The following is a 135,141-nucleotide window of genomic DNA, read 5'->3' on the forward strand; positions in this document are numbered from 1 at the left end:
CGGGTTTTGACTAGACACATTTTCTTATCTCTTCCTGTCAAAATAATTCCTATCACTAGATTGAGTATTTTTAGCTACTTCCTGACAATTTATCTGCTATTTTAGTAGTTACCTGCAGCAAAATTTGGATAATAGATGTGAATACATGAATACATATATCTATGAATAGATGTGAATAATGGCAAAACCAGATCATCACCACACAGGAACAGTTAAGGCTGCTTTTCCCCACATGCATTACTCTCTTTTTATTGACAATTAATTCTATTTTCATTTAATGAGCTAATTATCAATACTGGGAAGCTTCTGATCCTTCTTAGTCCAGCTTAAGTTTTAACAATCCAGATTGGGAATTTCATTTTGGTTTTCCCCCACTGCTGTTTTTATGATTGGCAAATTCTCTTGCTCTGTTTCTGTCCCTGTTTGACCTTTTCAGATTAAGAGAATGTTGAGTGGCACAGGTCCCAGTAGAGGTTTTTGGAGTACCCCTATTCAAATGTATTTCAATCTGAAAATTTAAACCCTTGTTTCTGTCATTTGAAGACACTGCTTTATCCTAGAACAAAGTCAGAGAGTCCACAGAGGAGTAGTGGCTGTCAAGGCCATTCAGAAACCTGTGTCAGGATCTTTGGGGGAAATCCTAGTACACTCACTAACTTTATTAACACACTGATCAATACTCAAAGCATTCTGATAACTCTCCTAGGCACCACTGTGCTTGAAAGGCTCATTGACTCTTCCTCATTAAATCATATTTATCTAAGTATCCATTGATTCCAACCTAGAGTAAATGTTTTACTGGCTTACAGAAGCAGCAGCCAAATTCTTTGGTCTGTTGCTTGCAAGAACACCCTCGGTCCACATTGCAGATCTGGGAGGTGTTTGCCCACTATACCCCTCTGCAAATGAGGAAGATTTACACAATAAGCTGTGCACTGTAACAGCCTGGCAAAGTTTTATACTGGGGTCCTTTTGAACTCCTGGGTGGACACTCCCTGTCTTGGCAATTTATGCAGTTCATGTTACAGAGAAAGAGTTCATGTTACAGGAAAAAAGCTGCCTCTTTAACACTTTGGCTTGAGGCAGCTCCTCAGACTGATTTCTTGGGCAGACTGGCTTAGTGGGTGAACCTGCCTGACCTCCCTGTGCTGCACACAAATGGAAAGAATTCGGTAGTGTTTCTGAAACGGGCTTATCTGCTTAAGTGTTTATGTCTTTATGATCTGTTGGTTTCAGAAACTTTCTGGCAGGCTCCTGGCTTCCAGTACTTTTGAAAAAGTTTTTCTTTTTAGTAGTCTTTATACCTATAGTAAGTTGTACTTTATACCAACTATGAAAATATTTTTCAATGTGCTTTTACCTTTAACTTGACAGTATTAATACCTTTTCCTGTGTTCTCCATCTAGCAACATCTTCCACATTTTCTAATTTTTTTTAATATATCTTCTTATAGCTGTCCTTCCTCAGAAGTTTAACCATACTGTTGTTCTTGTTGCTACTTTTGGAGTCTTTTTCCCTTAGTTGGCTGTGAACTGAGAGTCTTTATGTAATGTTTTGAATCTCCTCCCTGCTGCATACGATAGCCCTGCTCTTGTAGCTGCTGTTTTAAATTTTCTTTTAACTAAGATTAGCCATTTTTCTGTAATTTCTTTTTGAAAATTTAATATTCTTGTGGTGGAATTCTGACATGTTTTCTCTCTTGTAACATTATTAGAATTTACAATAACGTGGTCATCAAAGAGCAATTTTCAGTGATCCAGCTTGACCTATATCCTGTGCTTGAGAATCACATTTCATGTGTTTTCTGAGGTTATTTCTAAGCTTATTTAAATTTCTGCATTATGCCACCATGGATTTCATCCAGTAAGTACAGAGGTAGCCAAAGTTTCCTGATCTTGTCAGTCTTTGTGGCCTCTCTAATCCTCGGCACAATTCTGTGATCACTTTTATCATCTTGGCTAGGCTTGACCTCTACTTTAGGTGTGTGCTATAAAGGAATGGTGCTTCAAACAAGAGAGACCATGTAGCATGGGTGGAAGCATCTATTTTCTGTGATTTCTGTAACTGTTTAAAGTTACACTGACCTCCACCACCAGAAAGATTTGTTTTCATCCTTAGCAAACATGTCCCGTAACATTCTAGTATCTCAAAATGCTTCAGAAACATAATGCTCAGCTTGAAATGTGATAAATATTGCATATCAAGTATGACGTTTTGAAGCCAACTTTAATGTCTGCAAAGGAAAAAAACAAAATCTGAGATTGCAAAACACCCGAGCTTTTGAGAAAGCTCAGATCACTGCATTGAAGCTCAGCCCACCTCCACAGTTCTGCTAGTGTTTGTCAGCTGAATAAAGCAGAAATACTACTTCTGTGGTGGAGAATATGAAAAAAACATTTTAGAAAGCCACAATTAGCTGCTCATCTTATGATCTCTGGCAAATGGTTCCTGCTTGAGAGGCTATTGTGAGCAAGGCCAATTTGTTCGCTGGCTTTCTAGTGTAGAATAACTAATTTACATTACTCAACAGAGCTGAAAGCAGCTGATGTTATTAGGAAGAAGAAATAAACAATTGTTTTTGGGAAATGAATGGAACAGTGTATTTTGCCAGGGATAACTAGACTAAGCTTCGACACTTAGACAGAATTACAGTGATAGTAATGACAATTGCATAATGAACTAAAGTACTGCAGAACAACATGTCTAGCTGTTATGGTAGACATTGTGCAGCTCAATTGTTCATTATTAGGTAGCTGAATTCTCTGCAGGCTTGGAAAAGCACAGGAATGATTTTGTGGTTTACAAACTGTTGGAAGTAGAGATAAGGAGTAGACTCTGCTGGTACTGCTTTTCATGGTTGGAGCTTGTGTAAAGGTCTGTAAAACACTGTGATAATATGCTGTTTTCATTATACACCCAATGGTCATCTCATATCCAGCAATTCAATGTAGAAACCTCTGTGAGGAAAGGAGTTCTTGAGACAGTGTATAATAGCAGTGAGCAACAGCTTAAGAAAACAGTGAAGAAATCCCAACCTACATGAAAAAAATAACACAAGAACCTTCATTTCACACCAAAGACCTACCCAGCCCAGCATCTTCTCTGATGGTGACTGAAAATGGGTACCTGTCTTGGTGAGAATGTAGGAGCAGAATTAGTGAGCACCATTTCCCTGTGAATGCTCTCCCAAGTCAACAGAGCTTGAGATTTCCCGAGTCAACAGAGCTCCTATGTATTTGGTAACATTCAATAAGTCTCCCTCTCATGAACACATGCAGTTTTCCCTTAAACATGTGTAAACTTTTAGCATTCATGGTATCCCACAGTGGATTTCCTCAGCTTAACTCTTTTTCACGTGAGGAACAGCTTCTTTTTGCCTCATTTATGGAGGAAATACACTGAGATGTATTTTCCAAAACCATAACCAGCAGTATGGCCTAACCCATGTTTGGAATGACAGAAGTCATTCACACACTCAAGGTGAAGCTGGAGTTGGAAACAAGCTGAGGGTTTTCTGTGCACTGCAGAAAGTGTCTCAGGACCTTGGTTACTCCAAGACTGCCCCTGTCACTCAGGAGAACTGTGAGTAGTCAGTGCATTTGTGGTAACTGCCCCAGCACTGTGCTGAGGGTTCCTTGGGGGTCAGCATCCCTTCCAGACTTGTTTTGGCAGGTCAGCAGCACAACTGGGTTTTAAATTGTGGTGAGCACAAGTCTCATACACCTGGGAATGGGAGAGGTGGGAGTGGGATGAGCTAGTCAGCCACTCTGCAGGAAAGCAGAATTATTTTTATGTTACCTTGAATTAGACTAGTCATCAAATTTGTATGGCAGGAAGTCAGTGAATTCTATAGACTTGGAAACCAGTTGTTCTGCACATATCTTCCCTTCTGTTTTCCAATCTAATGACTGCCTGAGGATGTTTTTCCAAACTCTTTGGTTGCTGCTCTGCGCTTGATTCTCTGGACCCTGCTGTTGGATCTTGACTTGCTCTTTGATTTGGAACCCTTTGGATAAGTTTATTTTTTCAGTGGTAGCTAACCCACTTGGTTTGTGGCTTCAGTCATGGTCTATGGCTAGACTCCAAGCTTAATTAGTAATAAATTAAAAAAAGATAACTCCCCCCAAAAACTGGCCTACGGTGAATTAATTTGTGTATTCTTTGTTGGCTTGGAGTCTGAGTGAAAAGATATATCCACATTACACAGGGAAAGAAGTCTTTGCTAAACTAGTAGAGGACATAATTGCCCATGTTAAAAATCTGCCTCTCTTACCTTGAATTCAACCCACTAACTTGTGTACTTTGTCTTAACTAATATTTAACATGAGTTATTTGGCTTATCATCTATTCAGAGGACCTAATTGGGATGATAAAAGCTTTTCCATTTTTTTCCTCTATAATAGAGATAATACCAAAAAACCCCACCTAACAAACCAAAAAGCAAATTAAAAAAAAACAATGAGGAGAAAATAGCAGAACTTCATGGTCAAACAGCTAAGAATAGTTTATCTTCATTAAGGAATTACCCCATCTGATTTCTGAATATTTTCTTTGGCAACACAGCATGAGTTTGGGTGTGTGAAAGAAAATTTAACTGAGGGGAATGGATGTATGGGGTAGCCCTATGGAAACTTGTTATTTACTCACATTATCAGCTTTCATGCTTAAATAAAACTGTTATTAAATGAAGCTGGGACAAGAACACAGCAGTATTGTCCTGCTCTGAACTAATAGCAAGGTCTGACTCTATGTTTCTTGATCAAGTACACACACACACATATATATATAAATATATATTCACTAATTTTTAATTGTTTAAGACAGAAGTGAGCAAAGATTTTCACACACGGTCTACTGATATCTGATTGCCAGCAAATTTCTTCAAATCCCTCCTTGCAATTACCCAAGAAGTGCTTCTTTTTAAGAAGAAATTAAGAAAACAAGTGCTTGAAGAAACAACAGATCTAAGCAGCTGGCAGGAAAAAAAGAAATCAGTAAAAATAATAAATGATGCTAGGCTATCCTAGTAACTATTTATGTCTTATCTTAGGCTGTACTTCTTATTTAGCATGCTAACATATTTTAAAGTAGAATTAAATAAGTAGCTAGTGCCTTTGTTTTCAGTGAAAATATGTAAAATTGACAAGACTGTCAGCATGATTTAACACTTATTTTCCTGGCTGCAGGTTTTTTATTTTGGTTAGCTCTTGCATAAAATGTTTTCACTGAGCAAGAGAGTGACAAATGGTATTTCCAACACTAAAATTTTGAAACCTTTCTCTCTGTTTAGGAGAACTTTTGAATTCTAATTTGTTACACACAACTCTTTAATAAAAGGCAAAGAGTAGGTTGCTTTGTCATAAACTTATCTATCCCAGCCAGGAAAATGTTTTCTGCTGCCATACGTGCCTTATTCCACCTGGAATAAGCTGGAAGCCAATGGAACCATTTAGTGCAAGCAGGCTGCACCACTGCACTGCTGAAGGTGCCATGCCAAAGCTTGAGAGGTTTATGACATTTTAGAGAAAACAAGAATCTTGAACCTACTCATCCTTCAACACTGAATTTGGTTGCATCTCCAAATCTTTCCTTTTTTTTCAGTATTGTACAAAGTTTCAGGTTGCATCAGGCTTCATGTCTGGACTTAAAAATTCTCAACCTGACTTGCAAGAGCCCAGACTGCTCAAATCCTGGTCTTGGAAGACAATAGCATTGATCATCCAGAGGGTCAAGAAAAGCTTGTTTAATGTGCACCAGTAGCAGAACAATCTCAGACAGGTAAAGGCACTCTGGTTTGTGCTCACACTTTAACAGTTTGTGCTAACTTCTGTTGAACAGGAGATCAACAGCTAGAAAGATTTCTCATACAGATCAAATTAGATTTAAAATGTATTGCTTTTTATTTGCCAAAATTAAAATTAAAATGTTTCCTTTTGAACCAGATGTCTCAAATGAAAACACTTCTGAAATAAAGATTAAATTACGATAATTGTTCCCCACTGATGGTTGTGGAGAAGTTAAATGGAGCTGCTATTTCTTTTTTTAATCCAATCCATTCTGTTCAGTTCACAATTCTTCTGAATTGAGTTCAAACTATACATTGCACTTCCTTAACCACTCAGCTCTTTGCTTTTCTAAGTTATATAAAGTAACGTGGCTCTTAGGGGAAGGGCTGAGGGAGCTGTGCAATATTTTAAAATGTATGGGAAAGCTTCTTTGGGTTTCAGATCCTCTCTGTCAGCTGAAGAAGTTAAACGTGGTCCCTTATAAGGTGGTGGAATGGTCTAGTTAATCCTTGGATCTTCCAGCCACCACCAATATGGAAAAAGCAAATTTAGCATCCCATCTTCTCCAAACATTTTTCTAGTCAAAACTGTTCTGTAAGTAAGTGACCTGTATATAAAGCAACATTTTTCTATCTGACAAAAGCAATTCTATAGCAAGAGTTGTACCTTGTTACTGCAATTATACCTGGAAAAAAGGTCTACTTTTGAGGATTTAGTTTATCAGGGACTGAGATGCTGTTTGACTGTTTCCAGATGCCTAGATCTATGCAATAAAGGTAGAAGGTTTATTTCCCAGATCAGTAGTCTGCACTTAAAAAAAGTGCACCAAAGCACCAAAGAAAGAAGTATCCATGTCCAGAACTTCGTGTTTTACTCATAAAATAAGAGAAATTTTTATTCCCTGGGAATAGAAAAAAATGCATATTACAACTTTTAATGAGTCATTTAATCTCCTTCCTTACAAGTTGTTCTTCTCTAAGATCAAGTAGTATTGACTGTACAGTAAACACATCACTTCCGTTGGTAAACAATTTTCTTGAATTACTTCTAAATACATGTTTAGTATTAGAAATGCTCCTCCCATCCCCAAGCCACTCATCCCTGACCAGAGAAAGGTCAAATTGTCTGAAACAATCATCTACGTGGAATTACAGCCACAGGAAAATTTTAAACTTATGTTGAGGTGTTTTACAGTTGGTAAAATAATGGGTAAAAATGCCTCTTTGGCAATGAGTTAGTGAGTAAGCTGTAGCTTTGTGGTCTGTGTCCAGCAGGTGCTCAGTGCTAAGAGCTGCTGCCATCAGGCAGACTCTGCACTCTGTCTGGAGTTCAGTAGCCTCAGACTATGCTTGAATAGCTGGAAAAAATCCACACCAGGCAAACAACAGCCACGGGGAATTTGCCAATTCAGTGGGCATTGAGTCTGAGCTGTCACTCCCTTCAAGTCAGTTCTCCAGGACTGGTGTGTTCTGGTTTATTGGTTGTAAAGAGCACATGGGACTACACCAGATGTGGGGAAGGAAAAATGAGTGATCTTGGGGGAAGTAATGGTGTCTGCCTCTTGCATTTCACATGGTAGGAACTCCTCCCTTCGAAGCTTCTCCTACCATATGTAGGAATGTCTCAGTGTCTTCCAGTGGAATGTTAAATAATATAACGACCATCTGGCACATGACAGTGTGCCTGTCATCCTCTCCCTAAAGGGAAACATCTATGATGTGAAGTGTCATGGTTGTGTTTGTGCTTGTTAAACACACATTGCTACGCAACCGTGTTAAAAAAGGAATAATGAGAAAAGTGGTCAAAATAGGAGGGAAGGAGCCTTGTGATGATCCTGCATTCCTGGGGGAATTTTCTAGATGGTCTCTGACTGTTTCTGACAGATGTCTGGCTCCAGAGAAGAAAAATTCTAGCCTTTAATGTAAGGAGCTCCACCATACCAGAGGAATGAATATGTTGACCACAGTCATCATTACACAAGGAAAATAGCCTCTTACATTTTGGGTACACACTGTGGACAGTCTGAAGGCAAGCATGGAAGCTCTAGGACCTTCAGTGCCTGTCTCTGGGTTAAACACCCTGTGTTTACATAATGTGTTTGTCCATGCACGTGCAGAAATGGCAGCATTTTGTTGAGATGCCATGGGTTTTTGAACTGCCATTGCTCACTAATTGCCTGTGTACCTCAGTGGTTCACAGTTTGTGCACGGCAAATGAGATTCTGCTATTATGAAAAAAATATTTAGGTGTTTAGAAATTGATGGAATTTGTGTTGAAGTTGGGAGGACCAAATTCACCCAAAAAACAACAGCAGCCATTGAGGAAGGGGGAAAAATAGTAGTAAAGTTTTGTATCATGTGCATTATTTGTACTACCAGGCAGTATATTATAGGTTCTTCTATTCAGCACCAAAACCACTAGTGTGATACAACATGTAATTGAAACCAAGTTCCTAAAAATTCTTCAGTCAAGCTGAGGTTGCCATGGTGTGAAGCAGTAACCTTAGAGCTGAGAGCTGCTTGTGCTCAGTGCTGTCACAGAATTCACTTCTTAAATACAATATACCCTGTTGGGATACTTTTTCCCAAACATTTGAAAGTAGATTTCTATGCCTAATTTTGTTCCTTATACGAACTGGAAGTTCTTTATATAAATTGTGTGGGTTTTTTGTAATGAGAGAGGGTATTGATGTGAGGCAGCAGTTATAAGAGATAGCTGTAACCAGGTAGTCAAAGTAAGAAATATCAATTAACAAGTTCCCCTTTGCTACAGGACATTCACAGAGTGCAGATGGTGCAGGAGCCATGCTTTTGTGTCCCCAGGTTGAACTCTGAGACTTTTCTATATGATGCAATAAGACAACTTTTCCTTATGCTATACTAGTAATGCAGCATTCTCTCTCTTTCAACATACTGTACTTCTCACCATTCATGTTTTTATCAAGTTGCTCAATCTTTTTTCTCTGTAAATAAAAATGAGGATTTTTTAAAATGAGAGTACCATGTGAGAATTTGTATGTGGTCCTTTGATGTGAACAAAAGCTGCTTTCCCATGCCTAGTCATCTGTCTCCTATGTAAATAGTTCTGATTGCCAAAATGTTGCTGTTGAATTTTATAAGCCATTTGTGAGCAGAGGGAGAATACATGCTTACTGCAGAGTGTTTTCCCATTGTGTTCATTTGACATGACTTTTAAAGGCAATATTAAAGAGTATGCTTTAAAGCAATTAACTTGTAAAAACAGTAACAGTGCAATTAAAATATATTGTACACTTTTTGATATTATTTGACAGTATGTTGCATATTAAACTCAGAGGGGAAAATCTTGCTGTAGTTAAGACTTTTTTTTTTTTCTCAATGTATGGCCATTAATTTGATTGGATCCTGGTGCAGCTTTCAGAGAATATTGGGTTAGATGAACTGAATGATTTGGTAGGTTTCAAGCCCTGTCCAGGATTGTTTATTTGAGTAAAACTTCCTTGGATGTCGGCTGGGCTCCTGCAGACTTTCCAAGTGGAACATCTCTCTGTCAGTCGCCACAGTTTTGCCCTCTACTCACAGGCAGGCCCACGTTACTCTAATGTGGAGCCTGTATTCCTGAGAAAGAAAATGCAGCTAAAATACATAAATAAAAAATATAATTTCATATATGAAAATCCAGGCATTAAAATCTCCATCTGATGATGAACTGTTGCTATATTTTGATGAGTTCAGAATCCTTCCTGTATGAAATAGAGATCTGCACAAAATTCCTCTGCTTGTCTCTGCTTCTTGAATTTGTATTTGGAATGACACCTCTACACCTCTCTTTGAATAGTTTTCCATGCAGGACCTTTTAAACTTTCAGAATATTTTGAAATATGGATCCAGGCTTCAGTCTGTAAGCCACTTTGTGGGTTAGCCAGGGTTGGTTGCTTTGTTTGTTTGCCTTAAAATCATACAGTTATCCAGCTCTCCATCCTGAGGGGACTTCACTTCTCTTTTGTGATCATTTATGTTCAGAGCTGAAACATTAACAGCTTCTAGAAAGCCCTGAGTGTGATAAAGCCAGACCTCTTTAATACTCTGATTCCAGCTCCAGAAAAAAAACCATGGACTTTCAAGCTGGCAGAAGGGTATACAGAGACCCATTTTGCTTACTGTGAATGTCTTTGGATGTTGTGTAGACATGCAACCCTGTAGGACTACTCTGTCCTCTTCCACAGGTCATCAGGACAGCAATACACCTGCTTACAGCTTTGATATTCCCTGCTTCTTCCTCACAAGTGGATACTGCAAACTGTTGATCAAATTACTCCAGATGAGCACCCTCATCTCAGCACCAGCAAAGCCAATCTGGTTGCTCAGGTAACAGCTTTTTCAGGAATGGATGACAAAATGCCACGGAGGCTTCTCAGACTTTTTCCCATCCAAAAGCCACCCACTCTCTGCAGGTACTGTGAACAATACAGTATTTGTTGTACTGTTTTAATACATTTTTTCAATATTTGAAAATCCTACTTCTCTTAGTGCCTGGTTTTGTCCCTTGTTAACAAACCAGACTGTTTCTGGGTCACCTTTCTTCTCTGATATTTCTTTCCATAATGAACTATGTCAAAAGGACTTATTTATGCTGCATAGATAAGGTCTAACTGCAGTAACAGGAAATTTTAGCTTTGTTCTGCTTTCTATCCAGTTTTATATCTAAATTAACTAAGGCATACAGAAATCAGATTAAGCGACTTCCTTCAAGTCACGCAGTGAGCAGCTCATTTTGGACAGAATCCCAAGAGGATACTTGTGGTTCCCAGCCCTCCTCTGTAACCTCCAGACCACATTGTCTCCCCAATGCACAGTGCAATGAATTCAGTCTGAACATTAAATTACAGCTTTGGCAATGAAGTAAGAGTTCCTGGGGCTCCCATATTTGCTGTAACTTGAAATTTCCAGAAGAGTTCCTCACTGTGGTTTCTTCCCTGTTGGCCATGCCATGGCAGTGGGGCCCAGTGTGTCTACAGAGGGTTTCCAGGGGCCACTGCAGCTCGGCTGCCAGTTCTCATGTTAGCTACACAGCAAAGCAAAACTTGCGGTTCTTTGTCTCTAAAAGAGGATGGCAAGCCATCACAGTGATTTATTTCAATTTTCCTGACTTTTTCAGTCAGCAAAGTCACTCAACAGAGGCACGTTGATGGTGGATTCCCATCCTCAGAACAAATGTTTACTAGTGGGGAGCTCTGTGATCGTGCTGCGGAGAAGGAGATAATGAGAGGGGAACTTAAGATCAGATAAATGTCTGTCTTGAGGGAGGGTTTGCAAATAAATGCAAAATGCCTTTGGTTGTTTCTGTAGCCACACAATCCCATTAGTTATAAGAAACATTACATGGGAAGATGCCTCTCTAGATTACCTGAAGTCAATATCCCTTCATATCCCTACAGGCCTCTGAGAAAGGCTTTCTTTGATGCATCACACTCTTGTGATCTGGGGAGGCTGAGAAAACCAGCCACTTCAATGTTCTCTTTACTGCCAAGTTTTAAAAACTCACTTTCAGAACCAGAAAAGAAAGACTGCAATTCAGATTTTCAACTGTTCTTTGTGTTTTTGTAACTCAAAGACCACTGGAAGTGGTGTCCTAGCTGGTATATGGTAAGGATTACATTTAGAACATATGTGAAAAATTGAGCTGCCCCTTACAATACAGAATGATGTACCAAAGATGTTTTGCCTATGTGGAAGTCTTAAAGGCTGTTAGTTACTTCTGAAATAGAATAGTATAAAGTTAATGATCTAGATAGCAAAATCCATCAGGACAGGTTCTGCTGCCCACTGCACTGGAGAAAACCTCTAGCCATTTCTGATTCCTTACAGAAATCTGTAGGTAGAATAGAAATGGTCCACTCTTTGCAAAAACTTCCCCTTTCCTCAGTAAAAATGTCAAGTTGGTTCAATTTTGTCCCAGAAGAATAAAAGATTTGACTTTGTGTTTTTTTACTTGGTGATTTATTCATCTCATACATCAAATTGTAAATTTTTAGTGAATTTCATTTTCTAACTTTTTCATACCTGAATAAAACATAATTGTCTTTCCTTCTTTTGTTGTGCCTGAAAAATGATGTCGATCTGCCCCAGAATAGTCACCTAAGCTGTAGTTCAGATCTTTTATGCAGAACTGGGAGAAAATTAGCTTCACATTAAATGGCAGTAACTCATTCCACTAGATAAAGAAAAATAATTTCCCTGATACAGCAACATTTTGTATACATAGTCTAATACATAGCTAGCTCCCTCTTCTTGTTCTGCTTTCCCTTCGTATCACCAAACAGAAATTGTAAAGATACATCAGTTTTTTAAAAACAAAGAAACCAAGTCCCTTTAAACTGCAGATGATAGTATACCCAAAATGCTCCTAATGAGTAACCTGGGGGTCAGAGCTAATGCTTTATGTGAAGTCAAGTTCCCACACTGAGTGTTGTGTCCTTTCAGCACCTCTGATGTCACACCACAAACATCTCTTCTTTTTGTGCACTCTATATAATTAACACATTCCTTTAGTCATTGTCATCTTCCTTCTTCTCCCCCTGCTGCCTCATCCCTTGGCTTGGGGGTGGCAATGAGGCAGAACGGGCTTGGCCAGCTCATCTGGCTCCTGTGTTGGCCAACCTCTCACCTGCTTCTCTTGTGCACAGGGTATTCAGGATTTTAGGAGCCTGGCCAACCTCTCACCTGCTTCTCTTGTGCACAGGGTACTCAGGATTTTAGGAGTCTGACCAACCTCTCACCTGCTTCTCTTGTGCACAGGGTACTCAGGATTTTAGGACTCTCAGATATTATTAAACTCCTAAAATCAGGCAAGGTTAGAGAATCCTCTCTAATGTGGATGAGCTTATTCCTAGCTTAACAAACACACAGCTATCTTTCTTAAACCATATTAAACCATAGTTTACAGTGCTATGGCTGTGTAGAGTGCCATAAATCATAATTTAAGAAAATCAGAAATCTTCTATATAATGTTGAAGTTTATTGAAAAGACTCAGTTTATCAAAATCAACATGCTTTACCAAGAGAGAGGCATTTTAGTATAAACATCATCATTTCTTGAAGCTCTTTTTTTGTTCCACTCAAGACTATTAGTGTAGATAGGAAGGAGACAGAAACCACACCATTTAGTCACAACAAGGACAGTGTGAGCTTGTTTGTTCACTAAGTGCAGAGTGGGAGGGAGTTGCCTCTCCTTTTCTCCTTGTTCCTTTACCTTAAGTAGTTTAACTTCTTTGAATGTTGGCAGGCAGGAGCAGAATCCATATTTATTAGTTTATAAACTATTTGACAGTAAAATAGTGGATGAAAGACTCTCCCACCTCCACATTTCCCACCCTTCCCTACAGCTAACCTGAGGGACAGATAAATTTGTAAAAAAGGAAAAGTTCTTGTTTTCAAGGCTGAGCAGCCTAGACCGTGGCACAGAAATGGATTCTGTCAAGCTGGGAGCAGACAGTTTTGGAGGTAGAGGAAAAACACTGTGGTAACCTGGCAATTGTTTATGTACATACTGAGAGGCACAATCTTCAGAGAGCACATGCATCTGACCACGGTTTTAGCCCAGTCCCATCTCTAGCTCGAGATGCCAAGTAGGCATTACTGTGATGGAGCCACGATTTCCCTGAGGATGCAGGTTTCACACACTGTCCTGCTGTGCCAGGAGTGCAGGAGGCCTGCGTCACCACAGAGATTGCACTGTTATATAAGTGATATCCTAAGGAAAGGCCATGGCAACAGCACACCCCTCCCAGGGAAGGTGGCTGACTGTGACCTAGAAAAAATGGTGAGAGGAGGAGTTGTTTATAACAAGTCTTCATTGAATTAGGAATCTGAACGCTGGTGAAATTTTGCAAGAGAACTAAGTCCAAAAGAATCCAGAGGAGGTGGATCCCTTGGCCAGCAGCAATGGTACAAACAATTCTTAGATAAATGAAAACCCTCCAGCTCTTATGCCAAGGCAAAGGCTTGATCTGTATGTTTGAGGGTTCACATGAAATCAAAAGAGACAGAGCTCTGCCTGGGAGATCAATATAAGCTATTGTTATTCAACAACTGGATAAAATCTTGTAGCAGAGCATAACTGTAAAAAACTAGTCTGAGAAAGAATGGAAAAATATGTGTACAGCTTATCAAATTCTTCTACTTAATTGATAAGTTTCTCACTAAATTTTGAAACTTGGAAAAAGTTCAGGCTACTCTAGTAAGCCTGAATCAAGACTTTGGTTTGAAATTTAATTGTGCTCCATGCCCCTTTTACGGAAGAATTAATTGTTCCATAAATTTGGAAGCACTGGTGCATCGAGCTTTCAATAACTATGCAGTGATATGGTGCAGTACAGAGGGGTTTTTTTTTAAATCTGGATTTTCACTGGGGATAAGGTAATGTCAGGAATTGAGGATTTCATTTATTCAGTGCCTGTATTGCTTTCCCTGACCCTCACAGAGCCCTGTTCATTAAGAGTTTTCTTTCCTTGTATGTTTTAACTTGAATAGAATTGAGAAAAATAGAATCAAACTTGTGTGAACAAGAACATTATTATTTTCTTCTGTCCATTCAAAGGCAAATTGAAAGTTACCTTAGAGTGGCTCACAATTCCTCCAGCTATGCTATCCTTTCCTTTTGACTGGGGACATCACTGGCTTTTTATGGTATTTCTCTATGAAGTTGTAGACATTAATTCTATCATCCTTGAGTTTGGTAAATAATAATGGGTTATTTGCTTGCAACCCATTCTATGCCTGTAATTCAAAGAGACTTGGTGTCTTAACCTACTTTGCATTTCCACAACTCCATCACTGCAGCTCCTTTCATCACTTAACTTTTTCAAATCTCAAGTGTGTCATCAGTGCCCTCTGATGATAATGTGTTTATGAGGCCCATGAAACAAGAAATTGTTATTCCAAATTTTTCTGAGTTAAAATTTTCTGCAGGTTTAGAGATTGCTGAGAATCTTACTTGTCCCTCCCATCTTGCAGAGATAAATGTGAGTGACCCTGTATGCATAGATTTGAGACATAAAATGAAGATATATTCTAATGCAAGAGAAACAAATAGCTTTCTTGATTTTCTTTGTGTTGTTTGAAATTCCTTTTTGGCATGCTTTATACATACTTCTTCTGGCCACACAGCAAAGCAGCTGAAAAAATTGTCACAAAGTTCAGCAAAGGGAAAGTGAGAGCCAGGGCTGAGTCATTGCATGTATGAGAGCTGGGAGGAGGAAGCATTGGACTGTACTGACAGAGATTCAGAAACTGCTGAGGAATAATCTGTCCCAGAGAATGCTGGCAAACTATCAAGAAACAATACAAGAAACAAAACAAACCATGGCTCCACAAAGGGATGGAAACCACCCCCCACAAAGTCAGCCAAAAAAACTTTCCATCACAACAAGAACATCAGTCCCGCTCTCCCTAGTTTTCCCAAGATGAAGCAACTGCAGCATTGATACTTTTAGCAGTTAATTTAAAATACTGATCCAACAGATGCTCAGTGCTGGGCGGTTCACATGAGCTGGTGCACAGGTACTGCTCAGCAGGTGCTTGGGATGGCCGTGGTGAAATGCCATGTGTGTCAGGGAGCTGGGGGTGACAGTGTGGCAGGCAGACAGCAGCCTCTCTGACAAGGCTCCAGTTCCACAGCACCTGAACGAGGCTGCAGCAGGTCCAGGGAAGAGTCCAGGGATCACCAGACAAGTCTGGGGACAAGACAGGTCCAAGGTCAAGTGAAGAAGTTGAGGCAAAGTGAAAGTTCAGCCAGGTGCAAAGCCAGGTGCATTGAGCTTATCATATACTTCAGAGAAAAATCAAATATATCTCCCAATCCAATGGGCAGAGGGTGTCCAAGTGGAAGTCCAGATGGGACAGCACAAACCCTGCTTCTCACACCTCCCCTGGTTTTATGGAAATTGGATTCAAGGTTATGCAACTGTGTGCTATTAGAGCAGCCTTTGGATGTAGGCAATTGAACCTGTAAAGAAGGGAAGAGGTTGTAGAAAAGGATTATGGAAGAAGGCAGTTATGAAGATATCTCAAGACATCAATGTACCTTGTACTCAGCAGAGACACTTGGAGCCTTGAGAAACCTGGAGCTGTAACATCCTGCATGAATTAACAAGACAGTGTGGCTTTTAGCCTTCTGCTGTGCTCGTCAGTACTGGTGCTAGGTGAGTCTGTGAACAGGTTATTGCAGTCACACCTGAGCTCCCAGCCTCAAAGGGTGGGACCATCTCATTGTCTGCAAAGGAAGACACAAAGATGGCAATAACACAGCTTTATTTACTAAGAAATTTCCTTTCTTGTCCTTTACCTCTTGCACAGAATTTCACTGTTTAGAAAACAGTTTTCTTATACACACTACGTCTTTTCAAATTGTACACTTGAGGTATGGTTCGTAAACTTACTGATAACCAAGTCATATTTATGTTATTTTTAAAGTCATGTGTGCCTTCAAGTACCTCTAGACCATTCTTTCTGTGTCACTCTTCAACTAGTAAAACCAAGCTCCACTCTCCCACATCCTGGATAACCTAGCAGAACCAGCAGAGGAGATATCAGCACTTGTGACTTTATGGGAATAGAGGGAACTTATTTTCATTCTTCAGTTTTATCATAGTCACGTCCTTCTGATCACTGACTGAGTCATGTGAAACACTTTGGCCTTCATTTCAGTGGATTTGTTTCTTGTTCCTAGTTTACTTAAGGTTACTGAGGGGTGTGGGTTGGATTTCTCTTTTTTCTTTTTGAATCAAAAATCCATCCTGAGAAATTCAAACAGAATTTTAAATCTGTCATGGGGAAGATTCATATAAACCATCAAATCCTTGCTGAATACCTCAATTTGCACATTTTCATTTCAGGGTGCCTCTAACAAAGTCGAGTTTTGAAAAAAATTCTCTTTCTAGAGTTTAGTGTCACTCTACTAGACTGAACACTCTACTGTTCCTTAGATATGTTGCCCATCGCCCCAGCCATTTGTTCCTCAAGGATATTTCATGGGTTCTGTGGTGATAACTGCCCCTAGCAGCCCCACTAGAGCTGCTTCTTGAGCTGTGCCAGACCAGGCTCCAGTGTTTTCAGGACAAGGGTCAGAACATCCTCTCCCCTGTGTGCTCCAGAACGAGTTGTTCCAAGAAGCAATTCTCCAAAGGTCAAACTTTCTGGTATAAGACCAGTTTAGAAGAGAGCAGTGGAAATCCTACATAATGATTTTATTAGACTCTTGTCCCTTTCATCTCCCAGAATTTTGTGCTCAGCAGTGTTCTTAGTAGAGATCAGTAGCAAGTAACTCTCATGAAAGGTCCTATAGTTTTCTGAAAGCAGAGATCTGTTCTCACTGCTAAAATTACATTAAGATTGCCTGAATCTTTGAACTGTTCCTTTTCTCTATAATCCTCATTATCCTTTGGCTTCCACTGAGGAGTTTCACAGAGAATAACTACAGCTGAGCAAATATAAGGGTTCCCCCATTCTCTAGACAGGATGGTGAAGATTGTAGAGCAGGAGCCTTCCTGGAGGAATCCCTTGTGGCCATAGAGGAAGTGTGATTTGATTTGAAAGGGTTTGTGCCATTACAGTGGTAGATTTCTTTGTTAGAGTCAGACTGTGATTCTTCATATAATGGCCATCCTGTGGGTCTGAACTTTCAGTGTCTTAAAAGTGCCAAAGTGCTCTGCTCTAGCCCTTCTGAGGTAGCCTTAAGAGAATATCTTTGAGGTCTGGGAGGAAGGACAAGGATCCAAAATACTAGAAAAGGGTAAGACCAAAAGCCTGCCTTAAGAAAGAGGTGCAAAAGAAAAGGAGGAACCATCGATTAAGCCCATGTGTCTTGAATGTCACATTAGAAGTTGTAGATCCTGGAGTAAGTTTGATACTGCATGTAGTAATCTCAGATATATAATGAACTTGCTGGTATTTTCTAGCTGACATCTCAGCTGTGTGCTCAGTTGTTCATTTGTGAGATACTTTCCCAAATACAGGCTAGTGAATTTATAGCTATATGAAACTTCACTACAGTAATTCAAAATGTTATGATAAAACACAATCTCATCACAAAACAAAGACAGAAACAGCAATTTTTGCAGTAAATGGCAGTTGTTCAAGTCAATAGTGTGCCTTCTTTCATTGGTATTTGAATTTAAGTTTAATTTTGAAAGTTTAAACTTATCCTGTGCCCCCCAGGGATAGTGGGCAGCTGGTTTGAACTTTGGGGCAGCAGAGTCACATGCAAGATGACGTATGTAACAAACAGTCAACTCCACTTCCCAATAGCTGCACTGAACACCTGTCTTAGAGATATCTGAAGTGTCACTGATTTAAGAACTCCAATGCCCATAACAGCAATCCTGCTCCTGAAGGAGTTTATATTCTCTGGCTTGTTTATGTTGAGCATCAGCCACTTGGCACTCATGTGGTCAAGCCCTTGTTGCTGCTGGCTCTGGCACTGAACAGAATTGTCCAAATTAAATAAAGTGGGAAGATAGAACTGGATTTCTTGGTGTGCTGAGAAGTGCTCAGTCCCTCCCTGTGGAGCAGGGGCAATGACCACAGTGCAGCCTGTGATGGCCCCGTGCCCTGAGCAGTGCTTTTGCCTGGGAAGGCCTGCTGGGTACAGGGCAGGCTGTTTGTGCAACCTGCTGGGCAGGTGTGCTCTCCCCTGGGCTGTGGCTGCCAGATCTCAGCACCAGCCGTGGGCACTGCTTATGTCCTCATTGGCAAGGTGAGGTCACCCTTCTGTGCAAGCCCTTTGCCATGGACCTGTGTCTACAGTAATAGAGCCAGCTAAAATTGGGAGCTGTCTTGTCATGAACTTCCCTGCAGGATTTATCCCACGAGTTAGCCAGGCTGTGAGCTCCAAGCAGGAGCTTTGAGTGCAGTCTTGGTCTTGCTCCTGTGGGTGTGAGTGAGTGCACTGACACTCCCAGGGGCAGTGAGGTGGGTAAATATCCCTCTGTGCATGTGGGGGAACTCTGGGTGGCAAGTTCATGGCCCATTGCAGAGTGCCTGAGCACCTGCAGCTCCCAGATAGATTTTGGGAATATTTTCTGGGAATGTTTGCGGTAGGCTGGCCTATGCTTGTAATCCAATCTATTTTAATGACTCTTTAATATTTAATAAAATTTCCTCACTTGACAAAAATACCAAATATTCTTCAGCCTGGGGAGAAGATGCCTCTCTGGCCCTTTTAAGCATTTAATGGTAAAGGGAATGGCTCTGAATGTCTCAATAGGAGTATAGTAGAAGACATTATAATTCCATGTAAGTCTTTACAGAGCTGTAAGTGATTTTCAGGACAAAAGAAAGTTTAGAGGTTTGGGGCTTTTTTTTGTCAGAAGAAGTGGTAATAATATGTTTTGTTCTTCACACAAGCTTTGTGGGTTTTACAGTGTTCTCATAAAACCAAGTTCTGTCATTCTGGCTGGCACATGGGGGAAGAGCAGGCAGGAGAGGTGGGACATCCTGGCCCTGGAGATGATAGGAATCTACCTTTTCAAGACCCTGAGTCCTTCTCTGCCAGCCCAGCAATCCTCCAGGTGAACTGTGTTAGAATGAGAAACCTTGGAAATGTAGGACACTGGCAACAGGAGCTAATGAGCCTTCCATGATCTTATCTCTGTGTCGAACCTCTTATTTTTAGTTTTGGGATGCTTTGGTTTCCCATCTGTGCAGCACAGTGCCTCAGGCAGGCTGGCAGAAGCCTGGGCATATTTCCACTGGCAGATAGATTTCCACTGCAGTTGGCCTTTTCTCCTGCTAAATGCTTTGGTTTTGATGAATCAGCACTTTCCTATGGAAAAACATTCCTTTGGAGAATTTCCAGTCAGGAAAAAACCAAGATCCAACACATTGCAAAATCCCTCCAGAACGGGGTTTATTCTGTATAGCTGTACTTATAAGCTATTTTACTCTTCCTTGATTTCTCTGTATTATGATAAAATAATAACACAGATGTAAATATCACAGGTAAAGGTATTTATAGTGAAGATAATTATTTTTGCCACTGGAAAGGTTATGAAGTGTATAGACATTTAAATATATGACCTGCAAAGGAGGTAAAAATCTTTCCGATTCCTGTGTGGTGAAATCATGAATTTTGAGACCTTATTTTGCAGTGCAGCAATATTAGAGGTCATGGAAAATAAAAATAGTTTAAACAATTCAGTATTTACTTTGCATTCTCTGCATAAAACAGACTTAAATCTAGGCACATATTATTGAAAATCATAAATTTGATCAGACACTTGGAAACACATGTTTATATTCAGCTCTGGTTGATTTTGACTTCATGTTTCTTCTGGCTATCTATCCTAGACCAAAACATAGCTAATGCTGTTGGGAAAAGAACTGTGGCCATAAATTGGTGTGGGTGTGAGCAGCAATAAATACAGCCCTTCTCTCTTGTTCTTTATAACTCAGTAGGTGTGAAAAAAGCCATTATTTCAGACCTGTAATTGTGGGAAGGCAACTGTACATTTGTCATGCAAAATCACATCTTTCCTTTCACAAATTAGTCATTCCCTTAAAATGAGCTTAATTATATTGTTTGATTGCATGTGTAACAAACATAGTTGCTTCCTTTTTATTGGATTAACAGTTTAATGCTTCTGAACCCACCTGTCCTTACAGGATTTGCACAGGATCTTTCACAGCCCGTGTCAGCTCCCTACCTAGAGCTCAGCTAAGCCACAGATAATCCTTTTGCCTTAAGGTGAGGTAGCAAGTTAAGGGTGATTCAGTGACCTTTGGCATCTCTTTTTAAGCAGCTGAAGTTGAAAGATGAGCTCCATGCACAATCTCATCTCTGAAGATTCTCTCTCTGAATAAAACTATAAATGAAAAAAAATTAAGGAGGGAAAAACTCATCACTTAAGTTGCAGTTCAGAGACCAATTTTTTCTTCTGCCGTTCTTATTGTAGGCAAGGAAGGCAATGCAGCCTGATAGTTGTGTCATGCTGTGAGAAGAGATCCTCCTGTGGAAAAAAAATCCTCCAGCTGCCCCTACAATGGAGATGGCCCTGCAGGAGGCATGGTTTGTGACTGAGGAGGATGGAATTACAGGTAGGCTGGACCTGGGGTGAGCTGATCTGTGACTACACAGGCTCTGCCACTCACAATTCGTGTGTTTCAATGGCAGTGCAGTTAATGGTTGGCTGAGTCTGCTGAGTAAACTTCTAGAGGTGCAGGATTTCATCCCCCTTCTAACCAGCAGTCCCTTAAGATGAGAACTTCTGTAGCAGCTAAGACTTCATGTCTTCCCACATTTAAAATAGCTTGTTGCTTAATGCTGTTTGATTCCTCTGTAGCCCTCCTGTTGGGTCTGCCCTGTTGTTTATCCTTGTGGAGGCAGAAGAACACTCTGCTTAATTGTGATGAGATCAGAGATGCAGCTGAAAAATGAGCAATAGCAACAGAATGATAAAATCCCTTCATTTGACATCTACCAAACAGAGAGAGAGGGGAAAAAAAAAAGTGCATTATACCTTTCATGGTTCTGAGCTGCAGAAGGCAATCACAAATATAGCAGAGCTACTTGGAAATTTTTAAGTAGCTGTTTGCTGACTGGATGTAGATCTGGAAAGGATAAACACCATGAATTGTGAAATTTAGCCTACTTTAACTAGACATAAATCTGAGGCACTAATTTCCAATCAGTGCGATCCAAAGTCCAAGCATGTTTAGATTCAGAATGAATAATTTCTATCTTTCTCTGATTGGAGACTCATCTACTTAGAAGACTTTATGCTGAGGGAGTTAAACCTGACTTTTTCCCTATGTAGAAGTCACACAGAATATAATTTACAGAACCTACTTTCAGCACCAAAACCAGTACTCCATTTCCTAAGAGACTTGGCATTTCTAGCATGGAATCCATCAAAGAAGCTGACTCAGGTTTAGCTGAGCTCTAAAGATCACTGAGTTGAATTTGTGACTGTTGGTGTCTCCTTTAGATCTGGGTGTCTCCTTTAGATCCTGGTTAGGAAGAAAACTTGCCACAAGTTCTGGTGGCAATCAAACCTAAAGGTAAGCACCCTCCCAAAGGAGAAGGGTTTAGCTCTAAATCTAAGCCCTGGCAGTGAGAGAAGAACACAGGGCCACAAGAGGCTGGGGTTTCTCTTTGGCTGGATCAGTGCATATTCAGTGTGAAAGTGCACCTGCCTCAAGAGGCTGTACAAAAATTCTGTACTCTGCATTCTTTAAACACTGATTAAGTTCTTTTGCCTTTTAGGGAGCAGAAGGAACCCAGTATTAGTGGAAAAATTTCCAGGGGTAGGACTGAGTTTACTTTTCTCCTACTTAGACTGAAAAGGAGCCTTTCCTCTGGCAGAAAGCACAATTTGAACTGATCTATGGGGTGCAAAGTTCTGTCCAAACCTCTGATGTGGGTGAGATCAGTTTGTTATGGCACTAAGGCTTTCCTGTGAAAGCTTTGATGGTTTGTAAAGCACTAATTCAGCACATGCACTCTGGGCTAGGTAATTTGCAGGACATGCTTCATTAGCCTATAGTGGCTTGAAGCATAAGTTGAAACTTGAGCTAGAAGTTCACTGCTGATCTTTCCCAAAGAGCTAAAACCATTTTAGACTTCTTAAGCAATCAACATATTATCTAGGCAAAATTATATATGTAAATACTTTTGTAACAAATCGATATTGTCATAATTTTGTATGAATATAGATGTTCTTAAAACTAATTCAAGGTGCCTAAATTGTATCCACACCAGCTTCTTTTTATTTATTCTAGGCTGCAAATACTGCAGGTATCCCTCAGGGTGTTACCTGGAGTCTGTAAGGACCCACACTCACTGTTCCTAAGCAATCATTCAAATTTCTTTCCTGCAGTAACTTTTGTCAGATTTACATTTTGGGTTTTTTTCCAGTTTAATGGAACCTTTGGCTCAGGCTTTTAATGCAGATGGCTTTATATAAACCTTTAATGAATATGTTGAACCTGGGTCACTTGAACTGCTTTCAGATTATTTAATGCTGACTTCTGCTGTTATCAAGATCCCAGCTTGTGACCAGCCACCAGTATTTTCCTTTCTTGCAGAAAAATTGTACTACTCAGGAAGAGAAATTTAGCTTATGATTGGCTAATAAGTATCTAAGGAGGGACAAATATTTTCTCTCTTTCATATATACATATGGTTGTTAAATACTTTAGAAAGTATGTTGTTTTCTAAAACTAATGAAAGTTTGTTAATAGTAGAAATGATTTAAAGCTATTCAGCTATTCTAGCAATGCAGGCAAAAGTTTTGGAAAATTTTCTACAATTTATTCTTTCTGTGAAAAATGCTTTGTTAGCAAGCCAGCTCCTGCTTCAGCACCATTTTAGGCCAATTTTGAATTGGTCCCAGGACCAGCTGTCTTTTTTGGTTCAGATCAGAATGGACACAGACTGAGCTTTGAACAGTGGCTTGAGCTTTTCAGCTGTTTGCTACCGCTTCAATTTTGTATTTAAATAAGTTGATGATCATTATTCCAAGAGTGTTTAAAGTCCCAATGTCCCATTTGTGAAATGAACTGGTATAGAGACCAGCAGAATAGTAATTATAGCCTTAATCCCCTGTCTGTCCCTGGAGCAAGGAAAAAACTAAGGAGGAGGTGAACAGCCTCATTCCACATTTTGGCTGGGTTTATTAATAGATTTGCATTTATTAAATTAGTTTTTACTAGGCTTTCATTGTGTCATAGGTCAATATTCTATGTGGGTACTCAAAGGGTGGTTCTGGACATGGAAAACAATTTCTTTTTACAGCCATGATTTATCCTCATCTTGAATACTGTATCATATTAACAAAACATTTATAGTGTGAGAGATGTATGAGTCAAAGTATTACATTAATAGTTTAAACTGAAGACGAGCCAGAATTTTTCTGTGGTGTCCTCTGATGTGTATATGTAATGGACTGAACAACCAGAAGGAAATTTGAATATGGTAAATCAAACTGTTGCTCAACCCACCATCAGGAATCAAGAGAAAGTTTATACAGCTGTCTCTAAACAACTGCTAATAATAAAGTATATTTCTACCATCCAGCAGATACAAGCAATATTTTTACCTGGGTGAACAGCAGCACTTGGCTGGCAACAAGTGAAGGAAAATGTCACTTTTTTTTTTTTTTTTTAACTTTCTTCTCTTTTAATTGGGTATTATTGACAATGTTTGCTTACTTGGGGTGTGTTGTGTTGGAGATCACCTGAGGAGCTGCATTCCTCCTTCTGTGGTGATGTCCAGCTCTGTCGTGGATCTTTGGTATTATTACAGACAAATCTTTTAATTGCTTTGTTTCTCTGTTTCCCCACAACAAAATGAAATAATGCTATTTACCTTCCCTGAGGAGTGTGACAAGTTTGCAAGTAGGAAATAGGATGAAAGTTAGGCAAGAGTTCTATTTCTAAACATTGGCACTTAATTCTTGAATACTATCAATGATTTCTGAATACTTTCCTTTCTTATAACCAGGTCTATACAACCTCAGTTCACCTCCTTCTGCTGACACCTTTAGGTGTTCTGCTCCACAGAGGTTTCTGTAGGGCTCTGGTATCATTCTGGACAGAAGATAGTCAGGCTTTGAGATAAGCAGGCTCTCTGTGGATGCCTCCCTGGTTTTTTGCATGCATTGGAAAGAGCATCAGAAGGAAGTGAGAAGGGGGAAGGAAAGCACAGGCATTTCAGAGAAACAGCACTGAGTCTGTTCTATAGAGCTCTGATATTATGCTAGTCTGATCCCCTACAACAAAATATTGGCATCTTATAATCCATGTGGTTATTTTCTCAGTGTGAGGCAGTGATTTACAAAGACTTGATCACAAGCTGCAGCTTTCACTTCTCCTCCTCAGTGTTCCACCTCCATTATCCTAATGTGTTAATGCAGAGAGCACTGCTTGGTACCATCAGATGTCTTGCAGGAGGACACCTGCCAGGTGACAAGTGCTCCCTTCTACACTGCTGGGTGGGACTCTGCATTTTGGTTGTCTTTTAACTAGTGAGTCTCTCCAGACAGAAAAATGCTGTGCTGAGAATCAGCTGCTGCAAATGTGTGACAGTACTCCCTGGAGTATATACAGCAGCTGGCTTAGAAAGTCAAAGCTGCTTTCTTTAAGAACAGGAGATGATTTAATATATTTAGAGAGGGGTCTTATCAAGGTTAATAAAATTTTCTGTACCCTCTGCACCCCCATCTGTAATTTCCTTTAGTCAGGAAGTAGATGAGGGTCTCAGAAGTGCAGCCCTCTGCTGTGGGTGCTTTGTTGTACAGGGCTGTGCAGCCCCACCTGTGCTCAGGGAGGGGATCTGTGCTCAGATCTGTGCTCATGGATAGCTGGTAAGTGTTCTGTTTGCCAGGACTGCTTTCTGAAGGGTTAGATGTTTCTGTGTACGTGGTTCAGGGGCAGAAAAGTTGAAAGGGTTAAAAATCTCGTATTTTGGTTTCTCAGACATCTTTGGGATCTGTATAATGCCAAGTGAATCAGCTGGGACAGAGCTCAGCACCAAGAGAGCTGCAGTGAAGCTGCCTCTGAGCTGGCTGTGAACAAGATCATTTCAGTGTCTGCATGTGGGGAAGGAGAACTGCCTCGGTTGGCTTAAAGGAGCTGCTGAACCTTGAAGCAGGAGCTCCTGGATCCCACCCAGCTGATGGAGAGAGGGAGCAGCCCCAGGGTGTGCCCCAGCCTGCACCACCCTGCCCGCTGATCTCTGCCCGCTAAGGAGAGTCAGGATTCTGACAGAGGCTCTTGCTGGGAATCTGTCATCCTGCAGCATAGCCAGAGGGCAGAGCTTTTCTACACGTAGGATTTACATTTCTTATGGCTGCTTAGAGCATGGAGCTCCTTTTGCTTCTTTTGGCTAGGCTAGGTATGGGCTTTCTTTAACATTTTTTGGTTAAATTGTTTATTAGCACAAGATAATTGAAGAGTATTGCACCTCCTCAGTGCCATGTTAGGTTAAAGCACCAGCAAGCAGTGTCTTTAAGCTTTACACATCCTCACTGTGTGGTATTGTGGTTCATGTTGCCATGAAAGACCAGACCTTTGCTATGCAGTATTAAGAAGAAAAGGATACAGTTCAGTACTACTGCTCTGGTAGTTAAGCATGTCATGTTTCTACACTGTGGTACTAATGTGAAGGGAGAAATAACCCAGACCAAGACTGTCAGCTTCTAAAGTGGTTTAGCTCCATGGAATTCACATGAATTAGTGCAGATCTGACACACAATGACACAGCCTAGATCAGCTGAAGTGCAGCAGTGACGTGAAATCTAGGGCTTGTCATGGTTTGGACAACCCAAGCCCTGCCCCTGAATCATGGAGATGTTAGGTTGGATAAAGAGCTTACTGTGTGCAAAGAAAAGACTTTTATTCCTTTAGCTGACATAGGATACTCACACATAGTATAAGCAGCAACAATAGAAGTGGTTTAATAATTTTGGTTCATATGCACAGTTTGGTTTAAAGCGTTTCGAATGTAATTCCAACCAGACAACGTGCAGAACAGGATGGTGTTGAAAGACTGCCAGGGAAAAAGCCATATATACACACAAGGTGGAATAAATCTGTAAAGAAAAGTGTTTTCTATTTAATATTTTGATTTTTTTTCCTCTCCTGCCTTCATCTGAACTCAAATCACATCCAATAATATTATTAAAGAACTGCCAGCCATTGCCTTGGGGGTGGTTTTGGTAGGAACCTAAATTTTTTTCCCTCAGCTCAGACACGAGTGGGTGATATTTCTCTTGTGCTTCTGCTGTTACTCATAAATAATCCAGGGTGCTGATCTGTATGTTGGGGAGATTAGTAATCAGGAAATTTGTAAAAAGTAATGACTCACCTGAACCTTCAAATTAAAGATCAGCTATGATTCACCTGGAGTCTCTTAATTGCTTCATTTTAGGTGTAAGATTTTAATCTGTTTTAAATCAAGTTACCATGGAAAAAACAATGAAGAAGCCTTGCATATACATGTATTTTTTCAGTGATACCTGGCTTTCTCCTCTAGGGGAATAGGTTCATAATTCTGACACATTTTTATGAAAATAGGCAACCTAAAAAAATTTTCAAATATGTAGCCTCGCAGGACATTTATTATATTTACCTTATGTCATATTGTCTTGTATTATATTTGACTTATTATTTTCAGCTGTGAAGAAGTCTTTTTGTAAGCAGGGAAAAAAAGTCGAGAGATGGAAAACTACTTATCCAGCCAAAGAGAGTGCAGTTATAGAACAGTCATCTAAATCTTCCACACCGCTGTAAAAAATTACCACTTAATTGTTTCTGGTTTAAAAAAGGAAAAAAAAAATCACAAAGAGAGGTTCTTGGGATATAGCACATCAAAATAAGGACACTTTTACAAGATAAATAACATTTTCATATGAGAATAACTGTTTCCAACTCATCCCAAATCCTTTTCAAGCTTTTAAAGAATCATTGTCATAACCATGCATTCTCTTCTGTTTATTGTTTAATCCTGTGTAGCTTGCAAGTAAATTACTTCACTGCAAGTTTGTACTTATGCACCTAAATTTAGGTTGCTTTATTTGTTGAGGGTGATTGTAATTCACTTAGCTACTGCCAAAGATTCCTGTGTACTATTCACAGTGCATTGGTACATTGGAAAATAGAAAGAAAACGGAATGATCAGGGTGAAAACTGCTTGGGTGTTAACATTTCCACTGGGAGGAGCACTTAGGGTCTAGTGCAAAGTTCTTTATTTTTGCAAGGATAGGAATCTTGTCCAAACAAAGTTTAATGCTGCATCATAGAGCCTATGCAAAAAAAAGTCTGAAGGCAGTCTTGAAATCAAAATCAGACTGGGGAAGTGTTACTATTTTTTAGTGCCTTTTTTATTCTTTTGATAGAAGAGCAAAATCTCAAGTAAAAGCCAAACTCACGTTCACCCCACATTAAGATGCAAAACTGGAAAAACTGATCTGAAAACAAGTAACTGTACAGTCAGAAATATCATGGTGGCAGCCCGTGTACACTTCGTAGGTGAAGGTCCTCATGTCCCATTTTTGTCTCAAGGCCAGTTACCTTTGGGTTTCCAGGCTGGCTCACACCTCAGGGACCTGGACCAGGAGCTGGGTCCTGCCACAAGAGAAGCTGATCCCTGGAGCCAGCCTCAGTGACCCAGGGCTGCATGTGTAACTAAAGGTGAGGAACTGCATTCCTGAAGATATGAAACTTTTCACTGACCTCTAGAAACTTGTTCCTATTTTGAAGACATGGAAAAAAAGGGTTGCAGTTTGAGCAACCTGAAACCCCCAACTGCTCACAATAAGGACCAAATACTCATGGGCATCCAGTCCCTGCTTCCATGTTAAAAGATTTTGAGGCATTTTTTGTATGCCTGGAATTTTTTAGCAGTACTAGCTTTGGCTGGTGAGGGTAACATAGCAAGCACATCATCTGTAGCTTGGATACCTCATCTCACACCTTCTCCTTATGTCTCTTTTAGTTTTCTGCCAAGAAATTTGAGTTGCCATCATCCTCTTCTGTTGAGGAAGGACACTGAGAGTCTTGAGCACATCCAGAGGAAGCAACGAGGCTGGTGAGGGGCTGGGAACACAAACCCTGTGAGGAAGGGCTGAGGAAGCTGGGGCAGAGAAAAGGACACTCAAAGGTGACCTCATCACTCTCTACAACCTCCTGAAAGGTGGCTGTATCAGGTGGGGGTTGCAGCAACTGCCAGAACGAGAGGACACAGTCTCAAGCTGTGCCAAGGGAAATGTAGGCTGGATATTAGGAAAACGTTTTTACAGGAAGGATAATTTAGTATTGGAATGGTTTACCTGAGGAGGTGGTGGGGTCACCATCCCTGGATTTAAGGGATTAAGAAAAGACTGGTTGTGGCACTTGGTGCCATGTTTAGTTGAGGTTAGGGTTGGTTTGGACTTGATGATCCTGGATGTCTCCTCCAACCCAGTGATCCTGTGATTCTGTGATTCTAAAAGTTTTGTGCCCTATGAGATGCATCTATACCTTGATATATGTACTGTTTATTTGTCTTGTACACAATTTTTCTTCCTCTGCTTCTGCCCTTTAGTTTCAGTGCATCATTCAAGGACTTTAAACTCTTCCAGACCCCTGCTGCAGTGTCTGGAGTTCAGTAGCATTTTCCTCTTTCATATTCTTAAAACAAAAGTTTAATCACAACACAGGTTCCCTCTGAAGTCTTCCTTTAATAGGGGTGCTCCTGTTTTATTTTCTTTCCACACTCGAAGCTCAGGCTTCTACCTGACTCAGAAGGGATTGAAGTTGGGTGCAAGTTGTCTGTAGATGAGGGAAAGGAAGTGAGCTGGTTTTGATGCTCATTCCTCAGGCAAAGGGGTAAGTTTCTACTTTTCTCAAAATTTACTATGTAGCTTTAATACCCATTAGTTGAAAGAGAGTAATAAATTATATTAGAAATTCTTTGGATGGAGCTTTAACAGTGCCTTCATTACATGTTTTTCTGTGTGCAAAATATACAGTAGAAGTTAATTCATATAAGCTGAAGTGTTCATGAAACTTGAACAAATTCTCTAAGGGTCAGTCCTTTGAAGTGCTGTCTAAACTTTGTAAGGTTTAAAAGTCAAGCCCCCCAAACTGTGAGGCCTCAAGCCCATGTTCCATGGATGCTGTGTGCTTACTGGCATTACTGTGTGTCCATGGAAGGCCAGTGGAACAGGGTTGTGACCTGGCCTGTGGGACAAGGGACTTTCTTGTCTGACAGAGAAATCCCTCTGCTTTTGTTGGCAAGGCAGTGTGAAAGCAGTGCCACAGGAGCTGCACAAAGAACACAGAGGAGAGACCTTTCCCCAGATGTGAGCAGACAAGATACTGTGCTTTAGAAGACAAAGCATTAGAAAATTAGTATCAGTGTTAAGTCCAAACTTAAACTTGGCATCATTAAGTCCAACTCCACCACCTTGCTTGCACAGGAGTCCAGCAGTGTTCAGCTCCCCAATAACACAATGCCATTTCTGCTAGCCAGTCTTTGCTAAGACAGATGGAAAGGGTTTGGTATAGTCTGCAGGGTGTACAATGAACAGAACTTCACTGCAGTCAAGGACATCTCATTACACACCACAGCAACACCCATTCAGAATTCAGTTTTTCTGTGTGCCCAAACCCAGCCTTATTCATTTTCCCTTGGGGATTTGACTAGCAAGGACTTCTTAAGAACCTAATGAGAAACACCAGGCAGCCTCCACAATTGCTTTGGGATCTTCCCAACTTCATGTGGGAGAGACCACAGTGAGAGAGGGTACAGCATCCTTTTATGAGCAGAGACATGTTTGTGCTCCTTTCTCTGAGAGGCCTTTCATTGAAAAAAAGAAACATTTTAAATTTTGTTCAGGTCCTTCTTTCCATTTCCCCTTTCCTTTGAGTTGCATCAAGAACTTTCAAGCCCCTTTGCTGTACTCTGTGCTCCTTTTGCTTAGGAACCCTTCTCCAAAACCTGCCTGGGTTCACAGATTACCAATTCTGTCAGGATTCAGTTTTGCTCAAACTGTTTCTTTTTTGCTCCGTTGAAGATGTGAAATGATTTAGAGTGAGCCCAAGCACATTTCACTGGTTAGGTTTGAGCAAAGCAGGTTGTAAGGAAACTGTGGCTTACCTTTGTACCCAGCCTGTGCATGGCAAGGGGCACAGCAGAACAGCCTCACACAAGGCTCAGGCCTGCCAAGGTGTGCCTTATAGCTTGAGTTAGGGAGCAAGAGTGGCTCCTTGTCTCTGTGATCACCCCAGCCTATTCCACTACTTGATAAGCTTCTAAATCTCTTAAACATTCTACTTTGGTTGAGAACACTGAGGAGATGATCTAATCTAACTGATTTGTCCCCTTTACTCTGGTATAACAAAAAAGGTTGTAACAAATATGTAACAATATTATGTCAACATAATTAGTATTTTTACTAGCTTTTTTTGTTAGCTTACATATGACTTCATAATTGCAATTAAACTTGGTGTGAGAAGATTCTATCAACCGTTTTTCTAAAAGAAAAAATAGTTTTATTTCTGATAAATTCAAACAGATTCAGAACACCATCTCATTCAACAATCCTACAATATTTACACTACATTTTTTGGTCTCTTTTGCCTTCAGTGCATTCACTGCAGTGATAATGACATCTCACAGCCATGATAATGGCAAAGTTCCTGTCAGTGTTCTTTGCAGTTCTTTGTCACTTTGGTGAGTATTTCTCCTGTGCAGAACTGCACAAGTTTCTTGTCTTTGCTTTTAACAGAGGTAGTGGTTTTTCCTCTCAGCAGAAACTCTCCTTCTGCAGCTGTGTTCTGCTAAGCTTGTCTCAGGAAGCTCCTGGAAATTTCTTCCCTGTCAGAGCTTTCTGCTCTTTGACACAATAATCTTTAAAGCTGTCTCACAGGAGTATTCAATGAATTTAAGCCCCAAGTGGTATGAGATTGGCATGTGAAGCTTCTAAAACTGTGTGAATGAGAAAAGCCTTTTTACCCTATTTGGAATCACGTCAACTGTCCTCATCTTCTCTGCTTAACTTTATAGATGTGATAACTATGCCTCAAATTTTGTGTATATAACTGCACAGATTGGAATTTACCTTTTTTTTTTTTTTTCTTTTTTTTTTTTTTTTTTTTTTTTTTTTTTTTTTTTTTTTTCTTTAAATCCAGTAGCACATAAATTATTTCCCATGACATTCTACTTCTGGTTTCGTGGTCTTGAGAAGCTGTTTGTGGTGATGTAGTAACTTCTCCAGACACTGGTAAACCTTATGCACAAACCTGTCTGATTCAGGTTTTGCTGCATCAGGTAAAAGCAGGCTCATGGAAACTTAGCTTAGGAACTAAAACTGAGCTTTCAGGGGCAAGCCCAGATGGGAGGAGCCTTTCTTGAGATAGCAGATGATGCACATTTTACATATCCTCTCAGTAAACCTTGCTTGCTTTCATCTTATAGCTAAATTCAGTTATAATAAGTTGCCTATTTAAATCTCTTTTGCTGTTCAATTGGTTGCTGTATTTACCTCACACTTATTCTTAAACCATAACTCTGTGCTTTCTTCAACAGCTGTCGTACTTCACTACAGACTAACTTCTTTAACTTAGTGGGGAGTATGAATGTGACTGTTTCATACATGCTTTTTATGATCACAGTCACTTGCAAACTGCTTTAAGTTCTAGAGGGATAAAAGACTACATAAATCTCTGATTATGGTTATTATGATTATGCTAACAAGAGCTGGCTGAGGAACAAGAAATTCTGTCTTCCAACAGCCTCTAAGATTCTGAAATTCTCCCCTGGAAAGAGATCAAACCTTTTACTCTCAGTGAAGTAGAGCTGTTGAAACATCCATTTTCAGATTCCCAAGTCAGACTTTTCTTAAATTTGGTATCTTTGTGACTTCACTTGAGATCTCAGGTACCTACCTGAACTAAACTCCAGATGTCATTAATAACATTTTATTTGATGAAGAATGTAAGTTGAAAACATTTTGAAGGGCTGTAACATTCTTTTCTAATATTTCCATTTCAAGGAGAAAACACCCCACATTCTTATCCTCTATTTGGGAAATGGGAACTTACTGTATTTCTTTATATTTAGAGCATTGTAAACAGATCCTAATGAAGATGAGATTAATAAATAATTGACAGGGGTGTGCATTTAGGGTGTCTGCCTTAAAAGAGAGTACACAACCTATCTGAATGTCACTCTTCCTTGACTTTGTGCACTGCTTGCTTTCCTCAGTCATTCATGTGACACTAGCTGACTTTCAGTAACCACAGAAAACAGGTCTTTAAAACACACAGTGAGAACTATCAGATAACACCAGCATGCAAAATGCATGGTGTTGGAATGGAATTATTAGGTGACCTCTGGGAGAGTGGCCAGAGGGAAGGTGGATAACTACATGTCTTGAAAATAAATTGTCCTTCCACTGCCTCAAAAAAGGAATGTGTGAAAGATGTCAAAGGTCTTTTAACAACTGGAGCTTTCAGATGTGTTGAGAAAGCAAAGCAGCTGCCCGAGGTCTGTGAGGCTGCCCACACACAGCTGCAGCTCAGGCAATGCTCAGGTGAGGAATGGACATTTCCTAGTAAATAATATTGTCACTGTTAAACAGGCTTGCATCCAGAGTTCATTCTGTGTGTCCTTAAACTTTGCAGAGACAATGTCTTCAAATATTACTGTGTTTCAATGGATTTTTTTTGTTCTTTTACACGAAAGAAGGAACTAGGCACGCTGGAGATATGGCAGGGGAAATGAAATCTGGCTGTCTGCTGTGCACTTGAAGCTTCTCCTTACTCCAGAATGGAAAGTTCCCATCAGTGCCATGTGGGACTTGCCCATTGTGTTTTTTCTTCATATTCCTAAGCACAATTTTGAAAAATGGATGTTTTCCTTCTGTTGGAGACCGGGCAACAATGCAGCAAATTATCTCTTCACAGAATTACAGGAGAGACTTTTGCCTGCATCCAAGTCATTATTCTCTGGGGTCTGCTTATATGGTATCTATTTCTCTCCCAGTCTTCCACCTTCTCACGTGAAGAATTCTGTGAGAAATGAGTGATCACTTTAAAATTCCAAAGGTTTATTAAACCTCAACAAACACAACAAAGGACTGAATAAGGAAAAAGGGCAGCGCTGGGAGCGTGGCTGACTGCCAGAGGCTCATCCACAAAATGGCAGCTCCACTTTTACCCCCCTGGTGTTGCATCAGCCAGCCCTGGTCCCTCCCAGGCTGTGCCAGTTCTTCACCATCCAGAGCTGGAGACCTTCTTGCCTTGCTGGGAGGAGAGGGTGTCACAGCACACCAGCCCAGGACAAGCTTTCCTCATTCCTGCTGCCCCATGCAGGGGCTCAGGTATAGCCCTCCCTGCACACCCCTGACAGCCCTGACAACCCAGGCTGTCTATGGCAACGATACTGAGGGGAGAAGGGGACTGTGGGGAGAACAGAGGGTGTCCAACCTGTAAACTACAATAACATAACCATACAGCAATAAAACTTCTCCTAACATGTACACAATATTCATCCTTTAATTGCGAGAGCCAGTGATCATATTACCCATCTATAACACTTCATTGTATTGATTAATTTCCAAATATCTCTTGGGTTTCTGCCATCTAAAATTTCAGCTGCTTGCCAGCTCATAACAAGCAAAAATATCAAGTAGGAATTGTCCGAGTCCAAGCTCTTTTCTGTATTTTCTGGATGAGGAATATTTTTGGCACTGCTAATCTTTTCCACCAACCCTTTTTTGGAAACACAGAGGGCAGAGATAACAGTCTAACTGAGGAGGGGCAATAAACATTTTTGACTTTATGTAATACAATGATGTGGTAATATCTGGGACATGTTCATGTGGTCTGGTTGTTTGATGTTGAGCACTCCTGTGTGTTTCAAAGCTGCAGCTAATCATGCCCAGGAGTAAGAGCACAGAGAAAGTGACTGGAAGGGACAGCCTGAATAATCAGAAATACCCTTTTGAATGGTTTCTCCCAAGTCCTTCTTGTGTTTCCATCTTTGAAGTGTTTCTTTTCTCCTGTTGGGACACCAGGCAATACAGAACAAGTGGAGTGGTAGCAATACTCACATATATAAGATTAACAAGGAAGACACAGATGAATGTTTGGGGTTTGGTGGGGTTTTTTGTTACTGGTATTTGTTTGTTTTATTGGTTTGTTTTTCTTTTTTGTTTGTTTCTATTTGTTTTTCCTTTTGTAACAACTAGTTTAAGCATTTCTTGTAACTGGGCTTATCTACTGCGCCTCCAGCAGACAGGAGTGTTTTGTTTATTTTAGCTAGATGGCTAAATCCTTTAAGCCTCCCAGAAACTTACTGCTGCATTTCAAAGAGCTCTGTGAATACAAAGTGAAGAGAAATATAAATATGCAGAGTAAACTGTCACCCTAGCATTACTTACTCATTACTTGCTTACTGTGCATTTGCCTGTGATGATTTGAGTGCCTTTGTCTCAGTTCATTTCTGTAGTTTTGGTCTTGCTCTTCTTAAACTGCTGCTCTTATTTGCATGCCCATATTCCCCATAGCAGTTTTTTCAGGATTTCTTCACTTCCAAACCTTGTAAACCTTACTCTTCTGCTTGATGTTGTTCCCAGTCACTGTAACAAATCTAAAAGAATTGGTCTGAAAACATGTAGTTCCCATTTGAGGACTAAATTGATGCTTTTCCTGAGAGACTTAGAGCAGGATGGTATCATGTGTGGATGTCCCTTGGAGCTGAAGAGAAGGCTGTGTTGCTCTTGTGGCACTAATGTGGCTCTCCACCTCTCACCTCTTACCAACTTCATCAACCAGGATGATTTAATCACCTTGGGCCCTCCTCTGCTCTCAGGTGCAGATGTTGCTGATCAGATAGGCAGGCACCTGTGATCAGACTAGAGCAATACAACCAGCAGTGTCACACAATCCCTCCATGTCCCACTGCTCTTTACTTCTCTCCCTTGGCTGCCTTCTCTCCAGTTCCAATCCAGAACCTGGCTCCTCTCAAATTCTCTTGTGTTTTTTCTATCACTGGCTGATAGAGGAAAACACTAGGAAGACATTAGGTACTCATGGACTGTGTAGATGGCAAAATGTGATGACTTTTTGTAGAATGTAAAGCAATTGCATAGTTAAGCCATAAATCCAATAAATGAATAGGGTCCTGTTTGTTAAAGGACTTTGGAGATTGCCTCTGCTGCCACTAAAGCTCTTAACATGTCACTGCAGGAAGTGACAATCTGCCCGTGCAAAAGGAATGTCATTTAAAGTACTGCATTACATAGGAAGCTAATTCCAGAGCTGCTGTTTTAATGACTAACATTCACAAATTAACCCCTGAGCACTTCCCTCAGTAAGTATGTATGCATGTAAGTGCAGCATGCACAGTAGATGCATGCTGACCCAGCTTTGAGACCTTTTCTTTAATTTTCCTAAGAGTTTTTTTTTCCTAAATCCCTTTGCATTTAGTCCCCTGGAATCCATGAAGATGCCTCAACTAGTTTGGTAAACCAGAAAAGCAGGTGGTTTGCTGCAACATCCTGGAGGCCTTTCCACCAAGCAGCTGATGAGGAGGATTGTGCCATGGCCCACAGGCAGCCTCCTCACCTTTCCCAAGGTTCCCAAGATATCCAGGTCTTGGTATCTTCTGAAAGGTGACTTTTCTGTCCTCCACTGGCAGATGACACAGTGGCAGGGCCACAGGGAGGAGCTGTGGCCTGACCATGCCCAGAGCAGCTGTGAGCTGTGGCCAGCGCTCTGCCAGCGTGGCTTTGGGGCACACAGAGGCACACGAACCTGAATCCATCCTCCTCACCACCAGAGCTCCCAGGTGAGCAGCTGTACCACCCTGGCAGCGTGGTAAAACCACAGCCAGTGCAGTCAGCAGCATGAGGAAGGTGACCCTGCTGGCTCACTGGCTTTGCAGATGGGCTCACCCCGGGTTAATCACTCAGCAGCTAAAAACCAAGTGGAGCTGATCCCCAAAATGCACTGTGAAAACAGGAATAAAAAAAGGAAAATACATTAAGCCAATCATTATAACAAAGAAAATAAACATGTGAATAGATCATAACAGATCGAAAAGCAGTAAGTTACAGGGACATGGTTTTGGTGGTTTTTTTAATAGTTCCCACTGAGCTGAGAGCAGATTAAAAAGAAAAAACTGATGTTGAAATCAAATTGCAGCATTCAAAAGAATGTGATTAGAATATTTGTTTATCCACCCACCTCAAACACTCCTCTTCTCTTGGGGACACAAATATTGCAATCATAAGAACAATTTTAATTTACGTGGGAAATATATCTTCATTTTGCCCTACTTATAACTTGCTGAAGGGAGATGAGACCCAGTGCTAGAAAGTACTTTTGTGGGAAGCTTCACTTGATAGATTTGAGGGAGAGAATATTGTGAGATCAGTAGGAAATTGTACTTCTCCTGCCAGCAGTGGTGTCGTGGGTGTGTGGTAAATCCTTGTGGCGGTTTTCATGTGTATGATGGAAGTGTTTGGAGTTGCTTGTGCAAATGAAATGAGTGGGGTTCTGCCAGTGCTCAACAGCCGTGATGAAGTGTTCCATTTAGGGAAAGTATCACTGGTAGTCATATCCATTGTCTTTATTTTTCATGTGCTTCCATTAAAGAACTCAAAGATAAAACTTTTAAGTCAGATGGAGAAAATAAACTCAGCTGACATGTCATCTTTCTGTTTTGCTCAATAGTCTTTAGAAATATGATGAATAAAAATACTGCTGTGTTCTTTTTTGCAACTGTTTTCACTACAAAATGTGCATTTGTCAAAACCCTTTTTAATGAAAAATGAACCAAACAATGGGATGACAGCTAGAATAAGTGAGTGAGGGAATAAAAGGACTGAAATGAGAAATCAAAATGAATTTTTCTCAAGGTTACCTCTTAAGTTTTAGTTTGTGACATTTTCTTTGTAATGGCATGGAAATTAGTATAAAAAAACTGGTTTAAAATGCCGATATGGAAAAAATATTCTTGGTCAGAAGTAAATCAGCACAGCACAAGTACTTCAGATCTGTTGGGAAGTTGCCTGAGTTCTTCTGGGAGCATGGTATGTAAATTCAGGATTTTACCTTTCTCTGTATCAGTTTACTGCAGCATTATCAATAATTCTGCTCTGAAGGATGTCTGCTAAGATGGACACAGCTTTCATTGTTCCCATTGTCTCAGAGGAAAGGTTTTGATCAACCCCAATGTTTCCATGTATGAAGCTGGTTTCACTTGTTCTCCAAAGTCTACCCTATTTCTGGAAAGCAAAAGCCAGTGGTTACATTTCCCCAGTAGAAGGTCAGGTCCACGAAAAGCTGACATTTGTTAATGTGCTCCACTCCAATGAACACAGACCTGTTTCCTTGTCTTACTTTAGACTGAGACAAAGCCAGTTTTTACCGTAGATCTTGAACATGAATGCAGGGCAGTACAGTCATGCTTGCAAAGGAGTCCTTGCTTTGTATTCCACCATTTCACTCATATCTAACTTACCCTTTGCTATTTACAGATGGAGATTTTTTCAGCTGCAATAAGAAAGAAATATGGTTGCAGAAGAATGTGTGTACATCTTGATCCAGCTGATACAGAAATTGAGGTAGCATTTCCTCTTTATCCTTCTGCTTGAACTGCTAAGGAGTACAAGGAAAAACTTTGAAGACCTGTGTTTGAGTGCAAATGACCTGAATGACCTGTAGCAGATAATTTGCACAATGTTGGTTTACTTCCATTAGGCCCAAATATGCATTTCCCATTTCTGTCTGAGAGGAATTCAGTCATATGAGAAAATACTGTATCCTAGTGCTCTTGCAAGGGCGTGTGAGCACTAGGCTGAAAACTAGATACATCTAAATTGAGATTTTGGAGGTATTGGAAATAGCACGTCTCATCTTGAAGTTTAGGCTCATAGAATACAGAGTAGTAAGCTTTGGTAGAGTGTCTGTTTAGTGCATGCGTCTGCATTTTAATTGTGAAGACAAGGAATATTGGCCGGAGCAGGATCTGGTCTTTGTCACTTGGTTTAAAGAAATACAGGGTTCTCTAGCAATGATGCCCAATTCCCTTCTCATACTTTGCTCCAGTTAATTATTTTGAGAGTTCTGGATTTACCAAGCTCTGACAAAATTTTACCAGATGTCAGAGTCCACATGTTTAAGAAAGCAAAGATTGTCTTTTTCTTTCACCCAGCTTTCTCATGTCATCAGTGACCCATTTAACATCCTAATTTTGCTGGTAAAAGAAGTGTCAGATCAAATTTTTAATGTTTACTTTTTTTAATCTTAAAAAAATTCATTGGTTATGGGGTTTCTCTTGTTAAATCTCCTAGCTCCTTGGTGACCTTCTGTGCCACAAGCTCTTTCTGTGTGGAGGGAGATGGATTTCCTGGTGTTACTGAGTGACATCTGAGAGTCTCCCTCTTGGTTGAGAGCTAGCAACCACGTCATGGGAACAGGCAGTATCAGGAGGATGGAAATTTTCCAGATGTCTTAGACTTCCTTTCAGCAACTGGAGTCTGGTGAGTTTAGCAGCCAAATCTGCAAGTCTTCAAGCTGAAATCTGGATCCTCTCTGCACTGGGTAGGAAACCTCCTTCCCTGCTCACAGCACATGGTGAGACGTGTGTGCCCCCAGCTCCCCCAGGAGTTGTGGGCTCAGTGCCAAAGTCATGGAATGCTACTGATGCTGTTCCTGGGGAGCATGAGGGTAAATCCCAGGTGCTTGGTTTGTCCTGCTTTAGAGGTGGCAGCAGGCAGAAAAAGAAAGAGTTTTCCAGGCGGAAGAATGAGGAGAATAAGCAATGGGCAGAGCGAGAGATGTGGGCTTCAATTGCAGCAGGAAGGTGGTGATTTAGCTTTGGTGTTAGGAAACATTTTGGGTGGCAGAGCACTGGATTCTTATCTTGTATCCTCTCCACACCTGACCTTGTGCCTTTGTGACAAACAGGGCATTTGTAGCTCTCTGTGATATGACCTCTACAAGTGACTTCAGACCCTGTTTTAATTATTCATGTCTCTCAACCTGCATATCTATGGATTATCACTGGCTATTTCTCTGTACATTAAAATATTATGCCATTCACTGCTCAAGAACAAGCTCGTGCTTTCTCTCTGAAGTTCATGAATTTAATTCTGTTCTTTCCTGTTGATATTGGCAAGTATCTATCAGAGAGAGTACCCTGTGTGTTTTCATTGTGGCCATCTGTCCTGGTATTAACAAAATGATTGCATAATCCAAACAACAGAATCCTTTGAGAGAAGAAGAAAAAGAAAGATACACACGAGTCATGTGGCTGACATGCACCACAGTGATCCAAATAATTGTGGAATCAGAAATAATAATAATGTATTAGATTTCTCAGTGGAAAAAGGCTTGATCTTCTAAGGAACAATTAAAAATACAATATGCAATAAAAGCACTCAACTGTAATACAAATGTGTGCCTCAGGCTCCATAGCGTTTATAAAACAAAGTCATCATGGTGCATTTTAACACTGAGAAACATAATTAAAATGCCTTCTCGACAAGGACAAGACACATTCTCTTCCCATTTGACTGGCTTTCCTATCTTCTCTCTCTCTGTTGAGAGCACAGGGAGAGAAGGAGCCAGTCCTGCTCTGCACCACGAGGTCAGGGTGGTTGTGGCTCCTCATTCCTCCAACCTCTGCAGCACGTTGAGAGCAGCATCTGTAGGCACTGGTATTAAGTGGGCTCCACCTAGAGTGAGACAGATGGGAAATTTGGTTTTTTGTTGTAATTACTGAGCTGATGAGTCATATGTTGCTTGAAGAAGGCAAGGTTTTAGTATGATGGAGAGTCTCAGCTGTCCCTGACTCTAATTAATCTGTTGGGAAAAGATTGAGACCTGCAAGTAAAAGTACAGCTGCTCAGGAAAAACTATGAAAACCTGCAGGCATCCTTTACTCTGTTACAGAAAACAATCCATACAAGTTAATTCATGAAGTAACTTCAGGTTTCTTTGCTTTCTTACCTGAGCCTAAGTTGTACAAGACAGCAACATCATTTCTGAGACCATCCTATAGAACTACAGGTGGGGTACAGCTGGGAGCAGCTTTGTGATACCCCTGGAATTAAAATAGATTTGTGAGTTTGAATGGGACAAATGCATGTGGTAGTGATGCTTGTGATATTTTTCTTATTAAGAAAGAGACAAATTCTTAAGTTATTTGTAGTGAAGAATGGGAGAAAAAAGTGCAGTTTTATTCTAGAATCCCTACACAAAAACTGTCTTGCTGTGTCTTTTTTCAGAGTAAGAGCCAAGTTCACCTTGACTCTGAAAACAGATTGACAAAAAAATTGTATTAAGGTAGGATGATTTCATGGTGGCTAATGTTTTCACATGCAAAAGGATAACCTTCTTCTGTTTAAAAATGAAATTTTGATGACAGTAATAATTCCTTTCAACAGCTGTAGAGGTGATAACATTTTTTTAAAAAGTATAAAAAATGTATCTTTTTTACCTATTTTTTGTTAGTCTATTTATGTTTTTATCTTATAATTAGTTATTTGAATGCCAACTATATGGTTATGATGATATTTATATCATAGATAATTTATTATCTTGGTAACAATTACTTTTTCCACTGGTTTGTCTAATTTTGTGTCTTTTAACTTGGTAATGGCTGTGAGAAGTTCAGCCCATTGTCAAAAGCAGAGGCAGAGAAAGAGCAGTTTCTGATAACTGCTGCCTTTGATGTTCATATTCCATATTCCAAGAAGAACACACAAAGACTATACCTTTGTGCTTTCAGTAATTTACAATAACCAACATAAGGTTCAGTATGCTGGCAAGCAAAATGTAATTTATTTTACTCTCTAGGAGAAAGACTTTCAATGTATGATGTGTTATGGTTACTGGATAAGAGGATCAGGGGTTGGTGTGATTTATATATACTCTCACTAACATTTTGCCATTTTTTTCCCGTATATGGGAACTGTGAGGATAAAGAGGGAAGATTTGAAAACTAAAGAATACACTTTTGATCTCCAGGGAAACATGCTTTCAGATAAAAGACTCTTTGCTGCCCCTTTTTACCAACACAAGTAAGACTGGCAAAAATGACTGCACCCAGAGAAGATGGATGGATCTGCTGGTTGCAAACATTTCATCTGGAGATGATATATTGTGCTAACCTTGGTTCTCTGTGAAACAGCAGGGTAGTGTGCTCTTTACTTTCCTTTTTAGTTAGAGCTGGTGCTTGAGGCAGAAGCCAGCTCTTGCTGTGAGCATGGCATTGGTGTCAGGGGTCTGACAAGAAGCCAACAGCTCCCGTGTTGCTCTGAGCCTGGTGTGGGAGAGGGTGGGCAGGAGAGCTCTCTCAGGATGGTGACCAGCCTGGCCTTTTGCTCCCTTCTCTTCAAGGCACTATGCAAAACTCTGGCAGTAAGGAACACACTCTGCCAGGAAGGACAAGGACAGGAAGCCAGTAGTGGCAGCTTTCTGCAGCAGTCTTCTCCACTCCTGGTTAGTCTAAAACAACTTTTTGTGAGCCTCAAAGGTCTTTGCTACACTGCTGTTGTTGTTGTAATGATGAGCATAGTCCCAGTGGTAAGAAGCCTTTGTGGAAAAGTAGAAGAGCTCAATTCCTTCATCTTTTTGGCCATAAAATCAAGGGAAAATTGCAACAGGCTGTTGAATCCCAGCTAAAATTTTTCCACTGGGATCTGTTCCAGTGGAGAGCACACAGAGATTTGCAACCAGATAGACTGTCTCTCAACTCTGTCCAGCTTGAACTTGGATAACTCAGGAAAGGAAAAAGAGACCCACAATGCTACAAATGCTACAACAAGTTGTGGGTTTGAAATTGCAGAAGTCCTTGTGCAAAGAAAATATAAGTACAATGGAACTTAATTCAATAAAGATGAACTGTAGTAGGGGTTGTGCCTGGAGCAGAACTCCACAGCTCCACACAGCTTTATTAACAACGAAGAGAACACAGCCAAGACTTTTTTAATGAATGTCTGATGCCACAGAAGGGCAGTGAGGAACATTGCTCAGAGCATTGCTTGTAAGACTTGCACCTCTGCCTCTCCCTTTCTTAAACTCCATAGTAACTAGGGACAGAGACATATATTGTTTTATTGGGAAGGAAATTAAAACAGGCTCTGACTTGGAGGAAACCTTGCAGAGGAACCAAAAAGACTGTCTTGCTCTTGTTTGTGTTTGTGAATTCAAGGGTCTCTCTCTAGGGTAAAAGGCATTTTGGGGGAGAATTGAGGGAAACTTGTACAATTCTGTTCCTTGTCCTGAGTAATCCAGTGGGTTGTGCCAGACACAAATCTAGAGTTTGCTTAGAGCAAAGGAAGTTTGCACCATGTCGTGCTTCAGAAATGGGAACCCACCCCATCCTCTCATCTCCCCACACCCACCACAGGATCAAAGCTTGCCCTTAAAAATGGCCTGTAATATGGTTCTGGTTGCTGACATTTCTGCTTTTGCTATTTATTTCTGGCGTTCATTCCCTTGGGCTGAAAGGCTGAGAGGTACCATCTGTGTTTTGACAGACTTGGTTTTTATTTCTCATTGAAGTAAGCTAGGAAATGGGCTTCTTTATTGCACTATCTTATGGAGTAGTGGGGTGGTTCTCTTTTGTGTTGTGGTGATTGTGTTTCTTCCTACCCTGGTTATCAGGACAGCATTTTGGATTTATTCACACAGCACACATTTGTCATTGGTTTTCAGCAACATAAATATATGGTGACAAGAATGAGGTCCTTCAATGTGAAGGAAGAGATGATGACTTACACTAATGATTTCATCTTTAACAGACTGGGCTAAAGGGGTGAATCTTTACCAGAGTAAGTGAATAAATGTGATATATAAATGGAGCACTTGTGCAATGACAACGTGCTCACCTTTCTTCACTAGGCTTTAACCTTTCAAGAGCAGTTTAGCATATGCTGGTATAGTGCTCATCCATCAGAATCTGCTGTCTTCAGCACCAGAAAAGAGATACTGGTCACATGTGACTGCTGACCTTGTCAGCTCTCTCACGAGTTAAATGTGAGCTTAAGAATGATGTATTTTTCTCTGCCCTTAAAAGCCAAATGGCTACATTATGACTCTGATATTTTTTTTTTACTTACATTTCTGAATGTGGATAAAAGCTTGAAACTTTGGCCTCAGTGTACACAGGAGATATGAAATCACAAAGGCATTAAACAATACCCACAAGTATTTAATTTCAACTCTTTTACCTGGTCCTCTGTCTTTTGGGGAAGGGGAATTGATGTGGGGCAGTTTTCAGTATTTGAGGTCGACAACACTGTATTTCACAGATGCCTGGGGTAATGACCGTGTTCATTTTACCTGTCTGCTGAGCACTGAAATAGCTGGTGTGGATAATTATTATAGAAGCAGAACTGGACAGTTAATATGTTGTTGCTTCAAGCTTTTTGCAACCTGAGTAGGCATTACTGTATAGGTTATATTTGAATCACATTTTGAAGGTTACCTTCACGTCCTGTGAGCATGAGAGACCTTTCTTCCCTAGCTTTTGTTTTACAAAAGCCTTTTAAAAAAACCCCAAAACACTCAGGAACTTCAAATGTGAAGTGAGGCGTTTGGATTTGGTTTTTTTCTCCATGAAGGAATCCTTTTCTTATAAGGAAAATGATCCCAATATATATCAAACCTGGTATCTCACTGAACAAAAGCATGTAGCACACCATATCAGTATACCATAAAACGTTATGGAGTAGTGACCTTACATCCCCTCCTTTGACATGCCATGGAGTAACAGAAAGAAATTTAACAACAGCCTTTCAGCCTGCAGGATACACACTTCAAATCCTGCATGCTGGCTCTCTTTTCTGGTGCTCACATTTCAAGGTGATAAGTGCTTTTTTAACATCAGTAGAGAACAGGATGAAGGGAGGGGTGGGTGTTTGAGCAGCAGTGTGAGCTGCTGCCTCGAGTTCCATGATCTTTGGGTGATGGCTCTGATAAACAAGATCAGCTTTATTGCTGGATTTATTTATGGTTGATATCTGTGGGGGTCTTGGGAACTGTTGCAATGCAGAAAATGCTGGAATTGAATCTTTGCATCCAGGTGGCAAGTGGTTAAAAGAGCTTTTTGCATTTGCTGCTGCTGTTGTACTTACTCCTTTAGAGTGAAATCAATCTCAAGGATCGCAATTACTTTTGCTACTGCGGCTTGTTTGTTCTGAGGCAAAAAGGGCCACCAGAAAATCTCTTTTGCCAACACAACTCAGCCTGTATTCTGGGATTTTACTGACAAAGCTCTACATCAGGGCAAAACAATGTCTGTAAGGGGCACCAGTAGTGCAGGAAAAGTATCCCAACCTGCAGAAGAGACCTGTATAAATTTAGAACAGGGACAGAAGTATCCCCCACACACCAATGAGGCCCAGTCATCTGCAGAAATCTGGTGATTGGCTTCTTTAATTTGAAATCAGAAGCTGACTATTATGGATGTCAGCACAAGAACTGGTTGAGCATTCCCACAAGCATATTTCTGAGAGGAAATGACGTGGGTCATGTGTATTGGAAACAAAAGTCAGAGCATCTTTTGAAATGTTTGCAGGTTTATTTATCTAGAGGCAAACAAAATAGATCAGGAAATATCTTAGCTCTTCCATGTCTCTTTCTACTTGTTAAAGGATAGAAATAACAATAACAATAACCCCAGGAAAATCTGAAATGCAGATATTAAAAATAATAAGCACTGTTTAAAAGTCTGAAGGATTTTTCAGAGTGTTTTCCTGGCTGGGTTATTCTTTCCTTTCCTGAGCTGGCTGCAGCACAGCCCCTGTTGTGCAGAGTCCATCCCCTCCAGGCAGCCATGCTGTGAACACTTTGGGTTTGTCACCCCGAGCCCACAGCAGTGACACTTCAGTCCTCTGTGCCTCCCTGTGTGTTGCAGTGGTGATGCAGGGCACTCATCTTCCCTGCAAACCACCCAAGGCCTCCCAAGCACACCAGGCTGGGCAGGGAAAGCTGGGTTATGCACATCCTTCCTCCTCGGTGTCCACACAAGTGCAAACAGCCTTGGACTGCTGGGGAGCTTGGGCCCTTCAACCTTAAACCATCCACATCCTCTCAATTGCTCCTCACATCTGCACCCAGTCAGAGCTTGCACACAAGCTGTGAGGTGATACCTGCACCAGAAAGGGCAGAAAGTGTTCCTGCTGCAGATGTGAAGTTGATAAGAGTCAGGACAAAATTAAAGATGTTTCGGGAGTTTTTTTTCCCACTCAAGTTCAAAGCTGTGGCTCTGAACTCTGAAATAATTACTGCTGTTGTATGAAAAGGGCTTTTGCACAGAATGATTCTCTGGAATAGCAATTTGTTTCCAACATCACATATTGGGTTTTCTTTGACCATTGTTATTGGCTGTTCTAATCACTGCTTCTAAAAGCAGCCAGCCAAGGCATTGCCCAGGATTTTTCCAAGAGTTACCACAGGTGAGGAGCCCGAGCAATTGTGTGTTTAAAAATGGCATCACTGTGGAGGAGAGCATCACCCCTGTCTCCTGTATTCAGTTCTTCACCAGCTGGGGGAATGAACAGTATGTTTTATGCTGAATGTTGAGGGATCAAGTGTGGCTGAAAGCCATGACCTCTCCAGCTTTCTATTTTTTCAAAGGCTCATTCTTTTCCCTGATGTCATTAGTGTTGCTATGGAGTTTCACAGTGCTCCACTTGGAAGCTGTTCATGCAGTTACTTACACATGCACTTAAATGACTTAATGAAATGTATACAAACTTTTATTGAGATGATCTCTGCTTTATTGATTGTCTTCAGTCTGCTTGGTAAGATATAAACATTGGGGAATACTCAGTCTCTGTCATTTGAGAGTTACAATCAAATCTGGCAGAATAAATCAGAAACATGTAGGCCCCAAGAGCTTTGGCTTAAAACCCCCACCAGAAAGCAAAACCCTCTTGGTCTGAAGATTTAGTGAGTGATGGACCCTGGAGTGATGGAAAATGGAACTTGTACTTCAGTCAGTGTTAGAATGTGTCAGAACGTTGAGGTTTTTTGTTTCTATTTCAGGTTTGAGAAGAGGGAAGATCAGGGTTCCCTTCCCCTGGCTGCTCCACAGGTGCTTGGGCCACTTCACCTTGGTTCAGCAAGTTACAGTGCACTAGGTTACCTGTGAACGTTTACTTAGTTCACAGAAATGCAAGCCAATTTAAGCTTCAGTAAAAGATGGTAAAACGGATATCTTAGGCCAAAAGCATGCTCAGAGGCACTACTAGGTCTCAGCTGGTACCCAGTGGTTTCTGGTTTATGAATCTGAACTTTGGCCTTCATCTACAGCTCTGCTGGGATCAGTCTCTGCTGAGGAGGTTTGCCAGCATAGCTATGCTAACAAAAGAGTCCTTGTGTAGACCCATCTTTTACTGAAGGAAAAGTGCTTTTTCTATTCAAGTTCACCAGCTCTGTTGAGTGAAATAAGCCAGACCAGCAAAAAGACTTTGAAATTCTGTGCTCTTGGGCTTTGTCTGCCAAAGAAATGTCAGTTATACCTAATTATACCAGCAAGGGCTCATCTGGAGGGTTGGCCTTATTTTCCTTTGGTATCTTATAATTGTTCCACTTGACATTGAACCTGTGAATGGAAAACAGGGGAGATGGGGACATTCACAGAGGGTGTCCCACAGTCTTGCCATCCATATTGTTTCAGCAAATTAATCATCTTTCTTTACTGAGTTAAGCAACTCCACTGATTTTAAGAGGGTTTCTCACTTGAAGAAAACTTCATCAGATTCAAACTTTAAACTGCATTACCACAGAGAGAAATCAGAGCTCAGGTTCAGACTCAGCTACATTGAAGGCAAATACCATTCACATGCTGGAATGCTGTGTTATAATGTGATTTTGTCCATCATACATGCTGATGACAGATCTGAATGCTTAATCAAAATCCTTTAAGAAATAATTAATAATGATCTGTAAGCTTAGATTATTGATCTTTACACCATCAAATATTACATATAATTTACTGGGGAGGTCAGCACTGGGATCTCTAATTCAGTGCTTTCTGTAGTGTGTATTATGATTCCTCAAGCCTAGAACAAATATTAACTGGGGATGTATTTCTCAGATCTATCATTTTTCTGTTCCCACTTCCCTCATTAGTAGTCTTGAGTGCTGCAGAATCCCTCAAAGATGTCACAAATGCAAGGGAGCTCTGACATTGGTAACTAGGCTGGAGCACACCATGGATTGGAAGGAAAGGCTGTCTGCCTAGGTATGGCTCCAGCCACTTTGCCAGGAGGATGGAGCAGCATAAAAAACGCTTTTCAGAACTCTTTGTTGTGTTCTTGTGCTACAGAGTCTATACATCTTATCCAGTGAGGCAAAGTCTGCTTTTTGCTCACACCACGTGCCTTGGCCACCCTCACATGAAGCTGGATTTTAAAGCCAGCACGTGTTCAGAGAAGTGAGAGCTGAGCACACCCAAGGGAGCACCAGCTTTGCAGCCTGGGGTGTACCAGGCCTTCTAAAAGCACCCTTGAAGTTTTCTGGTGTTGTTAATAAGCACAGGTAAGGCTGTGGATGCTCTCTGTCGCCTACCTGCTGTGATGTTTGCTCCTGTTCTCAGCCCTCTCCAGCGAGATGCTGTTACCATGTTTACTGCTCAGAAGTTTAGAAAATCTTGTCACAAATTCTCCTCCTCACACTGCAGTGCAGGTTCAGGTAGAACCTGACATCACACCTGCTCTGCCTCTCACTCTGATGGTGATGAACATCAGGGCATTCCTGCCATGTGTTTAAAATACAAATATATGTATTTATGACTAAGCAATAATGTTAAGTATAGATTTATTAATTTAATAGACCAAGATGGTGCACTTGTAATAGGACTTGCTTATTTAATTGCTAGCCTTAACTTGAAGCTTAAAGCTACTTCAAAAGATGTGGCAACCAGTCTGAAAAGTAAGAAATTATTTCCACGCACTCTGCTTTTCCCTTCATTTACAAATGTGCTTGTGACCTTACATTGGTTTCAGAATAGAAAAACAGAATTGGGGAAGGGAAAGCAATTTCCTAGCATGGACTGCAGTGTTAGCACACAGGGACATGCCTGTCTGCTCAAGGCACCACAGATGGGGGACTTTTATCAAATCCTTGATGCAACTCCTTTCATTATCTCATATTCCATGCTGTGTGTCTGAAATGTAAGGAGCAATATGAAATTGTGGAACAGATTTTTCATTGTTTATGACCTATCTCACTTCTAGTAGGTCTGGTGTTTGTGTGAGCCCCATCTTTTCCTCTTTGGTGATTTCAAAGTCTGTCTGAACTTCACTGCTAGAAAGTTGGGTTAGTTAGAGAGGTGCTGAGGAAACTTAAGTAATTTGTGTGGATTTCTGGTGCTTGTTTGAGAATTATCCTTTCGAAAGTAACCCAAGATGAACACACATCCTTAAATCTGATCTCCATCAGAAATTGCAGAAACTCTTCTGTTGGTTTGGCTCCTGCAAATCTCAGCTAATTGTAATGGTAGCAGTATTCTGAAAATTACCTGTTGTGGTGGTCCACAGATGCAGTGAAGGCTGTATTTCTCTCATTAACTCTCTTTTGTTTTCTTTTCCTTCCATTTATGTTTTAAATTAAGGAGTCATCTGGCTTCTGGGCAGCTGGAACAAAGGATTCCCCATGCTGGTTAAATAAAAAGTCTTTTCACAGTCACAGTATAAAAGAGCAGAGCTGAGAAGAAACGGGTCACAGCTAGGGATGCACAACCCCTGGAGCTCCCACCCCTCAGTGAGACCAGCTCTGAGTTTCCCAGCTGAGCTGAAACTGTGGAGCTCGGCTTGCCCTTTTGTTTGATGTCCTCTTCACTTCCTGTTTGTTAAGTGATCTGAAAGTAAAACAACCAGCCAACCAGCCAAGGGAAAAAACCCTTTCATAATTCCAAAGGGGCCCCAGCTGTGTAAGCTGGGCTGCACAGCCCCTACCCAGCACTGCCAGAAGGGCCCGTGTGTCTCGGATCCTGCGCTCTGTGGGTGCTCAGCCCTTGCAGAGTAATTGCTCTCTCCTTCCTCTGAATGTCTGCCTTCTTTTGAAAGCTTCTCTAGCCAGGCACTCAGATTCATTAACTCCTGAGCACAGTCCCTTTTTCATGTCAGTGTCTATCAGAACTAATGCTACTGGGGATAAGAGAGGGTAAGTGAGGGCACTGGGAGCACAGACAGCAATGTCACATCAGTCATCTGTGCAAGTGCAACAGCAGAAGTCAAAGGAAAAGGACTTTGGGGAAAGAGTTCCCAAAGCACCTTTTGATGTTAGTACTGAAGGTACATGACCTGACTGCAGTCACAGCATGACTTGCATTGGGTGTGTTACAGTCATAATAAATTGCAGACTGTGTCAGTAGTGACCTGTGAATGACACAAAACCAACCCAAAACTTCCTCACCTTGCCTGCTGCTACAGGAATACAGGCTGTACAAGATGTTGCTTTGAAAGTATTTGCTTTGCTTGAGAGGAGAGAGAAAAATGTAGGAAGGGAAATTCAAGCAAGAGGATTTTAAATGCATGGCTGCAACAAATATAAAAGTTAGATTACATAAAACTAGGTCTCTGCAGACAAGGGGTAGGTAAATACCCCTCAAGTACCCCAAGCTCAAGTGAAAATGGTAGTACTTAATTACAAATAAAATCTATTACTGTCTGAACCTGGAGTGTATTGACAAAGGCTTCAGTCTTTTCAATAGATTCAATAGTACTTAGTGAAGAAAGGGGAAAAATCCAAGACATGTCTGTGCATTTGAACTTTTTTCAAAGAAAGCAGCAGGAGAAATTCAGTGAATTGATCTTTCTCAGCACAACTTTGTGAAGGGCAGCATGGGTAAGGAAAAATATGTTTTTCTTTCCAAAAGAAAAATGTCACCTTCTCACCTACCATTCATAATCTCCTAAGTACTTGATTGCTGTGTCTATAGATAGAGGGCTTGAACACACAGAATCATTTTCTGACTGATCCTCTTCAGCGCCTTCTACAAAGCCACTTCATTTTTTGCTTCACCTTTGCCATCTGCAGACTGTTTTCTGGCAGAAAACGCTATTTAAGAGCTATTTTGTGCATTTCCTCACAGAAGCTGTTCCAGGCAGCAGAGAGTGTTGTCACTTCCTGACCCTCAGCTCGGCAGGGGCAGGGTGCAGGATGGAGCTGGGGCACAGGCAGTGGCCCCAGAGGTGTTTGGGGGATGCTTTGTGCTGAATACTTGCTCACCAGTATGTCCAGCAAGGGGGGGGGCCTTTCCACATTGAGGAATGTGAAGCAGGCACTGACAAAATGGGCCAGCACCTCTCCTCCTGGGCCCAGCTTCCCTCAGCCCCAGTGGCACGTGTTTCCCTGTGCTGGCCAGGCCAGGGGCGGCTGGGGTCTTGGTTTTGAGAAGACAGAGGTCTGTCCTGGTTTGAGAAGACAGAGGTCTGCTAGGGGAAATTGGACTTTCCCTTGGAATGGAGAATGTAACCCCTCTCCCTCTAAATTATTATCATTTTACAGTTAAAGGTTTTCAGGCAAAGTTTTGGGAAACAGAATAACAGTTCTTTATTAGGAATATTAAAAGTACAAATGTAGTAGTACAAGAACAAACAAACAAACAAAACCCTAGAAACCCTGGCTGTTGGAAGCAGTCCAAATAAATTCTCCTGGTGAAAGAGATGTGGTTCTGTTGGAGTAGAGATGATCCTGTAGAAGGAGTCCAGTGGTGGTGAGATGGGTCAGGTCCTTCTCTGGGAATCCAGTGGAAAACAGGCTGTGCTGGTGTTCCTACATCTCAGTTTTTGTCTTGGTAGGAATGGTTGGCTCCTCCTCAACTGGGTGGAGCATCTCACAGTGGGATGATGTAATGTATCATGTCACTGGTGAGCCTTAATGGCCCATTAACAGAAGATATCCCCTGGAGGGTGGATGAGGTTGATGACGGAGATAAGAAACACTGCCCCACCTGGTTTTAACAGCTGGCCCAATATCAGAAGGCATCCCTCCCCCTCCTCCAAGGAGTTACAAGAGATAAAGAAAAACATCTTCCCAACTGCCTTCTACAGATGAAATAGAATATACCTTTTTTTTTTTTTTTTTTTGGTTACATAATCCAAGACAGCCACACAGTGCTAGCCCTGGGAGGAGCTGATGCTGCTGGTGTGAGGTGAGGGAACAGAGACATCCCACCTCCATCCCAGCACGGGCTCGCCACATCCTCATGGAGCTCCTGGCAGATGCTGTGGCTGTGGTGCAGCTGGGGGCTCTGAGTGGGCAGCAGTGGGCAGGCGTGCAGGGGGCTGTGCAGCTGGGGACAGCCCTGCAGCCCCTCGCCGGCGTCTCTTCCCCACCCAAATGTCCATGCTGGAGAGCACGTCAGCCGTGTGCTGGGCAGGGAGCTGTGCTGGGCAGGGAGCTGCCCCTGAACCCAGCTCCTGCAGCACAAGGAGAATCAGACAGCAATATCCCTACTTGGCCTCTCCCAGGCTCCCATCACTCATCACCAGGGACTTGTGGCATTTCTGCTATTCCCCCTGTGCACAATGACCTAGGACTAGGAATAAGCAGCCATAGAATCCTGGCACCACTGAATGTGAAAACCTGTTACAGAGATTTGGTCCTGTGACTTGGCCCCTGGATTGCATCTTCTCTTTCCTTAATTCACACAGGAAACCAACATAATGGCAGTGGAAGCCTACTTGTCTATTATTCCTCTAAAGGCTTTCTTCCTTCTCAAAAATATGTCTTTAACTCCTTCATTTTGTTCTTGCATTCTCACTCCTAGAAGGGTCCATGAGCTTGGGCAAGGTTTATTTTTTCAGGTAAGCACTGTATCCATCTGCACTGTGAACTTTCACACATCTTTCTCAGAATCCTTCAAAACAGCCCAACTCTAGCACTGAATCTTTAGGCTTTTACTTGACTTCCTTTCTCTCTTCATATTTTATTTAAAATTCTTAATTCCAGGAAATCCAGATGAGATGAAAGCTTTCAGCTCTAATATTCTAGATGCAAATCTCATTAAATTCCGAGCCCCAAACCAAGCAACACTGTAAACTGGGAATAAAACTGAAATGAAGACAATCAATCACTCTCAAGTCAGTTCAGCAGCTCATACAGATACATTCTCTGTGGCCTCATCACATTCATATTAATGGACAAATTTGCCTCTTGCACTATATTCCATACATTACACTGTGTAATTAGAAGCTAATTGGAAGCAGTAGGCAGCGTGCCAATATTTGTAGCATTCAGATATCATTCAGAGCTTCAGTATTTGAGGAAAAACCCAATTATTTCTCAGAGACACTTCCAACTATGTCTACAAAGAAAACATGCTTTTGGAATCTCCTTCCTCTAGACTTCTAGATCCTGGGAAGCTGAACTACTTGCACATGCAATGCTAAGGGATTATATTTGTAATTAAAATAAATCCTTAAGGGTCATAGATCTATCCAACATAGGTCATTGCTAGGCCTGTCAGGTGTCCCAAGCTAACCTCAGCATTAAGAAACTGCAAACGTGGTTATCCTAGCCTTGAGGAAAGGCTTAAGGGTGGTACTTGGAAAAGACAGCAAGAAAAAAAGCACAGCCCTGCACACTTCTGCAAGCCAAGACTGCCTGGGACTGACTGCAGGTACAGGAACTGTGCCCAGCTCACAGGTTGTAGTAAAGACTTAAAATCTGACTGGGGAAGCTGAATGTGGCATTTTGTAAAAGTGAGAAGCTCATCCCTTCACAGGAGTGAGCATTTCAAAGAGCAGCTGATGGAGAATTTTTGCCACACATTAAACATCCCCGGGTAGCTGTTCCCAGCTAACTACTCCCTTACGTTTATTACTTAGAGGGCTTTTGAATAGCAAGGATTCTCCATGTAAAGACAAACCTCATCCTAAAACAGCAATCTGTTCTCTCCAGGCATGGCCTGTTTTATATTCTTGGCTCCAGCTGTGAGACAGAGTCTGCAGAACAAAGCTTGGAGTCTTTAGTGGGATAGAACATTTGAAAATTTGGTCACGTGTCTGCTAATATCTGCTTGTGCAGTGGCACCTTGTCCAGGAGCAGGTGCAGCTTGTTCAGTCACTGGTTATGAACTCAGTATCTTTTAGCTCTGTTCCCATTTAGCACACTTTTCCTGATCTCATACCTTTGTCTGCTGGGTGTGTCTGTACCTTTGCTACCCAAGGGCTTTGTGGCTGTGTCTTCCTGCTTTGAGAAGTAACTGTTAGTTTCCTGTGGTGGTCTCTCATTTGTTGTTCCCCAAGTTATTATTTCCACTTCTCATGGGAGTCATCAAAACTCTGTATAAAGGAGAAAAAATTATGATGACTTCTAGAAGCAAACTTTCTCCAAATAGTTTCCCAGGTTACAATGCATGAAAATTTTTGAATCTGTAGCGGTTTTCATAAAAACAAGCTGTCTGAATATTTGTGACTGGCAACTGTTACTGTGCCAGAAATCAGTCTAACCAATTCACCCTTCTTGTCTGTGAATAAGGATGCTCATCTTTAGCCAGGTTCCAAATAGGTTCACGGCAATGGAGGAAAAGCTAGAGAAAAATATATATTCCAGCAAGTAAGTCAACCTCCCTCTTTCAAAATCCCAAAGCAGGAGAAAGAAAAGAAAGGAAAAGGAGACACTCATTTGGAACTTCTCCAGAAGCAGTCAAAGATTGTCACTTTTTCTTTTCAGGTATCAGATTACATTTATTGGCTTAGTAAACTTTAAGCATTGGAGACAATAAGTCTAGACCTTTTGTCATAAGTTCAGTAGTTCAAATAGCCTGATTTTTCTCCTGACATCTGACTCTTAACTTTGTCCCTTCTCATGGCCAACTAAGAAAAGTTGCCAAAGTTTATTGGCCAAATTGGCTCATTTACCCAGAAGTGAATATCTCACCCACACACTAAACCACAGGGATTTCCTCTAATGTAGTGGATGTCAGCTATTACAGGTCCCTATTAATAATTAATTGAGTTCCTACTGGGACTGCCTGAACAATTTTCTTTGCTTCTTTTCAAGCACTAGTGCAGTGCAGTAGCCTAATTTAGTCTAATTGACTGTATCATGGGCAAGTACTTCCATCCTGTGTGACGTGACCATCCTTTCACCACCTTCCCTGTGCCATGGTTTGAAGCCTCTAAAGAAGGGCTCCTAAGTGCAGATTTGTCATGTTGTCTTGAAATTGTGAGGGCTTAAAATCACTGAAGTGGCAAGACACACGTGTGTTGAATGGTAGCACACCTTCTTACAGCTGAGAGTGCCTTGTATTGCCTCTGGGGCTCAGGGTTCAGGTGAGGGTGGTTCCAGGGAGTCCATCAGGGGGTTAGGGTGCATGGTGTCTCCTCTGGCCTTGCTCCTTGGATGCTCAGGCCAGGATAAGTGTTGTTGATAAGTGATAAGTGATAAGTGTTGATAAGTGCTGTGCTCCCCTCTCAGCCCTGCTCTGTGGGTGATGGTGTGGGCAATTACACTTGTCCTTGTCACCCACCCCAGCTGGCAGGGCAGCACTTCTGGGGCAAGTTGTGGTGAAAGGCAGTGAGACCAGGTGCCTGTGTTATATCCATGAGTTTGGAAGCTTTGTGGTTTGCCCTGTAGATTGAGATGAGCTTGACGTGGGGTATTTAGAGCAAGCAGAGCCCTGCTTCCTGGCTGCCTCCTCACACCCCAGATTGCTCCAGGGTCCTGCTTATGGCTGCTGTCTAAGCTGGGGTCCAGGCAAGCTTGGGCTGACAGCGCTGCTGGCAGCAACCAAGGCATTCCAAGGCTTAGACTTAGCTAGAGGGGTCTTATCAACACAAACATGGCAAATCCTAACAGAGTCCAGAACTTGTCCCTGCTGGCCCTGTTAAAAATAATAATGTGTTAAGCTGGTCGAGTAAGTGGACTACTCACAGTCAATCACTATGGGAATTTTGATATGACTCATTTCTTGCACTTGCTCTGAGTTACAGCTCTAGTGAGTCTCAGCTGTATAAAATAAACCTAAATTAGTTTCAAAAGGATCAGGGGAGAAAAGTGTTTCATTCTGTGATCAGCCCTCAGTTTCTAACCATTATTTCCGTTGTTCAGAGATATGCCGGAAATAATATTCTGAAAAAAAAATACAAATATTGCAGAGGGTCATTAGTATTCTTTAGTTTATTTGTGATATGTCACTAATGTGGAGCGAGATTTATTTTTTTGTATGGGTTCCAGAGGACAAAGGTCATTCATTTTGCCTGTAGGCTTTAGTCATCGGTGAAGTTGTTTTCCTGGTTCTTGCCCTGTTCTTTCCAGGACATGTGTCCTGCTATTTGAACTATCCCTTGGGCTGAATAGACTTAGCTGAGCTGGAGTTCGTGTCCTGACCTGCACCCAAACTCGCCTGAGATTGTGTTTTAAAAAACAAAGCCCTGAGGATTCAAGCAGCTTTTGTCTCCCTGAAGAGATAAGGAATACATAAAATCTGTGAATCTACATACTTTATTCCTCAGCCTGAATAGGTTTTGCCTTTTGATCCTGCTGGGATAGAAAACTTGTACTCTCTCAGGATTTCCTGAGAGAGTACAAGTTTTCATGAGGAATCTCAGCTACTGCAAAGCCCATAAGTAGCTGCACAACAACCACCATCTGAGTTCCTGTGGAACAAGGTTCTGCTCTGTCTAAAAGTGTTGGAGCAGTGAGGACATGGGGATGTGCCTGACAGGGCTCACACAGACCTGCTTTGCTGACAAGAACTGCTAATTCTTCTGAGATACCCTTGAGGTACCTTAAGGGAATCCCTCTTCGGGTGAGAGCATCCACCAAACTTATCCCCTTTTGCCTAGACTGGACCATAAACCTCACCTTTATAGAATCACAGAAGCACAGAATGGGTTGGGTTGAAAGGGAGCTTAAAAATCATGTAGTTCCAAACCCCCTGCCATAGGCAGGGATGCCATTCCCTAGCTCAGGTTGATCAGAGTCTCATTTGACCTGAGAACATTTCCAGAGATGGGGCATCCAAAACTTCTCTGGACAACCTGTTCCAGTGCCTCACCACCCTCACAGTAAAGAAATTCTTCCTAACCTCTATCTAAACCTGTCCTTGTTCACTGTAAAACCATTGCCTCTTGTCCCTCTCCCTCCTTTTTTTATGCCCCTTTTGTACGGTACATTAAAAAACCTGCACCGTGTCCATTTCTTTTTGCCAGCTTATGTGTCTTTATAACATGTAAGTGATTTTAGGAATCACTTGCTTCAAGTCCTCAAACTTTGCTGTGTAGCTGCAGAGTGCTAAGGCTTTATCACAGTTTGTCTTCCCTTTGTGAATGGGTTGTGGATCTGAATCCAACATTTGACTTCAGAGCTCTGCTATGCTGTTTCTGTGATGCCTTTATAGTTTCAGGCTTAGCTGGAAATTGCTTCTCAAATTTTGAAATCCCTGCTCAAATTTTGTGAGGAAGAGGGTCTTGAATGGACATACATGCTTGAAACATGAAGTTGAATTCTAGTTCTCACCCTGACTTCCAAGGTGAGCAGTGTTTTGTTGCTGCTGCTGTGTCCAAGGCTGAGGAATCCTAATGAAAGGCACTACAAAAGTTGACTCTCCCCTCTGGTGGGAATGGCTACTGGAGGACCAGCTAAGCTACTTCCTTTTCCTCGGTGAGAATCAACCACTCCAGGTATTAATTATTCAAAGCTGATATTTCTGCACTATTTAGGAAGAATCTGGTGGCCCAAATGGCTCCAAGAATAGCTCCCCTTTGTTATTTTTTAATGGGAACATTTCAGTTTGCTTCATCATCCAGGGACGTTCTTGCTAAAGCTGTATACATCACCCTGCTGAAAGCACATGAAGCATTAAACATATTAACCCAGTGTTTTTACCTGAATGTCCAGGGCTTGACAGACAGCAATTTCTAAGTCCAAGGTATATCTATCTATGTGTATCTCCAGAGACACAGGCACAGGACTGTGAGATTTTAATGCTGTTTTTGTAAAGACGCAGCCTGCAAGCTGCCTAATGCATGTGGAATGCTCGCCTTCCTGCCAGGTAGGAGAGACTGCCACTGCTGCAGGTTAGATCTTAGGTTACAATATAAGATGTAACCAAAAGTATGTTTTCATTTCCATCTTCATAGGCTGTTAAAAACAGGTGGGGCAGTGTTTTTCATCTGTTCCATGACTCATCCCTGATAATTCTCCCCAGGGGTCTTCTGCTCGTGGGCCATCAGCTCTCACTGCATGGCTCATAGACCTACATCATCCCATTGTGAGATGTCTCACCCAGCAGGAGGAACCTACAGGCATTCCTACCTGGATATAATCTGAGATTTGGAGCACCAGGAGGGCACTACCCACTGGATGCCCAGAGGGAAAGAGCTCCACAGTCATCACTGGACCTCCAGAAAAGGACCGGACTTTACTGTAGGATCACTGCTTTGAGAGAACCACATCCATCACTCCAACAGGACTGCAACCACCATTTAATCACACTTCTACCACCATCCTGACTCAGTCAGTTTAAGAGAGTGTTTCTGTATTATTGCCTTTTTCTTAATTTTCCTGTTAAATAGTAATTCTGACTTGGGATCTCCAACTGTTTGGCTTTCACACTAGTACAAGGCTTTCACATGTTACAGAGATCCACCACCAGCAGCCTGATTTGTTTCCCTGAGCATTTCCTTGGGGTTCAGTACAACAGTACTTTCAACCAATAAGCAAACCTCTGCAGTGGCAGGACTTGTCTGGCATGTTTAAATTTTTGAAACATGTCTGGGAGAACGGCTGCCAGTGTAAGAATTAAAAATGGAAACACTGGTTGTTTCATCCTTACTACTCCAAAATGACTGAAAGTCACCCTTTTCCAGCATGTTTGGTTTTTACAATGGGCTGCAGTCTGAGAGTAAGTGTGTAGTCTGCACACTCTCCTATAGATAGTTGTTATTAGAGTGTTTTTATCATGCTGATGGCCCAGCCTGAGCCCTACAAACAAATGCATGGTGGAAGATGATGGTTGCTCCATGTGCAGTCTCCAAAGGCTGTAGGACAGCAGCTGGCCAGGATGAGCTGAGCATGAGGTGAGAGAGCTGAGGTTGTGTAAAAAGCATTTGTCACAGTGGAGCAGCTCCCAAGCCATTTTGTGCCATTTGTGAGAGGCTGTGAGGGGTTTTAATTTTACTTTAAGTGGAAGTCTGTTAGCCTTTTACACAACCAAATCAGCTGGTGAACTCACAGGCAGACACACATTGACTGAAACAGCATGAAGACATTTCCTGCTACTGTCCTGCCCTTGAATGCCAAAACTTTGGGCCTACACCTAAACTAATAGGTGAAGTCTTTGGGAGTATTATAATAAAGCCATAAGTATCTTCCAAATATACTTCATCTTCCAGTCCTCTGTCTTTCCTGGCCCTCCCACCCCAGGGAAAAGAGTTTCCTCTGTGTATGTTGTTTCCCTTTAGGCTGGCAGGGAGGTACTGGTACTGCCAGGTGGTTCAGCAGGGCAGAAGACCATAGAGGAGCAGGGGTGATAAAAGATATGGCTCCACAGGTCACTGAATATCCTGTGGTGAAGGTGTTTGTGTCTCTCACCCTCTCTCCCAGCTCCACCTGCTCCACTCCATGTCTCTCACTGCTTTGCCTCAGGCTCCTTTGGTGCTCACTGGACCTGCATAGAAACTGATTTAAGGAGTGATCTGAAAGCCTCTCTGGTTTTATGCTGTGAGAAATTCAATTGGCTGCTGAAGCTGGCACCTGGCAGATCTCAGCAAGAGCAGCAGGAACAAGAGAAAGAAGAAATGCAGAGAAGAGGGACAGAGTTCTGTCTCAGCTGTGACCAAAGACTGCTGCCCATGAAACTGCAAGCACAGCCTGAGCAGAAAGGCTGATCCAGGACAGAGCTTCGGATCCTGGAGGGTTTGGAATGCAAGACATCTAAATCCCACACTTCACAAAGATAACAAACTCTACAGGCTATCACAAATCAACCTCCAGTGTCTAGGGTCACTTGTTTCTCTGTAGATGAAATAAAAGTGGAAGGTAGTCTCTTCAAGATGTTTTTAGGACTTGATAATGAACTATCAAGTGTTGCTTGGTTACAGTCCCATACATCAGAAGTTGTATTTACACTTTAGAAGAGATAACAACCTTTCCCTGTGTAATATTTGATGTATTAGAATGTACACCATATTAATTTCTTTGGCTTTCCCAAGCAAATCATTGGGCTGGCTGATTTTGTCTGCCCACATCCTAGGTCAGGATAGTTGCATTTAGGTTATGCATGTTGATTTATTTTATGTTATGTGAATACAGAAGAATGGGAAAATATTTATTGATTTAAGAGAGTTTCCACCCTGCTCCAAGTTTACATGTGAACCTGAAAAGTTCTGCATAAGACCTCCTGTTTTGTGTGAAGGTATAAAATGTGAAGATTTGCTAAAATTATACACAAACAAAAGCCACACATCTAATTAATATTTCCAAGTATCACAGCTAAATTTATATTTCTGAGGGGATGAAACTTGCTCACCAAAGTGCTTTCCCTTCCAGTGAGTGAGACATCAGCCTTTATCTAAGCAGCAGTCTTTGTGGCGTCAGAGGGAATTTTGTCTGGTTTAGAGGATCTTTGCAGAAGCTCTTCATCCTATTTTTGAATGCTACAGGTTACCAGGACTGTGTTAGGATTCTGATATGCTGAGTGCTGTCTTTCACAGCCACGACTTCCTGAAATGTCTTTCTCCAAGTCTTCAGTAGATGTCTGTAGAGAGAAATGAACTGACAGGGGAGAGAGAGAAAAAGAAAAGAAAAAAGAGAGAGAGAGAGAGAAAAAGAAGGAACTTCACCACTGTGGGGTTTTGGTGGTTCTTTTCACCTTTTTTGCAATATGAAAAAATGAGTTCTGGTATCTCCTCCCTGAAAGACCTAATGGCTGAAAACCCAGAGCAGGGAGAAACCCGGAGAGGTTTGTGAGGCCCCTGTTTGCTCTCTATAAAATACTAAAATCTTACTGGCAGAAGAATGGATTTAACCTTACAGGAACTCAGCAGTGCTTTTGGCACTGTCTTCCCTGAGGTCTTTGGGTTACCAGATAAATCAGTGCACACAAGAGCAAAACAGCAAAGTGAAATTTAATCCCTACCTGCATGTCCGAGCAGCGGGAGGCTCTGCTGGGTGGTTTCAGCCCCGCAGTCACGTCCGCCAGGGCGAAGAGCAGATAACACGTGTTTATTTGATAGCCCAACCACAATGTGCTCTCATTAGCTGAGAATGATTCACGAGGTCTGAGGGGACTTTTCCAGCTCTTTATAGGAGCTAAACCCATGCCTGAAGTACATGTGAACCCTGGTCTCATCTGAAAAACCATCTTCCTTTTTCCACGCCTGCGACTCTTCTTGCTGCAATTGCATTCATTATTTTCACTGGGTTTCCCAGCTGGTGTGCCCAGCACAGGACTGGACAGCACAACAGGAGATGCTGGGGGGATAGGAACGCACTCCTAGGGAATTGCCCCCTCCACAATTCCCTAGACCCCCCCCCTTCCCTAGTTTGCAGCCCAGGATTCCTTTCTAGATCCTGCTTTCTGAAAATGCCAAGGAGTGCTGTGATGAACCAGGGAGCCCAACCTCCTCCTGCTGAGGTGCCCACCATCCTGCTGCCCCAAGGGCCTTGCAAAATAATAAAATGAAAAAAAAATCAACAGGATATGTTTTACAGATCAATAGAATAATTTAATATTTCTAATCACAAATAGGTACAGAATATCAAGGATCCTTAGGAAATTCCTAATAATTAACTGGTCTACATTTCCAGACTTAAAAAATTGTATATGGATTCTGATTTTTGAAGACATTGTGAGTTGCACATTACTAAAGCTATAAAGCATTTTGCAAGGTTTAATAGGTATGTGTAATTACCCCAGAAAAATGGATACTGCAATAAAAAGACCTTGAAAATCTATTAGTATAACCATAGATCCCAATCTACATTCTACAATAAGCCTACATTCTACAATTCAGATGGGAGTTCATCTACAAAGCTGGCATGTCAATAAGGAGAAAACATTATAGAAGTCTTATAATAGTATTTTTCCTTTAATATGGTAGCTTCCAGAAGTCAGCAGTAACTTGAATCTGCCATTGCCTGAACTATAAAACCAGTTTATTTGAGAAAAACCTGTCAAATAATTGTTGTTTTTCTGGAGGTGGATAGAATATAAATGTGTGGGTAAATTTTGTAATATTTGTCTTTTGCTAAAACATACCAAACATTTGGTTCCCTCCCCTGATACAGTGATAGACTGAGGGCATCCCTCTCACAGAGACAGCAAATTGAGGAAGTAAACTGAGTCTGAACACTGCCAAGGGTAAGGCTGTGACAGCCAACTGGGATAGGGGAATTCAGTGTACATGTAAATACTTTTTGACAGAAAGGAAAATGTTACCAATGTTTCCCTCTTGGAAGAACATGCTGGCAAAGAACGGGAACTTTAGTGACACATTATGAAAAGCAAACATGGAATTAAGGAAGAAATTATCAAGTTGAAGCAGTAAAACTGGGAAAGTGAATGACAATTTCATAACAATGATCAACTGTGTTTTGCCTTGCAGGGAAAAAACATGATAATTTGGAGGTTGTTGAAGGGTTGGAAAGCTGTTTTCTATTGAATGTATACGACTTTTATACTCACTGATTTCTCAGAATCCAAAATGTTGCACAGTTATTGAAGCTCCTGGACAGATAAAAGAAATTACATGCCCTGAACTAAGTACTGGTCATTGTCTCTGGAAATCATGGAGGACATGAATATGTGAGAGGTGTATTTGGCACTGCTCTGTGTAAAAGGAGTTCTGTGTTTCCTGAGTTTGTATTTCAGGGTTTGAGCAGATGATCACATCATTAGCTCTCACCCCCTGTCGAGCAGCATGCGGTGTTTCCCTGCTTGCTCTCCTCATGCATGTGCATCCCTATGCACCCCCTGTGCATCCCTGTGCATCCCTGTCCATCCCCTGTGCACCCCTGTGCATCCCTGTGCACCCCTGTGCATCCTGGAAGGCTGTGCATCCCCTGTGCACCCCTGTGCATCCCCTGTGCATCCCTGTGCATCACCTGTGCATCCCTGTGCATCCCTGTGCACCCCCTGTGCATCCCTGTGCATCCCCTGTGCATCCCCTGTGCACCCCTGTGCATCCCCTGTGCATCCCTGTGCATCACCTGTGCATCCCTGTGCATCCCTGTGCACCCCCTGTGCATCCCTGTGCATCCCCTGTGCATCCCCTGTGCACCCCCTGTGCATCCCCTGTGCATCCCTGTGCATCCCCTGTGCATCCCCTGTGCACCCCCTGTGCATCCCCTGTGCATCCCTGTGCATCCCTGTGCATCCCGGAGGGCTGTGCATCCCCTGTGCATCCCGGAGGGCTGTGGACCCCCTGCACACCCCTGTGCACCCCGGAGGGCTGTGGACCCCCTGTGCATCCCCTGTGCATCCCGGAGGGCTGTGCATCCCCTGTGCATCCCGGAGGGCTGTGCATCCCCTGTGCATCCCGGAGGGCTGTGCATCCCCTGTGCATCCCGGAGGGCTGTGCATCCCCTGCACACCCCTGTGCACCCCGGAGGGCTGTGCATCCCCTGTGCATCCCGGAGGGCTGTGCATCCCCTGTGCATCCCGGAGGGCTGTGCATCCCCTGCACACCCCTGTGCACCCCGGAGGGCTGTGCATCCCCTGTGCATCCCCTGTGCATCCCGGAGGGCTGTGTATCCCCTGTGCATCCCCTGTGCATCCCGGAGGGCTGTGCATCCCCTGTGCATCCCCTGCACACCCCTGTGCACCCCGGAGGGCTGTGCATCCCCTGTGCACCCCGGAGGGCTGTGCAGCAGGCCCAGGCTGCCCAGCACACGCTGCGGGTCCCAGCGCTGCGGGGCTCGGGGGTCTCTCCCATCCGCACACACCCGGGTGTGACCCGGCCGGGCGGGGCCGTGCCCGGCGCTCCCAGCGCGGGCCCGTGTTGACCTCTAGCGGCTGCAGAGGGGACCTTGGGGCAGGGGCAGCCCGGACAGACACCCTCACTGCTTTTTGTAGGCTCATACTGGGCATAAACTCATCCTGCATTTCATCTGTTGATGGCTCATGGGGGCTTTTTCACAGAGTATGTTTGTTTTCCATACAAAGTGTTGCAGCTGTCTGTTCTAGGGCGTTGTGCCATAAAAGCCCTACTAAAAAGCCCCAATCCATGTCTTCACATTCTCCTTACCCTCCAGGAACTTCCTTTCACGATACCCAAGGTATGCTTGGGCTCTCTCACATTCATGAGGAACAGACCTCTACCCCCAGAGCATCTTAGGCAATGCCTCTTAGGAAGGAGAGCAGGACGTGCCTGGGCTAAGCTCTCCCCAACCATTGCATTAGAAACAGGAATGACACAACTTGCAATGCATATTTCAGATGTGCACTTATCTTTCAGCGAAGGCCTTGAAATTTTTATTGAGAGAGCACAAATTTCTGACCACCTCCCATGCTTCTGTGACATAGCTCTTTCTGGAGCAATTTCCCTCTCCAGGAGAAGCCTGTAGTGCTTACTGGTGTTGCTGAGAGTACAGGCAGAGCCGAGGGATCGCTTGTGATCCTGTGTGGGTGTGACAGCTGTTCTACACTGTGGTGGCCCCAAGGGAACCCTCATCGTGACACTGCTAGGCTGAAGCTGAAGGCTGGCCCTGTTCCTGTGTCACAGAGCAGACATGCAGCCTCACTAGAGTCTGGGAACACTGTCAGAGGGTGGCAACGCTCATCCCAAACCTTATCACATAATTTAGCTGTAATTGAATCCAGCCCCGAGAGCCTCCGTTTGGAAAATGAGAAATGGGCTGTCTCTTACATCTCTAACCAAAAGTGGGCATAAATAATTGATAATAGATCAAATTTGCTGAAGTGTATAAAGGAAGTAATCTGTTTTCTTGCCAGCTGTTATGCTGAATAACCAAGAGGCTTTAGTGGAGACAGATGGCAATGTTTAACATCAGTCACTTCTGCACATTGTTCTTATCATTGTTTGCAATTTGAAAATCGTGCTGGGGGCTAGAGGAGATTAACAATAGGCAAGTGAGTACCAAGGAAAACAATATAACTCTCTGAAATGGAAGAAAATGGAATAATGTGTCTGGCACAATAGCCCTGAGGAAGCTTCAGAGCTTGTCCTCCAACTGGGAGCCTGCCACTGCTTGTGCAGGGTCTAGCAGCTACTGTGCTCTGGTGCCTTCCTCACCTACATCTCTCTTGTAGAGAAATTGCAGTGCCAGTATCTTTGCTCTTTTGTAGGGAAGGTAGCTCTTCACTGGCCTCCAGATGCTCACAGCTGCAAAACAGCTGAACTAGAGATGATATGCCTGGTGCAGAATACCTTGTATTCTTTTCAGTTATACCACTTGGCTTAAATGAAAGATTACCTCTTCTCACACCTAAAGAAAAGAGTGAAGTGTAGATCATCACTGCTTGGATTAATGTCAATGAAGTGATGAGGCTATTTCCTCTCTTCTTGTCAGCCTTTTCCTGCAATTAGAAGCTATTTTGTAACTTGCTTTCCATGTGTAGTTTGGAGGCTCATGATCTTGAGACGATAGGAATCAAACATTTTCTATGAGCATTATTTACTTATATTGGACCTCATTTGCAAATTAGCAACCTATGTTTAGTTTTTCTGATCTTGATCTCACCTAACACATTCTTGAGCAAAGAGCTGCTAGTTTTGGGCTTCCATTTCTGGTAGTCAGTATCACAGCAGTGTCTTCTGCTTTCACCTTATGATTCAAGACATCAGCTCAGTGGGTGAAATCCCAACTCTTAAAAACAATGGTATGAGTTCCTTTTGTATGAGATAATTTGATTTCAGCCTTTGGCTTTAACAGCTGCTGTAAAACGTTTTATGATACATTAACTTTTCCAGCTCCTGACATTAGACCTCCAAATGGAAGACTCAGGTACGTTTGCTTATTGATAAGCAGGCTCTTAAAAGTGCTCAATTGTTAAAAGTGAAATTTAAAAACAAATACAAGAAGGTGATGGCAGATTCATCCAGCTGAAAACCACATCTTAAGGGTGAGGCTGGTTTTGTTTAAACAAGAGGTTTGCAACTTGTGTTGTTCCATCATCAATGATGTGAGATCCTTGCTGCCTTCTGCTGTAAAGAGTTTTGCTCTAATAAATGTCAGAATTTGTGTTTACATTTAAGACGAAAAAGGAAAGTGTGATTTTTATTTCTGTGGTCTGATTTTGGCAGGCTGCCTTTCTAGTATGCAATTTGAGTTGAAACAAAAAACCTTGAACACTGTAACACATTTGTAGAATTCTGCTTCCAGTGCTTTTATTGCTCCTTGCACAGGTGTGCATTCAAATGAAAACAATGTTCTTTCAAAGCCACAGCTGCTATTTGCAAGAGAAAGCTAAAAGGTGTTTGTAGAGAAACCCATATTTTGTGTTTATTATTAACAAAGGCACAGTTCTGCAAAGCTTTGTAAAACTTGTGCTGAATTTCATGTTGCTTCTGAAGCTATCGTCCTCAAATACGTAGTTTGTAAACTCAGGAAAGTGAAAAAGGGGAGGAAAGGAGCATAATCAGATTAATTTGTGTATATTGTTGGAGCTATATTGCTTGAGATGCTCTGATCAGGGAACTAGGCTAGAGAAATGTCAGGAAATTTGTACATCAGAGGTGTACAAGTACTGCTGCAGCCTCTTATCTCCCCACTGCCATGTTTCATGACTGGTATTGCAAAGCACAGATTTAACCAGGAGGAAGCTGTATTCATCCCTTTGCAAACATTAATATGATTATCAGCTCCTCATGCAGCATTATGATGTATTGGAAACTTGCGCAATGAATACTTTTTATGCTGAAAATAATTATTTCCTAAATTCGATCCCAATCACTTTTGGTCTTTCTAGCTGTGGGATGTTTTATGGGTGAACTGAGATCTCCTCAAACTATGCAAACAATCACTGTGTAAGTTTGAGCTACACTCCTTTATAATGAGACCATTTGGCTGGCTTTAGAGTAGTTAAAATTGTTGTGCAAAAATTTGCAGTTTATTTTCTTTATGGCTATTAGTAAGTTTTGTGTGCAACAGCCCTTTGTGCATAATTATATTCAAGTACAGCTTCCCTAGCCTATAAAAAAATTCATATTTATTCAGAACAGCAAAACTCACATACTGCTCTTGAACATCACTGAACACATCTCTATCAGCCTCAGTTTGACTTAGCCTGTCTTCCTTTTTAAAAATAATAAAAAAGTTATTATTCTATAGTCTTTTTTCTATCCCAGTTAAATAATGATCTAATAAAGGAAAAGGTTGTGCCAAACGACTCCTTAATTTGTCAAACTACTCAAAAAAACCCCCAACAAACAAAAATCTATTGATTCCTTGCCTGGCCTGCTATGTTACATTACAGTGAAGCATTTTTTTTCTGTACTTCATTCTCTTTTCTTTATTTCATGAGCAAAGGCTGAAAAAAAATTTATCTCTGAGCTTGGTGCAATACACAGCCAAAACAATATTCCCACCACTTAATGGAAACCGCCAGATGCTTAAATGTCTGCTCGACTGAGGTGGGAACACTGAAGTTTACTTCTTGTCCTTGGAGGGGAAACATTTGGGGAGGAATCCAAAACTAGATGAATTAAATAGGCAAATCTCCTGTGGAGGCTGTTGGTGTTTCAAGATGGAATTCTATTAACAATAACAAAATAATGTATTTTTTAGGGTTTTTTTCTCCTTCTGGATGAAGAAGTTTTCACATTTAATTGGTTCTTTTGCCAGGTAGAGTTCAACTGCAGTGAGACATTTTGCTAATGCAGATGTTGTTGCGTGTTTGGTATATCCATGTCCTTGAAGTGTGGTTGTTATAGCAACAGGCTTAACTATTAAACAGGTTTTAGTCTTATATCTGCTTCACAGAAATAAGGTAATTAGCTTTTTGCAGCATCTTTAAATATCATTCTAGCTAGTAAAAGAGATGAGTATCACTTATCTCCCCTAGTGAATTAGCTATAGGGTATTATTTTTTCCCCAAAGGCATAATCTCTAAAATGGGTGTGTTATTAGTCTGCCTAAATTCTTTCTGCCTGAGAGAGAATGTGGGAAAATAATGCTTAATCTACATATGCAGTGTTAAAATGCGCAAAAATTGTTACATTTCAAAAAGGTTACAACCTGGATAATTCCAAAAACTGAATTCCAACTGTGGCCTTTTAGCATTGAAAGTCTTAGCCAAACTTTGCATCTGCACTTCACAATTCCCTGCTCAGTGCTAGCTATTGCTGCCATCACATTGCTCAGAGCCCGTTCTGCACACTGTTCTCAGCAGGGACAGAGTCAGACAAACAGTCTGGTGAAATGGGCACTTCAGAGATTCTCTTTGGATCTGCTCTTCCCTTAAAATTAAACTCATTGCTGCTGTGTGAGCTTCCGGCTCAAAATTTACCTGACAGAATTATCTGTGTTTGGATCTGGTTGAGGGAGTGATCTCTAAAATCTGTTTTTCCCTTCAAGCATCAGTATACAGGAAGGGAAAGGTGGGGGAGTGAAGGGAGAAACCTTCAATTCCTGTTTGCATCAAGGGATGCTCCCCAGACAGGAATAAAGCAGCTGTGGAAAGCTTTTTACAAGGGGTTCTGTGGTGCCTGCAGGGATGCTGAGCTCCCTTTGCTGCCTCTGCAGGAGCTCAGTTGGGCTGGGTGTGGGGCACAGGTAACTCTGGGCGAGGACAAGCCCTACCCCTTTGTGTCCTCTGGAACAGCTCTGGGGAGGACAGCCTACAGCAGCTCCCCTGGACACTGCGCCCTGTGCTCCTGCCTTGGCCCACATGCTGGGATGCCAGGCACAGGCATGGGGAGAGGAGCTGTGGTGAAATGCAAGCTTCAGCTGTCAGAAAATGGGCACCATGAGGTGCTGAGGTCCTTTCTGCAGGCAGCACCTCCCGAGGTACTGCAGCTCCCAGGGCTTCCATCTGACATCCACCTTTCAGGGGACTGGGCTTTCCTCTGGGTTTTGGGGTTTTCATTACATTTGGGGGTTATTTTTTCTTCCATTGAGACATCTGAAAAATGAAAATGTTCCTCAATAGGAAATAATTACTTGCAAGAGGAGCTGAGCTTGTACTGTAGTGTGTACAACAGATTCTGGTGTAGGGCCTTTTGAGACAGCTTTGCTGTTATTCTGTCTCTGAGTGAAGCATTTAACTTCCCCACCTATGGGGTATTGCAGCATCTTGATACCAAGTCTTGTGACTAAGGGTTTGTGTCTTGGAGCCTGAATCCAAAGTCTGACAAATGCAATGAGAGAAATCCTTCACAGTCCTGTGGAGAGCTCGAGAGGTGGGGGGGGGCAGCAGGCAGGATGGAGAGGAGGGCAATTTTTGGGCAGATTTTTCTATAATTATAAAAAAATTATGATTTTTTAAATTAAGAAACCTGAGGTTTAACTATTACAATCCCTATTGTCATGATCAGATTAGCAAGATAGGAAAAGCAACGTTGCATTACAATGAGAGAACTGCTGGTTCAAAGAGAACAGCAAAGGCTGTAGCTGTGTGTGCATTCTAGCATCTTATTTGCCCATGGCACTGTGGTAATTGAGCGTACACAAATGATCTGAAATTAAATTTGCGTATTTTTGCACAAGCTAAATGTGGGGGTTTTTTCTGGTACTTATGGCCCAGAGCTGCACCAGATATTGATAGTCTTGTTACTAGGTAGAATTGATCTAGTAGGTAGCATTGATCTACAAGAAATGCTAATGATACTAATGAATTTTAATTAATTCTTTTTAATAATTTCAGTAAACTTCTGTGCTGAGAAGTATTCATGGGAGATCTATGTAATGCTTGTAGGACTGTATGTTTACTCTCATGGCACAGTGCCTGCAATGTATCTCAGTAATAGTGTTCCAAAATTAGCAATTTTGCAGGGTTTGAATGGCTGCAGCTCATTGATTGTCATATGCACCACTCAAATCTGTCTAGGGTTAAATTACTGAACATACAGTCCAGCTTTTGATGGTAAGAGGACAATCAGTCTTTGGAGACAATAAATTTGGTTTGAGGGAGGATTGAATCTAGGGTGGCAGAAGCAGCTTGGGTTGGGTTTCCCCCCCCCTTTTTTTACTTTTCTTAAAAATAGAAATGGAAATCTCAGTCATGCCTTTAATGACTGTCTGCAAATTGATACCATAAATTTGTGAAGAGTATTTTGCCACTTTAAAAATCAGATCAGAACTCATATGATACACTTGCACAATATGACCTTTTATTTTTAAAATGGTAGTTTTCAGCTCAGCCTCCAAACCCTGGAGCTTCTGGTTTCAGGACTGTGTAAGATCCGTTCTGCAAACCTCTCTGTTGCTCTCTCGACCTGTTACTTTGCTATAGCTCATTTAACAGACCACTGTGGTAGCTGGAAGTTTCTTTTTCTCCTCATTAAGTGGTCCCTGGAGCTCAGGGCACCCTCCCAGGCTCCCCTGGGTGCTGGGGCCAGCAGCACCGCGGCTCCCCTGCATCACCTCCACCCCTCGCTGGTGATGTGCTGCACATCTTTGCTGGAATAGCCTGGAAATCACACACTGCAGTGGCAGCTCATGGCTTTTGAAGGGCGCCCTGCTCTTGGGCTGCCCTGGGAAGCAGCACAGCCCTTCTGGTGTCCAGGGCAGCCCTTGACACCCCGCTGGAGCTGGAGCAGGATCCTGCCCGGCTGCAGTGTGCCTGCAGCAGCAGCATCACTCCCACCGCTGTGCCGGTGATTCAGCAGGAGCACGAGTGACTCATTGAGCCAGGAGGAGATGGAAATCAGCCCCGCTTCGGAGATGACAAAGTGCCCCTTCCCTCCGCGTTAGTCTGATAAAAACCCGCCCGGGATTGATAACGCGGCCACGAGAGGGGGCTCACAAACCCTGGGAATGCCGCAGGGATTTGTGGAAGTGACCAACGTAAGTGTTTTAAATACAGTCATTAGAAACAGCTGCTTGTTTCTTAATTCAAAACAGTTTATTTTGTCCTTTATCGAGCTTGTTTTTTCCTGAAGTTTTTGGAACAGATGTAGCTGTCGAGGCAACCATATTCAAGCTTCATTCGTGATCATCCTGTTTATTGTATTTTGGTTACAATTTAACCAAATTCTGCTCGTAGACAAGAAAAAAATCCTGTAAAAAACCAAAACATCAAACATGGCCAATAACAGTGCTCTGCCTCAGCCTGTGCATGTAGCCTTCCTTTCCCTATAACTGGACTGTATACATAAATATAGGCGGCTATGTGCAAGGTCACTTCCATTCCTTTTAGCTCTTATGGGGCTCCAGAGGAAGAACAAAATTCAAAAGGTCCCAGTTTTTGTCTCGTGTAATGTACTGCAAAACAACTGCCTAGAGAACACACAAGGAAAGGCTCTTACCAGCAAACCCAGCCACTAACTGCTGGACAATAGAGGATTTTATCCCCAGCCTGCAGGAGCTGCCCATGGGGAGATGACAGACTGGCCTCAGCTCTGTGACATTGGAAGCAGAACACAGCAGCAATGCAGCTTGTACCCCATGTTACATCACTCCAAGGAACTCCAGACTAACATATATTCTTTAAATTATAGCCAATATTTAATTGCATCATAAGAAATTGGAAAAAAAAAAACCCAACCAAAAAAAACCACACATGAAACTTTCCAAATAGCAGAGAGAGACTGTGCAGCTGGCACTCTGAAGGGAATAATTTCTTGTAATGACAGCTTAAAACTTGGGAGGATTTTTTGGTGTTTGTGGGAATTTTTTTTCCTCCCTCTTTTATTTTTCTTGTGCAAGTTAACTGAATGTTTCTCCAACACCATATACATTTCTTGAGGGATCTTAGAAAGGAAAAACACTTGAAGGAAGAGAGTGCAATAATCTTCAACATTTCATGTATGCATGAAACTCTGGAGCATTTTCAAAGGACTCTTTTTTTCAAGTCTCTAAAAGTCTCTTATTGGCTTCACCCTGGGATTATTTCCATCTATGAGTCTGATGTATTTCCCTCCGTGGCACTCCCAGTTTGCTTCTTGTTTGCAGTACAGCTGAGGAGCTGGCTGGCTTTTGAGTGATTCCCAGCATGATGATGTTCCTCTAATGTCCTGTAAAGAAGGAACTCTCTTGCTGCTATGGGTCTATTTATTGAACAATCAGGAAGACGCCTTAAAAGCCTTTATTTCCTCTGGCTGCAGCTTCCACACAAGTCAGCAGGCTCATTAAATAACCATTTGAACGATACACACTTGGGGGTGTATTTCCCCCTATGCTGCCAAGCCAAGGAGATTCTAAACATGCCTTAGTTTGATGTGGCTGGTGGTTGAAATGGGATAAAAGAAGGTAGGGTTCCCACTGGCTGTCAGCAAAGGGAGAGTGGGTGTTCTGAAAGCTCAGCAAAGCTTGAAAAAGCTGCAGCTAAAAGAGCACTAAGGTCCTTGCAGTTCTCTCACATCTCAATGCCCTGAGCAATCCTTGTGCCCAGGCAGAAACGTGGGTTTCTTCCAGCATGGTGCCTCTGAGACATGGTAACACTCACTCGAAATGGGATGTCCCAGTGTCCAGAGACCAGAATAGTCCTTCCTTTTCCACACCTCCTGTTGCCTTAGTGAAATCATGGATACAGCTTTTCACAGCCAGTTCCTGGGGCCCAAACCACACGCTACTTCTCCTACACTTATATGGTGGCTTCATGTGCCTGGTCCTGTAGCTGCACCCCAAAATCATCCTCCCCATTAAGCAGGTCCCCATACAGTTTTCCCAGTCAGAAATGAGGTCTGTGCAGGCTGTGTTGGATACTCTATCTGCTGTGTAATGGAATTCATCATTCCATTTTGTGTGGACATTCCAATGAGACTGGATGACACAGCATAGAGGATCCAGGGAATTTTTTCTTTGTCACTCAGGATTGACTTCTGCTGACTAATACCTAAGAAATTACATGAACTTTTTACCAAGAAAAATGTGCCACATTGATGGAATTTTCAATCTTGTTCAAATGTCAGGCAATCTGCTTGCAGAAATTAGCGTTCTCATTTCTTGACTCCTTGACCTTAATAACCAACGTAAATATCGAACCAACCTTTTAAAACTGAGATTACTCATTGAAATCCAATTGGAGAACATGGTGATGGTAAGGACAAAAATGTCAAGGAAGTTGAGGGCCTGAGTTATATTTGCCAGACACGTTAGGCTTTGAGATCTGCTCATTTCCTGCCAATTACAAGTTTGGAGCTGTTTGTGGAGATCATTTGTGTTGGCCTAGATGTTACAGGCTGATATGAGCTTTTGTATTTCCTTGTGAAATGTGCCATTAGGATGGAACATGTTGTGCTCCTCTGTTTCTGGTTGCTAAGTACCCATTCTTCACAGCTGTACCTTGAGGCAGAAATTTAATAACCCTGTGATGTTTACTGTCTTTCCTACAGAGCTGCAAGATTTCTAGTAATAGGAAGGAATACAGTCAAACAGTGCTTTAACCAGTTGGATAGAGGCATATTATGGGCGGGTTCTCCAGCTGGAGTGGTATGGATGTATAGAAATTAACTCATTTTGGCCACTTTAGGTTCTAGTATTAGTGTGACCCCCTGGGAAGTGCACTTTTGCAGACAAATACTGTACTGGAAGGAAAGGGTAGGATAGAGGGAAAAAAGTAATTTTAAATTCAAAATTGCTATCTTTCCTGAAGTAATACCTTATATATCTGATGATAACTTGCCTTGAATTTTAAATCCTGGGCAAATATCAATGCTTCTATGTAGTAATGTTAAACAAAAAACCCAAAAAACAGTCATCTCTCCAAAAGAAAAAGTCATTCCTATTAAAATGAATGCAAGGGATCCATGCTGTTGGATCTAAGTAAACCTAAAAGCCAGCTACAATTTATGTTCTGTTTCCCATTATGAATTCTGTTGTCCGCAGCTGTGGTGATGTGGAATTTGGAGCTCTTACATCGATGGGGATTTGGCACACCAGAACAGAAGGTATCTGCTTGTTGCTTGTGGAGATACAGAGAATATCTGTGTGCTAGGCAAAACAGGATCATGTCATATAAGGTTCCTATTTTTTGTATTAAATCTTTGCCCTGCTTGATAAGATGTTGACAACTTTGATACCTTTTCCCGTCTATGGCAGGGAGGTTGGAACAAGATGATTTTTAAGGTCCCTTCCAACCCAAATCATTCTATATTTCTGCAATTCAGTGATTTCCTGGCTAGAAAATTATAAAGGTTTGTCTCTCCTTTGGACCTTCCTGCCTTGCCCTTGTGTTGCTAGTGAGCTAAGCCAAGAAGCCTGCTTGCAAAACTGTTGGAAATCCAGGCATGTTCACATCTGGAGCTGTCCAAGGTCGTTCTAGTTTGAGTTTGCCTTCCCTAGATTCTCATGTGTGAAAAAGCTGCAGTTTATTTCTCCCCTACATATTTGCTGGAACGGCTACTGCTAATCTTCCAAATAAAATTAAATTAGAGCAAGCTTGCACATTTTGATTCACCTCAAAATCAGCGTGGCAAAACAGGTCCCTAAAGGAAACAAGAGGGGTATTTTTGTTTTGTTTCTTAAGATGAAACAAGGGAACAAGGGACTTTCTTGAAATGCAGGGGTGTGTAAAGGAAGAGGCCCACATTGCCAGAAGGAAAGAGGAAAATGCAGTGCTTCAAAGAGAATGAGACAATTGTGCTTGATGAGCTCTGCATTACATATGACTGTCTTCAAGCAGAATCAGAAACCATGTGTGATATTTGAATTTCAGTAGAGTAGTCTTCCATTGTTTACCCGTGTTTTGTTTTTCCTCTCAGACCCTTCTCTCTCATCTGAAAAGTCTGGGATTTTTTAAAGAAATCTAACAATGAGTTCCCATTCCAGTTGTTACTGAGCACCTCAGATTTATTGGAAACCACATAGGAGCACTGTGTTCCTTCACTTTTTGTGGATAATTAACTGCCTCAACTATATTTGGACTTCTTTCAAACTGCAGAATTATTTACAAGAATGATAGATGATCAGGTATTTTCAAAGAAAGTTTAATAATAATAATAATAATAATAATAATAATAATAATAATAATAAAATATCTAGTGGTAGCAACTGAATTCTTAATTTCCTGGCTGGGTTTGCTCCAGTGTTGGAGCAAATTTTGCTATCCAAAGTGGGATATTGTGGTGAGCATACAGCTTATCATCAGCCTTCCATGAAGAGGCTGTGTTCAATACCAATATATTTTCTAAGAACCCCATCCTAGGGAAGGCTTAAAAAAGGCTTATCAAAGCCTTTTGCAGGGCTGTCCTGTGTCTCAGAGGAGGGGAAATTCATGGTGTCTTTCCTCTCACTGAGAAAGTTCTTCATCTTGGGAAATCTTTGCAAGAATTTATAATTTGAAATGGTCCCACTTTGGGTGATTTGGTGACATATTTTATATCTCAAAATAGGATGAGCACTTCCTTTCCCCTGAAACAGTGTCTAAGCTTTAGCTGGAGATGAGATAATAATTAAGGTGATCTTTCCCACTCCAGCAATCAAAGCAGTTTTTCAAGCCTTTTTTAAAAAGTACTGTCTATAAAGCTCTTAAAAACTCATAAACACATCAAAAAGTTAAAAATAACTACTGTTATTTCCCTGTTGCTTTTTCTCCAGTGCTTTGAATTAAATCCTCTAATCTCCTGAATCTCTGCTCACAAGCCCTTCCCACAATTGTCCCTTGCACTCTGTTAAAAATACAATCTACTGCTTCACCAACATATCCTCACACCTTGCTGTCCATTAGCTTGTCTTCATTACAATATCTTTAACTGGAATTTGCAGCTGATCTTTGAGGCTTCCCAGTGGAATCAACAGCTTTTTCTTATCAAAATAAATTGTTTCCCAAAAGCTTCCTTCCCATGCTGGGAATTCAAGGCCACCAAAACTAAAACTGATTTATTAATTAATTTCTTTGCCATTTTGTTTGTAGGCTTTTTCCAAGGTGATCACTGTTGCTTAATTTACAGAAGCAGGTGGCAAGCAGGGTGGACCTGTTGTTTATTCTCTGGGAGTGTACATCTGCAGCTGGGAAGAATGAGCAGATGTGTGTGTCCTAAGAAGCTCTCATTGCCTTAGGCCACACCTGATTTTCAGCATAGACCTGGGCCAGGGGTTAGAAGCTGGGAAGAAAGGAGAAGTCATTTCAGCTGAATAACTCATTTATCTCCTCTCTGTTTACCTAACTACTGTGCAAAAGCCAGGCAAATCTACCTTATAATCCTCTCTTGAGAGAGATGCAAAGAATAAAGATGGGCGTCAGGTTGTGAAGAGAAAGAGCAGTGACTTGGAACAATCCAGCAGTGTTTACCCACTCTGAACAGCAGAGATAAGAACAAAGGTGATGAAGAAACCCAAATCCCACATCAACAGCACAATATTAGAAGGGTGATTAAGACTGTGGACCTGGGGGAATGTACATTTCAATAATGAAAGTGGAGTACCTGAGGTCTGGGTTACCTAGGGAAGCAGGCAGGCTGGCCTGGCCTGTGCAGGCACTGATGGAGCAAAGGGGCCCAGGCTGGTCCCTTGGGTGCTGGGGTGCTGTGCAGGGTGCTGTGCAGGATGTCATGCAGGATGCTGTGCAGGATGTCATGTAGGATGCTGTGCAGGATTCTGTGCAGGATGCTGTGCAGGATGTCATGTAGGATGCTGTGCAGGACGCTGTGCAGGATTCTGTGCAGGATGCTGTGCAGGGTGCTGTGCAGGACCCTGTGCAGGATTCTGTGCAGGATCCTGTGCAGGGTGCTGTGCAGGATGCTGTGCAGGGTGCTGTGCAGGATCCTGTGCAGGGTGCTGTGCAGGGTGCTGTGCAGGGTGCTGTGCAGGATCCTGTGCAGGGTGCTGTGCAGGATGCTGTGCAGGGTGCTGTGCAGGACCCAGTGCAGGACCCTGTGCAGGACCCTGTGCAGGATGCTGTGCAGAATCCTGTGCAGGGTGCTGTGCAGGATGTCATGCAGGATGCTGTGCAGGACGCTGTGCAGGATTCTGTGCAGGGTGCTGTGCAGGACCCTGTGCAGGATGCTGTGCAGGGTGCTGTGCAGGATGCTGTGCAGGATCCTGTGCAGGGTGCTGTGCAGGATCCTGTGCAGGGTGCTGTGCAGGACCCTGTGCAGGTGCCTTGCCTGCAGCTGGAGCACAGGCTTGCCTGGCATCATCAATTTGCCTGATGGGCAGCAGGGCAGCTCCATGACCAGCAACAAAGCAGTGGCAGAAAGAGGGTGCTGCTTTGGAGCCAAGTAAGTTTGGATTTAAATTTTGGCTTGTGGTTTGTCTCTTCCCCTAAATTCTACCCCACGTCTGCAGAAATTTTGGTATTTAGTGAACCTGTGCAAATTCCAGTGCCAACTGCTGTTCATCAGCTTCTTGGATCCTATATACAAATGTGCACATGCTGTACCCTGGTCAGTTCCATTTATAACTGAATATTGCTGCTTTATATTTCAACGCCCATACATGGGCAACTATAATTAACTAATTCATTAATTAACCAGAGAATTTTCACATATGGTGACATGCTTTAGCTTTGCTGCTCAAGGAAGGAGCAACAGGAAACTGTTCAGATTTTTAAGGAGGCTGGAGTAAAACTGTTCTGAAAATCTATTTTCCAGCATTTACTATGCCCTTAAAGGATGAATTGAGGCCAGTTGGCAAGCTTTCCTCAACAGAGATGACAAAACTGATAACATTTTATAAGCTCCCACTCCATATTTCTGTTTCTTGTAGCTATTCTTAGAAAGCAGAGTTTTTATGGGTGTTAATTATACCATTAAAATGCCAACCATTGGTGTCTTCTCTAAGAAAATTGCTGTAATACACACACTCACTAACACTTCTTTGGATCCCAGTGATGTGCTGGTGGGTAGGTGTGACCCACAGTGAGTGAACACTTGCAGTCTGTCTAAATTAAGGAGAACAGACTAAAGCAAAGATGATGCAAGAAGCACAGCACACCCTCTTCTCCCTCCCCTGACTGGCCAGGCTTGAGTAAATTCTCAGGACCAAGAGAACATTCCCTGAATGCCCGGTCAAATCCTGCCATGGAAAGGTTAGAGGTCTCTTTTGCCAGAGAGCATGTGTACATGTTAGGGCCACAGCTTGAATGGAAATACTGGAGTTTGTGCTTTCCTCTGCTTTGGAAGAAATTATGCAAGCAAATTTTTTTTGTTCTTTATACCACCTCTAAAGTCTGGTGCAAAATAACTTCCCAGCATTATCAGAAAGGTAGAATGTGCTCCCAGTTCTTCGGATTGTCTCAAATAAGGCAAGATATTTGGTGCTCCTAACCTAAATGGTGTTAGCTCCACCAAAAGGAGGAAGTAAAGTGAGTCTTCCTCATTCTAAACTTTCAACCTTTTAAATGCAGATGTGATTGATGAATGGTAGAACTCCCTGTTTCCTGTTTTCCAGGACTCTTTCAGTGGGTTTCTGGAAACAGGAGGTTTGCAATTGGCTTGTGTTCCTGGGGTCTATGGATTAGTTTCTCTGTTTTTCATAATACACAAACATAAAGTTGACAAGCAATGAGTTACTAGATCCGGGGTAGCTTATCTTAGATCCGGTTTCTTTTAACCATCCTCTAACTTTTAACTGATTTCAGCAAAGCTTATCTATTCATTTCAGCTAAATCAGCAACGTCTATTGTTAACTATAACCTTAGCTTTTCTCAAATCTTCAAAATTAGTGTCTCATCCTTTCCATCAGCCTTCTTTGTGGCTCCTGCTGCACTTGCTGCTGCTGCAGTGGCTCACGGTGTCTTGTACAGGCACAGGACAAAGCATCTGCTGGGAGAGAAACATCGAGAAGGAGCAGCATTTTGAAACTCTGCATTGTTAAAACTGCTCAGCTGTTATCCAGAAAGGTGCAAAGGGACCCTGTTCTTTAGGATGAAAAGCACGAGGCAACACAAGGCACAAGGGCAGCCTGGAGAGAAAAAATATTGTCTTTCATTGACATTTCTGGGTGAGTCATTCCCCGTCGGTCTGACTCAGCACCAGGAGCTGCCACACTCCCCAGAACATCTCCCAGCTCACAGCAGCCACTGCCCAAGAGGAAGGTCCCCTGCTGGGTGTGCAGGGCACCCTGATGGCTCGGAGTGGTGACTTGGCCAAGCAGCTGTGCCAGCGAGCCTGGGGCACTGGGTCTGACCTGACCTTCTGCTGCCCAGCCCTTGCAAAGTCTTGCTGACATCTGTCTGGAGCCAGGGGTTTCTAGAATTTACTTGAAAAGCTTAACAGCAAAATGCCCAGATGAGACAGGAAAATCTTTCTGTGGTGTGTAAACCTGTTGCTGCTGGTTCCATGGACTGATCCAGACCTTTCCCATTTGCTGGGAGAGGCTGTCTGCATTGTGCTGAAACTTCTGCCCATCTCCCGAGCAGCAGGAGCGGCTGCAGCTCCTCAGCTCAGCTGTTGCCATGGCTTTGCCCCAGTGTGAATGAGATCACAAACTGGCTACCTGCCACTGTAGATGGGTTCTTGTGAGAACTGAATTAATGCTTGTCATTGTTTGCTTGGGTGTTTTTCCCCAGCAAGTCTGATAGTAGCACTGCTCAGAAAATCTTCACCTTGAGAAAGAGGTGGTGTTGATGTTTCCTTTAAGAGGGAGAACTAAAGGAACTAAAATAAATTAGAGAACCACACAGAGCCTAAATTTGGACACCGTGTCTCAGGGTGTGTTTTCAGTGGTTTTGTCTTCAGTGACATGTCTAATAACTTCTGTTACCACTTGGCTAAACAGAGGGCTGGGAGGCACAAGGTCCAAGATCAGCTCTCCAGATCTGCCACCAGTATTTCTGCATAGATGGGGGTAAATGCCTGATTCTTTTGATGCTGATGATTCCCTTAAAACAAACAAACAAACAAAACACACAAAAAAACCCAAACAAAACAAAACACACACACAAAATTAACAACAACAACAACAACAACAAAAAAAAAAAAAAAACAAAAAAAAAAAACAAACAAACAAACAAACAAAACCACCAAAAAAACCCCAAACAAACAAACTGAAAAAACCCAACAACTGTATGGAAGCTTTCTATTTTGGCTCTTTAGATGGTATTGATGAGGCCCTGCTATGGCTCTACAACAGCCCTCTAGCAGGAATATCTTGGGCAAAAATCTGTCTGATTTTTACAGTGCTAAGGGATGCATGGAGGTAGGTGAATAGGTGTAGGCACAGTTGCAGGAGACATATTTGATGTGCAAAGAAATTTTTCCTTTCCTTTTTTGGCCTGGCTTATGTGGTTAGAAATATTTTTCTAAACAGGATTTTCCTTTCCATTTTTTTTGTATAGAATTTATATACTGAATGTAGTACATATCATATGTGCACAACACGCTGAATTTGTATGCTGCAAACAAAATTAGTGTCTGAACAAAAACTACTCCTTTTAAAATGTTGCAATGTCTTCTGTAAAAGTTAAAATTCAAACATGTTCAGAAGTGTTGCACCTCTAGAGTTCTTTATATGAGGACGTGTCTTCCTGTAAGAGAGTTATTTTTTATTTTCACTATCCTTTTATGGAGGTTTAAATTATCTTGAGTTATTCAATAAAACCCACAAAATTGCTCCTTACGCAATTACTCAGAGAGAGTGTTCCATTATGTGACAGTCACACAGCCACATAATATACCTTTCATCATCACTTTCTGCTGCTTTTTCCCACTAAGTGTCTGAGAAAATTCAAAATATTCCAGTACTTGTGCTGGCCTGGGTGCTGCTGATGCCAAGGGAGAAACTCTGGCTATTTCTGCATGGTCCAGGGAGGCCAATTTATTAGGATAAATAATGTGGATGTGCCTCACTGCCGTAACCAAGATTCTCTGACCTGACTTGCTTTCATAATTTCAGAGCATCTGATTGCCTTTCTTTCCTGAACACTGACCTTCTGGTGAGTGGTTTTTCCAACACTCTCACATGGAAAAGGTGATGCTGGTGATGATGCCAAGCATTTGAGACAGATTTAAGTCTAAGGACTTGGTGGATTTTGAGGAACACTTACAGGTGTGAGCTTGAGGCTCTCAGGTGTGCAGTCTAGTCCTTATGGGCCCTGTAATTCTGGGATCAGACTCTTTGGTCTCTCTATGTCTCAGTTTCCAGCCTACAAAATGAAGATATTTCTCTGTTGCTGTGAGGTGCTGTGAGCATGAGTGTTAACAATCATGAAGCACTCCAGTCCTATGGTAATGGAGGCTCTGTAGCAAGAATGGGCAGAGAGCAAGAAAGCTTTTAAAATGGTGCAATTTAGTTTTTGGAATATAACGAGATGGACCCAAGTCCTTGATGGTAAAAATCAGGAGTTTCACTGAGTTGTTGAGAATCAGCCTGTTGAAAATTTTGCAGATGTTTCTATGATTAGAGCTGCCCAGACATGAGAAGATTTTTCCTGTGTGAGCCTGTGCAGGGTGCATCAGCAATAGGAGGATTTCAGAGGTGGTCTCCTCATCCTAGATTCCAGTAAGATGCTCCAACATATGCACCTGCTGTGCCTGGTCAATAAGGGCTGAGATTTATTAAGTCTTGAAATGCCCACAGGAAGGAAAAGACAGGTTGAATATGTATCTACCCCTGAAAAAGACTGGTATTTTAAGATACATTAATGCTTTCTTCATGGAAAATTATGGTTTTACTGTCTATGTTTGCAGGCTGAACTTTTTTCAGCCTGAGATTCATTCAAGGGTTTGTTATGCTGATCTGGCTGAATGAATATTTTAATGAAAAACAGTCCAACATGGCAAGAAAATATGAAAAGCTGCAGGTGCAGGTCCCCCAGCAGGGCTCTTTGAAGTCAGACTCAGTTTTGAAGTGCTCTTTAGGTTTTACTTTCACCTTCCAGGAACCCTTCTGTCTGGCAAGGAAGGATTGTCTCTCACAGAGCTGCTGGCAGCCTGGGTCTGCTCTTCCTTAGCTACATCCATGATGTTTGCCTTCTGATTCCTTTCTACTCCTCAGGTTTCCTCTGGAATCCCAGTTAAATTGTTTATTTGGTACTCAGGCTGTGGAGAAAGTGTGAACCACATGCATGGAAGCTGTAGGTTGCTGTGAATTTTTCTCACACTACTAATGGAAATTCAGTGCTTAAACCCAGTAGTGAAAGCTAATTTGGTTTCAAAATTTTGGCAGAAAATGATGTGTTGAGAGAGCCAAGGTCATCTTGCCTCGTGATTACGAAGTGTGTGAGGTCTGAAGAGGCAGTGGGGGATCTCTCCTGTCTTGCAAGGCAACTTTCAGCCATCTGCTCGTGAGAGTTTGTGCTCTGCAGAGCTGCAGCAGGCATGGGCAAGATGAATGGGAATGGAGAAAAACTCACCTTGCTCCCCTTCCCCTGAGCAGATACAGCTCCTCACAGCTGCATACTGGAGCAGAAATCCCTCTGCTGATACCCTGGGTGCCTGTAAGCTCAGAGAATGTAACAGTGAATAAGAAGGAAAAAAAAAAAAGAAAAAAAGAAAAAAGAAAGGAAAAAAAAAAGGAAAAATTAGAACTCGTAGAAGGGAAAATTATTTTCTCCTTAAAATTTACATGCAAAGCAAGAATTATTCCTAGTTTGAACCAGAAATATGAGGAACAAAGTTGTAATGTGTTTTTCTTTTATCAGAATAGAAAATATTTCTAAATGCACTTATAAAGAATGACACTTTTATTTATTTATTTGTGTTTCTTGGAAGAAAAAGAAAGCAAAAGATTTTGGGGGGCTACGATTAGAATAAAGCACTAAGGGTAGGCTTTATGCAGGATCACATTTCCAGGTTTTTTCATTCTAGAATGAAGCCAGGTATTTGGAATTTTCCTGCATCAGAAAACCAATCTCCTCTGCCTGGGTCCCTGCACTGGCACACGGGGCTCTGCAGAGCTCATTCCCTCTCCAGAAACAAAGGCCTGCTGGGGTTCCCTGCTCCACAGAGCGGACCCAGAGGGTAAGCCAGGCTTGAAGGAAGCTCGACTTCTTGAATTAATTAAATTAATTAATTAAATAAATTGCCCCTGAATGGAACTACCTGAGCATGTGCCAGCTCCTGGGAATGAGGCACTGCCCAGCCCTGGCACTTCACCCTTCCTGTGTGGGTGGTGCCTGTTTCTTAGGAACAGTGTTCACCTTTGACTTTGTGTTAAGAATGTTCTAAGTCTTGAAACTTTCTCTCTTTGGTGGTGAAAAATATGTTATAGTTAGCCTTTAGCAAATTTGATTTTTTTCCTGAACTTTTAATGTGTTATTACTCATAGCAGTGTGTGAGAATACTTGCATGTGTAATGAAAACCATTTGGCTCCTTTATTTAATTCAGTAAGTATTCATCTAAGAATTAAGATTTTTGTCTCTGTATTTGAGAAACAGACTTCATAAATAGCAGCCTTTGATATGATCAAGTTTTCATATGTCTTCAAGATCAAACATATCAAATAAATCATGTAAGTCAAGCTGCTTTTTCCCCAGTTGGCTGTTGAATGAATGTGCTAAATCCAAGCCCTCTCAGGGCCAGACTTTTGGTCAGAGGCATAAACAAATGCCTCCTCATCTAAGAGCAGAAATGTTTGTCACTGGATGAAAGTTAGAAAATATTAAAATGTGAAACCAAACTAGGAAACAAAAACAGAAAAATGTTTTCCTGAATATGTAATGAGAATTCTGCAGATTGTGCAACCCATCATGATGAAAGTATTTGCTCCCACAGCACAGGACAAGCAGGACAAATTGCTTGTTCCCTACAAGCTAGGCTTGTGAATTCAGGTCAGCTGCCTGCAGTTAATTGTGTCCTGTGCTGACAGTGAGCAGGGGAAAGGGGTTTGGAGGTGCAGACCTCCTGGGCTCTCCCCAGAGATGATTGTCCCACAGGCAGCAGAGCAGATAATGAAAAACCTGGCAGGGAGGATTGGAAGTGAGGGCAGTGCAGGTTTGCCAGTGAGTCATGGTGTAATGCTGGTAGCAGCAGGGTGCCTGCGTGGTGTGTTTGTGACAGGATGAGTCAGAGGATGGAAGGATGGAGGTACAGGTGCCTGAGACTGGAAGGGGTGCTTAGTGCCTGCCTCAATGCTTGAGACATGTCCTTGTGCTGGCTCTTAGAGAGGAGGCAGCTGGGGAAGCTTTGGTTAGGACACTTGGCCTCCAGGGTGTCTGGACACAAGCAGGATCCACAAGGGAAGTGGTGTCACTGGCTTTAGCCTGACCCTGGAGCTGAGATGTTTCCCCTTGGTGAGATGTTTCCCCTTGGTGAGATGTTTCCACTTCAGGCTTGCTCTGCAGCACAGGGAGAAGTGACTTGCTCCTGTCTGCAGAGCCAAAGTCAGCTACTTCCTGAAAGAAGTGGAAAATTCAGAGCAACATGCATACTGCTTTATCTGCCTGCCAAAACAAAGCTATTGGGAACAGAAAGGCACAAGCCTGGAGGAAGGATGATACAGAAGCATAACAATGCTGTTTCTGATCCTTCACCACTTCTTTTACAGCCTGGATGCTGGTTGATTAGGAATTTGAAGTGCCAGCTTTTCCTGCCTGCCTTTCTCTTTGCCATCTCTCCTGTGGTGGTACTGAGGTGTTGCCCCTTGTCTCACACAGCTTCTGATTTTCTCTTTACATCAGAGAGGCAAACACTGATTTTTGTAGCCAGTAAAAGAAATAGCAGTCAAGTCAAGATATAGCAGAAATGTAGGGAAGGAAAAACTCTAAAACATCTCAGATACCAGTATTCTCCATAGTCTCAGAAACACTGCAGACCATTGCCTGCTGGCCAGTGAGGGTCACAAAGGATTGTCCAGGATGGGACTGTGCTCAGGATTTTCTTTTTCCATGGAGTTCTCAGTGCCCTGAGCCATTCTACTTGTTCCACTTCAGTAGAGTGACTCCTGAGCTGATATTGAGATGATCCAGCTCTCACTCCCTCCCCACTTTCCTCAGGGTTCCTCTTGTCACCCCCTATACCTGTGGCACAAGCACCAGAAGTCATCCTTGTCACTCCAGTGCTCAGTGGGTGCAGACTGTTTCCCTTGGGTGAGTTGGGTTCAGAAACCAGGCCAAGGGAGCTTAATCAAAAGGTGATTTTGAAGTGGTCTCAAATCAGCAATGCAGCCATTTGCCTCCTGACACAGCCCCTGATTCTGCTGGAAAGGTAAGCTGGGGAGACAGGGCCTGAGGTGGCACACAGAGGGTCCAGGGCTGCCTCACGGATGTCTCTGGCTCGAGCTGCTGCTGCTGCTCTGCCTCCTGTTGCTAAGGAAGGTTTCTATGGCAAAGACCCACCAAGAAAGTGAGAATTAGAGAGAGTTAATGTTCAAAACAGATGAGCTTGATATTATCAGCAGCTGGCTTCTACAGGGGAAATAACCTCCTGGAAAGGGAGAGTGGCCATCTCGGATGCTGTGCAGAGTAGGAGTGCAGCTGGTGTGCTTGTCAGTTGGTCTCATTTTAGTGTTGGTAGTTTGTGGTAAGTGCAAATTGTTAAATGAAAAGTTGGTTGTGAGATATTCTCATTACAGGAGTGTTCTTGTAGGATGATAAGCTGCAAGCTTCAGCCACACTTCAAAAAACTCTTGCTGTCCTGTAGATGTGTCCCCATCTGCTGGAATGCAGAGTGGGGAGGCAGACAGGACTTGAATCCCCTGAGTAAAAGCACTCCACAGGAACTCTGACTACACACAAGACATCAAAAAATCTTGGCATCCCTGGGGCTTGCCAGTACCTCAGAGCATCCCCCTTGGCAGCCTGGAAGGGTCCCAGGGTGGTGCTGCTCTCTTTTCTGTGTGTGCTGCAGAAGGATTTATGTCTCACCCCCATGGTACCTCAGCGATGCCTTTGGGCACCGAGCCTGGAGTTTGGAGCACTCCACAGGAGACTGACTCTGAGATTGAGGATTGCTTCTTGACTGAACGTATGTGAAATCTCATGCTACTGAAACCAGTTTCCCTTCTTCAGCTATTTCTCAGTGTTGTTGGTCTCCCACTTTTAACAAGCTTCATATTTGCTGGGGAGAAATGCATTATAAAATGGTATCTGCTATATCCTGGGCTGCTCTGATTGCCTGTAGCTTGTCTGCCCTTCCAGAAAGCTTGGGATCAGCTGGCACAAGTTCCTTTCCTTGTGTGGTACTTCTCTGATTTTCTTTCCTTCTGCAAGCCTATGGATGATGCTGCTAATCCACTTAGGACATTAACCTGGCCAGAGGCTGTCCCACTCCTTGCTCGTGGAGTAAGAAGATTAGACTCTTGAGGTTAAATGAGTGACCTGGCAGTTCTGCTCAGCATTTCTGTCTTGCTCTGTGGTGAATACATGGTGGTTGGCCTTTATGCAGCTGATTAGAAGAAAGTGGTTAGAAAAAAAGCCTGCATTAAGGCCAGCTGCTATTTTTGGTCTGTGTGATGAGAGCTTGGGCTGTGTGCCTGCCCTCCACCCCTCCCCAGCTGAAGGATGGAGGGAGGCAGGGGCAAGCAGAGCCACAGTGGTTTTCCCACCCACCCCCAGAGCCTGCAAGTCCCACAGATTCTCTGTGATAAGAAATCTCCCTGTAGCTGAGCCCCTGGTCCTGCTGCACTGTGCTGCTGTCCCTGCCCTGTGGTGCCAGATTGCACATTTGGGGTTGGAATCTCGAATCCCTCTGGTGACTCACCCCAGTGCTCTCAGCACCGTCCTGCAGACCCAGCTCAGCCCTCCCAGCATCTCCCCATCCCCAGCCTTGAGCTGGCTCTGTGCTGAGGTTTGCACTGCAGCAGCAGCCTGGAGCCTCCATCTCCCCGAGCTCACAGGGGACAGGGGCTGGACCAGCACAAACCTGGGCAAAAGGAGACACCTGGTGCTGCTCCTTCTGAAATTTAGGGACATATGTGCTGGAACTTTAACAGTGGCTTTATCAATGTAAGGGTTGCTTGCACTTTAACTTGAAAGCTAAATACATTTTAAAGCTAAATTAACTGACTGTAGGTAAAATTTTACCTACCCTGGTACTGCTCAGAGGCTTTTTCACACACCTTTTGCACTGCTGCAGAAATAACCACACAGACATGGGGGTAGTCCCAGGGACACAGACCAAGGGCTTCCTCTTTGCTGTGGGGACAGGAAAGAGAGCCACACTTATCTTGCATTGCCTCAAAGTTACCTTGCTATTAGATAAATAAATCCTTGTAGAGGAAATAATTGTCTCAAAGTTACAAAACACTTCCTGAAAATGTGCATCCTACTGATTTCTCATGCTGTTGGATGCTCAGACTTGGAAGGGCTTAACTCAAATCCACGTGGAAAGACTGTGGTGGGAAACACTTTGCAGTGTGTTGGTTTTAGAGGTGCAATAAACCACTATAAGGGTGTGTCAATCCTCCAAACAGTTCCATGGGATGAGGATAGATACTGCATCCGTGATCTGGGCTCTAATCTTCCTGACAGCACCTTACCCAGACATGCTTACCACAACTAAGAGTTATGATTTTTTAATAGGCATTATTCATAATTTAAAGATGTAGCTTAAAGACATTACAGACTGCTGCCAGAGCTGTGATGTATGATCTGCAGAGGTTTACCCCCCATTAGATATTACTGCAGGAGTGACTTAAACCTCCTCCCTCAGTTAAACAATTCTTTAAATGTCATCACTGTTTACAGTATTAGCAGAGCACTCAGCAATGATGATCTCTGCTCTGACAGCCTGGGAGCCCCTACAAGCAGCAGCAGATTTACACTTTGCTGAAAACTGGCTCATTATCTCCAGCAGCAAAACTCCTCTCATAAATAGTCTGGAGTGCTCAAGCTGCAAATGGAGTTTGTACAGACTGTAATAAAATCTCCTCTCCTAGGTGTTTTAGCACTGATTTGTTCTCCTTCCACCTGGTGAGTGCACCAGGGCACAGGTGGCAGCCAGAGGCACTGCTGTGTGCAGCCTGGAGAGCTGCAGCAGGATGGGCTCATGGCCACTGGTGTGCTGCTGGGGACACCAAGAGTGACCCAGAAAAAAGGGCTCAGGGTTGCCACAGCAAGGCAGGGCCACTGTCCATCTGCAGAAAATGGGTGCTCCAGGCACCTCTCAGCAGCCTTGCCTTCAGTTGTTATGGCCAGACTGGGTTTCTCCTAATTCTGACTGGCTTCAGCTGGGGATATGCCACGCTACATCTTCTCCACACACATATGGGGTTGTTAACTGCTAAAGCTGTTACTCTCATTACACAAATAATTGTTTAAATTTCATTATGTGCTTCCTTGGATGTCCATTCAGAGCACTGAGATCTTTGGTCTAATTAAGATGAAGCAGTTTTTTCTTCCATCAGCTCTGTGTTTGCTGTTTTTGATGTCATTGATTGCTCGTGTGCTCTGAGACGGGAAGGACAGGAGCTCCTGATCTGCCTCCTCTCTGTTCTTCCTGACCTGCTGTGCTTCAAGTTTGTTCTTTCTATTTTGCTGTTTGTCTTCTTTTTTTGTTGTTGTTTTTTTTTTTCCCCCTCAAGTTCCTGAGCTGAAAAAAAAGCAAGCAGCAGAAAATGCAAGAGGGGGAAGACCACAGCTGTTTACAAGAAGAGCTAAAGCCTGCCTAGCATCAGCCACAGAGTGGTTTCATGAGTAACTGAGTAAACAATTCAGTTGGGAAGGTTTTTTTCCCTGTGAGATCCATTGCTTCTGGTTAGACTTGGCCTCTTCCAGACTGCAAATGTTGAAACACCCTCTGCTCCCTCCTGTCGTGGTGCTTGGGGATCTGGTCCATGCCTTCTGCTGCTGGGACCAGGAGGTGGCAGAAAGCACTGAGGCAGTGAGGCTGGCTGGGTGCAGCAGCAGCAGCCCATGAGATGTGCTGGAGAGACAGGGGTGTGTGGGGCAGTGGGGCTGTGATAAGCCCTCCTTCCTGCCCTTCTTCCAGATGAGAACCAGGTACAGCACTGCCTCTGCCCAGCCCAGAGCTGTGCTGGTGTTCCTCCAGTTCAGGTGCCAGGGAAAATGCTTGGTTCCTGCTGTGTTGGTCACTGCTCCTGCTGAGGGGTTTGTGTATGGGGGAGAAGATGCAGGTCCCAGCAATCATGCCTGGCTGAGTACCACAGGCAGGCCCAAAAGTTCTCAGAGAGCCCCAGGGTGGGAAATCTATCTCCCAAGCAATTCAGAGAGGCATGAGTAGCTCTTGAAAAACTGCTCCAAAAGTCTGAGAGAAGCTAGAAATACCTCTGTCTTCCCATTAGCACCATGAAACAGTCACTGACGGCTGCACATCCTGGCTGCATTAGAAATGCAGCTCCCTTTGGCTGGTGTGCTGTGCTGGGGAGAGCTGTGACCCCGAGCCCACCTTCCTGAAACAAAGCAGTGCTGCACTGTCAATGGCTGGAAATTTTTCCTTCTCCTTTTTTGCTGTGTGCTTGTGAGTGCATAGCACCAGAACTTTACAGCAGCCATCATCCATTTACCACCAAGTAGCTGCTGATAAAGCCAGAATACAATGGAGCAATGTTGGATACTTGCAGAGAGGGGCTAGCCCTTGGCTTGTTGTTTGTAGCACAATGCTTTTCATTCAACAAGGAAGGCACAAACCAGTTATAGTTCAGCTAATCTTACTAATCTTCTTTTAATTAAACTGTTTCAATGGAAATTCATTTCTACTTGCACAATCAGCCTGGCAAAGGCAGATATTCCTGCAGAAAGAAATCACCCCAGCAAAAAAATCACCCTTGAGATCAAGCCTGGGGGACACGAGACAAGCAAGCAAACCAGATGTACGGAGATAACAAAATAGGAAATTGAAGAACAGTTTATGCTGCTGTCTTTTCTAAGTTGGCTGAGTTGTTTTGCATGTGTGACTAATGTTGCAGAGGCAGCTGCTGCTGCCAACAAGAGCCAACATCTCATCAGGGCTGATGCGGCACCAGCCTGGCTGTGCACATGCTGGAGAACAGGAGATGGAGGTGGCTTCTTCTGGAAGTGACCACAGAGGCTGCGTGCTTTCCCTTCTGCTGCTTCCCAGTGAGCCTCCTTTAGGCTGTACCTCCTTTAGGCTGTGCCTCCTTTAGGCTGTGCCTCCTTTAGGATGAGCCTCCTTTAGGCTGTGCCTCCTTTAGGATGAACCTCCTTTAGGCTGTGCCTCCTTTAGGCTGTGCCTCCTTTAGGCTGTGCCTCCACAGCTGCAGGTGGAGCTGGTCCTGGGACTGTCTGACCCACCCCCACCGGGCAGCTCTGAGTGTCCTGCAACAGCCACGTTGTTTTTACTAAACACTTGAGCAATGTTTGTATTTTAAATACAGGAACATAATAAAATCCTTTCTGGGTTTGTGGAAAAGGTTTGGAACTTAATGTCCAGTAAGGGCAGACTTTAACACAAGATTCAAAAGTTTAGAAACAGCATTAGAAAAAGGAGGGAGCTTTAGAGCTTTGCCTTGGGGACGGGACATATTTCCCAGACATGGTCTCTAAAGACCTGCACAAAGCCTGGGAGATGCTGATGGCAGTGGTGGACTCCCACTGAGCTCAGAGCAATCAGATTTTTGCCATTAATTTCTCTGTAGGCATTAACAGAGCACAGCTAGCAATGTGATAATGGACTCTGCTACAGCTCTGCTAAGGGTGAAACCAGAGTGTAGTAAAATTTAATATTTCTCAATGACAGCAAATAGTCTGAATTGTGAAGGTGCTATAGATATTGCAGAAACATTTGGTAACTAATTGGCCAGAGTACTTGTGGATACTTTTAGCATTTCCTCTGCTGGCAATTGAACTGAAAAGGCCAAGGCCAATGCAGTTATAATCCCATTTCTGTACTTACTGTGTTATATGACCTCAGGCAAGAGCTGATCAGCCAATTCCTGACTGTGTGTGCATTGCAGAGCATCATCTCTCACTCAGCCTGCACCTCTCAGACATTTCCTGTGGTCAGTGTGGGGTGCAGCAGTGTGTCCAGCTGCACCAGCAACAGCCCTGTGTGCCTCCTGGACTGCTGGGGACCTTTGCAGCAGCCCCCACACTCCCAGATGCCATTTCCTAATTGCCAGCACAGGCGGACAGGTGGTGGTGTGCCTGGTGTGGGTGGGATGCAGGGAGCCCATGCTGAAATGGGGAGCAGCTCTGGGGGTCCCAAAGAGTGGGTGAAAAGAGCTTTTACCCCTGGGGGACATGGGGGAGCATGGCTGGGAAAGCTGGCTTGGCAGTGCAGAAAACTCACCCCGTGGGTTTGATTTCACCTTGGGTGCAGCAAAGAAATCAGCAATGGAAAAACCTCCAAATTTATTTGGAAAGCCTCCAGCTATCCGTCTTTAAAGATAACACAGCCTGTTTCCTCTTTGCTGGCTCACGTTTGCTACACTGCAAACTTGGCATTCTAAAGGCAGGTGAGGAACACGGGGACCAGCACCAGAACCAGTCTGACAGAGCAGGAGCAGCTGTAAAACATCCCAGGGCAGGGCCCCTCTGGTGGCCCTGGCACACTTGGCACCAAACTGCTGCTGGGTGCCCTGCTCCAGTGGGAGGGGATTCAGCTCTGGGCCTGGGGAGCTGATGGAGTGCCCAGGAAAGGGTGAACTCACCTAAAGGGCTGTGGACAGGAGCAGAGAAGGGCAGGGACGTGTTCCCCAAAGCTCCAGCTGGTGCTCCTCCAGCCCTGTGAGCACGTGAGAGATGCTTCACCAGAAAGTCCCTTGGGAATTGCTTCATCTGACAGATAAATGCACACACACAGGTCTCCTGTGAGTGCTGTAGCATTGGGCTAGGCTCAAGAACATCCTTTGCAGATGCAGTAACCTGACTCTGTGATTCATTTATCTCATGACTTGGTGTTAGCATCAGAGTTGCAGCAATTCCAGGTTTAAGGAAGAATCATCCTGTAAGTACAAGAATAATTTACATTGAAGTAGCTAATTGGCATCTCAACACTTTAATACATCCACTTACAGTTGCATTTTGTGTTAGAGAGTATTATGTGGGGTAGCTAATGACACTGTCTTCCTTTGAGCTTTCTGCAGTGGGCAGAAAACCATGCTGCAATAGGAGGGTTAGTCTGCAAATTACTCGCTAAATTGAACTGGATTCTTGAAATTAACTTTAAAAGTCAGTTGAACTGCTCTCCCAGCACTGCAAAGTTGAAAATTATATCAAATTCTAAAATACATGTGAAGAAAGCAAACTGCCCAGTTCTGGGGAACAGAACTATGGCTTTTATGCTATTATCAGTAATGGTCCATGACAGACTGCTCTGGAATAAAAATGCTTCCCTGGATGGGAGGATACCTTACTTCTGACGCAGGATATTTTGCATCCAGCTGTAGTTTTGTCTCAACACATTTACATGATATTTAATTCTCCAGTAATTCTCTTGTCAGAATGAATGCAGAAAGCCTCTTACAGATGCTATCAGCCACAGAAATGCTGAAAACAAGATCCTATTTTCTGCTTTCTAGCTTAAGAGAGGAGAATGATATTTTCTTTTCTTGAAACAAGATTTTTTATCCTGGAAAATGAAAGTCCCCTTTGAGTAAAGCAGTCTGCAGATTCCTGAACAGGTAAAAACCCTTAGAAGCTAAACAGAAAGGGAATTTTCAGAAGAGAATATAGTTCATTTTATGTTCAGATGATTCTTACCTTCAGTTCGTACTTCATTTTTATAGAAGAGCTTTAAAAACAACTTCAAGAGCTGTATAAAAATTTGTGTTGTGTGAAATGAAGTGTTTGGGATTCGATAATGTTTGGATTCATATAAGTGTTGGAGAAAAGGTAGCATGGATAGACCGTAGGCATGTCTGTCCTTATGTGGCCCCATCCACTACCCTCTGTGCTCCCCAGGTTTGAGGATTGGGCTGATGAAGAAAGAAATCTTTCACAGCCTGCCAAAGAAGTGTGGAATGGGAGGGCACTGGAGCTCTGCCCAGCACACCTGCAGCAGCTCTGTCCCCTGGGGGGGCTCCCCCTGCTCCCCATCCAGGGGAGGCTCCCAGCCAAGGTCCAGGCTTGTCCCAAGGTGCCCAGCTCCTGGGGGCTGCAGGAATGGCACAGGGCCTGCAGGGGCCCTGGAGAGCTGTGCCCTGCATTTACAGAAGGTTATAAATGCCCAGTGGGTGGGTTTCAAGGAGGCACATGAGCATGTTCTCGTGGGGCCCCTGGGAAATAGCATCTTCACAGAGACCTTGGACACTTTGTCCTTTGGCTCTCCTCTTACCTGAGCTGGGGAAGGTGGTCCTGTCACAGCTGTGCTCCCACACCCCGTCAGTCCTCTGGTGCCTGCTGCTCTCCGGGGCACAGGGCAAGGAGAGGCTCTGCTGGGCAGGGACTGGTGCTCTCCAGAGACTCTGGCAGCACGTGGAATTGCCATGAACAGGACACAGACAGGGGAGAGCATTTGTCTCTGTGTACTTACTGGTCTAGATGGCCAAACCTTTGTACTCAATGAAGTCAGCAGAGCTGCCGTAAGTTACCCCAGTACACAATGTTGCTATTTATAAGGAAAAGCCAACCCCAATATTTTATTAACTTTGCTGAGACACAGCAGCTTGGAAAGATGAGCTGTTTTAATGTAGAGCCCAGTTTTATGCAGCCGAACTGTTTCACAATTCCAAAAGTCATAATATTTTTAGGAGAAGAGCATCCCTGGCTTTTTCCTTTGCCAGAAAATGGATAAGTAACAGAAGCACTGATGAGGCAAGACTGATGCCTTCCTTGTGAGGGGGTCAAGCTGAGGAGCTGTCTCCAGCTGCCCAGGTCAGATCTGGTGGCAGAAAGAGTCCCCCACGCCTCATTCCTAACCTATGAATGTCAAGCAGGGTCTTGCCTTCTCCCCTTCAACGTTTTGTCCTGTCTGTAGCAATACCTGCACTAAAGCAGCTGCTGCTTGTACATCTCAGTAGTCTTTTTTTAAGGGGGCTATATCACTGCAGTGCCTGTGCTCACCCAGCAAGGCTTTATAAAGCAGTACACTCCTTCTTCTTTGGCTCTTGAAAGATGTAAAGTAAAAAGGTCAAGCTATAAATCCAACTTTGTACTCATAGGATATGTAGGAGGACAAATAATCGTATCTTGTCAGGAAAATTACTCTTTAAATTATTTCCATCTCCACACATAGAAAGTCACAGCTACTGAAATGTGCAGCTCAATAGGTAAGATGTACAGCTAGCCTAGAATCACAGTACATCTATTTTCAGGTGCCACAAAACACATGTCCATCAAGAAGGCTATTAAAAAATTCATTTCCTAAGGACATCAGCACTAGGCTATAGAGGAGATCAAGTACTGGGTAATGAATTTCACAGGCAGAATAATGTGCACTATAAAAAGGTGAGCTATGAGGCAAAGTCATTTCCTTAGGAAAAAGGTAAGTATCTCAGTGGTCTTGGCATAGGATAACTATATTCTACTTTATCTCTGCAGTTTGATACGTAAAGTATGTATTTTTAAAAGGTCACTTCCTTTTTCTATTTATAGAACAGTCTGCTTCTGGCTGCTTTGGGCTGCTTCTTTGAGAAGGTGTTATAGGGCAGGAGTTAATTTTAAAAAATAGCCAAACCAAAGGTGAAGTCCCACTTTTTTTTCCTATTCTGGATGTTTAAGCTGTAGGAGCTGGTCAGCAAGAACTTTATCCACAATAAAATAGATTCAGAATTTTTAAAGAAGATGATTAAGCCAGGTTTACTGACTCATGCACTGAGCTAAGTCAGGAGGATGGTAAATGGAAGAAAAGGAAATTACACAACCTGACTAACAAATGAGTTAGCCAAGAAAGTTACCACCGAGGTGTCAGCTCGAAGACAGAAGGTTCCCAAAGGTTGCCCAGGGGAATGCTGATATTCAGGCAGTCTCCAGTCCCATTTTCCCAGATGATTCCAATATTCTGCAGCATGGCCAGGCTCCCAAATACCATTTATCTTCTCCGTGGCACATGGAGGTAGCGAGTGACAGGGATGGGAGGCCTCCCCAGCCTCATTCATCACCTGGCTTTGGAGAGCACTTCAGAGAGCATCCAGCATTAAGTTAAAAATGTAAATGTTGCCTTCAGCAGGATAAATGGAATAAAGCTAATCACATTTTCTGGCTGCCTACTTGTGAATCAGATGGATGGGAAAAGGTGTTTGAGCAAGTATTGATTTAACTGAAATTTTCTTGCAAGGTTGTTGTCAAAATGTTGTTCCTCAGGAACTTAATCTGTCTGCCACAATTTATCTTAGCATATATTTTTTTTAATATCCAAATAACTTATCATCTCTTTTGTTCTCATATCTGTGCCTGAACAGTTTTCCTATTTTTCAGAGTTGATACTCCAGCCTGTTTGGAAGGCTGGTGGGGAGAGCTGAGGGGGATCTGTAAATAACATCCTAGTTTGGAGCCAAGAAATTTGGAGTCTGATGAGGCTCTCTATGCATGAAGCAGAGATCAGCTGCACAGAGGGCACACTGCTCCAGCCTGAAAGGAGCTTCACGGCCACGACAGTGCTGAAGAGAACCGGAGTTGCTATCTTGGGTTATGTAACCAAAAAAAAAGTGTATTCTATTTCATCCCTAAAAAGCAGTTGGGGGATGGTTTCTTTTTTCTTTATCCCTTGTAACTCCAGGGGAAGGAGGGTGGATGCCTTCTGATAACAGACCAGCTGTTAAACCAGGTGGGGCAGGGTTTCTTATCTCTTTCACCACTGTCCACCCTCAGGGGATATCTTCTGTTAATGGGCCATTAAGACTCACCAGAGACATGACACTTACATGACAATTACATCATCCCATTGTGAGATGCTCCACCCAGTGGGGAGGAGCCAACCATTCCCTACCCAGATAAAAATGGGGACACAGGGACCCCAGACATTCCTCTTTTCCACTGGATTCCCAGAGGAAGACTGGACTCATCTCACCACCACTGAACCTATCTACAGGATCATATCTAGTCCAACAGAACCACATCTGTCACTCCAGGAGGATTTATTTGGCCTGCTTCCAACAGCCTGAACAGGGTGTCAGGTCGTATTCTGACTCCATCAGGGTTTTCTAGGACTTTTGTTTGTTTGCTTGCTTGGGTTTTTTTTGTTGTTGTTTGTTTTGTGGTTTTTTGTGGGGGGTTTTTGGTTTGGTTTTGTTTTGTTTTGTTTTATTACTGCATTTGCATTTTTTAATATTCCTAGTAAAGAACTATTATTTCTATTGCCATATTTTTGCCTGAAAGCTCCTAATTGTAAAATTATAATAATTTGGAGGGAGGGGGGTTTTACATTCTCCATTCCAAGGGAAACTCCAGTTTTCCCTGACAGATACCTGTCTTTCCAAACCAAGACAGTTGCTCTGTGGCTTCCCCAGTTTGTTTGACTACACAGTAAATGATTGGTTTGAGCTGTACGTTTGTCTCCAAGTGTTTGCACTGCTGTCCCTGACTGTCCCCACACTGGGGAGGGGGACATGGAGCTGCCAAGGCAGTGTCAAGCACTGCTCTGTCCATGTGGGAGGATGCTGGCTCCTGCTCCACATCTTCTCTGGGCTGGGAATGAGCTTCAGCTTAAAAACAGCCTCCTTATGTGGGATAGCACAAAATTTCATGGCACAAATAGCACCATGCAGCACAGAGCTGTATGAAGTTGTTAGATTCACCTGCATTGGGTCAGATATAAATAAGACTGATGCAAAAGGTGTTGCCAAAAGAGGAAGCAGGCAGTAGCTTTGAACTCTTGTGCAGCATCAGAAAAGTGCAGTGTGCTGACTCTGAAAGGAGAAAAGGAGAAGCAGCATGAAATAAAACAAAATCAGTGTTTTTGTAATAAGTAAAAAAGTAACAAGTAATAAAGTTTGAGGATGTGGCAGCTTTCCTTTTTTTTCTAAGCTTTTTACAGTTGTGTCATTCTCAACAGTAATTTTTCTTCTAGAATAGAAATATCCATAAACTTTTCCCTCCAGATAAAGATCCTGTGTATGAAATAGCTCCTTTGTCACAAGAAGGATGTTCAGGAGTGCAGAACACAGAATATCTTGGCATTAGAACAGCCACTGTGCCCCAGCCATTCCTAAAAGTTCGTGGTACTGTGGTTGCACCAGACCAGACACTCTGAGTGAGGAGAGGGCCATGGGCTGGCATTTTTAAAATAGAAATTAGAAAGTCAAAAATACACTTAAACAAAGGTCAGCCTGATTATTGCTTATAGGAAAACAAAGTCTGAGGCTGGAGATGAGACTAAAAGCTCACAAGTTTGCATAGTAACATTTCTCTTGTCTAAATTACCCAGTAGAATATGCTGGTAGTTGCAGACTTACATACAGAATAAAATTTTCTAATCTATTTTTTCCTTGTCCTCTTTCAGTGTGCTAGCCACTATCAAAAAGTTTCTACCTTGTTGCATTCATGTTAGTAAGAAAAAAATCAATACATAGTATGTTTGATTTCAGTAAATTTACCCTTGCAGACAACAGTATTCCTGTCAGATTATATTTCCATCCCAAAACTTACTTGCAGGGATTTAACACATCTCCTGTTGTTATGCTGCATGAATAACAAGCAAGGAATGTTGGGATTTTCCCCTTTTAATGATTTATCTTTGTTTTTACCTTTTTCTCTGTGTGTATACGCTGTTCCTGCCCTGGCTCTTACATACTTAATAGGGGAGTACAAGTGCTGGTAGCTCTAAGTGGTTTGTTGTGCTGTTATGACATTTATTAGCAGGTGGCAAAACACATAGCCATGGTGAAAATGTGTTTCTTTGCAGAAATTATATGTTGCATCTCATCCAAGCAGTCTCATGCTTTCCCTTAGGTCAAAGAGGAAAGAGAAAAGTGGGGATGGGAGGTTTCTTTTTGCATTCAGGCTCAAGATACATACAATGTGAAACCAAATGGTATCTGAAATTTGAGCTAGGAAAAAAAATCACTTAAAGGAAGTATGCTTTTGGAAAGAGTTTTAATAGGCAATAAAGAATGACCATATGTTTCACCTGCAGATCTCAGCAGACAGATGCTGTGCCCCTCCTTTCTGTGTGTTGACATGAATTTAGGGCAAGAGGAAAATAATCCAAAAAGGCTTTCCCAAGGTGACCCTGAGCAAAGTTCTGTCAGGGAAAGATCTCCCTGTCTCCAGCAGATGGGGTGTCCCAATGGTGGTGACTACAGAAAAGTAGGAAAGCTGCCCTGATGTGGGTGACCCCCTTGAAAAACGTGCTCAAATTTGCATTGTAATAATAAACACTTCATTCTCATTAAACATTTAAATGGAGTGGCACCAAATGCACCCCACAGCTACACCAGAAGAGATTTATTCCAACTTAAGCAAGAAGCCAAACAAACCCAGTGGACCCAGTTTTGCTGACATAATCAAGGAGACACAAAGGTGGTATAAAGTTCATTTCTTTCAGATCCTGTCTTGGATCCTGCTCATCCAGCCCAGAGGACCTGGAGGCTTTGTGGCACTCCCACCAAGGCATTCCATGAGAGCCTGGCCTCTATGCCAGGATAAAGCATGGGGCTCTACTTTCAAGCTGATGCCAGGAAGGGTTTTGGGAAGCAGATCACTGAGCAGCACTTGTAGGAGCTGGGCAGTTGCCAAACAACCCCTTTTTAAGATCTCCTTCCCAAGGTGTGTAGGACCTGCCTTGCTCCTAGGCTGCAGGTTTTTCCTTAGCAGAGGAAGGCAGAGCTCTGCACATTGGACCATGTCATTACACAGCAGGTCTGCTGAGTGGCTGTGGGGAACTTTTAAAATAATTGTGCCACAGTTATTCACCAGGGCACATTACATTTGGAATCAGAGGTCACTTTCTTTTCTTTACAAGCGAAAATATTGTGAGTGAACCTATAATTTTGAGTACACTAATTCCAAGACATTTGCAGATACCAAGTGGTTTCCTGGAATAACAGCCTCTCTCAAGAGAAACACCAAATGCATTTAATCAGCCACATTTAGAGCTCTGCTACATCTGCTAATGAATTATTAACAATCTCAAATGTTTTTGAATGATCCAAAAGTCAGGAATAACGTGGCTCTTCAGCTAATCAGCTCTGATTCAGGGCTTCTCCTTTCCACTTTATGCACTAGAGGCTCTGCACCTGCCTGCTGCTGCTAACTGGAGCTCCTGTAGCTCACATTAACCTCTCTGGAGGTGCCTGGGTAGCTGAACAAACGCAAAATGCAGCTGACATCCAGCTGTGTCTGTATGGATTTATGCATCAGTGGTAAATAGGCACTGCTCAGTGCCTGCAGCCTGGCGGGAAGGAGTGGGATGCTCCAGGGAATGCTGCTCCCACACCCCTGCACATCCCCTGGGCACAGAACCCCTCTGCACCCCGGTGCCGTGTGTGACCCAGCTGATGGGAGATGGGGCTGGCTCAGGTGTGTCTGGAGGTGCAGGTTTGAGCCATTAGTGTTCTCATTAGGAGCAGCAAGCATGGCAGAACGAAGCTGGAGGACAAAGCACAGCTCAGGCTGCCTGTGCTGCAGCCCTGGCTCCCCTTTGTCATGTTCAGAAAATCACGGCTTGTGTCACTTCTCCTGCAAAATGAGTATCTTGTAAAGTGCTTTGGGAAACAGTTACAACAGTCACATTACACGCAGCCCAAACCCTTCCACTGCACTGTGGAAATACCCTTTTAAAAGGAAATAATTGCTACAATCTCATTTCTCCAGTCGAGGTAATTTGGTTACATTATTTTTTGAATCAACAAGTGTTCTCATTTAAGAGCTCCAGCTGACAAAATAATGGAATCATCAAGAGGCAGATGTAAACAAAGCACTTGCAGTAGCATATGAACTAATGAAAAAAAAACAAAATAGCATTTATTCTTATGGGTACTAATAAATGAATTCTAGTGTATGCACAAAGAACTACCTCAGATCCTGAGGAGGGTGTTCAGTAGCTTGCTGTATTCAAACCAGATATAGAATTCTGTTCAATCTGTATGTTGGGGAGGACCTTAAATACGAGGACACAATGAAGCAAGTTTTAGGAGGAAGGTTTGAGCACAAACATTTTTTTTGCTGGACAAAAGCCACTGACACAGAGAGTATAAACCAGCTGCATCTGGGATGCTGTCAAATCACAACACAAAAGGGGAATTAAAAATCTGCTCCTCACTTTGCCTGAGTAAAAATTGCAGGGTGGTCACTTTATTTTGTATATAATTATAATAATAAACTTGATAGTGTATCTGTTATGGATTATGCATTCTGTGTGCATTATTAACAACATGACTGTTTGTCCCACTGCACCCATAAGGAAAACACAAACCACAGACAAATGAAAGCAGAAGCAGCCATGACTATTAAGAACAATTAAGCACTACACAGTCTCTCTGCAGGGGGAGGCTCTGGAGTGGTTTAATGGAGCAGATCTCATGATGGGATGTACATTTGGATAATGCTGTCTTGCATGTTCAGGTATAACCACTCTCTTCTGCAGGAGCCTTGGTCGCATAGCAAGAGGCAGCTATAGCTATCAAGAGAGTGCTGCCTATTTAATATTTTCTCATTTCATTTAATTCCAGTATAGAGTTGGAGATGAGTTTGTTTGAAATAAAGCATTTCACAGGGAGATTAGTTGTCTGCTTTCTGTGGTTTGAAGAGGAAAAAGTTCTGACTGATATAACTTCTTAGCTTGAAATCAGCTTGGCCCTTCCATGTAGCTCTGTTAGAGTAATTCTGTTATTTCAAGCACGACACACCTTCTCCTGTATGTGAAGATGAACCTCAAAGTCCCTAATGTCTTGCACACTCTGGGAGTGAGGCGGTCTTCTAAAAAGTGATGTAGCTACTCATGCCAAGATGAGGATTTTCCAAAGCTTATTTCCTCTTCTACACAGCCTCTGACAGCATCTGGCCTTTTGTGCATAGGTTTATACTACTGGTTTCTTAGATCCAAAATAATTCTGGCATCCAAACTTTTCACTGAGCTCTCCCTGAGTAAGAGCCTGGAGGCAGTCACACTTCCCCAGGGATTTGGTCAGCTCAGGAGCCTGGGTAGCCCAGGGCACGGGAGTGCTGCAGGCTGTGACAGGAGGGGAATGATGCTAAGGAACCCCTACCTGTCATGTGTCACCCTGTGTGACATCTCTTCCAGGTCCTACACACACCTGGAGAATCAGATCTTTTATTGTCTGGTGTGTATTCAGGGAATGGGGGCTGGAAGAGGGGCTGAGCTTCTGTTGGCTGCCACTGCTCAGGGTAGTGGCAACACTGAAGATGAAGTTTTATTTCTGCAGCCTTTGTACTTCGTTAGACATTGCCTTGCCAAAAATCATCCCCACCCCACTTAGCCCAGATGAGCTGCTGCAAAATACCACAGGGAAAGCCAGCTTTAAACCATAATCCTGTCATCATGAGAGATGGAGGGGGACTCCTCTGCAGAGCTTCCCAGCTACTCCAGCAGAGCTTCCCAGAGCTGACATATTGTTCCACTTTGTGTTTTTTCAGAGCTTCATCATCAAGTCTGTCTCAGCTGGACAGATCATTTATGTTCCTCCTGCTGCCAAGAGGTACTGATATAATTCTTAATCATGTGAGGCCCAATTTTCAGTTGTAGGTAATGTATTTATTACACTGACTGACTTCAGCAAGCTCTTTAGGTACCCTCTGCCCTTAAGGGCAATACCAGTTGATGTTCTTACAGCCCAGAAAACCACAAGCTTATGCTTGCAACTTAAGTTCTAGGAAAAACAATATATTTCACAAGAGTCATCTGTAGAAGTAAAAAATTTTTCCAATTAGTATGACTTTATCAACTGTCAGAAAGAAATACAGTCGATTGTCCAGAAATAGTTTATTCATCAACAATAAAACACTGAATAGAAAAAGCCTTGTAAATAAAACTATATATATATAATGCTTTATTTTTTTATTCGATACTGCACAAAAACCACTACAGACAGTAACAAAATAATCCAATTAATCTTAAAAATTTCAAATTATAATTGTCACTCTTCATTTATCATGTTTTATTAACAATGCAAAGGTCATTTGTTTACATATTATACTTTTACTTGATATCATTAAATTGTTTCTTAAAACACTCGAAGCAATTTGTTGTTTGCCCCATAATTTATAACATATAAGTATATCAATAAACAATATAACAGCTCTGAGAAAGATATGCAGACTGTTCAATGGTAAATAGTCTACCATAGGTTGTTTAGTGGGAGAGCAGGAATAAATCACAACTGAATTGGGATAGAAGTCAACACATTGAAGAGAAATAATACTTGGGGAACAATTACATGTTTTCCATTGCTCGCTTGGTAATGTGATCTCTTTCAAGCTCTGATTTCTCCTGTTTTAGATACTCCAGCACCTTTGCCAGCATATCCTCATCCAGGTACTGCCTGGTTTGTGTGTCATCAGCTTCCCCGGCCATGGAGAGCCTTTTGCTGAGCGAGGCCAGCTTGGCAGCCTCCTGTGGTCCCAGCTGGTTTAGGTGCTCTCGGATGGCCTGCTCCAGCTGCTCCTCTTCCTGCAGGTTGTTCTCAGAAGCTGCAGCCGGGGCTCGTTTCATCTGGTTCGTATTGATCACTTCAGGGTACTTTGCCAGCACCTTTGCCAAGTAATCAGCCAGTTCTTCATCTTTCTCATTCAGTTTCTCGTACTCCGTTTGTCGCCTTTCCAAATCGTTCATCCAGGCGCCTTTGGGGAACAGGTGTCCTTTCAATCTTCTGGGAAGGTAAGACAGTCTTGGCAAATCATTCTCTTGATTAAGACGATTTAGCAAGTAGGAAGGATTCTGATTAGCTAAATTGTCATTTCCCAGAAGGCTGACAATATCTTCGATATTGAGGTCTTCAGGTAGATTTTCTGGAATAAGAGGCTGCTTCATGTACCCATTTTTAGAGTTCATATTATTTTTAAATATATCACTCTGTCCTAGATTGGTTTCAGTTATCTCGTCGAGGTCTTCTGGGAATTCCATTTCCTGCTCAGCTTCCAACCTTTCGCTCTGAAGCTGCTTTTTTTCTCCAGCTTTCAACATGTCTATTAAATCCTCAGGAGGAATTTGCAAATTCCTTGAGATTTCTATCAGCTGAGCTATAGCCTGAGGATCAAGTTGTTTATCCAAAAACATGGATGCTCTTTTTTCCTCAAGTTCTCCTCCAGTCCTTAATTTCCTATTCCCAGCACTACCCATCAGCCTCTTCAGATAATAATTCATTAGCTTTGAAACATCCTCTGACACTTGATCTTTATTTTCTCTTCTTATTTCATCCTCAAGGAAGCTGAGTTTTCCTGATCTTTTAATTTCATCGTCAATCTCCTCTTCATGTTTATCAATTTCCTCTTTGCTATCTTTTATCTCTTCCTGGGTTTGGCTCTCCACTTTTTCCTCTATGGGATTCCAATCTTCTCCCCCAACCACATCTTCGTAGGCGATGTTATTCACTTTATACACATCATCTTCATCATCTGTGTACAATTTCTGGTCCTCATCCAGCCTTTCTTTCTTGTGGTTGCTGGGTCCTGCCATCTTGCCCAGCTCCTGGAACACGGACTCCAGCGTGGCAAGGCTCTGGGGCGTGTACTGCTCTTCCACGATTTCGTTGGTGCGCTTGAAGGGACTGTCCCTTGAGCTGTCTTCATAGTGCCCCAGTGGCATTTTGAGGTACTTCTGCCACCTCTCAGGCCACTTGTAAGCCTCATAATCATCAGTTACTCCAGCTGGAAAGTTGTTATCTGAACTCAGACCGTAGGGTTTGTTCTCCTTTGGGCCAGCTTTTGACTCCTTCTCAGCTTGCCGCAAGGCTTCCAGCATCATCTTAACCCACTGGGACTCATCTTCAGTCAAAGAATCCCGTACATTATCTGGGACATGAAGCTGGTCCTTGCTTTCTCTCTGTGGGAGGAGGTATGGGACGCTTTGATAAGAGTTGTAATCAGGGCTGCCTTCTCCCTTGTGGGTTTGCTTTCGAAGGTCTTCTATGTATTCCAGTGCCTTGATCATATCGGGATTTGGGAGCCTTTGTAAGTTTTTCATTGCATAGTCTGGATCTTTCTGAAGCAGCTGGTGCTGCTGGAAGGAGGCTGCATCAACCCAACAGACTAGGACAAAGCAAAAGGTGAGAGCACAGGCTGCTCCAGGCTGGAAGGTTTTAGTTTCTGCCATGTTTAAAGTATTTCCCTTAAATAAAGAAGAGGAAGAAAAAAAGAAGCTGTTAACACATGGAGACAGGCTTAGGAAACAGAGCTATGCAAGAAATTTCTTTATCTCTATGCTCCATGTACTTTATGAACATTAATTGTCCAATGGCAGCACCAAAGTACAAAACACCAATCCAATATAACTCATGAAATGCCCATAGACATACCTAGATGTCATTTTGATCATGAGAACAAAGCACCTAAATGACAAATTTGGTGTATTCATCCATTTAAATGCTGCTCAAAATACTAATATTAAAACTACAGACAGAATTCTTTTGTGAGATTTCTCCATAGGGCATCTAATTTCATGCTAGGACTATAATGCTGAATGATGCTAAACTGCAATAAAATTAATGTGATGAAGTGAAGAACATGGCATATAAAATTACTTGCAAGTTTATTTCTATCAGTACTGATAGCACTGAAACTATTACTTCCTTTATTTTGCTATTTCATTAAAAAATTATTTGTATTACAAGTGAATATCAGTTAATGACTCTATGAGTCATCTTCCTAGGGCAATGATCTGTTATATGAGAGGAAAACTACAATTCATCCTAAAGGTACAAAATAATTTTACTGAATCCTTTAAAGACCATCTTGGAAATGAGCTTGAGTAGGTAGGTTCTGAGCAGTGATTTCACTCATTTCTTTATTCATTCACTTCAGCAGAAATTGAATCAGGTCCCAGGACGGGCAGAAACATGACCACTGACAAATTTGGTTAGAATAGATCCGTAGAAGCCCAAGTCTGCCCAGCTTACACCAGACAAAAATAAACTCCAGAACACAACTGGAAAAATATGCCTCTGACAGAATTAAGATGATGATAGCATCACTGTGCATGAGGTTGCAAAAGCCCAGCCTTGCAGGGGGCTGGGCACCCTTCACACAGCACGGGAAAATTGCCATCAGTCATTCCCTAGGACACACTCAGGCACTGGTACACTGGGGCCACGGGACAGATTAGACTCTTTTCTGATCCAGTTACACTAACAAATAAAGTACAATAATGAAAAAGGAATGATAAAGATAGAAACTGCTTTGATTAATTGACCTATTTTGGTTCCTTTGGTTTTTGGCTTGGTAAAAGCATTCTGTTGAGACACTGGTGGTTTATGACAGCCTGCAAGAGCTGTGTACACCCGTGTTTACCCACTGCTGGATGTAAAGTGAGCATGACTATGTTCATTTCAGCTCACTTGTACATTTTTCCATTCAATTTTTGTCCTTAACATAATGTTACTTAACTAAATAATTAAAGTGCTATCAGTTCAGAGGGCTGCTTATTTTTCTCCCTTCAGTATGCATGAGCAGGCTAACAGGCATAATAGCAAACAACTTCCCCAAACATTTCTGACTTCAAGCCTGGATACATTTGAGCATTGATTTCACAGATGATTAGTTCAACAGCTGATTAGAAGGTCCCACCCTCCAGATCTGAGTTTGCCCTCAGACAAAGCCAAGACATTGCTTCATTTTCTGTCACAGAAAAGGCGCTAGCCCAGTACATAAATGCATATCTCAATTAAAAAACAAAATAAAACAAGCAACAACAACAAAAAAAACCAAACCCAAACATCACCTAATTTTCTATTTCTGTAGCAAATAATTGAAATTAAGACTTTCTTTCTCAGTAGACTGGTTATTAACAGAGTTTGTTTGTTTAGCACATGAGAAACTGTCCTTTCCAAGGGATGGGGGAAGGGAGAGTCGTTCTTTAATCATCTGCCAAGCACCTCCCACTCACAAAGACCAGGAACTCACCCTCCTTTGCTGCACGTAATTTGGATTGTTACAGCCGTTGCAAGAGCTGTCAGCATCCCACTAAAATCAAAATGCGGGCAGCCAGGCAAAGTTTAGTTTAGTGTTCCACAAGGATGTTGCTCATTTGGACACTTCCTTAGCAGGAATAGCAGATCATTGGCTCCTCTCTACATATTTTGTGCGCATTTTCCTCTAGGTCAATTTTTACTTCTAATTTATTGGTACATGATATTTAAATGACTTCTTTTAAAAGCTATGAGTTCAGGTTGTAAATCTTGTCATTAAATATACTGCGCTATCCAAGGTAAGAGGATTCCTCCCCAATCTTTCAGACTTTAATTCCACATTTGCTTTTAAAACATGATATTTTAGCCTATCTTTAGGAAAGATTGCAAGCATTCTCTCCTTTGTCTTTCAAATGACAATATGCTAAAACACCTCTTTTGTCTCCAGATGAGATAACAGTCCAGGTGGAGAGAATATTTTCTCCTTTATTAGCACCTAACAAACAGGAAAATCATTTTCTATCCAACAAATGAAAATGAAGGAGCTACTCTTTACAAAATGAGGCAATCATGATCAAAATTTAACACATACAAAGGCAATACAGACTGAAAAAAGTTCCTAAAAAACAGACACAGAAAATATCTCCTTTCTGGGATGTTTCCATGGCAGCAGTAATTTTCTCTCTCATTCCCCTGGCAGTTGTTTCTGATGTGACTTTAATGTTTCCAGTGAAATTTAGCTATGAGACCTCATAGGTTTTTCCCATAAATGTGTCCCTGCCCTGAGAGTCTTAGGTGAAACCTAACAGCAGTTTTCCATATGGAAAATAAATATACCATGCGCTCTTCCTCCCATTTCTTTTTTGCAAGAAATAACATGACTGCTGTCAATTTGCCTTCTTTAAAAGCATCTCTAGCCCTTTACCCCGTGGAAGGAACTGAAAACACAAACAAGACAGCAACGAAGGGTGAAAGCCCAAACCCACAGCAGTTCTAGTGAATATAAGGACTATCTGTGTGCGGGTACATTGGGAAGTGACTCGGAGGGTGTTTGCAGCGAGGGACCCCCCGCCCATCCACCCAAGTGCCGTGGCGGGGACCCGGCGCGGCTGAGCGCCATCGCTCCCGGCAGCGGCGAGCGGCCGAGCGGCGGAGCCCCGGGCGGTGCAGGCAGCACATGGATACAACAGAAATAGTGATAGGGGCACGTTTTACACAGATGCGTCCCCTTGCAAGCCCCAGCACCACCAGCTCTTGGGGTGACTTCACCGCGCTCTCGGTGCTGGATCCCGTTGCACAGTCCTGGGGCTCCGCACTCTCCGCATCCCCACACCCCTACATCCCCACATCCCTACACCCCGAGGGCCCCACATCCCTACTCTCCTACATCCCCGCATCCCGAGGGCCCTGCAGCCCTACCTGCGCTGCCGCCGCTCCGCCGCTCCGCCGCCTTCAGCACCCGGACAGCTCCGCTTATAGCGGCGCCTCCGCGCGTCACGGCCGCGCCCCGCCCGCCCCGCCCGGCACGGCCCGGCCCGGCCCGGCCCGGCCTCCCGGGACCCGCGGCGGGCGGAGCCAGCACGGGGCGGGCGCACACCCCAGCACGGAACACGGGAAGGGGAAAAAAACAGCGAGAAAAGTCAGAAAGACAGAGGAAAAAAGCCACGAGGAAAAACAAGAAGAGAAAAGCAAGGGAAAGGAAGAAAGGAGGGGGAAAGGGGGAAAAAAGGTTTAAAAAGGAAAAAAAACCCCAACAACAACAAAAAGGCAGACATAATACCGCCAGTGCCTTCTGCTTCTCACCTCCCACAGGTTGGGAGGAAGGTCGTGATAAACCCGACCTACTCCTCGGGGATAGGTGAAGATGACCCTCACCTTGGCTGGGTGGGTGAAGGTGACCCTCACCCGGCTGGGTGGGTGAAGGTGACCCTCACCCGGCTGGGTGGGTGAAGGTGACCCTCACCCTGGCTGGGTGGGTGAAGGTGACCCTCACCCTGGCTGGGTGGGTGAAGGTGACCCTCACCCGGCTGGGTGGGTGAAGGTGACCCTCATCCTGGCTGGGTGGGTGAAGGTGACCCTCACCCTGGCTGGGTGGGTGTAGGTGACCCTCATCCTGGCTGGGTGGGTGTAGGTGACCCTCATCCTGGCTGGGTGGGTGCAGGAGCAAAGCTGGGGCACACAGGGCTGGAGGTGGGTGTGAGCCCAGCCATGAGGAAGACTCTGCACCCCAGGGTCAGTGTGAGTGTGTCTGTGTGTGTGTGTGTGCCTGGATGTGCCCATGACTTGGCAGCAGACAGCCTTTCAACATCTACGGCCAGCAGGGTTTTTTTATTTTTTCTCTTTAGTTCATTGACTGAGCTATTGTGGCACATTTCTGGCTTTGTCACAGGGCAGGGATGGTTCATACAGCTGGGAACTGTATTGCTGAACACACATCCCCTTCAGCAGGGCTCTGAATGGCATCTGTGGCCTTGCCATCAGCTGTAGGAGGCCCTGGAGCTCTGGACCAACTAGAGATGGGCACTCCTGAGGAAGGGGGCTGGGGGGGAAGGACACCCCTCCACTGTTTATCTGAGGTAGACAGAAAAACTGAAGAATGTTGGGGAAAGATACTGGGGAATGTTCTGTCAAAAGGCTCCTCCTGCCCCAGTGGCTCCCATCCCAGCCTGTGTGTCTTGGCTTTGCTGTGGCATGGGACAGGGGACATGGGACAGGGGCCAGGCTGCTGCTCCTCTGGATGGGGATGGAGCCAGAGAGGGATTACCCATCCCTGGCACCTCTGCCAGGCACTGCTGAAAAGGCCCTCATGGTTTTACCTCCATTCTCAGCACTCAGAAAGGGCAGCGTTTGCACGCCTGGATCAGAGGGGTGAGTAAATACCACCATGCCATAAATCACAAAACACAAGATGTAACACATGGCTTCAGCTTATGCTCAGGGTTTTAGCTTGTTCCTTCTTCCTTTCTAGCTTCCTTTCTATTACAGAAAGGTTGTTTTACTTTGGCTTTTAAATAAGGATTCCTTTTCCCTAAAAATAAATCTTTCCTGACAATTTTGACCTTTTACAGCACAAAATGCAAAAAAACCCTAGGATGAGTGTACCTTCCAAGCCAATAAGCACTACAAAATTAAATTATTGTAAGAACAGTAAGCTAGAAATACTTTTAGCCATGAACAGACAACAAGACAATCCTGGCTGCATTTGCTGTAGTTGACATGGAGATCTGGAAACAGAGATCTTGTTTCACCTCACATAGCTTTATGAGTAAAATACAGTATCAATTTTTGTGCCGAAGCTCTTCACCAGCAGCTTTATTCTGGCCCCAGATTCCATCCAGGCTCACCTTCATTACCAGACTCAGGAAGAAAAGAGCCAAAAAACCCATATTGCATGAGGGCCCATGACAGCAACCCCGAGGAAGGGAAACAGGAAGGCATTGCTGCAGTAAGCACAGGGCAAGGTCCAGGTGCCCTCTGAGCAGCTGGAACTGCATTGCTGAACACCACATCCCCTCCAGCAGGGCTCTGAATGCCCACAGCTCTGCAGACGTTGCTGTCACTAATACACCTCAGTCCATGGACAGAATACTCAATGTAATCAAACAAAATAATAGCAGAAAACACCCAGGAGAAAATTACTCAGTTCAGACTTTCAGGAATTTTCTTGTGCTTCTGCAGGTATTTCCAACAGGCTCTTGTGCATCCTGTCACCAAATGACTAATACTTTTGGAGCAAATTCTTTCCCATGAAATCATCCTGCTGAACCCCATCCATCTATCCCCGATCTTCCGCATTAGAGCTCATTTCAGACAACACAAATTATTTGGCACCTGAGCAAGATTCCATCCTCCTTAACCACTCACCTCAGATTTACAGCGTACAAAGCCAGGCAGACTTTGGCTTAGGTCTCTGCTGCGGCTATTCTGGGTTCAGTGGATAAAATTTTCCAAAGGCTTTCTACAATCCATCTGTCAATTTTACTCCATATCAAAAAGTATTGCCTGGACTTTGTGCTTACGATTGATTGCATCCACACAGCCCTATAAGGAGGGCCTTACTGAATGTACTTTTTTTGGTCATATTGAATGTACAGCATTCTTTTCCTCAGAATGAGTCATGCAACAGAAAATTGGATCTGTTCTGTCATCAGAAGTTCCATGGCATTTTATACAAGAGAGAGATCACATCACAGCATCTCTAAATTTTAGGAAATTGCATTAAAATTAGCTCAATATCAACTGCTTAAGCAAAGGAGCTGGGTAATCTTGTTTTTCTGAGTGAATTTTGACCATGCTGCATCCTTTTGTGGATCCTGGGAACAGCCCAGCTCTATCCGCAGTGATTTCTCTGAACAGCTTGCCTTGTCACATGCTCTGCCTTACCTAGTCATGCATCATGAGAAGATAAAAGTTAATCAATCAACCCTGCACCTTGCAGCAAAAGGCTTTTGTTTCATTTCATGCAAGAAAGAGGGCGTGGGGTTGGGAGGGGAACTTCATGGCAGCAAACAGAGGCCAGAGGGTTCCAGCCCACTCTGTTCTGCCATACCCCAGCTGGAATATCATCATCCCTACAGTCAGTGGGAAAAGTCAGGGAACTTGTCCTGAGGAGGAAGCATGGTCTGGCAAAAGGCCTTGGGGTCACTGCCTTGTGCCCAGGCCCAGTGGGGTGATGGTGGCCAGAACCACAACTGTTCATGGACCGTGGCCTCCCACCACACCTGCCCAGCTCCCAGGAGAGGATGGGACCATGATCCTGCTGGAATGACCATCCCAGGAGAAACACGGAGGCAGCACATTCATCTGGCTGCTGTGGCCCTTTCCTGAACACCAGAATGGTTTGCACTTCTGCAGGCCTAGCTCTCTCCTCCTCTAATTGGTGCCACCAAGATCAGCACTACTTAAAAATAAAGCATGGTTGTGTCAATATTGATTACTCCCCTCCGCCTTCTTCTGTTTCTAGTAGCAACTAAAAATAATTTACAATTCATTACAGACATGACATCTCCTGCAGAATAAATGCCATTGTCACATTTAAAATTCAAGTCCATATCTGACTTGAATATCTTCATTTACTCTGTATATAATGAGAAAGAGGAGGTTTTCTTTCCTCAGAAAAAGCTCATCTGCCATCATAGATACAGATTCTTTTAAATTATTTTAATTTTAAAATACTTGAGCTCTGCTTGTTTCCAACATCAGACTCATCATTTTCTCCTCATTTTGCATGCTTGAAAGATCAATCATATTTGTATGCAAATATTTTTGGCCTCCCTAAATTTAGTGCACAATAAATGGCTCAAATTTCATTTCCAAAGCCATAAGGGGAGGAAGGAAAAAAGGCTGTAAGGAAAAAAAAGGCTTTGCAATTTGTAACCACGATCCTTTAAAAGCAGGGATGTCAGGGCAAGCGTCCATTGGCTGTAGATCACTGGGCTTTATTCAACACTGCAACGAGATTAAGCAGGTTTAACACCAGCCTGCCCCACACATCCCCTGAGGGGACATTTCAAGAACAGGAAAAGCTAAGGAAAAACAAAAAAAAATTCACCAAATCTGGACTTTTATCCAACATTTACAAGTTCAGGATTGCAGGCTGCCTGCCTATTAAAAAAAATAACCCTGAAGAGGAGCCTTAGGCAAGGCTTGGCTGCCAGCCCTGCAGCATGGGGGTGTTCCCATGGGATCAGCCCCAGGCTGGGCTGTGCCATCCCTGCCTGGAGTCCTTCCCTGGGGCTCTGTCACCCCTCCGGTGTCTCCAGTGACTGCTGCAGGAGCCCAGCCCCGCTGCCTCACTGCTGCTCCCTGCCCAGTGTCCTACACTTACTGTGGGATGCCCGAAGCCTGGGATAATCAGGCTTCATCCCATAGGAGAGACCCCCTGCTCAGGGCAGGGGATGGGATCTATCAGCTCAGCCAGGGAAGAGAAGCCTGGGTTGGAAGGAGCTGCAAAAGAAGCAGATGAATCAAGAGGGAAAGAGTTTACTGCTATACTTATTCCAGTATAGCAGCCTCCACTTTGAGTACCCTGCACAGGAATAGCAAAACACCAACGGATTAAGGAATATATGCCTTCTCATAGAACCACTGAAATATTTTTATCTCCAGGCCTCCCACACACATACTCACATATTTTCTCCTGAGGAGTTTCAAGGCTTTTCACAAGCCTGTGACATCTGCTTACCAACATTTGGTGTAAAAATATCGATATCTGCTCTGCATAGCTGTTCTGAGTGCTACATTTACCAGCCAGTAAAGATCAAGAGTCTCCTGGGAGCTGGCTGGATCAAACTGTCATGATTTCAGCACTGCCTTGCGTCAGACAGCAGAATTTAAAGTCAAAACACAGATAGTTCAGGGAGGAAGACAATGTGAAGCCCTGAGTCATACCCTGCTGAGGTTGAGGAGAACAGATTAATAGACAGCAAACATGAATGAAACTGAAGGGCTCATTTAGTCATGCGGCTGCTTCTGAAACCCAAAATAGATTTATTTTTAGTCGTTGGGCATGAAAAGAGGATTTCTTTGCACTTTGCCAAGGAGAAGTTGACAAAAGAGCTTTAATTAGCATGGGGCAGACTCCCCTTTGCCTTGACACCTCGAGGGGCTCAGCAGGGCTGGCTGTGCTCAGGGTTGCTGCTCGCAGCCTGCTCTGACAGCTCGGGATGCTGCACCACCCAGCAACTTTCAGCATCATTCAGATATGGAAGAGGCAGCCTTTACTCCACCCCAGCCAAGTCTCCTTTGCTAAAGCTGAATCAAAATAGCCTGCTTGTAGCCAGGTGGGGTTTGTTTGGGGAGCTGCTGGCTGGTGGGGAGGGGAGACAAAGCAGCCGTGTCTTGGCAGATGGAGAATCTGCACAGGTTCACTCCAAATCAGTGGAGATTACATAACTGAAACCTCTCAGAGCAGCTGTGGCAACAAGGAGCAGCAGCAGCCAGCAAAACCGGTTTGCTGTGCCTCCACTGCATGTCACTGCTCATGCCAAGGTCCTCAGCTGGTGTGAGTGTCCAGCCCGGGGCACGGGCCACCTGGGGACAGCCAGGATTGCCCTTCAGGGATGTTTTCTCATGAGACAACACAAAAGTTTTACACAGGAGAGAAAAAAGTTTGCTCAACAGTGATCTATATACACATTTATGTGAGTTTTCACGTTAAATAAACAGACAGAAGTGCTTTCACAGTTGTGCATAAGATTAGGTCCATTATTTAGCCCTCTGCTAAATCATTCAGCAATTCTGCTCTGCAGAAACTTCATGATCTTGGGGCTAAGTAATTTCTATTCCTGAATTATATTAAAGCCTCATTAATTTTTACATTAATCACTCATAAACATGAAGCAGCTCATTGATTTTCGATCTCCATTTTTCTGGCAGGAAAATGTCCATTTTGTTATCTGCTGCCTTGTCTGACAGCACAGGAAGGGGTTCAGAGGAGCAATACTGCCACTCCAAATTAACACTTCTCTGCTTCCTCTTTTTTTTTGAGACCCCAACCTTTCCCAAAGCATGAGCCAGCATACTGGCATTACTGCACGTGGGCAAAGGTCCTTCCACCCCCAGCCATTAGGTCAACAGGTGCTTTAGCAGTGGAGCATGTGAGAATTTATGTGCTAAAGCTAGGAGAGCAAAAAGCCACGCTCTGCTCCATGCCATAAAATATTATCACAATTTTCCCATGCATTGTCCTTGTCTGGGTCATTCCTTTCACTGGTTTCATTACAGCCCCTTTTGTGGCCATAGGGTTGTCCTTTGCTCAGTACACAAGTGTGTGAATTCCAACCCTATTGCTGCAGTAATTCATACAGATCTGGTCAAAATCAAATCTAGCATTTGGTCAAGAATGTGACAAAAATAGACAAAAGAGACTCAGTGCGAGGCACAGCACTGAGACAGTGTTATAGAATCCTTCTGCAAGAAAAGTGCAAACAATTTGATTTGTTAGCTCATGTGGACAAGGCAAAACCACTTCATGCCATGCCCTTTTTAGAAAATGTGTACTAAATTAAAAGTTTAGTCAACATAATTATGAGCGATTGCATCAAAAAAAAGCACAAATTCATGTTCTCTCATGTGGTTATGGCTATTAGCATTTGCACATCAGCATCAAAGCAGAAATCTCATTATTTTAGGGTTCAGCTGTCCTGACTTTGAACTTCAGGATATAGACCCAGGGAGAGCTGGCTGGCTTCAGTGGCAGCTTCCCTAGTTCAGTGGCTGTGGAATGAAGGCAGAGCCTCAGTGCAAAAAGAACAGATGCAGGTTAATCATTTACCCCTCACTGCTGCGGGCTGCTCTCAGGGGTGAGCACCAAATCAGCACAGCCCACTGACCTACTGACACCCACTCCTGGTGGTGAGGGTTTAATGCCATCACACAGATACACAGCAGGCAGATTGTGGACAGCAGGAGACAGAGAAACCAAGCAGTGTGATCTGTGAGCTGCACAATTCCACAGTGAGCAAGGGTACATGGAAAACCACCATGCTCCATCCAACATGGGATGGGGTGGAAGGCACAGGGTGGGTATGGCTGGGTACGTGGCACAGCATGGCATCCATCCACTGCAAATATTAAGAGCTTTGTTTACATCTATAATTTGCTTTTTCTTATCACTCAGTCATGAAAAGATCTCTTGGGGCTGGAAAAAACTGATAGGCAGGCTGCTCCCTTCTCTGGTAAAATACAAGTGGTGACATTGTTTCTCCAAACAGGTTCCAATCTACAGGACAACCACTAACATTTCTGCAAGCTGGGAAGAAGGTTTGTTTGGATGTCCAAACTCTTTTAGATAGCAGTCTCACATCTCTCTCAGCTGTAAGAGCCTTGACTGGCAAGTAAAATCCATATAATCAGGTGAAAATGCTGTGATTTTCCACTAAGGTAAATACTTAGTCTTACATACCTTACTGGTAAGTGCCTGAGATGGGCTGAGTGCCTCGAGGCTCCTGCCTGGGAGGAACATTTTTCACCACACTTTAGCTGGTGCCTTTATTCTGAAGCAGTTCTGCTGCTGCCACTGTGCTGCAGAGCATCACCCCAGGTCCATCCTGCCAGCAGCAGGGCTGCAAAACCCGAGCAGCACAGCCCAGGAGCTGCTCACAGATGCAACCTGCATCCCCAAGGACTCAGGGGCCATCTTCCAAAAAAACGCCAGGTATCCTCTCATCTGTTCCTACTGCATCCAGCATGATGCTGCATCTCACAGAATTGTTCTGCTCTCCCACAATCAATGGTCTGAAATTCAAGGCAAAAGCAATTCACTGCAGCTGTTTAAAACCAGGTCACAAAGCTGTGGATTGCTGTCAGCACCACCCCAGCGTGGCTCCCAGGTGCTCCTGTGGGTCACAGGGAGCTCTTTGGCTGGCTCTGGGTTTCCACCAGGGTACCTCAGAGAGGGACCACAAGTCCAGATGCTCTGCCTGGTACTGGAGCTCTTGTCTGAGGAACTAAATGGATTACCTGTCCATGCCAGGAGGGTTTCACCATCTGTTGCAGATATAATATTGATGAGGTTCTCAATTGAACATAACCATTTCATGATGCTATTATATGAAAAGCAGACAAAAAAACCCAAACCGAGCCATTCTGGGTTGCTGATGCTTGCTTTTGATCAGGGAGCCATGACCCATCTCCTTGTTGAGGTGGATTCTCCTTGGTGTCCCCCAGGCTGGTGCCTGTTGTGGCAGCTGTGTGTCCCCTTGGTGTCAGGCTGTGCCTCAGTGCCCCTCTCACCACGGTGTAGAAACTTTGTGAAGCCCCTGCTGCCTGGTTCTCACCCTGATGCATCAAAGTCCCTTTCTCACTCCTCCTCCTCTCTTCTGCAAGGACCTGGCAGTGCCTGGCAGGTACAGACTTGGTCCTGTGCAGAAGCAGAGCCCCCTGAGCTCCTGGGAAGGACATCAATCCCATTTTAGTGTGTTTTTTGAAGAATGGAGGTATTTTGTAGGGAACGGGAAGAAATGGGAAGGAAGAACTGTAAGGTGAGGAGACACAGCAGGAGTTGGTAAGTGAAGAAAGCAGCCAGCTGCCAGGGATGCAGCTGCAGAGCCTGAGCCAGCAGAGCACAGAGACCAGCTCTCCTCTGGAAACCACCGGCACAGGCTCCAAACCAGAAAGACCAGATGGTGCAGGAGCTGAGGCAGGAATACTGAGCCTCTCTTTGAGGGTCTGTGCCAAGGAGGTGGGATCAAAGGGTAATTAGGCTGATGAACAGTGATATTAAATGTATAAAATGAGGCTTACAATGTAAGAGGAAATCTTAGGAGAAATTATTTGAAGGGAGAAGCATAACGGAGTAAATCCCAACACAACTAACCTGCAGGGAAGCAGAAATACAGAACCTGCTCCCAGAAGTAAATCCATATAAAAACTCCAGTTATGTTTCCTGATTTTTATTACCAAGCACATATATGTATTCCATTTATTTGCTTTTAAAAGGGAGTAAACCCATAGGATTTCAAATATATTCTTCAGTTGTAATGAGACCAAATATATTTGGAATATGCACAAAATTAAAAACATATCTAAGTGCTTTGAGCAGCAGTCAGTGTTTGCTGAATGAGAGCCCTTAACCATGATTTTTAATTAGTATTGACAAAAACCTTAATATCAAGTTTATGTTATTACTTCTCACAGCTGCAGAGACAGCCAGGGCTCAGAGACCTCTATCGACAGCAACACCCAGACAGCATTAACTTGGAAACCAAACACAACTGCAGGGGCTTCTCTGTGCCAGTGGCATCAGACCTAACCAAACCCAACCAAACCTCTTTTCGTAATTATTATAACCAAGTCCAACCAGTCCTTTTACAAAACAATGACACTTCAAGAGAGGAGATTAAAAAAAAAAAAAAAAAAAAAAAAAAGCAAGTAAGCAAAAAATTTTCAGACAGACAGATTATAAAACAAGCCTGCCAATTTGATTACTCTGTAGATCATCAAAAGCAACAGCTACAAATCTGCCTATAATCCACTGATAAATGTGGTATCTTCCCATAGCTATATTGTCTATTAACTTAAGAATACTCTGACCTACAGAGTAGCTGTTGGATTCATTCTTTGCATTGTGCTGAAGTAAGTCTTAAGTTCATAAAGCAACACGAATATTAATAATGCTGAGCAAGTTTTGCCTGACATATCAGCTGCATTAGCTTAAAAAAGATGGATCACCAAATACCATAGTATTATAACCACGTGTGCAGAAAATTATACACACCCCAAAGAGGTGGTTTGATCAGGTTTTTTAGGCAGAAAAGCAATGCAAAGCAAAGCAATTCAGGCTATTATAGTTTTCTAAGTCCCTAAATCCTTACATAGCACAGACAAAAGTTCTGAGATGACCCTGTGCTTTAATGAGGTCTCTGTGTACTTTGGGTGCTGTAAATCATTCCTCTCCAAAACTTACTTTCAATTGCCTGTGAGTATAGAGGTCCTGCAAAGTAGTTGCCATGCCTAAACATTCTTTTAGTTGCCATTCCTTTACATTTCTTTCTGCTTCATTTAGAGGCTACCAAGATACTTTAAAATAATCTGGAACAGCTGTGATATAGAAACAACTTCAGCTGCAAAACAGCATCCTAGAAAGAACCAGGAGTGCTTATTTTGCTTGGTGACAGCAGGTATATCCACTCTTCTGCACAGACAGAGAAGGCAGACATGCCTGTGATTAAGAGCAAGTGTAGCACTGGCAGGGGACAGAAGTGGAGGATGGTTAAATTAACCTTTCACAGGCCACTTCAATGCTGACACATTCTAACACATTTTTCTGCAATCTTGCCTCTCTTTCATCACATTTCTGAGCACTCTCTGCTGTGTCTAACCCAATGAAACCCTGGCTGGGACCAGCAGAATCTGCTGTGAATAGTTTCTATTACAGTACAGCTGTTTGTGCAAGGATTAAATCTCATTATACCAGTCTGGGGAAACAGACAGCATTTTCTTCTGGTCTGAGTTCAGGTTAAAAAACCTTTATATGTAACTAGGAATCTGTTCCTCTGTTTCTTTCATCCTGGTTTGCAGCATTTAACAGCACCCTACTACAGGAGAGTGTAACTCCTACAGAACAAGTGGCAGAGCACAAAAAAAAAGCAGTTTCCATTGCACTTTTCTTATCAAGCTTTCCATAATCTTCCTGTAGACTTTCTTGTAGCAGCCCAGGGCAGTCAAAGCCTTGGTGACCTCGCTGCTGAATAACAGTAACTCTGTGACTGTTCCATTAATGTTACATGAACAAAAGTTCTGTAAGATATTTGCCAATATTTGTTATCTAGAGGCATTTTGAACAACCACCTTCACAGAAAGTCACATCACAGAGAAAAGAATGTTTCCTTGACCAATTGTTTGCTATTCTCTGGTGCAACCCTGAAATATTTTGAAGTGGTTTGCTTATGACTCAAGAAGGAAAAAAAATCAGTAAATAAAAAAGGAAAGATCAGAATCAAAGATTTTGCAGTTGATGCAGTCGGCTGACATTCATGACCTCCTGTGCTATTTAAAACCTAGACTGAAGGTGCAGAAGGCAGAGTGCCAGATAACTTGCAAGACTGATGAGGGAAAGAGAAGTTTCCACAACTGCAGTGCACAGTTTTGCACTGACGTATTGGCAGTCCAGCATTAGTCAGGCAGACAGAGAGCTTTCATCCAGAGTAGGAATATTAGCATGCAGTGCCTGACTGCATTTTCATTTGAAGCTGAGCAAAGCAGGCTCATTCTCTCCAGCAAGGCAGTCTGATGCCTTCTCCCAAGCATCATGTCCTACAGAAAAATAACCATGAAATATTAATCATTTCCTATTTAGAGCTACAACTGTCACAAATGATGTAGCTCTCTCATGTACCACCTCTTGCTGAAAAACTGTATAAGGAACACAGCAAAGGAGCAGAGAAAAAGCCTGGGCTGTGCAAGCAGGAGCAGGGACAGTGCTGAGTCCTGTGGCCAAACCAAACCAGATCATCCCCTGTCTCCCAGCACTGGGGTGCCACATGTTTATAACCAAGAAAATGCTGCCAAAACCTGCTCACAAAGTTCCCTGCAGAGGCACGGGATTGCCCCACACAGCAGGCAGTGCTCCCACGCCTTGCTGGCAATAAACACAGCACAGGGACACGAGGAATTTACAGCAAATCCCTTTGCATGAGGAGCATGCAAGTGCTGCTCCTGGGAGATCATCCTGGAGGCTCCACGTGAGTTTGGGAGCTGTTCATTCAGGGCTCAGCCTCAGTGCCCCGTGACTGGCAAGGACTGGCATTCAGCTGAAGCAGCAAATAATGAGAAATAATGTCTCTGAATAGCTGATAGGCAATCCAGAGCACGGAACCATTTGCATAAAACTTTGTCATTTCACACACGCAGACCTCTGGCAGGCAAAACCTCACAGCAGATCATTCAGGCACCAAGGGAAAGAAATTAAATCAGTTGTTTGCTACAAACAACTCATCCAGTTGTATCTGACATGACACTGCCTTATTACTAGGTACTGTCAATGCTCCAAGGTACCTGTGCCCAGGGTCTCAGGGCATCAAACTCTGTGTGACATCTGAAGACACACACTTGGCTGTTACAGGCTGCTGCAAATGCACCAGGAAGATCAAATTTTTCACATGGGTCAGGGGGAAAAAGCATTTCCAATGTCTCTGATGTTTACCAGACAGAATTGGGTAAATTTCACAAGAAATTAATGTCTAATTGAATGTTTGTAACTGGGACACTTTGGGGTTTGATGATAATTTTTGTCTACTATCAAATACACATTCAGTCACATATTTCATGGGTGTCTTCTGATCTTTTTCAATAACAATTATATCTTTTATCTGAAATAGAGCCTCCTTCTCACAATACAGCTTTTGTTACATACGTAATTTCGTGAAATCATGTGATTCTGTAGCACTTTTTCCCTCTTGACACAATGGAAATTAGTTTTAGACAGAATCAAAACATCCAACCATTACCTCTCTTACCAGGATCTTCTTGGAGACAGAGAGGGAAGCCATTTTAATGGAGCTGGCTTCAGTATCCACAAAAAGTTTCCCAGCTTTCAGTTCCAGTAATGGTTGCAAAACACTTTCTTCAGCCATTGCAGTGTGATACCAGTGTGATACCATACAAGTTTATTGAGCTAGAAAACCTTGAAACACTTGCTAGGACAATTAGCAGTTGCTCTCTAATGCTTGAAGGCAAATCAGAGTTGTTGTGCATCAACACTCAGCACACCCCAGGCAAGGGGCTGGAAGGAGGTGGTGAGTGCCTTTCTGCCTGCACAGTGTCCCTGAGGGTAGGGTTAGTCTCAAATACCCACAGTCCTTCCCCAGTTATCTCCAGCTCACTGGAAGTGTTGCTTTTGCTCTGTTTCCACTAACAATGGGCAGCCTGCAAGAGGAAGGGCTGAGGGAGAAAGCAGGTTCCTCCTTCACAGCAGGAACTGTGACAATGTGTTTTCCCAGTCACTGAAATTAAAGCAGCTGGTGAAGTTTTCCAGGCACAGTGGTGGATCCAGGGTAAGGCTGTGATGGGGCTCCAGGCTGTGGTGCCCCTTCTGCTGGCTGTGTGTGTGCCAGGCTGGCTGCAGAGCCAGCTCTTCACTGCAGGGACTCCTCAGCTCCCTTGGCCTCCCTGTTCCCAGTTTCTCCCTGCAGAACAGACAGCTCCCCCTCACCATCACAGCTTGAACATGAAGCATTCAAGACTGAGAGTCCCCTTTACTGTAAAAAAAAAGGCATAGAATTTTCAGCAGGTTTTGAGGGGGGTATGAAGGCAAACAACTCACAGGATAGAAAACTGCTCAAAATAAACCACGAGAAAAGGGAAATGTGACATAATGAAGTTACCTGCAAAAATTTCTGTGTTCTCCAGCATTGTGGCACTAGAGTCGACTCCAGCTCTGAAGCACAATCAATTTAATACAAACTAAAATATAGTTGTTTACAGCCTAGCTAAAGAACTTTTAATAATCTCACATCACAGGCTTTACATTTTAAGCTATACCATGAAAATCCAGTGGTGAGAACAAAAAGGCCAGGTTCAGCTATTCAGAGCAGTGAATCTTTTTCTCCTGATGTGCCATGCAGTGAAAGGCATCAACACTGTAACAAATACTAAGAAATCTGTCACTTGCTATCATCCAGCTGGAAAGAACAAACTCCCCAGGGCTCACTGTTGACAGTGCTGAAAGAAAGAGCCTCACCTGGAATCACACATTATTTCATCATGGGAATGCTTCAGTGTGCAGCCCTTCCACTTCAGATATGGGCGACAGGCTATTTTCTGCACTAATTAAAGGATGTTAAAATGAAATCAGCCACTTCTTATTGCCTGTCTCATGTTTTGTGTTCACGGGCGTGTTCAAGCACAGCCAGGGGTGGCTAAATTTTAACCACGAACAACTGGAAAAAGAAAATCAATAATTTCTAGATTAGTTGCCTTTTATTTCCCCATTCTGGTGATTAGAATTTCACATGCCATTTTCATATTTACAATTCACATAGCTGAAGCACCCCTGGAAATGGTGAATAACCACACATCCAGATTTTCCCCCTAAACGAAAGAATTTATGGGCAGTGGAGCACTGGATCCCTGTGGGCAGGTACACGTGTATTTGCTGACAGCAAATCCATCCTGGAACTAACACAGCCCTGGGGACGCCGGAGCAGGGCTGACCTGGGCTCACCCCACCAGGGGCACAGGCAGGCAGGGGCAGGGCCCAGCCTGTGCTCAGGTGTGTCTGTCCCCCTCCCTCCCTCACTCCCAGGGTGTTTGTGCTTTCTCTCTGCCACAGTGCTCCTTTCTGGTGCAGCACAGGAGGGAGGGTGGCACAGGACAGTGCTGTACAGAGAGCTGTGGCCTCCCTGTGAGCCTGAGCCCAGGTACCCGGTGTGCTCACACACTGTGGGGCACCCAGAGACAATTCAAGGCTGCCCCAGCCCACAGAAATATCTCAGCCCCTGCAGCCCCCTCACCTCACCCTGGACTCCACACAGCCCCAGCCTCTCCAAATTCACATTTCATAGCAAAGGACATTGCAGCCTTTCTGTAGCAATGCACTGCCACGCCCAAGCTGGTGTTTCCAGATAAGGAAAATCAGTTTACCTTTGAACTTAACAGGAAAATGGCCTGGACTCTTCTGTGATACTCTCACTGTGGTTGGTCCAGTGCCAGCACAGGGGCACTGGTTGGGCTTTAGAAATGTCTCCAACATCTGTAGCTGCTTCTATTGGCAACTAGCCAAGTTATCCTTCCTAAATCGTTAAGTATTTCTAAAGGTGCACAAAGGAGTTCAAAGGCTTTTAGGGGTGTTTTAGCAAGGTGTCAGGCTTCTCTAACACCTGTGCTCGGTTTTCTTTTGTTTCTGTACCATTTGTTAGTCTTTATTAAACCTTTTGCTTTACAAAACACACCTGAAGATTTTTGTATCACAAAATTATTTTAAGCCATTCTGGGAAAGGCAGGACACCCTGAGAGACTGATACATTTACACAGGACTCAACACTCTGGCCATGTGTTAAATTGTATTACCTTTCAACAGACCAGGCTCTCCTCCAGAGACAAAACCACACAGTGCCCCCAAACCACACCAAACCTAAGCTAGAAAAGGTACAAGAAACACCCCAATTTCCCCAATGGCATTCACACATATTGCTTTCCTGTGGCCCCACTGCCCACAGAAATCCCACTTCAGTTTGCTCCTCCCAGAAGCACACTGTGGAATCCCAGTGTCTGAGCCCTGGGAAGCCCCAGAGGCAGAGGTGGGAGCACAGAGATGCTCAGGGTGCAGCCAGGGCAGAGCCCACGCGGAGGGCACTCGCTGTGGGGACTGAGCAGTGCCAGGGGGCAGGCATGGAGAAAGGAGCAGAGACAGCAGCACTGCCCCTCTGGGGGCTCAGCAGAGAGCTCAGGGCTCTGCTGCCCCAGCCCTGTCCCTCCCCAGCCCAGGAGAGCACTGCTGTTTGTGTTCCCCTCCGAGCACACCGCTGCCCGCGGCTCTGCTCCGCACACCAGCACTGACAGGAGGCGCCCCAGGCTGGAAGCCCCTGGCAGGATCGCTTACTCAGAACCAAACCAGCATTGCTGGCATCATCCAGGAGGGACAGAGCAGGGTGATAACCCATGCTGTCCCCACTGTGTGACACACCAGCCAGCACAGCACAAGACAAATGGCTGCAGCCTCTGCAGGCGCCAACAGAAACCGTATTTCACACGAGTCGAATCCATCCATTCTAGGAAAACGCCCAAACATCCCAGCTTGGAAGCTCCATCTTCTTACTGACAACAGCAAAAGAAAACAGCTCAGATATCAGTCACATGAGTTTCCTTTTGCTGTTGGCAAGTTAAGAAAGTGTGTTCAAAAAACAGTAAATAATCTGCCTGACAATTCAGAAATATCTGCATTGTTTTGTGCCTCTGTCACAGCATTAGTGTCCCTGGGGATCTCTCAGTGGCATGGACTCACTCAAAAAGCAGCAGTGCAAAACCCCACATGGCACACAGTCAGCTTGTCTGTCACATGGGCTGCTCTATGGAGCCAAAAGTCTGAAATGCATCAGGATAAGGCATTAGGGAAACAAGATCACCAGCAGTCTCTGCATCTTCCTGATAGCAGCACACAGAATAAGGACAAATTAGGAAACACAAGGCCTGCATTTGGGTTTGTCACAGCAAAGGTTATCTTCGTGCCAACTTGTCACCTGGATTGATTCTAATGCCTTGCAAGTCTCTGCTAAGGTCACAGAGTTACCCATCTGCAAACAGGAGAGAACACAAACTCAACACTACCAGGTACAAAATGTTTCCAGCTCAGGTGGGTTTCCCTGTTGATGAAGCAGAGTCACACAGGTGCTGGGAGTGCACACAGACCCATGGCAGCAGCTCTCAGCCCCCATCTTCTCCCAAGTAACCAGAACTGAGGGTCAGTAGTTACAGAAAATTATTGCTGCTGGAGCTCCTCAAGGGGGAGAGGTGAAACCAAGAGTGTTTCTTGCTCCAGGGGAATTCTTGCCTTTATTACCAACTACAATCACAGAGAGTGACCATCGCAATTTACAATCCTCTATCTGTGCTTTAACTTCTGTTCCCATGGGGGGATTTTTCCAGTGCTGCAATGGAACACCACGCTGCTCTGTCACTGCTGTCCAGCAGCACGCTGAACACTGGGAGCCATCCTGGTGAGGATGACACTCCTCAGGACAGCCCTCCAGCCTGAGGGATGGGATACTCACCCAGCACTCCCTGTGAGCTGGAGTCAATGGTTCTTCCAGGCTCCTCCAAAAGAGGGCAAACCCGGGCAGCCCAGCCCACCCGAGGGGCTGCTTGAGGGAGGGGAGGATTGCTCATCTTGCTCTGGCTGTCCACAGCTGAACTGACTCCACACTTCACACTGAGAGAGCTCAACCTGCATAAGGTGAACACCATCCAAAGTGATCACATTTTGAAAAAAAATCAACCCAGATGCTGTAACACATTGGTGGCACTGTATGGAGAATTTCTGCTCTGTAGTACCTGCAAAAGGCAGCACCAGATAAAAGCCAACCCGCCCACTGCACCCACACATTCCTGTTATCAGCTCATGCTGAATTTCAGGCACCATTCAAACAAAAGAACAACATTTTTCCAGCCCATCAACATCAAAGATTAATTATATTTTTAATTAAAATGACTGTTTTCAGATTGACATGGCCTTTATAATGTCTCTGTTGCACTTGAAAGGGATGAGAGGTGAGGAACTTCCCTAACTGCTGTTGGTACCGAGCTCTGCTCATGCAAGAGTAATGTCAATGCACGGGCTCAGCCTTTAAATTCAGCTGAAATTTTATAAGTTCCTGAGTTCATATGAGGAAATAGCAGCAGTGGCATTGACCACCATCAGTCCCAAAATAGTTTTAATCACTTCTTACTCCACCTTTACTGTAATTATATGAGCCTTCCTTTGCAATAATTACACATCATACCAAGGACGAATGGCTTTTGATTTAGTGATCTCGTTCAGTAACTAATGGTAAGATTAAGACAGTCCTTCATTAAACATTAATGATTAATACATCAATACATCTAATAGCTAAAGATATTAGAGTAGTTTCTTCATATTCAATTATTGTCCAGAATGATGGCTCAGGAGGGTTCCATAGGAATATTGGGAGTTGTAGGAAAGGGTTAATCATCCTTCACGAGTCGCTAAGCAACAGTGTTCTGCTCTTATGGCATGTTTTGCCAGCCAGAGCCTTGCAATGATGCAACCTCCCTGCATCTTATCCAGAGATGCATCTTATCCATCTCTTTATGGCTGAAAACTTGCCTGCCCAAACAGCAAATCCCTGGGCTGCTCACAGACTTAAATTTAGCTTCTGGTAGCTATTAGTTTTCAGATTGATTTATAGCAGTTAATTTTCTGTTCCAAAACATACATTGTATTTTAATATGAGTTAAATGATGGAAAAGAGGTCTAACTAAAATGTGGCTGTAGAACTAAGAACAAAGAAACCCTAGTATTCAGCAATATTCAATATCCCACTAATAAGTCACTTCATGAGACCTATCAAATGTAACAAATAAAAGCAAACTTGAAAGACTGCAGAAATTCAGAAGCCAGGTTCAGGCTTCAGGAATGGTCTCTTCTCAGTCCCAGAGGGAAAAGAGAGCTACAAGGAGGGTACAGACAGCTTCAGGCAGCTGCACTGAGGTGCAACCCACACCACACCAAGACCACATCAATCATCAAGAATTACTGAGGTCTGGTAACTCATAAATCAGTCTCATTTATTTGTGTTTATCTGGCAATATATAGCTTATAAACACCATAATCAGAAGGAAGGATGCATCCTATAATGAGCAAGGCCAAAAAAACAGGGACATCGGAAATACAATTCCAGCCTTTGAAAGTTAATTTTCTCACTTCTGCACAGACTTGGGGAACATTTAAATTCATAAAGGAACATCAAGATTGTTATGGGTACAGCACATGTAAATCAAGCACTCCTTGCTCAGCGTCAATCACTTACTATCAGCCAACCTCTGCGAAACAACACAAAATCTCTGTTCTGCCAGCATTCACTACAAAAACAACTAATCAGATTTAATGGAGCCAGGTTTTGCTTTATTTCCTGCTAATTTCCTTGTCGCCTTATATAATACAGTAAGACCTGCTAACAGTAATATTCTGCTCTGTGTTTGTTGCAGGGGTGTATCAACTTACTGGGGCAAGGAAGGTCTCAGCCCAAGCACCCTGGATCTGTGCAGGAGTCAGACACAAGCCCCAGCAGCTCAGGGCTGGGAAGGCAGCCAGCAGCTCTGCAGGTGCTCTGACCCTCCTCTGGTCACTTTGGTCACACTGATCACTGATCTCAGCAAAGTGAAAAACCCCAGAGCTGTTCTGCACTAACAGCTGGGTTCATAAATGAAAGTATCTGGAGAGGGTCAAGGACTCTCGTGACCAGGAACGCTTTTGCTTGGGAGCAGAAAAGATGTCTATGTAAAACAGGTCTCTGAATAATGACCTTGCCTTCTGCAAGGTTGCTCCAAGCAGGCTGGGAGGTTTCCTTTGGCAATACTGAAACTAAAGACAAGGTCTGTGTGAAGGAATGTTGTGTTTTATTACTTCGCTACATAATTAGTGCCTTAGGCAGCCAAATCACAAGAAAAGAATGAAAATCTACGGATTTGGGGAGCTGGGTAGCCTAACTTCATTGAGAAATAAATGATGCATCTAGCTCTATTTCAGTCTCAATGCTGATGCTGGTTTATTTATTCCCTACATTTTGTAAAGACATTAAACAAGTGAGCATTTTTTATAAGAATGCTGGGGTGTCATGTGTTAAGTTAGTTTTCATCTAAATTTCTTAAAACAGGATGATTTCAATATTGATGAGGAACAAAAAACCTTTGAGTGAAGAAAGACAAAAGTCCTTTAAACACACACAAATATTTGTTTCAGTAAATTCTCTATTGAGAATGAATTCTATATTGTAACAAACTGGGTTTGCTTCTAAAATACCTTCACCTCTTCCCATGTAAGGATGGATTATGTGAGGAGAGGCTCACACCTAAGAGCTCATCACCTTCTGGACTTGCAGTTGGACCAGGGGGACTTTTGGGATGCAGCCACCACAGGCACTGGGAAACCTGAGAGGAAAGACCAATGTGTGGGGAGCTGACAGCAGTTCTGGAAGCAGAACCAGCTGATGAAAAGAAAGCTCAAAGAGCCAGAAGGAAACCCAGGAGCAGGAAAGCTGAGGGTGTCCCAAAGAGGCAGGGTGGAGGTGCTCCTGCTGGTTCTTCCCCTCCTGCTCAGACACAGGAGCTCAGACTCACATAAATATGACTGGGCACTCAGTCAAGGTGCTTCCTCCACTGTGCACTTGAACTTGGGGCTTGACTTGCAAGGCTGATGATATTTAAAATGTACATCCCAGTTTGTTTCTGCTCTGGAAACCTGCCCAAGCTCTGACAGAAATTCAGCTCCAGCTCAGATGTGAACTCCTTTGAAGTCCTCGTGGCTGTGTTTCAGTCCTTTTCCAGCGATCACCCACCAGCCAAAGGAAACCTGTACATTTTAAAGCCAGGCTTTCAAACACACTTGCTAAATCTCTATAGTTCATGGTGTTTTGGAGGGGACAACAAGCTCCCATGTCTTTGAGTGAACTCCCTCCAGTTCACTGAAGTTAGGCAGACTCCAAGAGCCCAGGAATGCAGTCAGACTCTTTCAGGTGGCTCTAGCAGCAGGGATGGACAGTGACTCAGTGAGGAGAGTGGAAGTGACTCATGAAGCAGCATTTCCCCTCCCTGAGCCAGAGTGTCCTAGCTGAGCCAGGGCCTCTGAGCACCAAAGTGATTACATTAGATTTCTGCTGCTTTTTCTGAGAGGAGCTAATGAAATAAAGCTGGAGAGATCTCACTGCCCCTCTTGGAAAGGCAGAGCTCCCCACGCCACCGAGGCCACTCTCATTCAGGAATAAAACACTCTGCAGCAGGGACCTTCACTGCTGGGGCTGCCTGCTTCTTTAGCAATATGAAAATAGAGCTGGACTCAGCCTCTGAAGGCCTCCTCCGGCACAATAGTATTAGAAACAATTATTATTATCTAAATTACTTCTGTAGGGCCATGAAATGCATATAGACACAGTGAAAAACAGGAAATCTCAAGTAATACTCAAGTGCATGAATAAGACATGTACTCCCCCCACCCCCTCCAGACACGCTGTAATACAGTCAGACAAGAATCCAGGGCACAATCATCCCCTATATTTTGAAAAAAGTAAGCAAAACTGACAGCAGCATGGAAACAGCAAGGTGGTCTTTCTGTGTGCCATTAATTCACTTGTACTTTTTCTAGCCTCATAACCCACACTTTCCCCATCAATCTCCTGTTTGAGTATCCAGATCAGACCTGGTTTAGCTCACATTTCCACAGAACTCAACAAACCCTTGCTCTGCTGGGGCAGATGGCTCAGAATATATCAAACTCTTCTTGTGCAGTTGCTCCCAGCCTTCTTTCACTGAAAACCTTCCCCAGGGGGGAACTGGGCTAACCTGTCACCTGTCATCTTAACTTTAAAGGATGACTATTGAAGATAAAGTAAATGAGGTATTTATAATAAGGGCTGACTGATTTTCTGAGAAAAATAATAATTTCTTCAGCAGCTTTAAATTTTCGTAACCCTACAATTCATTGCTATACTTATAGATCCACATATAGCTACATTTGATATTCATGTCTAGTCAGGCTCCATTTAGCCAGGGAAATGCCACTACATGGAAGGAAGCCATCTGTTCCAAAACAATCAGGTTGACCTTGTTTTCCAGCAGGCTGGATCTAAAGAAGGGCACGTCTTTGTCTCTCTGAGGAGACAAGGTGCCACGCTCTCAAAATTCAGAGCAGCTTCACAGGGACACTCGGAATCCTGCCGCAAAGTCGGAAGGATGTGATGGGCAAGATCAGGCTGCTAGAGCAGGGGTGCCACAGGAATTTCCCTGTTCATGAGCACGGACTGAAGGCAGGATGATCCTGAGGGGTCTGCTCGTGTCTCCTGAGGAGCAGGGAGCAGTTAATGACTGCACCAGAGTGGAACTTCTCCTCTGCCTTCAGTACCTGCGAGAACAGCTCGTAGCTGATGCACTGGAGTCATCCCATGTGCTGGCTTACACAGGGAACAGAGCCCTCTGGAAATCCCACAGTGCCTGATCAAGGATGGAAGATAAAAGAGGAACTTATTTCTGACCTTAGAAGAAAAGAAACGCATCCCCTCAGGCATGGGAAAAAAGGCTCCTCTGTAAAGTTTTAAACTTCTAAAATTTAACTTTTGAAGCTATTCTTTTTCTTATAAAAGAAACAAAGAACAGAACTATCAGAACCCCATCTCTGAGTGCTCTGTCAATAATTAATGGTGACACACCTAAGGCAGCCAGCTCTGGCATTACAAGAACTCCCTAATGCCTTGCTGTGTAAGGCATTGACTGCAGCCCTGGGGGCTGGCAGCTCCAAGGAGCCTCATGAGCTCTCCCAAGCACAAACTGAGAGGGCAGAAATGAGTGAACAAATCTGATGATTTGACCAGCAAACAGTTGTGCCTTTTCCTACACAACATGGTGATCACTGATGAGCACCAGGGCAGGCAGCAGCCAGGCCTGTGCTCAGATGAGAGTGCCTGAGGGAGGGAACCCTCCAATGTCCAGGCTTGGACACTGGCTCAAGACCACGATTTATGAGAAAACCTACTGGACAATTTCTGGGTACTGTTAACTGGGCTGGAGAAAGATTCTGAACCCATCCTTTAATCCCAGTTTGTTTGGTCCTTTGTGTTTATCTTTCTCCAATTATTATTTTTTCAGACAAACTCACATTTTGCTGAGTACAGAGAGCAAAAGATTAAATGGCTGGCTGAATCAGTCATTAAAAAAAAAAAAACAACCCAAACCAAAAAAGCCTATACTTGCTTTGCAGTTATGAGAAAAAAAGTGTCTGGAGAATAGGGAAAAATTTCAAACTTGTTTTTAAACCTTCCAGCCGTTCCCACAGAGAATACTTCCAGTAATAGAAATGTCAGAGCAAAGGCCATCAGCTGTCCTCATCCACAGGGCAAAGACTCCAGGGGAGGGAGCTCAGAGGCTCCCAGGTGCTCAGGGTTATGTGCAGACCCAGGCTTTGGTGTCCCAGAGGATTTCTTGTTGCTGGCAGCTTCTCAGTGCTGTAGGGCACCTCACATGGCCATTTTCTCTGGGTGGCTTTTAACAGTATCTTCAGAATTTATTGCTTTATTGCATCAACATATTTCCAGAAATCTTTCTCTATTTTTAATATGATATTTGACTACACAATATATCTGATTTCCCAGGGAACAATAGGAAGACCCTTTTTAATGAGCATTTTTAAAAAAGCATCTTCTGTAGAACTAACATTTGAGATGAAAAATGTTGATTCTCAGAAGCAGTATTCGATTTAGATTTTAACTGGTGTCCTCCTTTTGATTTTGTTTTATTCCCACACTTCATAAGTCCCTGTTTGTTTTTCCCTATTTTCAATATTACTCAATTTTGCTGGCATCTCTGCTCTGAGACCTTCATTATTATTATTACATGTCATACAATGTATGCTCCACCTGCAAGCAACACAATTTGCTTTGCTGACACCTTTTCCCCTGCTGTATAAATAACCACCCTAAGCTCTGATATCCCAACTGGGCTCAGTCCCACATCCCAGGCTCAGTGGCTCATGATGCTGAAGAATCCAAGTCTCACAATATCAAGAGTTCTTAGTAAAGCCAGGTATACTTATAATGTCATTTCTTTATTAGAATCACTTCTTTCAATATGTAAGCCTCTCCAGGCCCTGAAATTAATAGGAATTTGAACATAGGAATCTCAAAGGCTCAGAAGGCAAACACGAAAAGTTCCAGAAGGGATGTGCCACAGGACCAGAGTTTCAAATCATCCATCCTTGGCTGTGATTCTGTGGGGAACAGAGTCACTTGGTTCATGATCTCTGCTTGCTTGTGACAGGGTATGTACAGAACCTCTCGCTGTTAACTTCTGCAAATTGAGCTCTACCACTGCCAAAATCAATGCAAACTTCATTTCCTTCTGATCACACCTTCCATGGGTTTGACAACCCACTCACTACAGCACGGCAATGATCTGGGAAGCCACAGCCCTCATAACTGTGACTGCTCTCCTCATCCTTCTGGCTCTGGTTTCCCCACTCAGGACAGACAGCCTGTTGCTAGCATCCCATCCCAGATTTCACATTCCAATGAACCCTCCTGCTCCCCTCCATAAGATTTCATGTATCATCTCTGCTGGGCCTTTGCTGTTATCCCTAAATATCTAAATAGCCACCCATTCTCCCACCCCACCAGGAGGCCTGGCCCTGCTCAAGGAGCGAGGCCAGCTCATCTGAAAGGGTCCAGCCTGGCCACTGTGTCTGCAGACTGAGAAGTGGGCTCTGGAAATCATCTCACCACAGAAATGGCAAATCTTCAGCTATTGCAGTTCCAGGAGAACTCTCTTCCACAGTGATGTTATCTGGTTTCATCTGCCAGGGTTTTTTAATCTATCAAGAATAACTCAGCCCATTGAATAAGCACATTTAGGAAGCTGATGATAGGGAGCTGTAGGGTTTGGGGCTAAAGTGGGTATGGAGGAGCTGATACGATCAGTTACACTTTGAATGAATCAGTTCAAGAAAGCAAACCCACAGTAAATTGGCCACAGTGCTGAAAGATGAAAACCAGTCAGTTTTCAACAAATCATTTCAAAGTTTCTCTTTCAACAACTGTAGTTAATTAGGCTCTGCCTACATATCCGTGGGCTTTCACAGGTCCATGAACACAACACCCAAAGACAGAAAGGTTCATCAGACTCAAATGGTTTTGTTGTGTGGGCTTTCTTTCTTGTTAGTTGTCTGACAGGCAGAGCAACAACTTCCTTGTCACATTGTACAGGTAATTAAAGTCAATGTTTGCAAGCAATCCTACGCTCCCCGTGGTCCCAGCACTACTGCTGTGTAGGCAAAGCTAAACCTAATATTTTGCCAAGACCAAGCATCATCCTTCTGTTCTAAGGCAGTTTCATCTGACCACTTAAGGGATGGGATTGTTCTGGGAGTAAAACTGCCCATCTTATTCTACCTCTGGGTAAAAGGCAGCAGCCTTTGTCCAAGGCATTTAAAACTAGAGAGGAAGAGTTCAGCAGTGAATAATTCACTATTTAGGAACTTATCCGGTTTTGACCTTGTCTGAAATAAAGTCCTACTCACCTGAAAGAGAACCTAATGAATTCTTTGATCATGGCATGTTGGCAGCTGAAGTTTAAAGCTCATCACATTGAGTGCAACATCTCTTGTCATGATACCGATTTAGCAGCAGCTCTAAATGATCCAGTCACCCCCAGAAAATGTTCATGAACAGAAGAACTATCAGTGAACAAACCTGGGCAGCTCTGCTTTCTTTGAGACTACACAGCTTTAGGCTATGAGATATTTACAGCCTTCCAGTAAAATCCATGTCTTGCACTATCAAGGGCATTTGCTTCCCCAAGAACTCTCTTCTAGAAAACATAAATATGGTTGAAGTGGTTGTGGCAAGTGAAATATAGATGATGGTCAGAACTATATTACATAAGCTTTACATGAAATTGTTAAGTCATGCCTATGCTTGACTGACACCAATGACTATCTAAAAGCTATTTACAGTGGTATCAACAAATCAGTGAGATCATTGTCCTCTTCCCTCACTTCCCAATACCTGGATTCTAGCAGATCCAGGTAAATCAACTGCGTCTTCATAATGAAAACAGAAATTTAATTATTCACAAGCCTTCCCCTTGAGCTTTCTCTGGGCTTTTTGTGAATGATTAACAGAGCAGCTGCTCCAGACAGCACTCTCAATCCCTGCTTGCTGGCCTGTTAACAGCAGTGACTCATCAGCACATGACGTCAAAGCCTCCTCTCCTCTGAAATGGCAGGAAGGAGGTTTCATTAAAAAGATAAAAAAAGGTATCAACATAACAGCCTGAACTTCCTCCTAAACACAGGGGTTTGGTCAGGGGTCATCTCTGCTGCTGCCTGAGGAGCTGCACCCTGCAGAGGCACCCACAGCACCTTTGCAGGGGAAACTTTTCTGTTGAGTACCAAGACCATAAACATACTTCTGCCAGCACACTGCTTCATCAGATACGGACTGACAAATGAAAACAAACCTCCCAGCCTTGGGCCTTCTGGTAAGCCCTGCTAGTGCAGCCCACAGGAACCTCCCTGCTCAGCAGCCCTCGGCTCACGCCCTGCCCGTGGGAGGGCATCCATGAGATGCTGTCACAATCCAAAGCAGCTGTTCATCAGTCCTTGAAATGTCCAAATGATGCTGCCCAGTAACACCTAATAAAGGTGCCCAAACAGGAAGAGAAGCATCAGCAAGTCAGGTGTTACCAAACTCCAGACCCTCTGTCCCCTGTGCCTTGCTAAGGTTAGGTGAAATGTGAAGACACGGAAAAATCATACATGAGCACAGCCGTGAATTTGTGAAACCAACAAGAACTGAGAGCCATAAAGGCAGAAGAAGTAACCTAGAAAGGGGCTATGTCTATGTAGTTAAAACTCAGATTTTTTTACTTGAGACTGCAAGTCCTGTTAGATGGACCGGGGCATTTTACCCAGAAAACCTGCAAAGTGATGGAGAGGGGTAACTTGAGATTTAGCTCTTACATGGGATTAATTGCTAACATCTGTGATATGTATTTTCTCTTTAGACAGCTTTAGGCAGCCAAGCCCCAGGCTCCTCTGAGCCCGGCAGCAGCTCTCACTCCTCAGCTGGGAGTGGCAGTGGCAGGGGCAGGGGATATATTTAGCTCCCATCCCGGCTGCCTGGAGGGCAGCATCACTTACAGCTCCCGAATCCCGACCTCCCCAGCACGTTGGAAGCAGAAATACTGCTGTTAGCTCCATCTCTTCATCACAGTCAGTCAATTAGGGAGCAAAGTGGAGGTTTGGAAAGTGCATGGGGCAATGTGGGGCTGTCCCCACACAGGGGATTTGTGCTACACCTGGAAAATGCAGCCGGAGTAGGGCTGTGCTCCCACCTGAGCTCCTTTTCCCCATGTCTGCTCAGGCTGCAGCCACAGTGAAAGGCAAGAATGACTGAAATGATAGACCAAACATATGGAACAAAAAAGGTGCAGAAAAAACTATTACACACAGGCCAAGGGTTGCCATGACACTCACCTCTGCCCATACACTTTTCTGTTTAAAATAATCAACAAAATCAACACCATCTTTCTGTCATTTTGGTGTGGAATGGGTTTCCTGTCTGACCTTTTGGCTCTGTTAGCATTCTTAGCCTTGGCTCAGTTTAACTGCTTGCTTTTCTGTGGAGTCTCTGTTTACCTGCATTCCAAATCAGTTTTCTCAAACAGATCTGCAGCAGAGATGGAAAGTTCACAGCAAAAATTCCCTCTGGGTATCTGAGTTAACTCTGGACAACAAACAAATGTGAGCGAAAATGTGAGTGAAAATACTCTTCTTGCTCATGTTTCTAGAATTGATTAGCAATGAAGTCTTAACAGTTTTCCATACGGCTCTTAATGTCATATTTGGACCCTATATAACATTCCAGTTTGGAAAAGCACCAAGCTGCCATCTGATCTAGTAGCAGAAACACCCTACACCAAGCACCACAAACTGCAAAATTCACCTGAGCTAGACCGAGCTCTGCAGTTACAGGGAGGAGAAACAGGAAATACAGCACCAGAAATGTGGTCATTGCTCAAACAAGGCCTTCCAACAGACTTGGCATTCTTGGCAGAAGCACACACAGAAAGGAGACGAGAGAGGAAGGTTGTGGAAATGCCATCAGCAGGAGCTGAGGGCTGAGCAGAGCACAGCTCCCGGGCTCCACTGCTCTGCTGTCCCTGCAGAGACAGAGCCTTGCCTTCCCTCTGTGGAAAGTCAGTTCACAATGAGTAGAGAAAGGAAGAGACAGGAGGTGAATGAGAGTTTATGTAAGACTAGATATGAAGAAAAGGAAAGGAAGGAAAATCAGGCTGGAGAAAACAGGGAAGGCTTACAAATAAAAGGTGATAAATGGAATGGGGGCAGCAGCGATGTAGAAATGAGCAGAATGAGTGAAAGCTGTGGATAACACCATCGAAAGTATTCCCCTCCAAAAGGTGTGGAGACTGCACCTGAAGGCATTTCTTCTCAGTCTTCCCCCTTGCAATCTCCTTCCGTGGCTTGTCTCCCCTCTCTGCCATGCCCCTGCAGGGATGCTGGAAGCAGGGCAGTCTGCCTCTGCTCCCGCCAGCTGCTGCTGGGGACCTCTCTAATGCTCTTGGCTGCCATCCCTGACTCAGAGATTTCCTGCTTCCCCGACCTGTGCCAAGGGGAGGCTGCATGCCAGAGACCTGGAGGACCTCCCTGCTGCTCCTGGCCAGGATCACCTTGGAGCAGAAGGGGAGCAGTAAGCATTTTCACTCCTATTGCCTTGTGCCACGCTGTTACTGCTTGGCCTCATACACAGCCCTCAGCAGCTATACAGTCATTCCTGGAAGGAATGGCAGAAACCCCTCCACATCCATCACTAGATTTATAAACAGATTTTGTATTTTCATTGAGGAATAGAAGGAAAATGGAGGTTCTCTCTCTAAGAATACATTTGCTTTTCTGTTAGTTTTTCCTTTTATCAGAGTAATCTGCAAATATTTAGGGCCCCAGATTTTTCCCCTTCAGGAGAGAACTGGATGCTCCAACATGGCTATTATGACAACCCTCTTTGCACATGACACACAGCCTTCTCTGCCTGTTAATGCGTGGCAGGACAAGCCAACCAACAGCAAACCCTTGTGTTTTGTTGCCAGCCCCTCAATTCCTTCTTCTGTCCCAAATAGGACTAACCTGGCCACCACACTGTCAGAGACCAGCTGTCCATGTGTGCCCTCCCCTCCACAGGCACCAGGCTGCAGCTGTGCCCAGCTGTGTTCCAGCACCCACAGAAGAAGCCAGATAGCCAGAAATCATCCCTTTTGAAATTCCTTTCTTCACCGCCTGCCTTTAAGTTTCCTGTCCTCCAGAAAAGCCCAGCCTGTTAGAGGTGAGCTCTTCTGCTTCTTCCCAGCTGGAAAATTA

The 135,141-nt window shown here is 43.2% G+C and overlaps 1 protein-coding gene and 1 long non-coding RNA gene across 4 annotated transcripts; one reads left to right on the top strand and one right to left on the bottom strand.

The window, feature by feature from the left end:
- The first annotated feature begins 1,083 nt into the window (after positions 1–1,083).
- On the top strand, positions 1,084–62,214 carry LOC134556020 (uncharacterized). The gene is made up of 6 exons (XR_010081538.1): positions 1,084–1,172; positions 9,991–10,132; positions 20,716–20,857; positions 37,792–37,878; positions 38,608–38,796; positions 57,438–62,214. It is a non-coding gene; the product is annotated as an uncharacterized LOC134556020 (long non-coding RNA).
- A 38,655-nt stretch (positions 62,215–100,869) lies between these two features.
- Positions 100,870–134,309, bottom strand: SCG2 (secretogranin II). 3 transcript variants are annotated; one of them, XM_063408069.1, is made up of 2 exons: positions 134,202–134,309; positions 100,870–103,255 (listed from the first exon to the last, which is right to left on the bottom strand). In XM_063408069.1, exons 1-2 carry the CDS (start codon positions 134,268–134,270, stop codon positions 101,363–101,365), a joined length of 1,962 nt encoding a protein of 653 aa, XP_063264139.1. In that variant the 5' UTR covers positions 134,271–134,309; the 3' UTR covers positions 100,870–101,362. The 3 variants fall into 3 exon arrangements, with proteins under 3 accessions (XP_063264139.1, XP_063264141.1, XP_063264140.1); XM_063408071.1 differs by lacking the exon at positions 134,202–134,309 and adding an exon at positions 111,180–111,297 and having other exon boundaries at positions 100,871–103,255; XM_063408070.1 differs by lacking the exon at positions 134,202–134,309 and adding an exon at positions 106,470–106,916 and having other exon boundaries at positions 100,871–103,255.
- Between the last annotated feature and the right edge of the window lie 832 nt (positions 134,310–135,141).

Source organism: Prinia subflava, chromosome 11, assembly GCF_021018805.1.
Source record: "Prinia subflava isolate CZ2003 ecotype Zambia chromosome 11, Cam_Psub_1.2, whole genome shotgun sequence".
Lineage (NCBI taxonomy): Eukaryota > Metazoa > Chordata > Aves > Passeriformes > Cisticolidae > Prinia > Prinia subflava.

What these genes read in the sequence shown, in the direction of transcription:
- SCG2 (XM_063408069.1), bottom strand. Translation starts at nt 134,270, where the DNA reads ATGGCAGAGAGGGGAGACAAGCCACGGAAGGAGATTGCAAGGGGGAAG. An exon ending in CTGAGAAGAAATGCCTTCAG is followed by an intron (nt 103,256 to 134,201) that starts GTGCAGTCTCCA and finishes TCTTTATTTAAG; the next exon opens with GGAAATACTTTAAACATGGC.